General features: G+C 46.9%; 2 protein-coding genes, 3 non-coding genes and 1 pseudogene across 9 annotated transcripts; 2 read left to right on the top strand and 4 right to left on the bottom strand.

Annotated features, from left to right (window-relative positions):
- Positions 1–29,524: 29,524 nt before the first annotated feature.
- ETV4 (ETS variant transcription factor 4) lies at positions 29,525–49,661 on the top strand. 5 transcript variants are annotated; one of them, XM_010376236.2, is made up of 13 exons: positions 29,525–29,760; positions 30,267–30,377; positions 30,568–30,661; positions 30,908–30,955; positions 40,307–40,360; positions 42,855–42,981; positions 43,813–43,974; positions 44,217–44,482; positions 47,333–47,407; positions 47,562–47,630; positions 47,838–48,010; positions 48,277–48,378; positions 48,755–49,658. In XM_010376236.2, the coding sequence occupies exons 2-13, from the start codon at positions 30,318–30,320 to the stop codon at positions 48,977–48,979; spliced, it is 1,455 nt and encodes a 484-aa protein (XP_010374538.1). In that variant the 5' UTR covers positions 29,525–29,760; positions 30,267–30,317; the 3' UTR covers positions 48,980–49,658. The 5 variants fall into 5 exon arrangements, with proteins under 5 accessions (XP_010374538.1, XP_030778935.1, XP_030778934.1 ...); XM_030923074.1 differs by lacking the exon at positions 29,525–29,760 and adding an exon at positions 30,033–30,145; XM_030923075.1 differs by lacking the exon at positions 47,562–47,630 and having other exon boundaries at positions 48,755–49,661.
- A 3,524-nt stretch (positions 49,662–53,185) lies between these two features.
- On the bottom strand, positions 53,186–96,809 carry DHX8 (DEAH-box helicase 8). Its single transcript, XM_010376238.2, has 23 exons — positions 96,546–96,809; positions 90,997–91,082; positions 90,071–90,143; positions 89,294–89,379; positions 87,923–88,032; positions 87,176–87,535; positions 86,627–86,771; positions 86,330–86,533; positions 83,074–83,161; positions 79,776–79,873; positions 78,497–78,644; positions 73,373–73,554; positions 70,692–70,886; positions 70,204–70,389; positions 69,873–70,083; positions 69,384–69,565; positions 64,396–64,536; positions 59,959–60,114; positions 57,045–57,182; positions 56,429–56,557; positions 55,755–55,951; positions 55,101–55,280; positions 53,186–53,884 (listed from the first exon to the last, which is right to left on the bottom strand). Exons 1-23 carry the CDS (start codon positions 96,691–96,693, stop codon positions 53,665–53,667), a joined length of 3,663 nt encoding a protein of 1,220 aa, XP_010374540.1. The 5' UTR covers positions 96,694–96,809; the 3' UTR covers positions 53,186–53,664.
- LOC115895011 lies at positions 94,276–94,336 on the top strand. Its single transcript, XR_004055221.1, has one exon. It is a non-coding gene; the product is annotated as a U7 small nuclear RNA (small nuclear RNA).
- Positions 96,810–96,948: 139 nt separating the features above from the next.
- On the bottom strand, positions 96,949–105,219 carry LOC104672434 (annotated as a pseudogene).
- A 3,169-nt stretch (positions 105,220–108,388) lies between these two features.
- Positions 108,389–108,490, bottom strand: LOC115895106. The gene has a single exon (XR_004055297.1). It is a non-coding gene; the product is annotated as a U6 spliceosomal RNA (small nuclear RNA).
- Positions 108,491–134,561: 26,071 nt separating this feature from the next.
- On the bottom strand, positions 134,562–134,668 carry LOC115895108. Its single transcript, XR_004055299.1, has one exon. It is a non-coding gene; the product is annotated as a U6 spliceosomal RNA (small nuclear RNA).
- Positions 134,669–142,829: the final 8,161 nt, after the last annotated feature.

Below are 142,829 nucleotides of genomic sequence, written 5' to 3'. Positions count from 1 at the left end.
ACGGCGTGGAGAGACCTAGGGGCCCAGCTATGCTGCAGAAGCTGCAGGCTCTGCCACCATCTGAGTTGGGGCAGAGGCTATCCCAGGCCTTGAGAGGGTTAAAAACTTGCTCTTGGATCCATGGCTCCATTCCAAAGGGTCTCCGTTAACACCAGAGGTCTCCTGATATCTCACTCTCTTTAATAGATTTTTCCCATTGACGTCTCAGTTTATTGACTATCATTTCCTTTTCTGCAGGGGAGCTATTTTCTGGGTCACTGATCCAACCAACTTAAAAGGGGTTGCATTGATTAGGTTTTATTGGTGGTGACTTGCACAGAGATGGGCTGACTTGCTCCTACCTGCTAACAGCTCTTTGTTTCCCCTCCCAGCCCCCACCCACCCTGTTGACTTATGAGAGGGACAAAGTTGGAGCACTTAGGTGGTGAGCTTTATGAAGTGATGGGGAACTCCTGGCTGCATTGCCTCAAGGTCTCTGCAGAGTTAGGTTAAAGTCCATCAAAAAAAAAAAAAAAAAAAAAAAACAAACAAACTCTAAAGAATTTATGTTCACAGAGCTGGAGTAAAAATACAAGCAAATCCAGAAAGTCACCCATGCATTTAGTGAGCCTTTCCTGATCACCTACTATGTGGGATAATCATAAATAACACCTTAGTGACGTCTGCAGGTTTCAAAACTCTTTTGAACGTATTATCTCACTTGATGCTTGTAACTCTGAGTGATAAACAGAATGATTATTATTCCCACTCCGTGGATGACAGACCAGAAGCAAAGAGAAGAAACCTGTCCTAAATCACATAGTTAGCTAATGGCAAACTCAAAAATTTAAACACAGCGTTGTTTGACTCCAGAGTCTCCATCCCCTCTACTAAGAGCTCAAGGGGCTACGAAGAGGAATTAGGCAAAATTCTTTCTTTTTTTTTTTTTTTTTTTTTTTTTTTTTTTTGAGACGGAGTCTTGCTCTGTCGCCCAGGCTGGAGTGCAGTGGCCGAATCTCAGCTCACTGCAAGCTCCGCCTCCCGGGTTTACGCCATTCTCCTGCCTCAGCCTCCCGAGTGGCTGGGACTACAGGCGCCTGCCACCTCGCCCGGCTAGTTTTTTGTATTTTTTTTAGTAGAGACGGGGTTTCACCGTGTTAGCCAGGATGGTCTCGATCTCCTGACCTCGTGATCCACCCGTCTCGGCCTCCCAAAGTGCTGGGATTACAGGCTTGAGCCACCGCGCCCGGCCAATTCTTTCTTTTTTTGAGATGGAGTCTCACTCTGCTGCCCAGGCTGGAGTGCAGTGGCGGGATCTTGTCTTGCTGCAACCTCTGCCTCCCAGATTCAAGTGATTCTCCTGCCTCAGCCTCCAGAGTAGCTGAGATTACAGGCGTGTGGTACCACGCCTGGCTAATTTTTATATTTTTTTTAGTATAGGTAAGTTTCACCATGTTGGCCAGGCTGGTCTCGAACTCCTGACCTCAAGTGATCTGCCCACCTCGGCTTCCCAAAGTGCTAGGATTACAGGCATGAACCACCATGCCCGGATGGCAAAATTCATATTTGATGGAAGTATATGATTATTGATGCATGTGCAGTGCATGTACCACTAATTGACAAAGGGGGAATGGGAGAACTGGCAGTGGAAACCCTGGAGGCATCTAGTTCAACCCCCCACAATTTACAGGTGAGAAAAAGTAAGTCCCAGAGATGTAAAATAGCATGTTCAAGGTCAGACAACATTCATTCATTCACTCATTCATTCATTCAATGTGCCAGATACTTGTTTTTGGTCTCACTAGAGCCTAAGAGGGTTCAGCAGAGGAGTGGCTGGCTGCCTGCAGGAACACTCATCTTTATAAAGATAGTATCTGTAAGCAGCCTTTGATCTTTCTCTACTCTGAGTCACTGATCTCTTTTCACCACAGGCTCTCCCACCCCAGTCCATTACCACATTCAGAGTAGCCCACTTCCGACCAGGACCCCAAAGCTCCAAGCCCCCCAACTTGGTCTTGGTTCAACATTGGAATGCCTCTCCAGTCCCAATTTTCTCCCTCATCCTGCGCTGCTCAGGTAAACCTTGTCTAAAAAGACAGCTAGGCCGGGCACAGTGGCTTACTCTGGGAGGCTGAGGCAGGTGGATCACTTGAAGTCAGGAGTTCGAGACCAGCCTGGCCAACAAGGTGAAACCCCATCTCTACTAAAAATATAAAAATTAGGCCGGGTGCAGTGGCTCACACCTGTAATCCCAGCACTTTGGGAGGCTAAGGTGGGTGGATCACCCAAGGTCAGGAGTTCGAAATCAGCCTAGCCAATGTGGTGAAACCCTGTCTCTACTAAAAATACAAAAATTAGCTGAATGTGGTGGCTTATGCCTGTAATCCCAGCTATGCAGAGGCTGCAGCAGGAGAATCACTTGAACCTGGAAGGCAGAGGTTGCAGTGAGCCGAGACTGCGTCACTTGCACTGAGACAGAGCAAGACTCTGTCTCAAAAAAATAAAAATAAGGCTGGGTGCCGTGGCTCACGCCTGTAATCCCAGCACTTGGGGAGGCCAGGGCAGGCGGATCACAAGGTCAGGAGATCGAGACCATCCTGGCTAACACGGTGAAACCCCATCTCTATTAAAAATACAAAAAAAAAAAATTGCCGGGCTTGGTGGTGGGTGCCTGTAGTCCCAGCTACTTGGGAGGCTGAGGCAGGAGAATGGTGTGAACCTAGGAGGCGGAGCTTGCAGTGAGCCCAGATTGTGCCACTGTACTCCAGCCTGGGCAACAGAGTGAAAAAAAAAATTAATTAAAAATAAAAATAAGGCTGGGTGCAGCGGCTGATGCCTGTAATCCCAGCACTTTGGGAGGCCAAAGTGGGCGAATCACCTGAGGTCAGGAATTCAAGACCACCCTGGCTAACATGGTGAAACTCCATCTCTATCAAAAATACAAAAATTGGCCGGGCGCAGTGGCTCAAGCCTGTAATCCCAGCACTTTGGGAGGCCGAGACGGGCGGATCATGAAGTCAGGAGATCGAGACCATCCTGGCTAATACGGTGAAACCCCGTCTCTACTAAAAAATACAAAAAACTGGCCGGGCGCGGTGGCTCAAGCCTGTAATCCCAGCACTTTGGGAGGCCGAGGCGGGCGGATCACGAGGTCAGGAGATCGAGACCATCCTGGCTAACATGGTGAAACCCCGTCTCTACTAAAAAAATACAAAAAACTAGCCGGGCGAGGTGGCGGGCGCCTGTAGTCCCAGCTACTCAGGAGGCTGAGGCAGGAGAATGGCGTAAACCCGGGAGGCGGAGTTTGCAGTGAGCTGAGATCCGGCCACTGCACTCCAGCCTGGGTGACAGAGCGAGACTCCTTCTCAAAAAAAAAAAAAAAAAACTAGCCGGGCGACGAGGCGGGCGCCTGTAGTCCCAGCTACTCGGGAGGCTGAGGCAGGAGAATGGCGTAAACCCGGGAGGCGGAGCTTGCAGTGAGCTGAGATCCGGCCACTGCACTCCAGCCCGGGCGACAGAGCGAGACTCCGTCTCAAAAAAAAAAAAAAAAAAAAAAAAAAAAAAAAAAAATTAGGCTGGGAACAGTGGCTCACGCCAGTAATCCCAGCACTTTGGGAGGCCGAGGCAGGCGGATCACGAGGTCAGGAGATTGAGACCATCCTGGCTAACCTAGTGAAACCCCGTCTCTGCTAAAAATACAAAAAAATTAGCTGGGTGTGGTGGTGGGCACCTGTAGTCCCAGCTACTTAGGAGGCTGAGGAAGGAGAATGGCGTGAACCCGGAAGGCAGAGCTTGCAATGAGCCGAGATCGTGCCACTGCACTCCAGCCTGGGCGACAGAGCGAGACTCTGTCTCAAAGAAAAAAAAAAAAGGAAAAATTAGTCGGCCATGGTGGTGAGTGCCTGTAATCCCAGCTACTCAGGAGGCTGAGGTGGGAGAATCACTTGAACCCGGAAGGCAGAGGTTGCCGTGCGCCGAGATTACACCATTGCACTCCAGCCTGGGTGACAAGAGCGAAACTCTGTCTCAAAAAATATATATAAAATAATAAAATAAAAAATAAAAATAAATAAATAAATGAATTAAAGGACTGCTACAGCTACCAGAGCTCTTCTGAAAGCAAAATGCCAACGTGTGCAGAACAAGAATCAATTGTTAGAATTCAATCCAGCCGCTGTGAATTAGGGGTGACAAGTATGCATTTGCAGGAGTGAATATTTGTGTAATGACTCTGGCATAGGAGGTGGGATGGTGAGGAACTATGTGCCTGTCTGTGTGTGCTCATTCATTCATTCATTCAGCAAGCTTCTAGTCCATTATCTCCTGAGAAGCAAGGACTGCACTAGGATCTGGTGATTCAGAGATGAATAAGACACAATCTCTACCAAGAGAAACTGATGGCTGAATGTGGGAGAAAAACACATGTGCAAAGAATTAGAGCTCAGTGTGGTGAGCACCACAGTCAAGATATTTGCTGGGATGGCTGGGTGCGGTGACTCATGCCTGTAATGCCAGCACTTTGGGAGGCTGAGGCAGGCGAATCACTTGAGGTCAGGAGTTTGAAACCAGGCTGGCCAACATGGCAAAACCCCGTCTCTACTAAAAATACAAAAATTAGCCATGTGTGGTGGCGCACACCTATAATTCCAGCTATTCGGGTGGCTGAGGCACAAGAATCACTTGAATCCAGGAGGTGGAGGCTACAGTGAGCTGAGATCGTGCCACTGTACTCCAACCTGGGTGGCAGAGCAAGACTCTGTCTCAAAAAAAAAAAAAAAAAAAAAAAAAAAAAAAAAAAAAAAGATATTTGCAAGGGAGAGGAAATGGGAAAACACATCATAAAAAACAAAGTCTGAGCTGAGGACATAACAAGGACAAATAAGGGTTTATCAAGTAGGCCAAGAGTGAAGGAGGGCCGGTTGTGGTGGCTCAAGCCTATAATCTCAGCACTTTGGGAGGCCGAGGTGGGCGGATCACTTGAGGTCAGGAGTTTGAAATCAGCCTGGCCAGCATGGCGAAACCCTGTTTCTACTAAAAATATAAAAATTAGCCAGGTGTGGTGGTGGGTGCCTGTAAGCCCAGCTACTCAGGAGGCTGAGGCAGGAGAATTACTTGAACCTGAGAGATGGAGGTTGCAGCGAGTTGAGATTGCGCCATTGCAGTCCAGCCTGGGTGACAGTATGAGACTCTGTCTCAGAAGAGAAGAAAGAAAGAAAGAAAGGAAAGAAGGAAGGAAGGAAGGAAGGAAGGAAGGAAGGAAGGAAGGAAGGAAGGAAAGAAAGAAAAGAAAGAAAGAGTGAAGGAGGACGTTCCAAGCAATAGAGAAAAACATGTGGGGGTGTGGTATGTTCTTGGAAGCAAAGCAGTCAAGTTCAAGGGAGGGAGAGAGAGGAGCCCGCAGAGATGGGCCAGGAGATCGCAGTGGGCAGGCTCTGCTGCTGGAGGCTGAGACTAGCGGAAGCCCCATCTCCAGGAGGGCCAAGCTGGGTGACAGAGGGTGGAAGGAGGGAATGTTATTTCTCAAATCTCGCAAACAAGACCAGTTGTTTTTCATAGAAAAGTCCCAAACACAGGCCCTTATTCTTTGGGTCACCATAACTAGGCCCAATTGTGAAATGTGTTCCCTTGGACTGAAGTCCTCTCCCAGCTCCAGCTGAAATCACCAGATTTCAACCTTCTGCATCCCTGTCTTCCTCACTCTCTCCTTCAGGCCCCTGTAATGCAAATTGTGTGTTTTGTTCCTTCTGAATGAGAGAATTAAATCATCTGATTTAAATAAATGTCTTCTCCTAGGCAGGAAGCTTGGCACATTTCAGAGAGAATTCCAGCAAACCCTCCAGAAACAAAGAGAGGGCCTGAGATCCACCCAAATGAACAACAGCTAAAAGGGCCGGCCCATTACCAGAACCCATTTTCTCTGCATAAATCTGCAGCCATCAAGGGACGTGCATTACAAAAACACATAAAGGCTGCTCACCAGAGGAGGAGCAGCAAGTGTTTGCCAGGCACTCGTGCCAGAGAGATGAGTCCCTGCACCTCTGCCATACCACACACTACACACGTGTGCCCACACAGGCCCCCAGAAAGTCCCAAATTTCAACTCCAAATGGAGAGGAAAGTTTCTGGGCACTGTTTTAGGGTGGTTCTCACAGATTCACACACACACTCATACCCACTTACACACATCTCACACATCACACATATACACAATCACACCCATGCACAGGTACACACACACCCATCATATCTACATACACATCTCGTACACAACCCATACGTATACTGACACATACTCATACACCTCACGCTCACAAACACAATCATAACCACTTGTACATACACACAACTCACACCACACATATCCTCACAAATACACCCACTCATGCATACACAAAATTCACACATTCACTCACACACACTTCCCACTCACAAACACACAATACACCCTACAGTCAATCACAGTTGCTCACACACATTTCACACACACATACTCACACTTAAACACCACACAAACATCTCACACACACACCACACATATACACTCTCACACACATACACTCACATTTTCTGTGCTCCAGGGAAGCAGACTTTTTTTTGAGACAGAGTCTTGCTCTGTGGCCCAGGCTGGAGTGCAGTGGTGCAATCTCGGCTCACTGCAACTTCCACCTCCGGGGTGCAAGCGATTTTCCTGCCTCAGCCTCCCAAGTAGCTGAGACTACAGGTGTGCACTACTATGTCCAGCTAATTTTTAAATATTTTTAGTAGAGACAGAGTTTCACCATGTTGGACAGGTTGGTCTTTAACTCCTGACCTCAAGTGATCTGCCCGTCTCGGCCTCCCAAAGTGCTGGGATTACAAGCATGAGCCACTGTGCCTGGCCAAACAAAACTGACACTTTCCATGTCAAGGTGCCAGATGTGTTTGGATGAGAGGACCTTCTGTTCCACCTGCAAGGCTTGTGGGTGATGTCCTTTGCTGATCAGCACAGCAATAGCGCTTGGATGACATCAGTTCTGCTTCCTGTCCCTAAAACTAAAAGTGAACACTAAAAGTGTACTACTTCACCAAGATGCCTTTGGGACTATTTCTTTTTTTTTTTTTTTGGAGACAGAGTCTCGCACTGTCGCCCAGGCTGGAGTGCAGTGGCGCAATCTCGGCTCACTGCAAGCTCCATCTCCCGGATTCACGCCATTCTCATTCCTCAGCCTCCCGAGTAGCTGGGACTACAGGCGCGCCACCACGCCCGGCTAATTTTTTAAAATTTTTTTTTATTTTTAGTAGAGACGGGTTTTCACCGTGTTAGCCAGAATGGTCTTGATCTCCTGACCTTGTGATCTGCCCGCCTTGGCCTTCCAAAGTGCTGGGATTACAGGCATGAGCCACCGCGCCCAGCTGGGGCTATTTCTAAGTACATTTTATTGGAATAGAACATCTGTGGCCGGGCGCGGTTGCTCCCAGAAATTTCTGCCCAGAAATGTACCTAGTGTAGGTCTGATGCCTTTTCACAAAGAGCATCCCCAGATCAAGAGGCAGAACATTTCCTCAAACCCAGAAGCCCCCATGTGCCTCTTTCCAGAGATAACCACTCTCCTGTTTTTTTTGTTTTTTTTTGAGATGGAGTCTCCCTCTGTTGCCCAGGGTTGAGTGAAATGGCGCGATCTCAGCTGGCTGTAACCTCCACCTTCCGGGTTCAAGCAATTCTCCTGCCTCAGCCTCCCGAGTAGCACCCAGCTGATTTTTTTTTTTTTTTTTTTTTTTTTTTTTTTTTTTTTTGAGACAGAGTCTCCCTCTGTCGCCCAGCCTGGAGCGCAGTGGCACGATCTCAGCTGACTGCAAGCTCTGCCTCCCGGGTTCACACCATTCTCCTGCCTCAGCCTCCCCAGCAACTGGGACTACAGGCGCCCACCACCACGCCCAACTAATTTTTTGTATTTTTACTAGAGATGGGGTTTCACTGTATTATGCCAGGGTGGTCTCGATCTCCTGATCTCGTGATCCGCCCGCCTTGGACTCCCAAAGTGCTGGGATTACAGGCGTGAGCCACCGTGCCCTGCCAATTTTTGTACTTTTATAGAGACAGTGGTCTCACCATGCAGGCCGGGCTAGTCTTGAACTCCTGACGTCAGGTGATCTGCCTGCCTTGGCCTCCCAAAGTGTTGGGATTACAGGCATGAGCCACCATGCACGGCCCACTCTCCTGGCTTCTTTTTTTTTTTTTATTTTTTTTGAGACTGGAGTCTCGCTCTGTCACCCGGGCTGGAGTGCAGTGGCCGGATCTCAGCTCACTGCAAGCTCCGCCTCCCGGGTTTACGCCATTCTCCTGCCTCAGCCTCCCCAGTAGCTGGGACTACAGGCACCTGCCACCTCACCCGGCTAGTTTTTTTTGTATTTTTAGTAGAGCATGAGGTTTCACCGTGTTAGCCAGGATGGTCTCGATCTCCTGACCTCGTGATCCACCCGTCTCGGCCTCCCAAAGTGCTGGGATTACAGACTTGAGCCACCGCGCCCAGGCATTCTCCTGGCTTCTAATAATTATAGCACAGATTAGCTTTGCCTGGTTTTGAACTTCATGTAATTGTAACTAGAGGTGCACTTGGATGACCCATAATGACATCCACATCAGGAAATTCAGCACACTGCTGCTGCAGGAAACAAGAGCAGAGAGGAGCTCCAGTCTGTCTAGAAGCCAGACTTCGTGCTGCAACATGTGGGCCCTGGAAAAAGGGATGCCATGTATAACTTAGACTCTTTCTTGAGCATTTGTGCAAAGTGACTTGAGACTCGGGAGATCCAGATGAGAGGCCCAGTTCTGCCACGAACTCCCTGGTAACCCTGGATAAGTCACTTTGCCCCTCATCTGTACAGTAGGGGTGAGAATGATAATAACTGAGGTCTCTTGAGCACTTGCTATGTGCCAAGGACTGTTCCAACTCACTTATCCTCTAGACCAGGGGTCAGTAGTTATGGCCTCCTACCTGTTTGTGTACAGCCTGCAAGCTGAGAATCATTCTTACATTTTCAAAAGGTTTGAGGCCAGTCATGGTGGCTCAAGCCTGTAATCCCAGCACTTTGGGAGGGTGAGGCAGGCGGATCACGAGGTCAGAAGATTGAGACCATCCTGGCTAATACGGTGAAACCCTGTCTCTACTAAACATACAAAAAAATAAAATTGGCTGGGCGTGGTGGCGGACACCTGTAATCCCAGCTGCTTAGGAGGCTGAGGCAGAATGGCGTGAACCCGGGAGGCAGAGCTTGCAGTGAGCCGAGATCACAGCCACTGCACTCCAGCCTGGGTGGCAGAGCAAGACTCCGTCTCAAAAATAAATAAATAAATAAATAAATAATAAAAATAAAAGGTTTGAAAAAAAAATCAAAAGAATAATACTTCACAGCCGGGCTGTGGTGGCTCAACCTGTAATCCCGGCACTTTGGGAAACCTAGGTGGGAGAATCCCTTGAGGCTAGGAGTCGAGACCAGCCTGGGCAATGTAGCAAGACTCCTGTCTCAACAAAAAATTAAAAAACCATCCAGGTGTGGTGGCATGTGCCTGTAGCACTAGCTACTTGGGAGGCTGAGGCAGGAGGATTACTTGAGCCCAATAGTTCCAGCCGGCAGTGGGCTATGATAGTGCCACTGTGCTCTAGTATGGGCAACAGAGTGAGGTCCTCTCTCTCTTTTTTTTTTTTTCCTTTGAGATAGAGTCTTGCCCTGTTGCCCAGGTTGGAGTGCAGTGGTGCGATCTCAGCTCACCGTAACCTCTGCCTCCCGGGTTCAAGCTATTCTCCTCCCTCAGGCCTCCCATGTAGCTGACACTATAGGCATGTGCCACCACACCCAGCTAACTTTTGTATTTTTAGTAGAGATGGATTTTTACCATGTTGGCCAGGCTGGTCTCAAACTCCTTACCTCAAGTGATCTGCTCACCTTGGTCTCCCAAAGTGTTGGGATTATAGGTGTGAGCCACCATACCTGGCCAACTCTATCTCCAAATAAATAAATAAATAAATAAATAAATAAATAAATAAATAACTATTGGGTACTAGGCTTAGTACCTGGGTGATGAACTAATCTGTACAACAAAACCCCATGACACGAGTTTCCCTATATAACAAACCTGCACATGTGCCCCTGAACCTAAAAGTTAAAAAAAGGAATAATACTTTGCGACATATGAAAATTACATGAGCCGGGCGCGGTGGCTCAAGCCTGTAATCCCAGCACTTTGGGAGGCCGAGACGGGTGGATCACGAGGTCAGGAGATCAAGACCATCCTGGCTAATACGGTGAAACCCTGTCTCTACTTAAAAATACAAAAAAAAACTAGCCGGGCGACGAGGCGGGCGCCTGTAGTCCCAGCTACTCAGGAGGCTGAGGCAGGAGAATGGTGTAAACCCGGGAGGCGGAGATTGCGGTGAGCTGAGATCCGGCCATTGCACTCCAGCCTGGGTGGCAGAGCAAGACTCCGTCTCAAAAAAAAAAAAAAAAAAAAAAAGAAAATTACATGAAATTCAAATGTCAGTGTCCATAAAGTTTTTTTGGAACACAATCATGCTCATTCATTTACATCTATGGCTGCTTCCAGAGTAGGTATGACAGAGACCTTATGGCCCTCAACCACTAAAATATTTACCACCTGACCATCTGTAGAAAATGGTGGCTGGGCCAGGCACAGTGGGTTTTGCCTGTAACTCCAGCACTTTAAGAGGCCAAGGCAGGTGGATCACCTGAGGTTAGGAGCTCAGCCTGGCCAACATGGTGAAACCCCGTCTCTACTAAAAGTATAAAAATTAGCTGGGCACAGCGGTGGGTGCCTGTAATTCCAGCTACTCCAGAGGCTGAGGCAGGAGGATCACTTGAACCCAGGATGCAGAGGTTGCAGTGAGCCAAGATCGTGCCATTGCACTCCAGCCTGGGTGACAGGAGCGAAACTCCATCTCAAAAAAGAAAAGAAAAAGGGGGCTGACCCCTTCTCTAAACTGTGTTCTAACTCCCCTCTCACTCTAGACATTCTTTTTATCATCTTCATGGCCCAGATGCAGAGAGGTTAGATCACCTGCCAGGGGAACCCATCTTGAGGTGGTAGCAGGTGGACTGGCTCCAGTTCACTCCCTCCAGGAAACACCCTAAGTGAGGCTCTCTGAGGTGGTGGACATGGCATTGCTTTGCAAACTGCAGAGAAGTTTACAAATGCGAGATCTGTACCTCCCTTACCTCCTGGTAGGCATCAATGACTGAATCTATACTGACTCCCCAGATCAAACTGCCCCAACACCCTACACATACCACACCCAGCCCAAAGACCTCCTCATATGATTAATTAGCACTTTTTCTACAAAATTCTACTTCAGAAGGAGAGGGTTGAGTCTACCATACTCTCCATTCATGGCCAGTTGTCCTAACTGGTCTGCGTAGTGCCCTGCTCTTGGTTTCATTCATACATTCCCTTTTTTTTTTTTTTTTTTTTTTTTGAGACGGGGTCTTGCTCTGTCACCCAAGGTGGAGTGAAGTGGTGAGATCAGAGTTCACTGCAGCCTTGACCTCATGGGCTCAAGCAATCCTCTCACCTCAGCCTCCTAAATTACTGGGACTACAAGGGCATGCCACTGTAATTTTTTTCATTTTTTGGTAGAGATGGGGTCTCACTGTGTTGCTCAGGCTGGTCTCGAACTCCTGGGCTCAAGCGATCACCCCACCTTAGCATCCCAAAGTGCTTGGGATTATACGCATGAGCCACTGCACCCAGTCTGTTTGCTGAGTTCTTTCAAGATAGGTAGTTATTTCGTAGGCATGGGGTTTATTTACATAAATAGGATTGTGTTGTATATCTCCTTGTTTCCTACAATTTTTTTCCTCTACAGCATTTATTTGCTCTTTCCTTTCCTGTTGAGATATAACACATACACAGTAAATGAGTAATGAGCACTGATCTGAAATATGAAACTCGATTTTTAGCCTATATATACATCTGTGTAATCATCACCAAGATCAGAATGTAGAACATTTCTAGTGCCCCAGCAAGTCTCGCTTGTGTCCCTTCAGTCAGTAAACTGCCCCTTCCCTGCCTGAGGCATCCACTCTTCCAACTTTTGTCTCTACCCATTCAATGAATTTTTTTTCTTGAACATCCTCTGCATGGAATCGTACCTGTCTTTCATGTCTTGCTTCTTTTGCTCAACTTGTCTGGGAGACTCCCCTATGTCGTTGTGAGTAGAGAGAATTTGTATTTTTTGCTGTTGTGGAGCACTGCGTTTCTGAGATCAATCGCGAAGCTCTGTGTACAGGCGTCAGTGCTTCTTGCTGCTACCTGGCACCCCGTTGGTGCTTCCACCCATTTGACCTTTCCACTCTCCCAGTAAGGGACACCCAGGGTGCCTCCTGTGAGGCTGCTCTGATCATCCTCATCCACATCTCCTTACTGAGTTGTGTGAATATTTCACTGGATGAATACCTAGGAACAGAAACTCTTGGGCACAGGGAATTGACTGTGCCCTAGCAACTGACAAACTGCTGGAATTGACCAGCTCTTTTCCACATCTACTAAGGCAGGAGCAGGGAGAAGGGAAGAAGAGCTGCTTTGGTGATCCTCCTCTGACCCCACTCTCCCCTCCCCCTTGCCCTCCAGGAAAACCTTTCAGCTCCTTCACCTTCTTCTTGCAGGACCCAACTAAGCGCTTTGCTTCCTGAATGTGGCTGCCTCCGCAGCAGCCCGCACCATCCTGCTGCATTATAACAGGACGATAATCAATGAACTGCTAACTCTATTGCAATAAAGGAGCGAGCCCAGCCTTATATAATTCTTTTTAATTGTTTTCTCACATTACAAGGTTTTTTTTTTTTCTAAACTTATTCCGCCGTAAGTTATGTCGTTTAATTTCTCAAAGTGCTAATAATTTAATTGCTTCCTTCCTGCAGACAAAGTGCCTGAACTGTCCTCCCTCCCCGGCACGGAGATTATAAAACGGAGTTGGCAGGAATACCTAAGAGGAGAGTCTTTCTGGCGGCAGGATTTGATGGGAAGCAGCTTTCTCAGAAGTCAGTATGTGGGACTGGGAACCTGGCTTGGGACTTCAAAGGGGCATGGGGCCCAGCCAAGCCTGCCTAACTCGAGAGGGTTTATGATAATCACAGGGGAGGGGAAAGGGAAGAGCTGAGATTAGAGAGGCTGGACGAGGGTGGGGAGCATTGAACATGGAGCTTCCCGTCCTGAAAGACTGTCAGGGAAGCTGGACTCCATCTGCAGCAGGAGGGATTTAGATCAGACTTGTAGGTGGGGTGGGGGCATTCCTGACAGTCAGGACTTCGAGGTGCTGACTGGACCCGGGACAGGGTGGGGAGGTGACATCTGATAACAGGAACTAGCCTTTATAGAGCCCTTACTGAAAGCCTGAGCTTCCCTAGAGCATCTCAATTTAGCTGCACACCCAGGTCTCTGAGGCAGGTACTACTAGTATGGCTGTTTTACAGATGAGGAAACTGAGGCATAGAAAGTTCCAGGCCCCGGGCCCGGCGCGGTGGCTGAAGTCTGTAATCCCAGCACTTTGGGAGGCCGAGACGGGCGGATCACGAGGTCAGGAGATCGAGACCATCCTGGCTAACACGGTGAAACCCCGTCTCTACTAAAAAAAAATACAAAAAACTAGCCAGGCGAGGTGGCGGGCGCCTGTAGTCCCAGCTACTCGGGAGGCTGAGGCAGGAGAATGGTGTAAACCCGGGAGGCGGAGCTTGCAGTGAGCTGAGATCCGGCCACTGCACTCCAGCCTGTGTGACAGAGACAGACTCTGTCTCAAAAAAAAAAAAAAAAAAAAGAAAGTTCCAGGCCCTATAGCTTGTTGGTGAATGATGAGTTGAATGATGGCATCACATCTTACGTGGCAAAAGGGGGACAGGATCAGGGATGAGCGACTCTTGAAGATTCCAAGGCAGTGATTTCCTTCTTCTTGCCTAGGGTCTGATTCAGCCAGAATGGCTTTAACCTACCCACGCTCAGCCACCCTGTCACCAACCCCAGTGACTCCCATGATCTTTAGTATATAACCCAATCTCCTAAACATGGTCTTCGAAATGCTCACTCCCTAGCCTGAGGGTAGATATTTTGAGGACTTCCCCCAAATTTGTCTCTCCCCTAGGATTTCCTTTCTGGCTCCTGCACCTTGGCAAATACTGCTTCTTTAAACCTGGAACCTACTCCCCTTTCCTAGGATGAAATTTCATTCATCCCATGAGGACTGGCTCAAATGCTGCCTCCCGAGTTCCCCAAGCACAGCCCCTCTCTCAAGTCTCCAGGACACTCCAGAGCACACCTCAGCTGGAGGGAGATCTGATCTGCAGGGTTGCTGGCCTGAGCTTACTCAGTTGACTCCCCTTGCTACTCACTAGCTCTGTGACTTTGGGAAAGTTACTTAGAAACTTTCTTTTCTTTCTTTCTTTTTTTTTTGAGAAGGAGTTTCACTCTTGTTGCTCAGGCTGGAGTGCAATGGTGCGATCTCAGCTCACCACAACCTCCGCCTCCTGGGTTCAAGCGATTCTCCTGCCTCAGCCTCCCGAGTAGCTGAGATTACAGGCATGCGCCACCACACTCGACTAATTTTGTATTTTTAGTAGAGACAGGGTTTCTCCATGTTGGTCAGGCTGGTCTCGAACTCCTGACCTCAGGTAATCCACCCACCTCGGCCTCCCAAAGTGCTGGGATTACAGGTGTGAGCCACCGGGCCTGGCCACTTAGAAACTTTCTAATAGGGAAGTTAGAAAAAAACTTCTCTATGCTGTACACATATATGATGTGGAATAAATGAGTAGCACATGCAAAACATTTAGCCTGGCACATGATGAATGCTAAAAGGTTTGCTGTTGTTCTTGGCTGTCGTTGACCATGTATTCTCATCTCCTAACACAGTGCCTGGCATGTAGCAGTTGCTCAATAAATGAATAAAATGGAAACAATTACTAACTACCTCCTCTCTCCACCCCAGCCCCAGGAATATTCCTGTTTGGAACCCTAGTTGAAACCCCAGGTATAACACCTATTTGCAGTTTCCATTACCCTGGTATTTCCTCTGGAAAGCAAGGACCCAAGGGTTCTGTCTAAATTAAGTCCCTATCCGCCTCCTCACCTGACCCCAAAGACTCCGCAAGAGAGGGCATCTTGAATCAGCAACCACTAAGCATAGAGAAGCCAGAGCTTCACCATCAGCAATTCCTTTGTTTCTTACCTTCCTTTCTCTGGCTCTAGCTGTCATCTCTGTTACCAGGAACTAGGATTCCTCAACTGGGCCTCTGCCTCCTTGTCCTGCGCCTTTGGACATGGGTGTCTGGGACAGACCTCAGGTCTCCTGTTCTCAGTCCATTGAATCTGCTGATACACTAGACAGAAACAGAAATTCAGAGGCATTCAGGCTCCAACTGCCATTCTTTTTTTTTTTTTTTTTTTTGAGACGGAGTCTCGCTCTGTCGCCCAGGCTGGAGTGCAGTGGCCTAATCTCAGCTCACTGCAAGCTCCGCCTCCCGGGTTCACACCATTCTCCTGCCTCAGCCTCCTGAGTAGCTGGGACTACAGGCGCCCGCCACCTTGCCCGGCTGGTTTTTTTGTATTTTTTAGTAGAGACGGGGTTTCACCGTGTTAGCCAGGATGGTCTTGATCTCCTAACCTCGTGATCCGCCCGTCTTGGCCTCCCAATGTGCTGGGATTACAGACTTGAGCCACCACACCCAGCATCAACTGCCATTCTTGATGTGTGAGTCAGGCAAGTCACTTAACCTTTCTGAGCCTCCAGGTTTTAGTACAATAATATAGAGAGCTGGGTGAGACTCCATGGTGCAAAGCCTGCACAGAGACAATTCTCTTGGGCTCCCTTCCCTGTAGCAGCAGCCTGCCCTGGGAGACGGAATAGAGCAGGGTCAAAGCTGAATGCCTTGAGGTCTCCATAGTTTGAGATCCTGAGGGCACCAGGGAAGAGGGGTGGGCTGCAGAGCCATAGAAAAATGAGTGACTTGGAGGCATGAGCAGACACCCTTCTACCATGGGACAAGCAGGGCACCAGGAGTGTGGCTCGAAGTTGCCGTGGTTCCCCCTCATATGCAGCTGCTGAAATTGGGTTGGGCAAAAAGAACAAATCACTCCCCCTGCCCTGTCTGAGCAGAGAAAGTAAGCTTTGTAACTCCCAGAGGAGGGGCCAGCAGGACCCAAAGTCACAAATGCCCCCTTTCTCTACCCCCAGGAGACCCACATATACCAGTGACCCCTCTGCACGAGGCCATGGTTCTGAAGTCTCCATCCTCAACAGAGAGCAGCAGAGACCAAGTGAGGGTCTAGCACCTAGAACGATGGAACTTGCAGAACAAGCCAGCGCTAAACAGGGAGGGAACTCAGAGCCTCTGTGGGCTAGAACGGGAACGCCTCCAAGGGTGGCTTCCTCTGCCCTCCTGTTGATATGTACTTACCCTGGGTTGTCTTTGGTGCTCAAACCTTAGTTATGAAAAATGTTATTATTATAACAGCACAGTACCACCTCCCACCCACCTCCGCGACTAAACAGGAAGTGTCTGGCAGGTAGAGGCCTGTATTGCACCCCTATGGACAAACCCCTCCCCCAGCACCCACTCACTCATTCCTTCACTCACAAATATTTATTAAGCACTGATGTAGTTGCCAGGAGGCCTGAGGCTTATCCTTTAGGGGTGCCAGCCGCTAAATCTCCAGAACCTTGGCCTCCCAGATTCCCAAAGGTAAAATTTCCTCCACTCCATCCCAGAAGGGAGGATGGGATCCAGCTAGGGCCTGTAAGGAGAAGCCACCAGCTTCATGCTTGCAAAGGAAAACCACTTCCCCGTTTTTCTTTCCTCAGTTCCAGGGGTGTGATGGCCCCATGGAAAATTCACAGGCAGGTCTTGGAATCTCTACCAGGGAGTTAGCCCAGGCTCCATTCAGGGAAAGCCCTGCCACGAGACCAGGCCTGCATCCAGGGAAACGTGTCCAAGGCCATCGATGTACAAAGGCTTAGGCAACCAGAGACTCCGACCAACCAGGGCCTCTCACACTGGCCTGGAATTACTCTCAGCTTCGTGACCAGCCGGCAAAGACATCAGGCCTGGGGCCACAGAGCCAATATTCCAAAGAGAAAATTCCAAGGCAAATATCCTCAAGGGTTTCGAAGGACTGTCTCCCCACTTCCCAAAACTCCCTTCCACAGCATCCCAGAGTCTTTCCCCTCCCGTAATTTAACCTTGTGCTTCCCAGACTCCTGCCCTTGGTGCTGATATCCCCTAAGCCCAGAATATCCTGCCTCTAGTCCCACACCCAAATCCTACCCACCTCAATGCTAGCTCCAATGCCACCTCCTCCAAGAAGTCTTCTCTGATCCTCTCAGTGAGGAAGATCTCTCTCCCTCCTTTAAATACCAAAGTCCAGGCCTCTTCTGTGGCTGTGGATAGGTATTTGGCTTCTGAAAGCAAACAAGCCTGGGTTCACAGGCTAGCTCTATCCCTTCCCAGCAGGGTAACCTTAGGCAAGTTCCCTTCCTGCTTCCTGCTGGGATGCCCTTGCCTCTGCCTTGCCCAGAGACACTTGACTACCTCTCTTGGGCTGCCCAACCTTCAATGTGGATTCCTAGTATTTGTGAATTAGGTTCTCTGCCTGCAAACTTTTTCTGTTCAGGGCCAGAGAGTAAATATTTTAGGCTTTTCAAGCCATACTGTCTCTCTTGCAACTACTAAACTGTCCTGTTGTAGCACAAAGCAACCTAAAATAGTAAGTAAGCATGGCTGTGTCCTAATAAAACTATTTCTGCACACTAAAACTTGAATTTCTTGGCCAGGAGCAGTGGCTCATTCCTGTGATCCTAGCACTTTGGGAAGCCAAGGCAGGCGGAGCCTGAGCACGAGTTGGAGACCAGCCTGGGTAATGTGGCGAAACCCCATCTCTACTAAAAATACAAAAACTTAGCCAGGCATGGTAGCGTGCACCTGTAGTCCCAGCTACTCAGGAGGCTGAGGCACAAGAATCGCTTGAACCCGGGAGGCGGAGGTTGCAGTGAGCTGAGATCATGCCAATGCACTCCAGCCTGGGTGACAGAGTGAAACTCCAAAAAGAAAAAGAAAATGAATTTCTCATATTTTCACATGTCAAAAAATATTGTGTTTAACAATTTTTTTTCAATCATTGAAAAAAAGCACTTTGTGGCTTACAGGCCATACACGTCCTTCCATGTCTCTCCTGAGAGCACTCCTTGGCTGCGAACTCAGTTCCAGAGGCTGCACAAAGCTGCTCCCTCTGATTCAGCTTCAGCAGGGAGTCTGCAAAGCCCTGACTATTCCAGGGGCAGGCTTGGGTGTCACAGGAAGCACACAAGTGAGGCACCCAGCCTGCTCTCTAGGAACTTCTAATCCAATGTGGGGACCCAAGACAGATCCACAGAGGATTTAATGGTAACACAAGGTTGGGGAAGATCAGCATCATGAAAGAGACCTTATCTTTTCCAATGAACAAATACTTTCTTTTTTTGTTTGTTTTTTTTTTTTGAGATGGAGTCTCACTCTGTTGCCCAGGCTGGAGTGCAGTGGTGTGATCTCGGCTCACTGCAAGTTCTGCCTCCCAGGTTCACACCATTCTCCTGCCTTAGCCTCCCAAGTAGCTGGGACTACAGGTGCTTGCCACCACACCTGGCTAATTTTTTGTATTTTTTTAGTAGAAACGGTGTTTCACCATGTTAGCCAGAATGGTCTCGATCTCCTGACCTCGTGATCCATAATTTGTTGGCGCCCGGCCAACAAATACTTTCTTTACAACTTACATTGACAAAGCTGAAGGAGAACGCTGGCTCCCTGGGAGAAGAAATGGACCAGGAGAGACTTCATGGAGAAAATGGCATTAGACATGGACTTAAAAGAATAGGAATTCTGGCTGGGTGCAGTGGCTCATGCCTGTAATCCCAACACTTTGGGAGGCCAAGGTGGGTATATCACGAGGTCAAGAGATGGAGACCATCCTGGCCAACATGGTGAAACCCAGTCTTTACTAAAAATACAAAAATTAGCTGGGCATGGTGGCAGGCGCCTGTAGTCCCAGTTACTTGGGAGACTGAGACAGGAGAATCACTTGAACCTGGGAGATGGAGGTTGCAGTGTGCCAAGATTGCACCATTGCACTCCAGCCTGGAGACAGAGTGAGACTCCGTCTCAAAAAACAAAACAAAACAAAACAAAAGAATAGGAATTGCAGAACTGAAGCTGTCACCCTTCACTGTTTCCTCCTGAAAGGCAGCCCCCTGGCTTTTGCATAAAAACACTGAAGACTTATAGCTATACTCCAGCCCCACACACCTATAATGCTATCACCAGAAGGCAGGCTCCTTGGGCGAGGGCAAGGGCCTTCCTCATTTCTGAGCCTCTGGACATGTTTCTGAGCCTAGCACATGTTTTTTTGCAGAGTGTATTTCTGTAAATGCTTGTTGAGACTGAATTGAAGTTGGAGTTAGGGGAGATGATGACAAAGTAGATTCCTGATAGAAATTGGACCAAATGAGGTCGGGTGTGGTGGTTCACGCCTGTAATCCCAGCACTTTGGGAGGCCGAGGTGGGCGGATCACTTGAGGTCAGGAGTTTGAGACCAACCTGGCCAACATGGTGAAATCCCTTCTCTACTAAAAATACCAAAATTAACTGGGCCTGGTGGTGTGTGCCTGTAATCCCAGCCACTTGGGAGGCTGAGGCAAGAGAATCACTTGAACCCAGGAGGCAGAGGTTGTAGTGAGATGAGATCCCGCCACTGAACTCCAGCCTGGGCAACAGAGTGAGATTCTGTCTCAAAAAAAAAAAAAAAAAGGGAAAAAAAAAGCAATTGGACCAAATGGATTAGGTCATTCCTTCCATTTTATCCAGCTCCTCAGGCCCAGAAAGACATTTCCCAAGGAATGAGTCAACTGTCTTGGGCACAACCTTAGACCACCTTAAAGGGGACTCCTTATTCTGATTTACCACAACCTTCTGACTTCTTAAAAGTGAGATGTGAGGACGGGCGCGGTGGCTCATGCCTGTAATCCCAGCAGTTTGGGAGGCCGAGGCGGGTGGATTGCCTGAGCTCAGGAGATCGAGACTAGCCTGGGCAACACAGTGAAACCCCGTTTCCACTAAAAACAATACAAAAAATTAGCCGAGCGTGTGCCTGTAGCCCCAGCTACTCGGGAGGCTGGGGCAGGAGAATCACTTGAACCAGGGAGGCGGAGGTTGCAGTGAGACGAGATCGCGCCACTGCACTCCAGCCTGGGTGACAGAGCGAGACTCCATCTCAAAAAAAAAAAAAAAAAAAAAGATGTGAAACAGTGATTACTATAACCTGCGCGCGCGTGTGTGCACATGCACACACACACACACAGACACCCTACCCTCTTCTGACAGCCTCCTTCTGCCTCTTTAAGCGGAGGCTCCTCTTCTCTGCCCAGTAAGGTGGGCCTTTTGTACCAATAGTAACTGCAGACTGGGCCCCGAGGAACTCAAAGCCACCTCCCCACAGAACCCAAAGGAGTGCAGCCAGCACCACCTCGGTCAGCACCACCTTGTAAATCAGAGAGGTCATTGCCTCTAACCTGGCACGCCCCAAACCATGACTAAGCAGTTGTTGATGCTTCCCCAAGACAACATTATGCAGGAGAAGTTGTAACCAAAGGGGAAGAAATTAATTAATGTATGTATGTGAGGTCTGAATTGGCTTGGGTATATATGTATTGATCGTCTCACCAAGGATACACCAGAAACTGAACATAGTGGCTGCCTCCAGGAAGGCAAACTGAGCTGCTAGCGGACAGAGAGGGGAGAGATTTAAAAATTTCACTGGCGAGTGCTACATGAGTTTTGAATTTTGTGCCATGAGGATATCTTTTTTTTTTTTTTTTTTGAGACGGAGTATCGCTCTGTTGCCCAGGCTGGAGCGCGGTGGCCGGATCTCAGCTCACTGCAAGCTCCGCCTCCCGGGTTCACGCCATTCTCCCGCCTCAGCCTTCTGAGTAGCTAGGACTACAGGCACGAGTCACCACGCCCAGCTAATTTTTTTTCTATTTTTAGTAGAGACAGGGGTTTCACCGTGTTAGCCAGGATGGTCTTGATCTCCTAATCTCATGATCCACCCACCTCGGCCTCCCAAAGTGCTGGGATTACAGGCGTGAGCCACCGCACCCAGCTGCCATATGGATATCTTACCTATTCAAATAAATAAATGTTTTACAACATGCACAATGTTGTTTTAAGCAAATGCAACATAAAATGTGGATTCAATAGCTTGTTTTCAACTCTGCAGGCACAGCTGAAACAATAAAAGCAGATATCTGGTTACTTACTACCCTGTATAAAGACAGAGGGGAAAACGCAGAGAACCCAGTGCCATTTAAAATCTCACCAGGGCCGGGCGCGGTGGCTCAAGCCTGTAATCCCAGCACTTTGGGAGGCCGAGACGGGCGGATCACAAGGTCAGGAGATCGAGACCATCCTGGCGAACACAGTGAAACCCCGTCTCTACTAAAAATACAAAAATCTAGCCGGGCGAGGTGGCGGGCGCCTGTAGTCCCAGCTACTTGGGAGGCTGAGGCAGGAGAATGGCGGGAACCCAGGAGGCGGAGCTTGCAGTGAGCTGAGATCCGGCCACTGCACTCCAGCCTGGGAGACAGAGCAAGACTCCGCCTCAAAAAAAAAAAAAAAAAACAAAAAAAATAAAATCTCACCAGGCTGGGCGTGGTGGCTCACGCCTGTAATCCCAGCACTTTGGGAGGCTGAGGTGGGTGGATCACCTGAGGTCAGGAGTTCAAGACCAGTCTGACCAACATGGTGAAACCCTATGTCTACCAAAAATACAAAAATTAGCCAGGTGTGGTGGCTCATGCCTGTAATCCCAGCTACTCGGGAGGCTGAGGCAGGAGAATCACTTGAACCTGGGAGGCAGAGGCTGCAGTGAGCCGAGACTGCACCACTGCACTTCAGCCTGGGCCACAAAAGCGAAACTCCGTCTCAAAAATAAACACATAAAATAAAATAAAATCTCACCAAATGATCATGCAAATAAGGATCCTGCCTGGGAAAAGACGGGGGTCAGAGAAGCCAGATGGAGAGAATTGACAGAGCATTAACAGTACTCACTGTGGAGGTGAGGAAAGGGAGCTCCAGAGGCCCATCACCCTCCCAGCATGAGTTTGCATGGGGAGGGCAAAGACATTTAAAGAGAGAGGAGTCGGAGCCTGGTGACTCCCACCCTGTGATGCACATAAGTTGAAGTAGGAGAGAGAAGGTGGTGCGCAGGAAAACAAGCCGCGGTGCCTGCCTCCACCTCAGCCACTCATGCATCCTCAGCACTTCCCCAATCTGAGACTTAGTTTCTTTGTCTCTACAATGAAGGATTTGGCCCAGACAGATCTCCAAGGTGCCTCATGGCTCTAATATTCTCTGATTTGATGGCTGCAGCCTTCGGCAAACGTGCATAAAATAGATTAGTTTTAGCAGTAGTAAAAACAAAACTGAAAATCAGATTTATCATTTTAATTAAATATACTTTACATTCTCAATTTCTAGGGAGCAAAATGCTCCCCCCTCCATCAGTTTTCTCTTTGTGGGAGACATTCATGTCTGACATGCAATTTAAGAAAATACCAAACCACATTGTAAGATACACAATTACAAGACCCTAACAGGCATTTCTTAACAGGAAAGTGGGGCTTGGTGGGGCGGGGGAAGAACATAAAAAGGAAATGTCAAGTAGGGGAGGGTCAGGTGGGATCAGGAGCCCAGGGAACTGGGTATCAGGCTGGTAAGAACAACGTGCTATTGTTTTTACTCAGCCCTCAGAAGTCACTATCTCTGGAACTCTGTGAAGCTGGGGAGTCTGAAGCGTGTGGTTTGGTTCCCTCTCCCTGGGTGACATAAGGCAAATTGGTCTCTGGACTTTAGAGTGCTCAACTATAAAATGGAACTAAATATATCTACTTTGAGGAATGCTGGGAAAATGTAATAAGATATCTGAAAAGGCTTAGGAAAACAGTAAAGGGTAAAGCACACATGCGAACACTGTATTTATTTTATTTTATTTTATTTTTTTGAGATGGAGTTTTGCTCTTGTTGCCCAGGCAGAAGTGCAATGATGCGATCTTAGCTCACTGCAACCTCCGCCTCCTGGGTTCAAGCGATTCTTTTGCCTCACCCTCTCAAGTAGCTGGGATTATAGGTATGCACCACCATGCCCAGCTAATTTTGTATTTTTAGTAGAGAGAGTGTTTTGTCATGCTGGTCAGGCTGGTCTCAAACTCCTGACCTCAAATGATCCACCTGCCTCTGCCTCCCAAAGTGCTGAGATTACAGGCGTGAGCCACTGCGCCCGGCCCAAACACTGTAGTTTGAAAACTCAAGTTGGGGTCCAGAATGCCTGGTCCCCATCTGGTTAGGTATCATGTCCTCTCAGCATGTGTCCCCTAACATCCTTTCTTTCTGCCATCCTCTTCTCCACCCAGGCACGTGGTCCCCACAAAGCAAGAGGAAAGCAGCGCCCCTACCCAGAAGGAGCATCATTTCCTGGGCTCTGGGCTCTGTGGCTCCAGATCATTAACTAACAACTGGGGTTGTAAATTACCAGATAAATCTGGGCTGGGGTCGCCAGTAGGATTGATGAGAATCAACAGGAGAAATAAATCTACAGCAGCAGCTCCCTGAGTTCCAGGAAAGCCCTATAGCCTGGGGGGAGTCAGGGACTAGTGAGAGAGGAGTTTCTGTTTTAGATAAAAACAAAAACAAGGCTGGGCATGGTGACTCAGGGCTTGATTGCCTGAGTTCACGAGTTCGAGACCAGCCTGGGCAACATGGCAAAACTTTGACTCTACAAAAAATACATAATGTACGGCCGGGCGCGGTGGCTCACGCCTGTAATCCCAGCACTTTGGGAGGCTGAGGTGGGCAGATTACCTGAGGTCAGGAGTTCAAGACCAGTCTGGCCAACATGGTGAAATCCCGTCTCTACTAAAAATACAAAAAAATTAGCCGGGCGTGGTGGTGTGCACCTGTAATCCCAGCTACACGGGAGGCTGAAGCAGGGGAATTAGTTGAACCAGTGGAGGTTGCTGTTAGCCGAGATTGCGCCACTGTACTACAACTTGGGCAACAGAGCGAGACTCCATCTCAGAAAAACAAAAACAAAAAATACAAAAATTAGCTGGGAGTGGTGGCACCTGCCTACTGAGATTGCACCACTGCACTCCAGCCTGAGCGACAGAGTGAGACCCTGTCTCTTAGAAAAAAAAAAAAAAAAAAAAAAATCGTGGCCAGGCGCGGTGGCTCAAGCCTGTAATCCCAGCACTTTGGGAGGCCGAGACGGGTGGATCACGAGGTCAGGAGATCGAGATCATCCTGGTCTACACGGTGAAACCCCGTCTCTACCAAAAAATACAAAAAACTAGCCGGGCGAGGTGGCGGGCGCCTGTAGTCCCAGCTACTCGGGAGGCTGAGGCAGGAGAATGGCGGGAACCCAGGAGGCGGAGCTTGCAGTGAGCCGAGATCGCGCCACTGCACTCCAGCCTGGGCTACAGAGCGAGACTCCGTCTCAAAAAAAAAAAAAAAAGAAAAAGGAAAAAAAAAATCAAGGCCAGTGTGATAGCTCACACCTGTAATCCCAACACTTTGGAAGGCCAAGACAGGAGGATCCCTTGAGGCCAGGAGGCCAGGAGTTCAAGACCAACCTGGGCAACAGAGCAAGACTCTGACTCTGCCAAAAAAAAAAAAAAATAATAATAATAATAATTAAAAATAATTTTTTAAAAATCTCAGAAATAAAACCAGGAATTCTCCCCACCACCCATTACCACCATTCTCCCAAAAGGATTCAGGTTAGAGTCAAGTCCCCAGGCTTCTGCCAGTGCTGACAGAGCTGTCCCTGTCCCCGCCTTATCGAGCTCGGGCGTCCACTCGGTTGCACATTATTCCTGACGACAAGAGCAAATATAGACACTCTCAGAGGGCTGAGGAGAGGCTAAGTGGAATAAGCGGTGTTTAATCTTTAACGAGAGAAATTGCCTTGCCTTAGCAGAGCCCCACCCAGCAGGCGCTGTGGCCCCTCATAATTCAAGTCCATACTTAATTAAAAAGGGGAGCATCCTGGACTCTCCCCAACTGGCACCAATTCCATTCTCATCCTTCAGCCTGCTGACATTTGTCTGTTTGTCTCTCTTCAACAGAAAGAGAAAAAAATCAAAAGGAAAAGAAAATGTTATATCCTGCAGCTTTCTGAGAGGTCCCGTCCTTGAGCTGGGGCGCTTCATCTAGAAGCAGAGAGGGTTGAAATCTAACAGGAGGAGACAGAACAGGACAAGGAATGCTTTGCATTTTGGAGAGAGCCCTGAGCTACTGCAAATAGCAAGTATGAAAAGCTAAAGTCATCAGCACCTTCTAAAAATAAAACTTGGTCTCCTTGGGGCATCCTTGATTGCTGGCCTCCGGCACTGGGCTCCAACATTTCCTCCTGGGACAATATTCCAGAAGAAAGGACGATGCATTTATTTAGCCTTGTTTAAAAATATTAAGATGTGGCCAGGTGCGGTGGCTCATGCCTGTAATCCCAGCACTTTGGGAGGTTGAGGCAGGCAGATCACGAGTTCAGGAGATTGAAACCACCCTGGCTAACACGGTGAAACCCCGTCTCTACTAAAAATACAAAAAATTAGCCGGGAGTGGTGGCGGGCGCCTGTAGTACCAGCTACTTGGGAGGTTGAGGCAGGAGAATGGCATAAACCTGGAAGGTGGCGCTTGCAGTGAGCTGAGATTGTGCCACTGCACTCCAGCCTCGGCAACAGAGCAAGACTCCGTCTCAAAAAAAAAAAAAAAATTAAGATGTTTCTCACTGGGATCCTGACAAGTTCCAATTACAGCACCCCAAAAGGTAACACTCCCCCCCATGGCTAAGGCGACATAGGACATTACTTGACCCTATTTATCTCGTCCATCTGACCTTGAGGAGCCAAGGTTACCCCACTGGGTTCCACCCTTTAAGGCTCTGGAACTCAGCTCTTCCAGACCATGAGGAAGCCAGGCCTTGAGGATACTTCCATCCTCCTCTCACAGCCACACGGCATAGGTCACCCACAGGATGTCCCCAGCTAACCCAACCCAGAGAACCAAATCCAGCCCTATGCCGCTCATTCTTTGAAACCTGCCCTGGGGAAAGCCTGCTTCTCTGATGGCTCCTGAGCCACCTTGATATCGGATCCAGGTGAATCCAATAGCTTCCTCTCCCTACTCATCACAGTGCTCTGATCTTCCAGCCTCCTGAGCAAGTCACAGCCTGCCTTTATATGAACATTTGCATATCAAAGCCTCACATTTACATTTTATAACTTAGGCTTCTGGGAAACAGGTCAGAGTTCAGCCCCCAATCTACTAGCATAGCCGGGAAAGAAGCATTTACCTGTGCAACCCCCACCAAAGATGTGTTGGAGGGTGTCAGGGAGTACGCTGTATGTGTCCATGAAGCTGTGTGTCCAGGAGGGGACTGTGAGCGTCCTGCATCCAAGAGTGTTCCTGTGTATCTCTGGCTCAGGTGTGGGCTCCATCTGGCCTGTTATGTGGTCCTTCAAAGTGTTTGCATGTCTGTGAGTCTGTTTGGGGTGTCCTCAGTCTGTTGTGGGAGCCCTTGGGGTAGATGTGTGTTTGTGAGGGCTCTGTTTCCTCATTTGTAAAATGGGAATGAAAATCCTAATACTTACCTCACAGGATCGTTATGAGGTTGCCTTAGTTAATGCAGGTCATGCACTTATAGCAGGGCATGGCTCAGTACATGTCAGTTATTGTGACTCAATTCCCAATAGAAATTCCAGCCCCTCTATTCCTTCCTCCCCAACTACTTCCAGTGGTGTAAGAGGCGAGTGTTCCCCTTGGAAATATCACTGTTCTGAGCCTGGACATTCAATCAGAGGTCAGTGACAGCAGCAGTATCTTCTCTTACCCTGAGGGAGGAAGGCCCCTTAGCCTCTGCCAGGGCTGGGGAGGATTGGGAATGTGGAGGGGGCACTTACTCACCAGGGAGCCAGGGGTCCTCCAGAAGAATGTAAGAACTCAGAACCAGCAGCCTGGGCAACACAGTGAGACCCTGTCTCTACAAAAACAAACAAACAAACAAACACATTAGCCAGGCATGATAGTGCATGCCTGTAGTCCCAGCTGCTTGGGAGGCTGAGATGGGAGGATCGCTTGAAGCCAGGAGTTTGAGGTTACAGTAAGCTATGATGGCACCACTGTACTCCAACCTGGGTGACAAACGGAGACCCTCCTGTTTCTCTCTTAAAAAAAAAAAAAAAAGCAAAAGGCTAGGCTTGGTGGCCCGTGCCTTTAATCCCAGCACTTTAGGAGGCCAAGGCGGTGGATCACCTGAGGTCAGGAGTTCGAAACCAGCCTGACCAACATGGTGAAACCCCGTCTCTACTAAAGATACAAAAAATTAGCCAGGCATGGTGGTGGGCACCTGTAATCCCAGCTACACGGGAGGCTGAGGCAGGAGAATTGCTTGAACCTGGGAGGTGGAGGTTTCAGTGAGCTGAGATTGCGCCTTTGCACTCCAGCCTGGGCAACAAGAGTGAAACTCTGTCTCAAAAACAAAAACAAAAAAACTCAGAACCAGAGGGGCACTGGCACCCCTAGAGAGGCCCCATCCTACTGAAGTGCCCAGTACCAACTTAAAGACCCACTGGACTCTTCTTCGTTGTCATGGAGATCACACCAGAACTGCCTTCCAGGAAGAACCTTGTCCTCCTCTCCACTTCTCTTGGCCAGAACTCACACTTGTCTCTAAACTGGTTCCATCCAACCCAAAGCTGGGATTTGCTTGGGCTTGTTTCTCCTTCCTTGAGCAGGGTTCCTGCTAAGATCAATTAGTTTGGTCTTTATAGTACCTATTCACTACACAAGCATTTCATGCCACCCTCATAAGCATGCAGACAGGCTGAGGAGGACTTACAGAGGCAAATGAGCTCTGGAGAGCTCTCCATAGATAAGGATGTCTATACCATGAGGCAGAATGAAAAACATCCACACCAGAGATAGAGTTAAGAATGTTGTATGGGGATAAAAGGAACTGATTCAGGTTATCATGGAAGGCTTCCTGGAGGAGAGGGACAATAGACATGAGTCTTGTAGAATATTATAGCACCTATAGAAAGGGAAGTTTATTTTCATTTGCCCAAGCTGATCTCATGGAATGAGCCCTTATGAACGCTAAACAGCAATTTTATGTTTTAGCCCCAGTTCTAGCCAGACAGGCCCAAAGAGCTTACATGTGTCATTTCCTTCTCTGAAACTCCACTGCCTCATCTGTAAAGTGGCGGGTGTTAAGTTAGATGAATTTGGGTAGCCACTCCTGCTGGCCTGGCATTTGAACATTCTTTTGTGTTTATCACAAACAGGCAGGACGCAAAATCAGGCTGTCCTCAAAGGAGTGCATAGGCTGGAGACACAGAGAATTGTCTCAGAAAAAAGGCCTTTGAGGATTCATGTCCTTTGTGCCCCCATGGCCACAGCCCAAGCACCCCAGCTCCCCTCAGATGTCTGTCTTGGTCAGAGCTGCTTGCCTGGAACCCAGCACTGTATCTGAAACGATAAATGATTATTGAAAGAAGTGATGAATGGATGAGATGACAGAGACTATGACCAGCTTCTTAGCTAAAACTGAAACCCATCCTGCCTCCAGATCATCAGATCCTTTGGGGCTTTTGCTCCTTTTGCTGGATCTCAGATAAGAGGGAAGATGGCAGAAAGGGAGCTACACTTTCAGAAATCATCTACCCTGGGGCTTCTGGTTTCTGCTGCAATCAATAGAAAGTGGGTCACAAAACAGCTCTGCAGAGAACAGACCCTTGAGGAAAAGCCTGGTTTCTGTGCCAGTTTACATTTATTGATCACCTACTGTGTATCAGTTGTTACATAGCTTAACTCATTTAATCATGGCTTCAGAGGGGTGTACAGGAGTGTGTGAGGGATTTGAGGTTCTAAACCCCAGAGGTGCTGACTAGCTGAGTGACCTCAGGCGAGTTACCATCCCTCTCTGAGCTTTCATTTTTAATATCTGTAAGATAAAAACGATCCATTCCGCCGGGTTATGGGAACGAAATGAGCACGTGGAAGTGGAGAGCTTCATAAATGCTAGTTATTATTGTTCCTCTGGGCACACAAGCCTGGTCGCCTCCCTCCTGGGCGCACACAGACATGTTCATACTCCCACGTACACGCAGATGCAGAGACATGTGCAGACGCCAGCCGGAGGAGCTCGCGGCGCATCAGACCCAAGACCGTGGCGGAGACGGGGGAGAAGCCGCGGGGTCCTCGGCTTCTTTTTTTCTCTCGGTTCTTTATGAATGAACTCCGGCCGCGAGTTTTATTTTTTTATGAATGGGAGCCCGAGCAGTGAATGAAGCCGGGAGCCAACCCCTACATTCTGATTGGCCCCCGCGGCTGGGAAACTCCGCCCCCCGGCCAGGCCGGACGACTCTCCGGATTGGCGGGCGTGCCCAGCCCTGGGGTTCCATTCACAAAAGTCAATGAAACAAAGGGAACCGGGGGGCAGTGGGGTGGGGGGGAAGAGACGAGGCCGAGCGAAGGAAATGCACCAATCAGCTGCTCCCCCGGGCTCACAACTGTCTTCGGCGCCCGAAAAACAAGTCGGTGCGCTGGGGACCCGGGGCCGGGGCCGCCTTGCTCCGGCCTAGCCCTGCGGCCCTCGGTGCGGGCCCCAGGGCATGCTCGGGACCCCCCGCGGCTCCAGCCCAGAAGCCCCGGCCTCAGGTGAGGCTGCAGGAGGGAAAGGGAGGGAGAGTGTCTGTGATTCCCCACCTCGCCTCCAACGCACACCACACTCACTCTCACCATCCGCCTCCGCAGATTCCAGGGCGGGGGTGGGAGGCTCTGGGATTCGGGGTTGGAGGGGGCGCGGGAGTTGTGGGCATGCGATGGTGTGCGCCTCGCTTGCTTCTCCGCGCGCGCGCACACACACACACACAAACACACACACACACACGTCTTATGTAACCGAGCCCGGGTAGCGCAGGGCTGCAGAAAGCAGAAACCGCGAGCCCGGCTCCTGGGAGCAGGTGGGACCTCTTTTAGCCTTTGGCGGGAGGGGAGTGGTGGTGGCGCTCGGCCTGGCAGGCGGAAACCTCGCCATCGCCCAGTGAGTCGGAGAAGTTTCGCCGTCGGACCCAGAGCCTTGGGACTGCCCCCTGCCGCCACCCCTCCCCGCCCCCATCGCAGCCCTCCCTGGACGGTGTGCGAACGCAGACCCCTCCCCCCAGGTCTCGGCCCCCGCTTGGGGCCCCGGCCGTGCGGCCGGAGGGAGCGGCCGGATGGAGCGGAGGATGAAAGCCGGATACTTGGACCAGCAAGTGCCCTACACCTTCAGCAGCGTGAGCGCGGCGCCGGCCTCCAATCCCGCCCCGCCCCGCACCCAGCCCCTACTCTCACCACAGTCCCCCTCCCTGCGGTCCCAGCGGAGTCCTGGGCTGCCCCGCCCCTGAGTCACCCGAGGACCCCAACCTCGTCCCCCAGACTAAGCGCCTCAGGGTGACTCGGGGGTATTCTCCCCGCTTCTCGCAGAAATCGCCCGGAAATGGGAGCTTGCGCGAAGCGCTGATGGTCCCGCAGGGGAAGCTCATGGACCCGGGCTCCCTGCCGCCCCTCGACTCTGAAGGTAAAGAGCAAGAGAGACAAACCGCGACCCTCCTCCGCCACACACACACACACACACACACACACACACACACACACGGCCGATCCTGGAACCCCCGCCTGTTTCCCCAAAAAGCTCGCCCTCCAAGGGATTCTGGTCATTCTTGGTCCCTACTCCCAAGGCAGGGGTGTCACCGGGGCTTACTAGGGCCCCTTCTCTCTTACCGTCCCCTCCACCTCACCTCCAATCCCACTATTTACCCCTCAGATCTCTTCCAGGATCTAAGTCACTTCCAGGAGACGTGGCTCGCTGAAGGTGAGTAGTTTTGTGACCTTTCCTATTTTGGGAAGCTTGACAGGGGAACACTCCGTAGCCCCTGGTAATCCACCCTAGCCCTACACTTCTCCTCTCCCTTCCCTGCCTCAAGGAGTTCTCCAAGGCCCTTTCCCCAGGTCCCTTGCCACTCTACTCACCCCAGCACCCAGCGTGGACACTTATATTGATATTTATTTTCTCTACCCTGAGCCAGGCTTGTGTAACTAGGCTTGAGGATGAATCAGACCATTGTGTGGGGTATTTGCTTATTTGAATGGAACTTGGCCTCAGGCCCATTTTCCTGGTTGAAATTTTCATTTGCAAAGTTTGTTTTGCAGAAGCCGCCAGGGCAAGGTGCGTGTTGGGGTGTTGTTGGTGGGGGCGGGGGGCAGCAATTAATTTGTCACCTATCCTCTGGAGTTGCCCAAGCATTGATTCTTATCCCCTGGGTTTCTCTTCTTCCCAACACCCAGCACCAAACAATTTACTGTCCAAGCCAAAAAAACAACAAAAGTTTAAATAATTCTTTTCGGCAGTCCTTTGGCACGGAGAGCCCAGGGCTCCCTCCCCAAATAGCCTTGATTGTAATTCTAATAGCAAGTGTTCCTCCCTCTTCCATCCCGCTTGAATACCTCCGCCCCCAGGCAAATTCCCCCCTTCCTGTGTGCTGGCCGGGGTGGGGACCGTGGCTGGGCCTGATGGGGAGTTGGTGTGTTCGGGAGGTTTCCTGGTTGGATTCTTCGTGCGTTTTTGTGGGGCCTGAGGATGTCGCTGGTGGGGCTGCAGGTGGGAGGGAAAATGGTGGTTTAGACTGTCTCTGAGAGGGAAGGGTTAACTACCCCCCCCTTAGGGTTTATTTTAACGCTATGAAAATGAAGAAGCCAAAACACTAGGAACTTCTTTTTTGAGGTCCTTTTAAGGTCTTTTCCTTAGGATCTCCTCATCCCTCCACCCTGGGTATATAATTTTTTTAAAGCTCAAATCCAACTGCCCTGGAACTCTCCATAGAAGCTTGGAGTAAAAAGAAAATGACCCCTGACTAGATCCTTGGAGTGAGACTAGGTCTGTCTTGCCCACTATGATATTTTAAAAATATATATGTTGACGGAATGACTATTTAGCATAGAGCAAGCAGTCAAGACATTTTGTGGAATTAATGGCTGAATGGCTGTGTGAGTGCTAGAGGGATCTGGGGGTTCTGAGGGTATTGTGTGCATCTTCCCCGACCCTGCAAGTCCTGTATGCCCAGCTCCAATTTACAGACAGAGCTTTGCCCCGTCTCCCCATCCTCCTCCTGAGGTTCCAGAGCTGGGCTGAAGAACACAGAGGTGTCAGTTTCCATGGGCTCTTAAAGACTTCCTTTCCCAGCGCCTGATTTCCCTCTGGCTCACCGGGCTTCATTCCTTGCCTGTCAGCTGAGAGTCCCCACAGTGGGCAGCTCCCGGGGCTGTGAGCTAGGGGTGGGCTGAGGTTGGCATTTTGGCAGCAGCTGGTCCATCTGTGCCTGGGTTTGAGATGGGAGGGGGAGGAAAATGCTCTCATCTCTCTATTTTGGAAGTCCCACCCCTTGGCCAGGGGTCTGGAGAGGGTAGGCATGCCTGTGTCAGTGTCAGTGTGACAGCAAGTGTGTGTGTGTGCGAGAGAGACAGAGTGTGTGTGTGCGTGTGTGTGTCAGTTATATGCTGCTGCCCTGTACATTTAAATTCAGTGGGTGGGGAGGTGGGGGTGGGGATTGCAAGGCGGAGGTGGGGGGGCGCGCTGGGATCTCCTTGGTTCCCTCTCCTTCCTTCTGAGGGAGCAGCTCAGGTTCCCAGCTGGCGATGGATGGCCAGGCCTGAGGGGGGGATGCTGAGGCCGATTGCTCCTTCTCACTTTCTCTGCGGAGACAGATGCAGCTGCCGGGGCCCTGTCCCCCTGCACCATCCCAGCACCACCCCAGTCTCCTCTCCTGTCTCTTCCCACCAGGTCAGTGACCCCGGCAACCCATGGGGAGCTTTGGGGTGGCAGGGAGGGACTAGCTTCTTTGGAAACTTGCCAGTGGTGGGACGCATTAGGAGCAATGGGGACCAGAGCCCAACCTCCCTCTCTCAGTTTGGTTTTTTCCAAACCCCCAGTGTGGAGAGAAGCAGCTAGTGTGGGTGGGGCTGTGAAGACTTAGCATTTGGAGGAGGCACAGGTTGGAGTCAGGCAGGTATAGGGAGATTCCGATGTGGTTGCAGGTTCAGTGTCCTGTGTCCGTGCGTTGAAGGGTGAGTGTGAGTGCGGCTTTATGGAGGCAGTTCACATACCCTTGGGGTTGGGTTTTTGTAGATAGCAGGGAATGATGTGAGGCTAGGAGGGCGTGTCTGATTTGGGGGTGCCTGGAATCTGTTGAGATGTTGGGGAAAGAATCAGGCTGCTACAAGGAGACCCAGGCTCAGGCAGGCTGAACCCAAAATGTGTCTGGCTATGGTAAAAGATGTGCTGGTTTCTTGTTGAAGGTTCCTTTCCAGGCTTGTCAGGAGCCCTGAACCTTTGGGGATAAAGACTTTGTTGTCTATTTGGTAGTAAGGGCCATTGACTCTAGGCCATGACTCCTTTGTGTGAGGCTGGGGTCTGTGGATTCCCAGAAGCTCTGTGGACAGGTTGCTGGGATCATGATCCCTCTGATACTGTGTGTAAAATTGCTGGAAGTGCACCATACATAAAGGTGTATGGATTTGTTTAGGAAGAAAATGACCCATAGCTTTTATCAGATTCTGGAAGGGATCGATCTGCGCTGCCCTTTTCACAGGAATCACTGCTCCCCAACCCTCCTCTAAGGGCTCCAGTCCCTTTGCCCTTTGGCTTTCCCAATCATATTTGTAGGTCCAAAAAAAGACCCCATGTGTGGAGGGCGTGCATGGAGGGCACATTTCACCCTGTGCTGTTGTGCTGCCGCAAGAGTGAAGTAAAGGGAATTAGGGTGTGTGCGTCCCTGAATATGTGTTCAAGTGCATGTACACTGGTGCTTCGGCATGTCTGTGGGGAGGGATGAGGTTAATCCCCTCCCTAATCTTTCCCAGCTACAATGCCTCCTTCTCCATCTTTCTGTCTCTTCCCTTTCCAGAAGACTCCTGGGGACAAATATGTCCCCTCCACAACTAGAGAACTGGTTTCTTCCAGTACAGAGGCTGCCAGGGTGGGGGCAGGGTAAGGGACAGCGGTGACACAATGGAGCAGAAGCTCTGAAGAATGCCTCTACCCCCTTCACCCTATGACTGGATCCTGGGAAGAGGGTGACAGAGTATATATAGTGTGGGTGGCTAACCTATGGTGGGCTTCAGTGTGTCTCTGTTTTAACCTCTCAATTCTTCCAGAATCCAGCTTGGGAGGCCCCCAACCCCCTCCTCTTTTTTTACTGACCCCCATTTTGAAAGGAGAGTCCCTAAAATTCTTTCTCTCTCTCTGAGCATTATGCTGTCTTGGCACTTTTCCCACCCCCTCCTTAATCACCTGCCTCATCCCCAGACAGATAAACTCCATCTTAGTACCAGGATGGATCTGGGGACAGACCCTGGCACACTGGCTTGGCAGCCAAGACTCAGCCAAGTTAACAAATAAATAGAGTGGTGTACACTCAAGACCAAACATGGTAATTAAAAATTCTCCTGCTCTCCAGGAACGCGAGGCTCAGTGTTCCTATTTCTATCCTGTTGACAGTCTCTGGATGACTGAGGGCCCTGGCCTACCCCTTTGGGAGAAGGCCAGTGTTTGGGGGAGGGGCTGAGCTAGGACAGATTTCTCCTGGCTCTGGGAAGAGGATGGCACCACCTCTTTTGGGGTGTGGTCTGTGGGCTGGAGGAAGCCTCCTCCTGGACTGCTGGGCCGGAGGGGTCCCTGGTTAAACTGTCAGGCCCGAGGCAAGAAGAAAGGCAAGATGATGCTGAGGGCTCTCTGCTCTCCAGTACCATTGACGCCAGCAGGAGATACCCCCAGCCCATTACCTCAATGGAAAGTAGCAGTTAATGAGGCCCCAGCGGTGGGGCTGGAGTGCGTCAACCACCCCTGAGTTCTGCACCACCCTTTCCCTTGGGACTCTTCTTGTCTAGTAGGAGGGAGGGAAATGTTGGTCACTTTGCTCCCATCACCCCTGCTTCCTGCCACCTTGGAGGATGTTGCCTCAGAATGGACCAGAGTGCACAGCAGAGACAAGCCTGGCTTTGCATCCCTGGGCAGGTGGACAGATTTAGCCTCTTACCCTCTATCCAAATGTGCCTTTTTTTTTTTTTTTTTTTTTGAGACAGAGTCTCGCTCTGTCACCCAGGCTGGAGTGCAGTGGCGCAATCTCAGCTCACTGCAAGCTCCGCCTCCCGGGTTCACACCATTCTCCTGCCTCAGCCTCCTGTGTAGCTGGGACTACAGGCGCCCGCCACCGTACCAGGCTAATTTTTTGTGTTTTTAGTAGAGACGGGGTTTCACCGTGTTAGCCAGGATGGTCTTGATCTCCTGACCTCGTGATGCGCCCGTCTCGGCCTCCCAAAGTACTGTGGCGTGAGCCACCGTGCCTGGCCCAAATGTGCCTATTTTTAAGGTTGTGGTGACTGAAGTGGGAGGATTACCTGAGCCCAGGAGTTTGAGGCTGCAGTGAGCTCCGATTGTGCCACTGCACTCAAGCCTGAGTGACAGAGGAGACTTCCTTATAATATATTTTAAAATGCAGATGCCTGGGCCCCACCTCAGTCCTATGGAATGGGAATCTCCAGGGGAGGAGACTGGGAATCGTGTTTTTATTATTATTATTGAGATAGGGTCTCACTCTGTTGCCCAGGCTGGAGTGCATTGGTGCGATCTCAGCTCACTGTAACCTCCACCTCCCGGGTTCAAGCGATTCTCCTGTCTCAGCCTCCCGAGTAGCTGGGATTACAGGCACCTGCTACCTTGCTGGTCTAATTTTTATATTTTTAGTAGAGACGGGGTTTCGCCATGTTGGCCAGGCTGATGTAGAACTCCAGACCTCAGATCATCTGCCCGCCTCAGCCTCCCAAAGGGTTGGGATTACAGGTGTGAGCCACCACACCCGGCTGTAATCGTGTTTTTTTTTTTTTTTTTTTTTTGAGACGGAGTCTTGCTCTGCCGCCCAGGCTGGAGTGCAGTGGCCGGCTCTCAGCTCATCGCAAACTCCGCCTCCCGGGTTCACGCCATTCTCCTGTCTCAGCCTCCCGAGTAGCTGGGATTACAGGCGCCCGCCTCGTCGCCCAGCTAGTCTTTTTTGTATTTTTTTAGTAGAGACGGGGTTTCACCGTATTAGCCAGGATGGTCTCGATCTCCTGACCTCGTGATCCGCCCGTCTCGGCCTCCCAAAGTGCTAGGATTACAGGCTTGAGCCACCGCGCCCGGCCTGTAATCGTGTTTCTAACAATGCCCTGATGACTCTTGAATCAGGCCAGTTTGGGAATGGTTGTCTTTTTGCCGTGTTTGTGTTCCTGAAAAGATGTGTGCTGGCTGTGTGTTTCTGTTTGTTCTTGCCATCGGATTTCATGTCTCATTGATATCTTTGGTCACTTCAGACCAAAGTATTATTATGTTGACTCCTCTTAAGTTCTCGTTTAGCTGCTGGTGGCTCCTGATTCTTAAACTCCCTCTCCATAATGCTTCTGTCAAGAAATCAACTATCTATTAATATAAGCCTATGTTTATAAACACTTGGCAGCTCTGATATTTAAAGCAAATTGTTGAAGAGTATTCTTGCCAAGCAACATATCACAACCTAAAGTATCCCCTGTGAGATGTGCTTTCCTGAAGAGGACCTGCCTCTAGTGTTGCCTTGTGTGTGGAGAGGGGAAGCCTGCAGGGAAGGGCTAGGATGGTCAGGATCTCTTCAGTGCATGCCCCCAGGCCCACAGTGCTGACTCCTGCCAGCCTGAGGGCAAACGATTATTGCATGTTTATTCATGTAGTCAAGAAATAATGCACTGAGCGTCTACTCTAACACTCTGTCTACTGTGACCCTGTGCTGGGTGCTGGGGCATCAGATGACAAGAAAGATAAAGCTCTTGGCCTCACAGAGCTTAACTTCCTGGTGGAGGAGATAGATAGATAATAAACAGGTAAACATAATATGTTCAGGTGGAAATATGTGCTAGGGAGAAAACAAAACAGAGATGCAATAGAGAGCCAGGAGGAACCACTTTGGTTTAGGGGTGGTCAGAGAAGGCCTCTCCAGAGATGTCAAAGTGAGCTGAGACTCTGATGGCCAGGAAAAAAAGAAAAAGGCAGGAAAGCATCTGGTGAAGAAGAAACATGCTCAGCAGGTTTGAGGGCTAGAAAGGAGACCAGAGTGCCGCAGACTCACAGGCAAGGAGAGGCAGGTCAGAGAGGTAGGCAAGGCCAAGTCATGCAGAGTCTTGGAGGCCAAGGGCAAGCGTTTGGATTTCATGCTTTAAATAACAGAGAGAAATGATTTGATTTCTGTTGTAAAAAGATCACTGTGACAGCTAGGTGGAGAGCAAGGGACTACAGAGGTTAAGAGTGAAAGTAGGGTATCCTGGTAAGAGGCTGTGGGTGAAATCCGAATAAGAAATGATGGAGCCGAAGCCTAGAGAGAAGCAAAAGAGATGGGATGTGTATTTGTATAGGCCAAGGGTGTGGAGGTTTTCTCTAGCCATCTCATACCTCTCACCAGCCATTTTGACCTCTCCGGGCATTTTATCAATCCGTTTCCCCATTGTCCAATCTGAGAGCAGTCTCCAGGGAAGGAGAGTCTAGCCTCCTTGGGCTACAGGTTCCACTGCATCACCTGAGAACCACTGTCTTCCTGGAATAGTATCAGGAAGTTCTTCCTGGTGTCTACACTTCCTGCTGTGATCCATTTATTTTTGAGAGAGGGGCAAAAGTGGGAAAAGACTCTGGGATCAAGGGAGATACTTAGCTGTATAACCACCTGAGAAGGCCCCCTCTGGGGAGGCCAGAATAGGAACTAGAAATCAGAGTTTGATGTTCAGGTTAGAAGCCATGGATGAGCTGCTGCTGTATTTCAGTTTTCCTGCCTATTCCCAAACCCAGCTCCACCCATCCTGGCATCCTGGGACAGCTCTTCAGATCTCCAACCTTGGGAATCCCTCCCCTCCTTAGTTGCACATTAAAGGGATGAGGCACCTATGTATTCAGCCAGTGTCCTTTGCTTTCTGCAACAGTCCTAGTCAGCAGCCTCCTGCTCTCCCACTGTCATCCTTCTTTTTTATTTTATTTATTTATTTTTGAGATGGAGTCTTGCTCTGTCGCCAGGCTGGAGTGCAGTGGTGCGATCTCAGCTCACTGCAACCTCCACCGCCCAGGTTCAAGTTATTCTCCTGCCTTAGCCTCCGGAGTAGCTGGGATTACAGGCGTGCCACCACGTCCAGCTAATTTTTTTTTTTTTTTTTTTGAGATGGAGTCTTGCACTGTCACCCAGGCTGGGGTGCAGCGGCACGATCTTAGCTCACTGCAAGCTCCACCTCCCGAGTTCACGCCATTCTCCTGCCTCAGGCATACTGCTGCCTCAGGAGTAGCTGGGACTACAGGGGCCCGCCACAATGCCTAGCTAATTTTTTTGGTATTTTTAGTAGAGACGGGGTTTTACCGTGTTAGCCAGGATGGTCTCCATCTCCTGAACCCGTGATCTGCCCATCTTGGCCTCCCAGAGTGCTGGGATTACAGGCGTGAGCCACCGCGCCTGGCCTAATTTTTGTATTTTTAGTAGAGACGGGATTTCACCATGCTGGTCAGGCTGGTCTCAAACTCCTGACCTTGTGATCCGCCCACCTCGGCCTCCCAAAGTGCTGGGATTACAGGCATGAGCCACCACGCCCGGCCTTTATTTTTCATTTTTTTGGACAGAGTCTCACTTTGTCGCCCAGGCTGGAGTGCAGTGTCATGATCTCAGCTCACTGCAACCTCCGCCTCCTGGGTTCAAGCAATTCTCCTGCCTCAGCCTTCCGAGTAGCTGAGATTACAGGCGCCCACCACCACGCCTGGCTAATTTTTCTATTTTTTTAGTAGAGACTGGAGTTTCACCTTGTTGGCCAGGCTGGTCTCAAACTCCTGACCTCAAGTGATCCTCCTGCCTCAGCCTCCCAAAGTGCTGGGATTACAGGCATGAGCCACTGCACCCAGCCACCCCCCATGTGATTTTATTTATTATTTAATTTTATTTTTCTTTTGAGATGGAGTTTCACTTTTGTTGCCCAGCTGCAGTGGCGCAATCTCAGCTCACTGCAACCTCTGCCTCCCAGGTTCAAGCGATTCTTCTGTCTCAGCTACCTGAATAGCTGGGATTAATAGGCACCCGCCACCACGCCCAGCTAATTTTTGTCTTTTTAGTAAAGAGGGGTTTCGCCATTTTGGCCAGGCTGGTCTCGAACTCCTAACCTCAGGTGATCCACCTGTCTCGACCTCCCAAAGTGCTGGGATTACAGGCATGAGCCACCACGCCCCGCTGCCTCCTATGTGCTTTTAAATCCATAGGATCCCACTGCTTGTAATGTCTGCCCATCCTAGATATGCCTGCCGTTGAGCTTTAAGGGAGTTTTGTAAACTCTGAGGGGCGAGGCTGTTTCACTTCAGAAAAATGGAGGAAATAAAGACAAAGCATCTAGAAAAAGAAAGACTGGAATCTGCTCAGACAGGTTCTGGGAAGTCTTCACTTCTGGGTCTTAGTGGAGCCCAGAGCTGGAGGGCACTAGGACCTAGGGTGGAGCAGCCTTTAGTCTCAAGCAAGTTTGTCCAACCCGTGGGCCTGCGGGCCACTTGCAGCCCAGGGTGGCTTTGAATGTGGCCCAGGCCCAACACAAATTCCTCATAAAATTTCTTTTTTTTTTTTTTTTGAGACGGAGTCTCGCTCTGTCGCTCAGGGTGGAGTGCAGTGGCCGGATCTCAGCTCACTGCAAGCTCCGTCTCCCGGGTTTATGCCATTCTCCTGCCTCAGCCTCCCGAGTAGCTGGAGGCGCCCGCAAATGTCGCCCGGCTAGTTTTTTGTATTTTTTAGTAGAGACGGGGTTTCACCGGGTTAGCCAGGATGGTCTCGATCTCCTGACCTTGTGATCCGCCCGTCTCGGCCTCCCAAAGTGCTGGGATTACAGGCTTGAGCCACCGCGCCCGGCCATAAAATTTCTTAAAACATTATGAGATTTGTTTGAGATTTGTGATTTTTTTTTTTTTAAGTTCATCAGCTATTGTTAGTGTATTTGTGTATTTTATGTGTGGCCCAAGACTATTCTTATAATGTGGACACCCCTGGTCTAAAGGCTGTTGGTCCTTTCTTGGCTGTTGCTAATCTGCAGGGCTGCAATAATGGAGCCTCCCAGGGGACAACTTGGGCCCCGCCCCAAACTCACCTCTCACCTCTCTCTGCAGCTCAGGTACCAGACAGTGATGAGCAGTTTGTTCCTGATTTCCATTCAGAAAACCGTGAGTAGAGGTCCCTGGGGAGAGGGTATATGGAGTGGAGTATGGCAGGAAGTGAGTCATAGGATAGAGAATCACAGGAGATCAGCTTGTTCTCTCCTAAAAAACAGTGGGGGTGAAGGTCAGGGCTCCCCATTCTGGGATTTGATCTTAAAGACCAAGGTAATAACTAGAATGAAAACCTTGGTTGAAATCTGGGGCTTGCCGTGTTCTTGCTGTGTGACCTCAGAGCAGACACTATCCCTCTGGTTCTCCATTGCTTTATATCTGAAGTGAGGGGCCTGGGCCAGTTCAGCAGAGTCCAGTTCTAGTGTTTTTTTTTTTTTCCCCGAGACAGTCTTGCTCTGTCACCCAGGCTGGAGTGTAGTGGCATGATCTCGGCTCACTGCAACCTCTGCCTCCCAGGTTTAAGTGATTCTCCTGCCTCAGCCTCTGGAGTAGCTGGGATTATAGGTGCCCACCACCACACCCAGCTAATTTTTGTATTTTTAGAAGAGATAGGGTTTCACCATGTTGGCCAGGCTGGTCTCGAACTCCTGACCTTGTCATCCGCCCACCTCGGCCTCCCAAACTGCTGGGATTACAGGCATGAGCCACCATGCCCGGCCCCAGTTCTAGTGTTCTAAGTCACTTTCATAAACTGGGGACAATTTTGCCCCCCAAGAGACATTTAGTAATATCTGTAGACATTTTTGGTTGTCACGATTGAGGGTGGGGTGCTACTGGTGTCTAGTGGATAGAGAGGTCAGGGATGCTGCTAAAAGCATCCTATGATGCTCAGGACAGCTCCTTACAATATATTAATAAAACACTATCTGGCCCACATGTCAGTAGTGCCACTGTTGAGAAACCCTGCTTTAGGCTGGGTGTGGGTGGCTCACACCTATAATCCCAGCACTTTGGGAGGCTGAGGCAGGTGGATCACATGAGGTCAGGAGTTTGAGACCAACCTGGCCAACATGATGAAATTCCGTCTTTACTAAAATACAAAAGTTAGCCGGGCATCGTGGCGTGTACCTGTAATCCCAGCTACTCAGGAGGCTGAGGCACAAGAATCGCTTGAACCTGGGAGGCGGAGGTTGCAGTGAGGCGAGATTGAGCCACTGCACTCCAGCCTGGGCGACAGAGCGAGACTCCATCTCAAAAAAACAAAAATAAAAAAACAAAGAAACCCTGCTTTAATGTCAGATACTTTGCTGTCAACGGTCTTCACCTGTGAAACAGAACGGGCACAAATAATCAAAAACACCTGAGAATAGTTGGTTATGAACAGGGCATTTGAGTGGACTGCAGGTAAAACTGAATCTCACTCACACTGACTTGGAACCAACTCTTTGCTGCTCAGCCGCGTGGCCAGAGTTTGGGAACCCACAGGGGCCACAGGAAAGGCCAATGTTCTTCACGGATAAGTAGGAGCATGTGTATAATGTTAGTCAGCTGACATTCAAGTGGGCCAATATCCAACCTCAACGAGAAAAAGAAAGATTTTTTAAAATTAATTAATTTTTTTTGAGACGAAGTTTCGCTCTTGTTGCCTAGGCTGAGTGCAATGGCGCGATCTCGGCTCACTGCAACCTCCGCCTCCTAGGTTGAAGCAATTCTCCTGCCTCAGCCTCCCGAGTAGCTGGGATTATAGGGATGCACCACCATGCTCGGCTAATTTTTTTGTATTTTAGTAGAGGGAAAAACCAACATAGTTTTTCTATGTTGGTCAGGCTGGTCGGGAACTTCTGACATCAGATGATCAACCCGCCTTGGCCTCCCAAAGTGCTGGGATTACAGGCGTGAGCCACCGCACCCGGCCAAGAAAGATTCTTGATATCCTCAAATAAGAAAACATGTCGCTCTCTTGGAATTTTCCAGGGCACTCAGGAAAACTACAGGACCTAGGGTGGAGGTGCTCACTCCTTGAAAGTGTTTTCTGGGGTCTGGGGTTGCATTAAATGTTTTTTTTTTTTGTTTTTTGTTTTTGAGACAGAGTCTCGCTCTGTCACCCAGGCTGCAGTGCAGTGACATGATCTTGGCTTGCTGCAATCTCCGCCTCCTGGGTTCAAGCAATTCTCTTGCCTCAGCCTCTGGAGTAGCTAGGACTACAGGCATCCACCACCATGCCCGGCTAATTTTTTTTTTTTTTTTTTTTTTTGTATTTTTAGTAGAGACGGGATTTCACCATGTTGGCCAGGCTGGTCTTGGACTCCTGCTTCCCAAAGTGCTGGGATTACAGGCGTGAGCCACCGTGCCCAGCCTAAATGTTGAACTTTAGATGGTTTCTTTGGTTAATAATCAAATATACACTAGTCTGATGTATAAACTAGACATAATGTAAATAGCCAAAATGTTCTTGTCTCACTGCGGATCTCAGAAAATTGATACCCAGAGAGGGAAGGAGGCTGTACCAGTCACCCAGCTGGTCTTCAAAGTGCAGAAGGTATCAGAAGCCCTGCCTGCTGCTTGTGTGACAGGCTCTGGCCTTGCTCTGCCCCCTCCATCCCCGCAGTAGCTTTCCACAGCCCCACCACCAGGATCAAGAAGGAGCCCCAGAGTCCCCGCACAGACCCGGTCCTGTCCTGCAGCAGGAAGCCGCCACTCCCCTACCACCATGGCGAGCAGTGCCTTTACTCCAGGTGAGCCCCAGCCCGGACCTGGTGAAGGGTAGGGGAAGGTTTCCTGAGGAGGGAGGCAGGGGGCACCCATCAGCAGAGGGTTAGCAGCTGAGATGCAAGTTAGACAACAGAAAGGATTTTCTTTTTTCTTTTTTTTTGAGACGAAGTCTCGCTTTGTTGCCCAGGCTGGAGTGCAGTGGTGAGATCTCGGCTCACTGCAAGCTCCGCCTCCCAGGTTCACGCCATTCTCCTGCCTCAGCCTCCAAGTAGCTGGGACTACAGGCGCACACCACCACGCCCGGCTAATTTTTTGTATTTTTTTTTTTAGTAGAGACGGGGTTTCACCGTGTTAGCCAGGATGGTCTCGATCTCCTGACCTCGTGATCCGCCCGCCTCGGCCTCCCAAAGTGCTGGGATTACAGGCGTGAGCCACCGTGCCCGGCCAACAGAAAGGATTTTCTAGCTCCTGTAAGGAAGCAATACAGCTAAGGATTTCCTCTAAATAGACGGAAAACGCAGCAGAGGGCCTCAGGAGTACATACTGAGGCCAGAGCAGATTCTCTTTCCATCAAGAGGCCCACTGTCCCACCTAAACCATTGCTCTGAGCAACGAATCCCCCCTGTATGAATCCCAGGGGTTCAAGACCAGCCTGGGCAACAGAGGGAGACTGTCTCTGAAAAAACAAAAGAATTGGCTAGGGCTGAGTCTGTGGCTCCTGCCGTTCCCTTCTCAGCCCCCTCTATCCTTCCTTCTCCCGTAATCCCTGTGACCTCACTTTCCTTGGAATGAAGGGTTCAAAGATGCTTGCCAGCTTCTCTGTCCCCTCACCCCTGTCTCCTTCTCAACTCCAGTGCCTATGACCCCCCCAGACAACTCGCCATCAAGTCCCCTGCCCCTGGTGCCCTTGGACAGTCGCCCCTGCAGCCCTTTCCCCGGGCAGAGCAACGGAATTTCCTGAGATCCTCTGGCACCTCCCAACCCCACCCTGGCCATGGGTACCTCGGGGAACGTAGGTAAGGAGACAGGGAAACGCACTGCTCATGGGCCCAGGTGTTTTTTCTTTAATTCCTGAGCGTACTCCATAAAGACTTGAGCTGTGGGGTGGTGCAGGCGGGGGGCGGTGGAATAGAGAGGGAGAGACACTGACACCCCAACCCCCTACCCCCAATTCCAGAGCCCACTCTAAAAGCCTAGGAGTAACAGGCTCGAGGAGGGATTAATTTAAAGTTCTCTTCTCTTCTCCAACCACATCCAGCTCCGTCTTCCAGCAGCCCCTGGACATTTGCCACTCCTTCACATCTCAGGGAGGGGGCCGGGAACCCCTTCCAGCCCCCTACCAACACCAGCTGTCGGAGCCCTGCCCACCCTACCCCCAGCAGAGCTTTAAGCAAGAATACCATGACCCCCTGTATGAACAGGCGGGCCAGCCAGCTGTGGACCAGGGTGGGGTCAACGGGCACAGGTACCCAGGGGCGGGGGTGGTGATCAAACAGGAACAGACGGACTTCGCCTACGACTCAGGTAAGAGACTAGGGTGGGGCAGGGTGGCATGTGATCAAGTGAAGAATTCAGTTAAGCCCAGAATGTCTCCCGAGTTTTTTATATTGCTGTTTACCATTTCATATATCCAACCTACCCACCCACTTTTTTCTTTTTTTTTTTTTTTTTTTTTTTTTTTGAGACGGAGTCTCGCTCTGTCACCCAGACTGGAGTGCAGTGGCCAGATCTCAGCTCACTGCAAGCTCCGCCTCCCGGGTTCACGCCATTCTCCTGCCTCAGCCTCCCGAGTAGCTGGGACTACAGGCGCCGCCACCTCGCCCGGCTAGTTTTTTGTCTTTTTAGTAGAGACGGGGTTTCACCGTGTTAGCCAGGATGGTCTCGATCTCCTGACCTCGTGATCCGCCCGTCTCGGCCTCCCAAAGTGCTGGGATTACAGGCTTGAGCCACCGCGCCCGGCCACCCACCCACTTTTTTCTTCACAATTTCAAAAGAATTGTTATTTTTCTTTTTTTCTTTTTTTTTTTTTTAGACGGGGTCCTGCTCTGTGGCCCAGGCTAGAGTGCAGTGGCACGATCTCTGCTCACTGCAACCTCCACCTCCCGGGTTCAAGCGATTCTCGTGCCTCAGCCTCCCAAGTACCTGGGATTACAGGCACCAGCCACCATGCCCAGCTAATTTTTGTATCTTTAGTAGAGATGGGGTTTCGCCACGTTGGCCAGGATGGTCTCGAACTCCCGACTTCGTGTAGATCCATCCGCCTCGGCCTCCCAAAGTGCTGTGATTATAGGCATGAGCCACCTCACCGGGACAAATTGTTACTTTTCAATGAGCAAACCTATATTCAGATTTAAAAGATAAGGCCCCCACCCCCACCCCGAGACATGGTGAGTCATCTGTAATTCCAGTACTTTAGGAGGCCATGGTGGGAGGATCACTTGAGCCCAGGAATTAGTTCAAGGCCAGCCTGGGCAACAAAGTGAGACCCCGTGTCTATTTATAAAAAAGTAAAATAAAACTAAAATAAAGGGGGATGTAGAGCCTTCCCTCAGGTAGCTTGTGACTTAATAGGAAAGTTAAGGCATTTATTTCTATTTAACAGGTGTTTGAGGTTTTAATTACCTATTAAGACCAAACTACTGTGACAGGAACATGAGTGTGCAGAATTGGGAAATACAAAGATGAATAAGATGTGTCTGGTCCCTATCTCCATAGAGGCTTAAAAATACAAAGGGATTTGAATGAAGAGAAACATGAATTTGAAACTAGCCAGGCTCATGGTTCTTGCTAGTTCTCAATAGGAGCACAGGGTTTTTTTTGTTGTGTTGTTTTGTTTTGTTTGTTTTGAGACGGAGTCCTGCTCTGTCGCCCAGGCTGGAGTGCCACTGGATTCAAGTGATTCTCATGCCTCAGCCTCCCGAGTAGCTGGGGTTACAGGCACCCACCACCACGCCCAGCTAATTTTTGTATTTTTAGTAGAGATGGGGTTTCACCATGTTGGTCAGGCTGGTAGGAGCACAGGTTAATACGTGGTTTACACATCCTGTTTGAGCCTCCCAGTTGATGTTTGCCCTGGCCAGAGGCTGGGCACTAGAAGTAGGAACTTCTTTAAATTCTAGTTCCACTTGGCTGTTGACTGGAGTGAGATGCACTCAGCTATGTTCATAAATAGCTATAGTTCAAAGCCCCAAGGGCTGAAGGAGGGCCAGTCCCAGGAAGGGTCCAGAAAACCTTGCCTTTTTTCCTTTCCTCCTGGCTTTTGTTACATTACTAGCCCCAGATCTGAGTTTATTAGAGTAGGCCCAGAGCTAGCTAGAACGTTAGAATTTCCCTTTTTGTGGTGCCCACAACCGTTCAGGGGCAGGGGGATGAACCACAAACCCCCAGGCTGTCCAACTGAGAACCGGATGGTGCTCCTGTCCTCACATCCAGGGCATAAGCCTGAGCCAGGCTTGGCAGTGAGCTGGGGAGAGGAAGAGGGAGGCACTCTTTGCCGCTGACCTTCAAAGGCTGTAGACCGGAGGGGATTGTGTTACATGCCCTTGAACTCCTGCCCCTCCCCCCAGCTACTCCTGAATGGAGTCAGGAATTCCATTCACAAAATGGAGGCATGAATGAGCCCACCCTCCCGCCTCCTCCCGGAGGTGTCAGGTTTCACCATCTTCTCATTCATAGGTGGGAGTGGAGTAGGGGGAGGGCGGGAAGGGGTTGGAACTTGAACGGGTGGCTTGACACAGCCACCTCCCTGATGTGGAGTGGGGAGGTTCCTATCCTATGGAATGGAATGAAATAAAGTGGAATGTGCTCTGTTAGACCTGAAAAAACAAGGCCCAGTGCCCACTGCCTCTTCGCCAGGCTCATGCAGGCACATGCTCTCAGTTTCTGTCACATAGACACACACACACACACACACACACACACACACACACACACACCCCATCCTGCACCTCCCCCCCACCCCCCCCCGGGCTGGGAACCTGACCTGCTGACCGGACATTTGTCCATTCTGAGGGAGTCTTAGGCGTGGACACCGAACCCTTTCCCCGGACGTTCATCTCACCCTCCCTCCTCCCCCTGAACTCGCAGGAAACAGCTGCTCCCTGGCAGCTTGGGCCCTGCCGAACAGCTTGCCCGGCCCCCGCTGCTGCTTTCCATGGCCTCTGCCCCAGCCCTCAAGTTGAGGAGGGGTTCCAGTGCCACACTCCCTCTAGGTGAACTTTCCCTGGGATTTTGTGGTTGGCAGGCAACTTGGGCAAAGAACAGGAAGCAGGCTGGAAGGAAGAACTTCATGTATGTGGATAGGACTTCCTCCTCTCCTGCTCTCTAGCTCCACCCCAAGCCACCTCTCACATCACCCTTTTTCTTCCCCCACAGATGTCACCGGGTGCGCATCAATGTACCTCCACACAGAGGGCTTCTCTGGGCCCTCTCCAGGTGACGGGGCCATGGGTAAGGCAGCCCCCCTTCCCCTGCCAAGCCCTCCATGTTGGGGGAGGGAGCACTGCCATTGGGGAGGGTCTCCCTGGCCAGGAGTCCCTCTGGACTCTCTGGGGTCTCGTCGGTGAGCCCCTAGATCTGAGCAACCCCCAACTTCCTCTACAAGGCTATGGCTATGAGAAACCTCTGCGACCATTCCCAGATGATGTCTGCGTTGTCCCTGAGAAGTTTGAAGGTCAGAGAAGTGACTGTTCATGGGAGGGTCAAGGTCTTATCATGTTGCATCCCTGCAGGAGTCACATCACATTTCATTGTTGCAAGAGGGTGGGACCCATAGAAAAGTACCTGGGAAGACCCCTTGAAGAAATCCCCGGGGTGGGAGGCGGTTGCTTGGGGGACCAAAAGATACAAACCCCACACCTCCTATTTTCGTGTTCCCCAGGAGACATCAAGCAGGAAGGGGTCAATGCATTTCGAGAGGGGCCACCCTACCAGCGCCGGGGTGCCCTACAGCTGTGGCAATTTCTGGTGGCTCTGCTGGATGACCCAACAAATGCCCATTTCATTGCCTGGACAGGCCGGGGAATGGAGTTCAAGCTCATTGAGCCTGAGGAGGTGGGCCTCTTGGATGTCCCCAGCCTTCCTTTCCAAAGTTTAGGGCCTGGAGGTGGGAGAACCTGGGAAATGGTGGCACGTGCCTCCACCATGATCCTTGCTTTACCTAACCGGAATTCTTGCCAAGCCTAAGTTTGTGGGCTGATGCTTTGTTGCAGGGCTAGCTTAGCACTTTGCACCAAGAATCTCAAGTGCTCTTTCTGACCTTACCCCATTTTTTCCTCTGCTGAGGTAGCATCTCTACCCCAAAACTATTTTGTCCCCAGGTCGCCAGGCTCTGGGGCATCCAGAAGAACCGGCCAGCCATGAATTACGACAAGTTGAGCCGCTCGCTCCGATACTATTACGAGAAAGGCATCATGCAGAAGGTGGGGGCTGTGGGTCTAGGGACAAGGTGGTGGGGGGCAGTGGCCATGAGAAGCTGATGGGGGAGAGGGTCAGCGGAGCAGTTCTCAGCAACTTTGTAGGATCAGATAATGAATCAGTCAGAGGGACAAGAAATTGTCAAGGTTCTCCTCTCCCAAAAAAGTGCAACTCAGAAGCCCAAGCATGGAGAAGTTGAGATGAAAAAGGGATAAGAACTGTGAAGGGAGAGTCAGATTCTCAGGAGAACCAGCATAGGAGAGAAATGCCCCGAGCATCTGCCTGGACTGGTAGAAGGGCCGCATTCCCTACTCCCCTACCTTACCCCATACAAAGGCTGGGGGGCTAGCCAGGCTGACCAGCCCTTCTCTCTCCCCATAGGTGGCTGGTGAGCGTTACGTGTACAAGTTTGTGTGTGAGCCCGAGGCCCTCTTCTCTTTGGCCTTCCCGGACAATCAGCGTCCAGCTCTCAAGGCCGAGTTTGACCGGCCTGTCAGTGAGGAGGACACAGTCCCTTTGTCTCACTTGGACGAGACCCCCGCCTACCTCCCAGAGCTGGCTGGCCCCGCCCAGCCGTTTGGCCCCAAGGGTGGCTACTCTTACTAGCCCCCAGCGGCTGTTCCACCTGCCGCAGGTGGGTGCTGCCCTGTGTACATATAGATGAATTTGGTGTTGGGGAAACCTTCATCTGAAACCCACAGATGTCTCTGGGTCAGATCTCCACTGTCCTACCAGTTGCCCTAGCCCAGACTCTGAGCTGCTCACCAGAGTCATTGGGAAGGAAAAGTGGAGAAATGGCAAGTCTAAAGGTAGAGTCTCAGAAACTCCCCTGGGGGTTTCACCTGGGCCCTGGAGGAGTTCAGCTCAGCTTCTTCCTAGGTCCAAGCTCCCCACACCTTTTCCCCAACCACAGAGAACAAGAGTTTGTTCTGTTCTGGGGGGCAGAGAAGGCGCTTCCCAACTTTACACTGGCAGGAGGGTGAGGAGGTTCACTGAGCTCCCCAGATCTCCCACTGTGGGGAGACAGAAGCCTGGACTCTGCCCCACGCTATGGCCCTGGAGTGTCCTGGCTTGTCAGTTCTTGGTGCTCTGTGTTCCCAGAAGCAGGGGGAGGTTGAAGAAAGGAACCTGGGATAGGGGGTGCTGGGTAGAAGCAGAGAGGGATAGGTTCCTGCTCCAAGGGACCCTTTGCCTTTCTTCTGCCCTTTCCTAGGCTCAGGCCTGGGTTTCCACTTCCACCTCCACCACATCTGCCAGACCTTAATAAAGGCCCCCACTTCTCCCATTAGTTCTCCTGTGTCCTCTTTGCTGCCATGTGGGAACAGACCTGGGGGTAGAAAGAGCTCTGGCCTTGAAGCAGAGCTGACTGGTTTGGGGCCGGGCCCTGACACTTAAATCCCCATGTGGATTTGAAAAAAGGCAGTTCACCTGACTATTTCTCTTCTGAAAAATGGGCTTAATGATACCTGCCCTTCCCCTCTCCCAGCATTACTGTGTGAGGATCCAGAAATAATGGACAGGAGGTACTTGATAACCTGGATAGGTATCCCCTTGTGCACTTTGGGCCTGCTTCCGGCAGCAGTCTCCCTGCCCCTGCGGGTGGGGCAGGTGGGCTACTGAGTTGCAAGGCTCTCCCTCCTGGGACTTCCTCAGACAGGGTTTTGGTCTTTGGTTTCTGTGATCCTAATTGTTCCCATGACCCTGCTGCCCCACATAGACCCCAACTGCATGTCTGCCATCCTACTTCAGCTCTAGGTTGCTACTTTTGCTGGGGTTGGGGACAAGTGTTTGTCTGGAGAATAGGGCAAAGGAGAAAGGCTCCCAGGCCAGATGGTACAGAGAGAGGCTAGAGCAGGCCCTGGATTCTGGCCAGTGGAGATTAGATCTTCGGGGTAGTGGGAAACACCTAGATTCTCCTTGCCCAAATTTGGGAGAGATCAGAGTCCTGAGGCTTTTTTGGGGGTAGGTAGAAATGGCAAAGCAGACAACATGGGTGACACCTATGGAGGAAGTATGACTGAGTAGATGTGACAAGAGGTGGGAGGGGCAGAATGGGTGGTTCTAGAGCCCGCTCCTATGTAAACCGCTGCCCAGGAGACACGCTCAGGTAAAAACAGGTGCTCTCCTGTTAAACAGAAACTGGAGCTGTGCTGAGGTTGGGCCAGCCCAACTCTGTTCATGCCTGAACTGCCAGCAGCCTTGGCCCAGCACCAACCTGAGAATCCCTTGCAGGAAGGGATGCCCCTTGACCACTACCCACAAATAAAAGGCAACATTACTTCTTCCTAGAAACACAAAACATCAATGTACTGACACAATTTAGTGCAAGAAACAGAAAATTTTTAAATCAAGTTTTAAAAATATATAATTTAATTCCACATTAAAGCCAAGCTATCTTGGTGGGAAGAAGGTATAAAAGTCAGGTGGAAACCCAGAGGGCCGAGTACACACATGAAGAGAGAGATTTAGCTGAGAAGCAGCATCCAGGGAAAGAAAGGCCTCCACAAGCTGAGATGATTGCTCTCTGCCCTCTGAACTGTTCATTAACAAGTCACCAGTCCCAGTTCTTTGTTCAAATCCTCAAACTTGGAGAGACACTGCTTCAATGAGACAATTACAGCAACCACGGGAAGCGCTTTGGGCTGCAGGAGAGACAGTCAAAGCCAAATCACGTCCAGGCGGGATGAAGTAAACCTGGACCGAGAAGCCTGACCCAGCAGTGGAGCTCACACATGCCCCATAGGGACGGTCCTCCCATATACACAACAGCGCGCTCAGCACATGTGCAGAGGCAGGCAACTCCTGAGCTTGGTTCCCGCTGGGTCGGGGTGAATAATACACTTTAATAGCAAAGAAGATCCCAGGTCTCTGCATGAGACCCATATCCTCTCCTGGGCTGTCACTCAATCTTGGGAAATACTGGTTCAAGGAAGAGAAACAAGGGCTCCATTGTGAGAGAGCAGCAGGCAAGCTCTCCTTCTGCATCTGGACAGGACCCCCCCACTTCTCCCTCAGAGCAGGCTCAGCTCAGCTGCCGCCATTGCTCTCCTGATGGTCAAAAGGTCAGAACCCAGCTATGTTGTCGTAGCAGAGAAGTGACCTCAGCTCTAGGGTAGAGATGGTCAAGGAACACCCACAGAATGGGGATCCTTTTTCCTCACCTGAGCCAGAAAGATAACCAACTCTGCTGTCCCTTATCCTTGGCCCATTCAACATCCCTTTTCTACCTCAGCTTAAAACCCAAACCTCCCTCCCCAGGGGCCAACATTGTCGGTGCTGGGCACTCAGTCAGGACAGGCTGGGCCACCATATCCAGGAGTGTTTCTGAATGGGGAAAATTTAGGCTGGAATTAGGACTGGGAGATAAGTGTGGTGGCATGCACCTGTAGTCCCAGCTACTCAGGAGGCTGAGGCAGGAAGATCACTTGAGCCCAGGAGTTTGATGCCAGCCAGGGCAACATGGCAAGACCCTGTCTCAACGAAACAAAAAACAAGACTGGGGAGGTGGGTGCCCAGTCCCCGTTTCCCCTTTGGTTTCATTTGAAGTTCCCTGTACTGTCTCTCCCCAGAAGGCCTTCAAGGTTAACAAACAACAATGCCCTGCCCCTTGATTACTGGCCTGGGCTTACGAAGGCGCATACTCAGACAGAATCAGGAGGCACTCACTCAGCTTAATGAAGGGGCGGGGATCTGCAGTCAGCAGATTGCCTGGCCTATATTCCTCTCCCTGGACTTTTTCTGAATTGCGTCTTTAGGGTGTGGTTTGCTGCCCAGTGACAACATACATTCCTTTATATCCTGGAATGTTGTATAGTCTCTTTTAGTGTCTGGCATACAGTTCTATAGTAGTTCTAGCATTTATATCACTTCAGAACTTACTAATAACATAAGGATGGGAGAAGCAGCACCATAACGGATGTGTCCAATCTCCCAGAGGCTTCTCTACAAGCACTACATCCAGACCAGCTTTCCACAAGTTCTGCAACCTGGCCTGGCAAGACCTGCCTGATGTTCTGCCAGGTAAGGAGCCTCCTCAGTGCTGAGGACAGTGGCTCTCGACTGTAACCCCAGCGCTTTGGGAGGCAGAGGCAGGAGGATTGCTTGAGGCCAGGAATTGGACAGCAGCCTGGGCAGCATAGTGGGAACCCATCTCTATGGCAAGCAAAAAAAAAAAAAAAGAGCCTCCTCAGGAGCTGTGAGGGGGGTACAAGGAGGTGGCCATTCCCCAACCAAGTGCTAGGAAAAAACCACTAAGAACAAACCCTGAAGCACACATACTGGGCAGCACAAACCAGCTGAGAAGAGAGGTGTTATGTTTGTTTTCTGTTTGGGGTGGGGAAAGGGAGGGGTTGACCATAAAATCCCTTTGTTAAAATCCATCCAGGACCTCAGGGGAGAAAAATAAAAACAAAATAAAATAAAAGCTGTGTTGTTACTTAGTATGTTTCAAAAGCAAATGGGACATGCTGCACATTGTGAATGGCAGGAGATGGAGGGAGCAAGGGGAAACCTTCTGCATTTAATATGTGCCATCTGTAACCACTCAGGACTCCAGACTGAAGTGCTCTGTGGAGAGGACATGGTTAATCATGGGGCGATCTCCCAGCATGGCCTGGCTAGTGCTGATGCTGAAAGACAAGGCTGGAGGTCTGGGCTGTACGTTCTGAGCGCAAAGAGGCCCTGTGCTCTGGTTTTAGGGGATTCAGGGGATTCTCATCATGTGCACCAGAGCACAGATACTAAATCTCCCCCACTCTGAGCCCAGGCCAGTATCCTAACCTTTCAGCTAAAAGGAACAGTCACAGAAAACCATTTTTGTTTCCTTAAGAAAATAAATATTTCCAGGAGTTCAAGCCAAAGTACAGGGGCTGGAGAGGGGGTGGGAAGTGGGGCAAACACTTTAGATGAGCACAGTAGCTCCTGCTAGCTGGGGCATTAGGGCCCTTACTATGTCCCTGCACAAGATGCTCACCCACTCCCCTTTCCCATCCTGGGGCTACACAAATTGTCCCTTTCTTGAAGTTGATGCAATGTGTCTCTGTGTTAGATATGAGCTCCCAACTGGCCCCAAGGACTTGGGGTGATGGGGGCTGGAGGCTCTTGCGAAAGCCAGGCTTAAATCCCTGTTTCTATTTTACCAGCAGGGAAGAAATGAGTCAAGTTGAGAAAATGCTCAGTTAAGACAGTCAGTTACAGCACAGTTGTATCCTCAGGACCAGCCTGTCATCAGTGAGAATAAGTCCAAGCCCCGGGTTACTGCTGCTGGAGAGGCAAATGAACAAGCTCGCCTTTCAGCGCCGTCGGAAGGCCCGGGATATTCTCCAGGCGTTGGGTTCCTCATAGCGGTTGTACAAGGGTTCAAGACGCTGTTGCTTCTTCTGTTTGCTTAGCTTAGTTGGGTCTGAGACCTTGAAGAAGGCTGGGGCAAACTCCACAAGCCACCGAGGGTCGATGGTGGTAACTTCACGCATGTATTCCTTGGTGGTCAGCACCAGCTCATGGTACACCACCCTGAAGGGGGACAGAGATAGGACTCAAGCCTCTGGATATAGGCCCCACTCTATAGTCGACCTGGTCCCTAGTAGGCCTCAGCAGCGCTTACATTTTATCCTCTTACTTCTCCCGTCTGACCCCTACAAGACTGCAGTCTGTTTATGACAGTCACACCCCAATACTGAAGCACCTGCACACCTCTAACCACAAGAAAGGTCTCAGGCGAATATGTTCTAGTCCTGGCTCTGGCTCTTAACTAGTTAAGTGACATGGAGCCAATCACATCCCTTCTCTAATGTGTTTCTTGCTCTATAAAATGTGAGGGTGGTTTATTAGAATGTTTCCACAGAATTCTAGGGCTCTGAAGAGGGGCCTCACACTGCCACAAGGGATGGAGAAGGCCAAACATGCAAGGAGCCACATTTCTAACCCTTCTACTGTGATAACATAGTGGTTTTAAATCAGTTTTGTATTAGGGTTCTAGATAGAGTCCAATTTTTTAAAAATGCTACTTTAAAACAATTTTTTTTTAAACTACATCACCAGGTAGTTGTTTCTTTTTTTTTTTTTTTTGAGATGGAATCTTGCTCTGTCTCCCAGGCTGGAGTGCAATGGCGCGATCTTGGCTCACTGCAACCTCTGCCTCCTGGGTTCAAGCTATTCTCATGTCTCAGCCTCCCAAGTAGCTGGGATTACAGGTGCCTTCCACCACGCCCGGCTAATTTTTGTATTTTTAGTAGAGACAGCGTTTCACTATATTGGTCAGGTTGGCCTGGAACTCCTGACCTCTGGTGATCCACCCGCCTTGGCCTCCCAAAGTGTTGGGATTACAGACGTGAGCCACTGCGTCCGGCCACTAGGTAGTTTTTTGTTTTTTTGTTTTTTTTTGTTTTTTTTGAGATGGAATTCTGCTCTCGTTGCCCAGGCTGGAGTGCAATGGCTCACTGCAGCCTCCGCCTCCCGGGTTCAAGGGATTATCCTGTCTCAGTCTCCCGAGTAGTTAGGATTATAGGCATGCCCACTACACCTAGCTAATTTTGTATTTTTAGTAGAGACATGGTTTCTCCATGTTGGTCAGGCTGGTCTCGAACTCCCGACCTCAGCTGATCGGCCCACCTCAGCCTCCCAAAGTGCTGGGATTACAGGTGTGAGCCACTGTGCCTGGCCACTAGGTATTTTTTTTAAACCACAATTTTTTTTTCAACTAGGTCTCACCCCTATGATGTCCACCTACCATTCTGGCTGTCTGTTGAAGAGAGCACTGGAAGGATGGATATAGACCACCTGCTGGTCGATCAGTGTCCGGTAACCCTCCTGCGGGTCTTTCTTGGCAGCATTACGGAAGAACCCACTGCAGATGGCCTTCTGCACTCGGACTGTGGACTTGCCACAGGAAACAACATCCAGCTTGTGTCTATCAAGATAGGACAAAAGATGTGAGCCCACTCGGCTTTCACAGGTCTATTTTCCACAATGACAGTGCCCAATACGCCTATCTTGGGGTGCCCAGAGAAGTTACCAGGACCTTTCTTCCAACTCTAAGTGTACTACAGAGGCAGTTCTACACAGTGGGCAGATGGAGGCACTCAGAGATGGGTACTTTGTTTATACAGGTATATACAGTAATAATGTTCCAGAGGGCTGCAAACAAAGAGCATTTTTTCAACAACTAGCAATCTTCCTCTTAGGAACTTTCTGAGGTAATTCTCAGCCATACCCTTGCTTGGGGAGAAGGAATATAACAAAGATGGAAAAACTGGAGGAAAACGGTTATGTGAGGACCAAGAGAAAAGGTGCCTATAGCTTTATAGGTACACACAGAGATGAATGGACATGATACTCAAAGCGGTTCAACTCCAACATGGAGTGTCATCAGATTCTGGCTTACCTGTCCATTATGCCTAACATCTGCTTGCGAATGTCCTGGGCCCGGCGCAGGGAACGAGCCTGGATAAAATTCTCATAGCACCATGGGTTGGAGAATTTGTTGTTCTTCCAGGAGTTGTACACAGCTAGCAGGGTGAGGTGGTCCCCTTCAGTCTGGTGGAATTTAGCCTTCTTCTGATCTGCAAGGGCTTGTTTATCCTGTCAAGCAGTGGGACAGAGGAACATTTCTGACTCAACAGCTACTAACTGAACATGGAGCAATTCTAGGGAGCCCTACAGGACCCTATCAAAAGTGTCCACATCAGGCTAGGCATGATGGCTCAGGCCTGTAATCCCAGCACTTTGGGAGGCTGGGGCAAGAGAATCACTTGAGGCCGGGAATTTGAGACCAGCCTGGCCAACACGGTACAATCCTGTCTCTTACTAAAAATACAAAAATTAGCAGGGCATGGTGGCACACGCCTGTAATCCCAGCTGCTCTGGAGGCTGAGGCAGGAGAATCGCTTGAACCCGGGAGGTAGAGATTGCAAGATCATTCCACTGCACGCCAGCCTGGGCAACACAGTGAGACTCCATCGAAAAAAAAAAAAGTCCACATCAAGCATTGGAATGGCAACAGGCCAACTACCCCAACTTCACAGCACCCCCATCTAAACTTGGATCTGAACTTCCTACCTTGGGCCTATAGAAGACGTTCTGCACAGACAACATGGATACAATGGTCAGCATTTCCTCACTGCAGCCCAGATGCACAGACATGATGAGCATTTTGCATAGCATTGGCTCCAGAGGGAACTCTGCCATCTAGAGGGAGAAAAAAAAACTACAACTGCTTCCCTGTGGAAGACACATTCGGATTCACCATAGCAAGACCTTGGTCAGAGTGGGTAACAACACAGATTTTCCCAAAGCATAATGATGCCTTGGGATGCCTTTCTCTATCAGAAGAATGCTGTTGTTTATTATTTTCCCAAATAAACTCCAACGGGATGTATGTGACCAAGCACATAACTACTGCTGGGGTAGGTGAGAATTTTGCAGATGCCATTTCTAATTAAGGCCACATTCAGTAATACATCCTGAGGCAAAATTAACTGTGAACACAACATCTTTTTGTATAAAGAAGAAACAGTTTAAAGTGATAGTGGAGAAATTCAGGTTAAAAACAAACATTTAGCATTCTACTCAAAGCTTATCCATGGCCTCAGCCTGATTTTGTACAGACCGAAGGATGTGAAAGGCTGACCAGGGAATCTGCCCAAAAGCACAGGAAGTTAAGTCTGTCCCTTACCCGGCGGCCCAAGCGAGTGAGCAGGCCCTCGTCATCCAGGGCTCCCAGTGTGTACAGCTGCTCCATGGCTGTGATCAAAGTTTCCATTGGTGGGGCATCCATGAAATCAAAGGACAGCAGATCATTGATACCCATGGCCTAGAACAGAAAGGAAGAAGGCATGTGATAAGAGGGTCAGTCTAGCCAGTGTCAGCATGTGGGGAAGCTACTTGTTACTTTATTTCCCATTTCTTCAATTGCAATTAGGAAGCCACTGGTGAGACTGGTGGTAATTTCCAGGGCTGGGCCACATAAAACTCAGACCACTATAAAAGAAAGCACATACTTGAGACAGAGTCTCACTCTGTCGCCCAGGCTGGAGTGCAGTGGCCCAATCTCAGCTCACTGCAACCTCCATCTCCTGTGTTCAAGCGATTCTCCTGCCTCAGCATCCCAAGTAGCTGGGATTACAGGCACCCGCCATCATGCCCAGCTAATTTTTGTATTTTCAGTAGAGATGGGGTTTTACCATATTGGCTGGGCTGGTCTTGAACTCCTGACCTCAAGTGATCCGCCTGCCTCAGCCTCCCAAAGGAAAGCACACACTTTCTCAGGAAACTTTTTGAAAGTACTCTCTCAGCTGGGCATGGTGGCTCACACCTGTGAGCCAAGGAGGCAGAATCGCTTAAGCCCAGAAGTTGAGACCAGCCTGGCCAACATGACAAAACGTCTTCAAAAAAAAAAAAAAAAAACAAGCCTAACACTCTCTCAAAATGACAATACATACAACTCAACAACAAAAGGACAAACAACTCAATTTAAAAAATAGGCAAAGAGCTTGAATAGATATTTCTTCAAAGAAGATACACAAATGGCCAACAAGCACATAAAAAGATGTACATCATCAGTAGTAATTGGGGAAATGCAAATCAAAACCACAATGAGATATCACTTCATACCCACTAGGATGGCTATAACTTTTTTAAAAAACAGAAACTAACAAATGTCAGTGAGAATAGGAGACATGGGAAACCTCATGCATTGCTGGTGGGAATGTAAGATGAGGTAGCCACTGTAGAAAAGCTTGGTGGTTCCTTAACAGGCTAAATATAGAATTAGCACATGACCCAGCAATTACACTTCTAGGTATATATCCAAAAGAACTGAAAGCAGACTCAAACAGATACCTGCACACTAAGGTTCACAGCAGCATTATTGATAATAGCCAAAAGGTAGAAACAATCCAAACGTCCATCTGCTGATGAATGGATAAACAAAATGTGGTATATACATACAACAGAATACTATTCACCCTTAAAAAGGAATGAAATAAATGGATAAACCTTTAAAATAACATGAATAAATCTTGAAAACATTATTCTAAGAGAAACAGGTCAGATACAAAAGAGTATTGTATGATTCCACTTAAATGAGGTTATCTAGAATAGACAAATTCAGAGAGGCAGAAAGTAGACTCTTACCAAAGGATAGAGGGAGGGGGAAAGGGGAGTTACAGTTTAAAGGGTACAGAGTTTCTGTTTGGGACAATGAAAAGTTCTAGAAATGGATGTTGGTGATGGTTGTACAACATCGTGAATGTATTTAATGCCACTGAATTGTATAGTTTAAAAAGGTTACAATAGTAAATGTCGCTATGTATTTTACAATAATAATAATAATACAGTCTACCAGCTTGTCCTGTCTCTTGCATACATCATTTCTACTACACATCTATGAGGGACCTCGTACCATGTTAGGTGGGAGGGATATAAAGATGGCCAAGATATGACCCCTGCTTTCAGAGAGTTCATACTGGGTTAGAACTATGTTCACAACACCACCACAGTGCAATCTACACGCCTGGCACGTAGCAGGTGTTCAATACATTAGTTAATTTGATGAATAAAAGAAACGACTGAATGATGCATGATTCAAGTGTGTATAAAGTGTGATGTGGTAGGACCTAAGCTTTGTATTTCTTTCTCATAAAGTGATCGTGACCATAAACACAGCAGGTGTTCAATAAATGTTTATTGTGTGAATAATAACTATCAGGAATTATGTTAGTAATCATCAAGCACTGTGCCAAGTACCTTTACCTACATTATCTCACTTATCTTTCCAACAAATACTATTAACAGCCCCCTTTTCAGAGGAGAACACAGAGCAGAGGGCAAAGTAAATAACTTGCCCAAAGTCACACAGTTTGGAGCTGAAGTCCGAGCCACAGATGCCTCTCTGTTGGCACTCCAGAGACTGGAGCATGTTTCTTTTCTCTTTCCAAAGCTCTGTTTTAGCCTCTTTTACAGGGAATAAATAATAAATGACAACAGAGCACTCTGCACCAGAATGTGCTAGGGCTCCAGGGTAGCATCAGTGTCGGGGGAAACGCCATCAGCTGGGAAATTACTCATATGGCTCCTCCTGCCAAAAGAGAATGAAGTCCTCACTGGGGACTGAGAGAGGAAGAACAATGATTCAGAATGAAAACCAAGTCCCTGAGAGCCAGTCTGAAATCTGTATTGACAGTTCCCTTGCAAAGTTTTTGAACAGGATTTTTTTCTCTCATTCTAAAAGAACAGAACTGGATCTGAGCGCTAAAGTGGTTGAGGTTAGGTGTGTTTGTCCACAGTTTGGCATTGATTATATTTTTCTAATTTCCTTTTAGAAAATGCTCCTAACTAGAACCTTTTACAACCTAATATCCTGCTGGCTGTTATGGTAAGAAAAAAATGTGTGTTCACAGCAGACATGCCAACTTAGCCCCAGACCTGCCGTGAGAGGCTGTTATCACAGCCATTTGCATTTCACTCAAAGGGACTGGTTTCATGAGGTTACTAAAGTATTTAACAAGGTTCATAAAACTGAGATTCATTTATGAAGGCCAGGATTGGACTGTTCCACTAACCCATTCTAACAAGACAGTGATTTCTACCTTGAGTGACAGCACTGTGCTTGCTAAGTTGGTTCTCTGGATTTCCGGCACGTTTGTGGTCAGCATTTCATCTCGGTAGGCACGTTCTGTGTACAGCCTGTAACACTTTCCTGGGCCTGTTCTCCCAGCTCTGCCAGCTCGTTGCTTTGCCTGAGCCTAGAGGGGTGGGAATATAAAAGCAAACTATCTGTTAAACACTGCTTAACAGCTTTATCCAGGATATCTGTTAAAAGGGGGACAATTAGCAACTGGCAAAATCAGGAATGGGGTTGATTTCACTTCCTTTGGGACCATTTCCAAAACTACCAATGCTCTTATCTTCCCCTCTCCATACGCAGCACTTTGGGGAAGTTTGTTCAAGGGAGGCAATACAAGCAGGGTTAATGGAAGAAATATTATACAGATCTCAGACATATATCTTCAAAATAGTGTGGCACAATATAAAAGAGAAAGCATAAAACAAGATGACAGAGCACCATCCCCACAGTTATGACCAAAAATGTAAGTGAAATAAATAAATAATGTCAATCATACCAATGATGACTCTGCAGTCATTTTAAAAATCATGTTTGCAGGCTAGGCATCATGGCTCACGCCTATAACCCCAGCACCTTGGGAGGCCAAAGTGGGCAGATCGCCTGAGCCCAGGAGTTCAAGACCAGCCAGGGCAGTATGTTGAAACTCCATCTCTACAACAAATACAAAAATTAACTTGGTGTGGTGGCTCACACCTGTAGTCCCAGGATTCAGGAGGCTCAGATGGGAGGACCACCTCAGCCTGGGGAGGTTGAGGCTGGCTGCAGTGAGCTGTGATCACATCACTGCACTACAGCCTGGGCAACGACAGAGACTGACCCTGACTCAAAATAAAATAAAAAATAAAAATAAAAATCATGTTTGCGATGTTAAATGACAGAAGAAAATGTTCACTCACATTAAATGCAAAATGCAAGTTACAAAACAACATAAAATAATTTTATAAAAAGTCTTTCTATATCAACTACTAGAAGGAAATGACTAGGGGAAAAAAACCCTAAAATGTTAACAGTGGCTAACTCTGATAGTAGGCTTGCAGATGAGGTCTATTTTCTTTAGACTTTACCAAATATTGAACATGTATTATTCTAACGGGAAAATTAAATACTCAAAAAAATATACAAAACTGCATATTTACTTGACTACTAAAATTGCAACCATGAAAGAAATAAACATGAAAAAAGACAGGAACGAAAAACAGCAAAATGATGACAGTGGAGGTAGGAGGATGATGGGTAAATTTTTTTCTTCTATTTTTCAAAAATAGTATAACACTACTTCAAAAACACCAATTTATTTTATTACAAAAAAATGTAGTCTAGCCATAGGTTGCTAGGAAACCATGAATAGCAATCTGAAGAGGGTCGTTTTCTGACAAAACCATCTGTTGTGACAAACAGTACCAGGATTTACAAATTACTATGCCAGGCCGGGCGCGGTGGCTCAAGCCTGTAATCCCAGCACTTTGGGAGGCCGAGACGGGCGGATCACGAGGTCAGGAGATCGAGACCATCCTGGCTAACACGGTGAAACCCCGTCTCTACCAAAAATACAAAAACTAGCCGGGCGAGGTGGCGAGTGCCTGTAGTCCCAGCTACTCGGGAGGCTGAGGCAGGAGAATGGCGTGAACCCGGGAGGCGGAGCTTGCAGTGAGCTGAGATCTGGCCACTGCACTCCAGCCCGGGCGACAGAGCGAGACTCCGCCTCAAAAAAAAAAAAAAAAAAAAGGCCGGGCACGGTGGCTCAAGCCTGTAATCCCAGCACTTTGGGAGGCCGAGACGGGCGGATCACGAGCTCAGGAGATCGAGACCATCCTGACTAACACAGTGAAACCCCGTCTCTACTAAAAATACAAAAAAAAAAAAAACTAGCCGGGCGAGGTGGCGGGCGCCTGTAGTCCCAGCTACTCGGGAGGCTGAGGCGGGAGAATGGCGCAAACCCGGGAGGCGGAGCTTGCAGTGAGCTGAGATCCGGCCACTGCACTCCAGTCCGGGCGACAGAGCGAGACTTCGCCTCAAAAAAAAAAAAAAAAAAAATTACTATGCCAGTTCCAAACCAAAAGATAGGTTATGAAAGGACAACTAACCACACAAGTCCAGGCAGCAATCACACACAGTGGCTGCCTTCTCCAGCATTCTACAGACGCCACTCTCCAAATCAGGACAGGCATGTGTAACTAATTTTTTGATCACCATCACCCTGACAAGTAGTATAGAGCATACAAGCTGGAGCTGGCTACCCAGGTTTAAATCTTGGCTCCACTAGCTCTGTGATGTTAGGCAAGTCACCTAACCCCTGTGCCTCAGGGTCCTCATCTGTGAAAATAATATCTACCACATAGGATCAATGCAAGAATGCACTGAGTCAATGCATGCATCTAGGACGTTAAGTACTAAAAGTGTTTGCTATTATTGGGCCGGGCATGGTGGTTCACCCTGTAATCCCAGCACTTTGGCAGGCCAAGGCAGGTGGATCATGAGGTCAGGAGATCGAGACCATCCTGGATAACAGTGAAACTCTACCAAAAATACAAAAATTAGCTGGGCATGGTGGCATGCGTCTGTAATCCCAGCTACTTGGGAGGCTGAGGCAGGAGAATCACTTGAACCCAGGAGGCAGAGGTTGCAGTGAGCCGAGATCGCACCATTGCACTCCAGTCTGGGCTACAGAGCGAGGCTCCATCTCAAAAAAAAAAAAGTGTTAGCTATTATTATTACTTAAGTTTCAAAATAAAAATAGCCTTATGGCTTTCACAAATTATGAAAGTAACACATACCCATTGTAAAAGATTAAGACAACATATAAAAGTATAAAAGAAAATGCACATCACCTACTAGCACCACCCATAAATAATCTTGGCTAACATTTAGACTACGTGCTTTCAATCTTTGGCATACCTCACTCACACACACTCTGTAGAACTGTTCACCATCTATTTTTAAATAAAAATTGGATTACATCATTCATGTTGTTTTGTAGGCTCACTTTTTCAAATAAAATATTATAGTTACATGCTTATATCATTAAATACAGATACACACCACCATGTTAATGCCACCAACATTCTATGGCATGAATATACCATAATTTATTAAACTACTTCCCTTTTGGAATACATTTAGAATTTTTTCCAGGTTTCCCCAATATAAACAACGCTTCAATGAACATCCTTTTCCATTACCTTTGGACATGTATTCAATCATTTCTAACTTTCAGATACATTCCTAGAAGCAGAACAGTTAGGTTAAAGAGATGAACCTTTAAGTTTTGGATATACTGTTGCCAAACTTCTCTCAAAAAAGTGATTGGTAACTCATTTTTAAATGTAATTTAGGCAGGAAATTACATTTTACCAAATTACCAAAAAACCAGAAAATCATGTAATTTATTATTATCTTAGATATCTCGTAGCTAAGCAAAGTATTTTAGAAAATAAAGTACTGATTTTTCCATCTAAAGTAGGTAATATAGGGTACTAGGATCCAAACATTTTTATGTTCTAGTTTTATGGGGCATTTAAAAAAATTATTAGTATTATTTTAGAGACAGGGCCTTGCTCTGTTGCCCCCCGCTAGAGTGCAGTGGCACTATCCTAGCTCACTGCAGCCTCAGATTCCTGGGCTCAAGTGATCCTCCCACCTCAGACTCTTAAGCAGCTGGGACCAGCGGCACATGCCACCATGCCAGACTAATTTTTTTTTTTTATTTTTTGTATTGACAGGGTCTTGCTATGTTGCCCAGGCTAGTTGAGAACTCCTGGCCTCAAGCAATCCTCCCACTTCAGCATTCCAAAGTGCTGGGATTACAGGTGTGAGTTACAGGGTCTGGCCTTATGGGGGCATTTTAATGGTGAAATACTATTCTAAAGATTAAAAACGGCCGGGGGTGGTGGCTCAAGCCTGTAATCCCAGCACTTTGGGAGGCCGAGGCGGGCGGATCACAAGGTCAGGAGATCGAGACCATTCTGGCTAACATGGTGAAACCTCGTCTCTACTAAAAAGTACAAAAAACTAGCTGGGCGAGGTGGCGGGCGCCTGTAGTCCCAGCTACTCGGGAGGCTGAGGCAGGAGAATGGCGTGAACCCGGGAGGTGGAGCTTGCAGTGAGCTGAGATTCGGCCACTGCACTCCAGCTCAGGCGACAAAGCAAGACTCTGTCTCAAAAAAAAAAAAAAAAAAAAAAAAAAAAAAGATTAAAAACTTCAAGGATCAATCAGACTTGGGGGATAAAAAAAGATTAAAAACAAATAACAAAAAACCCTTTTATCTCATGTCATTATAGTACCCAGTATCATAAAAGTTCATCTTTGAAAACAATCAAGTTTGAAATATATAACCATAAAAAATTTCAGAAAGGCCCTAACCAGGATTATCAGGAAAACTGTTGATACAAGCCGTCATACCTGAGAAATAGGCGTTACCACGAGCTGGTCAATCCCTGTCTTGGAATTGTAAACTTTCTGCTTCACAAATCCTGGGTCCACCACATAGTAGATACCATCAATAGTCAGCGATGTCTCTGCAATATTGGTGGCAATCACAACCTGCAGGCAAGAGGGACAAAGCTGGAGAGAGGTGCCAAAGTATGAAATGGTTCTTCATACCCTGAGATATGAAATGTTTCTTCTGAACCCAGATATCTTCCCAAAGGAATATGTGGCTATCTCCCTCTCTAGACGGTTAAAATGACACTTAATCCCAGCTCAGCCTCCAACAGCAGAAGGGAGGTGCCTTCCGCTTAAGGGTTAAAGTTGGAAAAGGGATGGTACCTGAGAGGTGAGTGGAATAGGAAAAAGCTAAGGCCAATCAAAGCCAATTTCATTTGGTGCAAATAGCTACTGTATATCTCATTTTCTAGATCCAATGTTGATCACTACAATTTTAATTTTCTAGCACCCTGGGAAAGCAGAGATTTCCTGGCATCACATGTGCCAATGCAAAATGAGATTTTTCTTTCCCCTACCGAGATATCTGGACTAAAATATGGGCTGCTTGTATTTTGTGGAATATGTATGTGGAACAAGAGGGAGATTGCTTTTTTTACTGATCATAAAATGAACCAAGAGATGACACAGGAATTTCACAGTTTGTTTGTGTGTAGCAGTCTATGTGATCTGGAGGATTATTAGTCTCAGCTTGGCACTGTCACTGTTCTTCCACCCAGAGGTTCAGCTAATAAAACACAATTGCTTAGAAAAATCATCACTGGGGGCACCGGAATATCACACATCATGCCAGCATCTTACTGGTCCTGAAAGGCTTCTACCTGCTACAGAACTACAGAAGCCCTGCTTAGAAAGAACTCTCATTGCCGGGCGCGGTGGCTCAAGCCTGTAATCCCAGCACTTTGGGAGGCCGAGACGGGCGGATCACGAGGTCAGGAGATCGAGACCATCCTGGCTAACACGGTGAAACCCCGTCTCTACTAAAAAATACAAAAAACTAGCCAGGCGAGGTGGCGGGCGCCTGTAGTCCCAGCTAATCCGGAGGCTGAGGCAGGAGAATGGCGTAAACCCGGGAGGCGGAGCTTGCAGTGAGCTGAGATCCGGCCACTGCACTCCAGCCTGGGCGACAAAGCCAGACTCCGTGTCAAAAAAAAAAAAAAAAAAAGAAAGAACTCTCATTATTAGTAATAGAATAGGGGAGAAATTCACCATCTTTCCACTCAAGCCTGCTCCTCCTTTCATGTTTCCCTCCTTAGTGCCATCTTCCATCCAGTTGCCCAAGTCAGAAACCTGAGAGTCATGCCTGACTTCCCTCATCCTTCTCCCCTTTACCTGCTAGTACCCACCAAGTCTTGTCCATTTTAACTCTTTAACATTACTCAAGTCTGTCTGCCTTCTTTTTTTTTTTTTGAGACAGAGTCTCACTCTGTTGCCCAAGCTGGAATGCAGTGGTGCGATCTTGGCTCACTGCAACCTCCACCTCCTGGGTTCAAGCGATTCTCCTGCCTCGGGCCTCCCAAGTAGCTGGGATTACAGGCACAAGCCACCATGACTGGTTAATTTTTGTATTTTTAGTAGAGATTGGGTTTCACTATGTTGCCCAGGCTGGTCTTGAGCTCCTGACCTCGTGATCCACCCACCTCAGCCTCCCAAAGTGCTGCGATTACAGGTGTGAGCCACCACGCCAGGCCAAGTCCATCTGCCTTCTACTCTTCGGTATATGTCCAAGAGAAATGAAAACACACGTCCACACAAAAACTTGGTTTTCTTTTTTGAGACAGGTTCTGGTTTGCTCTGTAGCCCTGGCTGGAGTACAGTGGTGTGATCATGGCTCATAGCAGCCTCACCCTCCCAGGCTCACGTGATCCTCCCACCTCAATGTCTTGAGTAGCTGGGACTACAGACATGCGCTACCACGCATGGCTGATTTTTTTTTTTTTTTTTTGTAGGGATAGGGGTCTCACCATGTTGCCCAGGCTGGTCTTGAACTTCTGGGCTCAAAGGATCCTCCCACCTTGGCCTCCAAAAATGTTGGGATCTGCCAGGTGCGGTGGCTCATGCTTGTAATCCTAGCAATTTGGGAGGCTGAGGCGGGTGGATCATCTGAGGTCAGGAGTTCGAGACCAGTCAGGCCAACATGGCAAAACCCTGTCTCTACTAAAAGTACAAAAACTAGCCGGGCGTGGTGGCACATACCTGTAATCCCACTTACTCAGGAGGCTGAGGCAGAAGATCACTTGAACCTAGGAGGCAGAGGTTGCAATGAACCGAGATCATGCCACTGCACTCCAGCCTGGATGACAGAGCAAGACTCTGTCTCAGAAAAAAAAAAAAAAAATGCTGGGATCACAGGCATAAGCCACTGTGCCTGGCTCACACAAAAATTTGTAAACAAATGTTCACAGCAGCATTATTCAAGAAAGCCCAAAAGTGGAAATGACCCCAATGTCTATCTTTTTCTTTCTTTTGAGATAGTTTTGCTCGTTGCCCAGGCAGGAGTGCAATGGCATGATCTTGGCTCCCTGAAACCTCTGCCTCCTGGGTTCAGGGGATTCTCCTGCCTCAGCCTCCCAGGTAGCTGGGATTACAGGCACCCACCACCATGCCTGGCTAATTTTTGTATTTTTAGTAGAGACAGGGTTTCACCATCTTGGCCAGGCTGGTCTTAAACTCCTGACCTCAAGTGATCCATCTGCCTCGGCCTCCCAAAGTGATGAAACTACAGGCGTGAGCCACTGCGCTCAGCTCCAATGTCCATCAACTGATAAATGGATAAACAAAATGTGTTGTGCCCATACAACAGAACGGTATTCAGCAAGAAAAAGAAATGAAGTACTGATACATACTACAATGTTGATGAACTCTGAAAACATGCTAAGTCTGGAAAAATTACTGGTAACAAGCCAGCCACAAATACATTATTTCATTTATATGAAATGTCTAGAATAGGCAAATCCACAGAGATGGAAGGTATAGATTAGTGGTTTCCAGGGGCTGAGCAGAGGAGTAAATGGGGGTAGGAGGTGACTGCTAAAGGGTATAGCATTTCTTTTCAGGGAGACAAAATTGTTCTAAATACAATTGTGGCGACGGCTGCACAATTCTGTGAATACAGTTAGCCCTCTATATCTGCTGGTTCCCCATCTGTGGATACAACCAACAGCAGATTAAAAACATTTGGGGAAAATACAACAATAAAAAATAATACAAATAAAAAATATAGTAAAACAACTACTTATATAGCATTTACACTGTATGAGGTATTATATGTAACCTAGAGATAGTTTAAAGTATCACACAAGAAGATGTGCACAGGTTACATGCAAACACTATGGCATTTCATATAAGTGACTTAAGCATACTTGGATTTTGGTATCCTCAGGGGTCCTGGAACCAAACCTCACATACCATGGGATAACTGTATACTAAGTCTTTGAATTGTACACCTTAAAAGGGTAAATTCTGGCTGGGCGTGGTGGTTCACACCTGTAACCCCAGCACTTTGGGAGGCCGAGGCGGGCGGATCATCTGAGGTCAGGGGTTTGAGACCAGCCTGACCAACATGGAGAAACCCTGTCTCGACTAAAAACACAAAATTAGCCAATCTCAGTTACTCGGGAGGCTGAGGCAGGAGAATCACTTGAACCCGGGAGGCGGAGGTTGTGGTGAGCCGAGATCGAACCATTGCACTCCAGCCTTGGCAACAAGAGTGAAACTCCGTCTCAAAACAAACAAACAAACAAACAAACAAAAAATGGTAAATTCCAATCTGGGCAACATGGCGAAACTGTGTCTGTACAAAAAAAAAATACAAAAATTGGCTGGGCACGGTGGTTCATGCCTGTAATCCCAGCACTTTGGGAGGTTGAGGCAGGCAGATCACATGAAGTCAGGAGTTTGAGACCAGCCCAGCCAACATGGGGAAACCCCGTCTCTACTAAAAATACAAAAATTAGCCGGGCGCAGTAGCAGGTGCCTGTAGTCCCAGCTACTCAGGAGGCTGAGGCAGGGGAATCACTTGAACCTGGGAGGCGGAGGTTGCAGTGAGCTGAGATCGTGCCATTGCACTCCAGCCTAGGCAACAAGAGCAAAACTCCATCTCAAAAAAAAAAAAAAAAAAAAAAATTAGCCAAGAACGGTGGCATACGCCTGTGGTCCCAGCTGCTTAGGAGGCTGAGGCAGGAGGATTACCTGAGTCTGAGAGGCGGAGGTTGCAGTGAGCCGAGATCACACCACTGCACTCTAGCTTGGGTGATAGAGTGAGACCCCATCTCAAAAAAAAGAAAAAAAGAAAAAAAAAAGGTGTAGGGTGGGGGAGTTAATTGAAAGGTATGTAAACTATATCTCAATAAAACTGTTATTAAAAATATACCTATATCTATCTGTCTCCTTTCCTGTTGTCTCATACACATAGTCATATACTTGGTTCCAGCCACTGGAACTACGCCATTCCCTGAACTGGCCCCTCTTGCTCACCTCCAGGCCGTCACAGACAGTTCTGTGCCCTCAGAATGCTTGTCCCCTTGCCTTTCATGAGTTCTCCAGGACTACCTTAGATCCTTATTTCCCCTAAGAAGACAGGGTTGGGTGCTCCCACCTGGGTATCCAAGCATGAGTGGCATATTCACACTATTCACACTATATGCTGAAAGTCTGTTGACTGGGGATGCCCCATAGCAGATAGAGGCCTGTTCTCACAATGCAGCTCCCATGTGTAGCCCAAAGCCTGGTAGATGCTCAAAAAATATTTGTCAAATGAAGAAGAAGAGGAAGAAGAGGACAGGTCACATACTAGGCCCTCATTCCTAAACAAATTGGTTGGACCAGTCTCTAAAACCTAACAAACAAGACTTACATACACCTTAAGCAATCCCTACTATGGCTGGCAGGTTGCACACAACACATGGTTTCAGGGCACATGGAAGCTTCATTTTTGCCCATGTTACCTTTCTGCTGCCTGGTGGAGCTGGGTCAAAGATTCGGGTCTGCATCTCACTGGGAAGAGCAGAGTACACTGGGAGGATAATTAACTCTGGAACATCAGGTCCCAGGGATTTCATTCTTTCATACAGGATCTCGCAAGCAGTATCAATTTCTTCCTGACCAGTCAGGAAGACCAGGATATCACCTACGAGCAGAATAGAGCATTCATTTACTTTCTAACTGTGTGTGTGTGTTCTATACAAAGGCTATGGTGATATTAATAAAACTTCAAATAACAGAACATACACATTCATATTCTGACCAGTAAGTAAACAATAGACAAACCAGTAAAAAAACAATTTATATATGACATAACCACCACCATTTCAAACATACAAGCCTGAGGCTTGCAGAGAGATGAATATTTAGAAGGTGTTTTTAAAAAGATTAGCAAACAAGAACCATATGAGGACTTTTGGCCTAAGAGGGAAAAAATTGCTTTTTCCCTTTACCTGGGGGCTCTGTTAAATGGATCTGCATAACAGTAATCAGGCTGGCATCCAGATAATCTGTCTCAGGTTCCTTTGTGTACAGTATTTCCACTGGATATGTTCGACCTGGGATGGTGAAAATGGGAGCTTCATAGAAGTATTGAGAAAACTTCACTGCATCCAAGGTGGCTGAGGTGACAATCAACTTCATGTCCTGCCGTTTCTGAACTGTCTAAAGAGAAATATTATGTGGCTTACTGAAAAGGACCACCCAAAAAGACAGATACTCAAATCTAACTCCCAGAATTCAGTTTCCAACAGGTAGAGGGGTCATTGAAGAGCATCTAGTTACCTTTTTCAACAATCCAAAGAGCACATCAGTGTGAATTGTCCTCTCATGCGCCTCGTCCAACATGATGATCGCATACTGAGTGAGGTCAGGGTCAATCAAGCACTCTCTAAGCAACATCCCATCTGTCATGTACTTGATGACTGTTTCAGGGCTAGTGCAGTCCTCAAATCGAATGGTGTAGCCCACCTAAAGCAGAAGAGAAGGGGAAAACCTAGGATACAAATGTCTCCTTTTCCCAATCACCAGGGAAGATTTCAGCCCAGTCACTGTTACGATCTTAATAATTTGATCAAGATGTACAGTAATTTCCTTACAGTAAGGTATGTCTTATGACTATACTCTGAACAGACTGATTATGACAGTGGGAACCCTCTCTCCCTCAGGAGAAACCTGAAAAAAGGCAGTATTATTAATATTTCCATTTGACAGATTAAGAGATCTGGGCCTTTGTTTCTGGTTTTTTCAGAGTGACTCCACTATCTACTTACCTCTTGGCCTAAGCAACAACCAAACTCCTCTGACACTCTTTTTGCCACTGACATAGCTGCCACTCTTCTGGGCTGGGTACACCCAATCTTGCCCCTGGAAGTGTAGCCTGCCTCTGCCAGGTACTGGGTGATCTGCGTTGTCTTTCCAGATCCTGTCTCACCAATAACAATTAGGATCTGATTGTCATGGACAGCCTGAAAGCAACAGAATATAAATATGGTCATTAAAATCTGCCAGAATATAAATGTGGTCATTAAACAGAATACAAATATGGTCATTAAAATCTACATTACTCTGGAATAAAATAATTAATCACTACATTCTAACACCAAAGAAAAGGGGGATGGCCGGGCGTGGTGGCTCAAGCCTGTAATCCCAGCACTTTGGGAGGCCGAGACGGGCGGATCACGAGGTCAGGAGATCGAGACCATCCTGGCTAACACGGTGAAACCCCGTCTCTACTAAAAAAATACAAAAAACTAGCCGGGCGAGGTGGTGGGCGCCTGTAGTCCCAGCTACTCGGGAGGCTGAGGCGGGAGAATGGCGTAAACCCGGGAGGCAGAGCTTGCAGTGAGCTGAGATCCGGCCACTGCACTCCAGCCTGGGCGACAAAGCGAGACTCTGTCTCAAAAAAAAAAAAAAAAAAAGAAAAGGGGGATGTACCCATATGGTTAAAGAAGTCAACAATAAATTTAAAAGATACATAAAAAGTGTTCCTTTCCCCTGTAACTCCCAAATTTCTAGTATCTTTCCCCAAAAATTATTTCTTATTTCTACATTGTTTGTAACACCCAAAGATTACAATCAACTACGGTTCTATGAATATAGGACTAGTTAAATAAACCACAGCCTATCCAAATAATAGAAAAAGCTTTTTTTCTTTCTTTCTTTTTTTGTTTGAGATGAAGTCTCACTCTGTCGCCCATGCTGGAGTGCAGTGGCATGATCTCAGCTCATTGCAACCTCCACCTCCTGGATTCAAGTGATTCTCCTGCCTCAGCCTCCCAAGTAAATGGGACTGCAGGCACCCATCAGCACGCCCGGCTAATTTTTGTATTTTCAGTAGAGATAGGGTTTCACCATGTTGGCCAGACTGGTCTTGCACTCCTGACCTCAGGTGATCTGCCCGCCTTGGCTTCCCAAAGTGCTGGGATTACAGGCATGAGCCACTATGCCTGGCCTGGCATTTTTTTTTTTTTTTCTAAGAAGGTCAGGCACAGTGGCTCAAGCACTTTGGGAGGCTGACGAGGGAGGATTGCTTGAGTCCAGGAGTTCAAGACTAGCCTGGACAATATAGTGAGACCACATCTCTACAGAAAATACAAAAACTGGCTAAGCATGATGATGCATGCCTTGTAGTCCCAGCTACTTGGGAGGCTGAGGTGGGAAGATCACTTGAGACCAGGAGATAGAGGTTGCAGTGAGCTGAGATCATGCCACTGTATTCCAGCCTGCACAAAGCGAGACTCTGTCACACACACACACACACACACACATACACAAAACAAAATTTCTGAGATACATCATTAAGTGGAAAAAGCAAGATGTAGAACAGTGTATATATCACTGTCACCTATAAACACAGTACACATATAAAATGTGTGCGTGTGTATATATATTTGTACTTGCTTTACACATATAAGATATTGTTGAAAGGATTCACTGGAAACTAGTAAACCTGATTACCTCAAGGAAGGCTCGGTGGTCTTAAAATCAGAATTCCAGAATATAGAGTACCAAAGCAAAGGCCTTGCCCATGTGAGTTTACTGGCTGAGTATCCTCATTTTTAATTACTGACCAGAGCTGTTGGTCCATGCAACACAATACTCTGCCCACCTGGAACTTTTCTAGGGTCCCCAGGAAAAAGAAAATATACAGACATATACATACATATGTGTGTCTATACACGCACACACACAAACATTTGTGATACAGGGTCTCACTCTGTCACCCAGGCTGGAGTGCAGTGGTGTGATTGCAGTTCATTGTGGCCTCGATCTCTCAGGCTCAAGCAATTGTCTTATCTCAGCCTCCCGAGTGGCTGGGACTACAGGCATGGACCACCACACCCAGGTAAATTTTTTTTTTTTTTTTTTTAATTAGATAGAGTCTCACTCTGTAGCCAGGCTGGAGTGCAGCAGCACAATCTCAGCTCACTGCAACCTCCAACTCCCTGATTCAAGTGATTCTCCTGCCTCAGCCTCCTGAATAGCTGGGATTACAGGCATGCACCACCATGCCCAGCTAATTTTTTCTGTTTTTAGTTGAGATGGGGTTTCACCATGTTGGCCAGGATGGCCTCGAACTCCTGAACTCGTGATCCGCCCACCTTGTCCTCCCAAAGTGCTGGATTACAGACGTCAGCCACTGCGCCCCGCCAAATTTTTTATTTTTGTAGAGACAGGTCTCCCTATGTTGCCCAGGCTGGTTTCAGACTCCTATGCTCAAGTGATCCTCCTGCGCCTTGGCCTCCAATGTGCTGGGATTATAGGCATGTGCTACCGTGCTCGGCCCCATTTTTTGAAAAAGTATTTAGAAAGTTTTCTCCTTATTTCTTAACCCTTTTGGATGAGCCACTTCAAGTGGGCACATATTTGTCCTGTTAGTTTCAATTTTAAAATAGCCCTCTTTTAGAAAACAACCTTACTGCCCACCAATACATCATAAAAGGCTTCTCACCTGGACCAACTGCTCCTTCAGTTTGTAGATTGGCAGGCTCTCCCTTTGCTCAAGGATTGACATCTGGGTCTTTTTCCCATAAGAGGCTTTATTGCCCCCAAAGGCATGCTTCTTCCACTCGGGAATATCATTGGGCATCATCCCAATACCCCTCATGTTGGCAGCAATTTGTCTGCCTTCCGCTGGAAAGGAAAACAGGCAACTTAGTACTGTCCTCAAGCTACCTCAAGATGTACCAGAGAAAAAAATAAAATGGCAGGTGGTCACTGAACATGGAACATCTCTATTCAGCGACCCGTGATCAAAAGTACTCAAAGAAAAAATTAATGTGAAAAAAAGAATACGCTGGGCGCGGTGGCTCAAACCTGTAATCCCAGCACTTTGGGAGGCCGAGACGGGCGGATCACGAGGTCAGGAGATCGAGACCATCCTGGCAAACACGGTGAAACCCCGTCTCCACTAAAAAATACAAAAAACTAGCCAGGTGAGGTGGCGGGCGCCTGTAGTCCCAGCTACTCAGGAGGCTGAGGCAGGAGAATGGCATAAACCCGGGAGGCGGAGCTTGCAGTGAGCTGAGATCCGGCCACTGCACTCCAGCCTGGGCGACAGAGCGAGACTCAGTCTCAAAACAAAAAACAAAAAAAAAAAAAAACAAAAAAAGAATATAGAAGGGGCAGCAGGGAGTGGGAAAGAGACTGTAACAAGTGGTGCTACACACCTGTGATGTCAGAAAAAAGGTTAGCTGAGAGAAGTGAAGACCTGATTGTTTGACACTGGAATTATTTTTTTTTTTTTAGGTAGGGTCTTGCTCTGTCATCCAAGTGGGTGGGAGTGCAGTGGCACAATCCTGGCTCACTGCAGCCCCGACCTCCAGGGCTCAAGCGATTCTCTTGCCTCATTTTTTAATTTTTTTTGAAGAGAAGAGGTCACTCTACGTTGCCAGGCTGGTCTTGAACTCCTGGGCTAAAGCAATCCATCCATCTCACCCTCCCAAAGTAATGGAATTACAGACATAGCCACGATGCCCAGCACTCTCCCCTTTTTAAATAACTGCTATATTGAGATGTAATTCACAAACCATGTCACACTTTTCTTTCTTTCTTTTTTTTTTTTTTGAGATAGGGTCTTGCTCTATTGCCCAGGCTAGAGTGTAATGGTGCAATCACGGCTCACTGCAGCCTCAAATTCCTGGGCTCAAGGAATCCTCTCTCCTTGGCCTCCCAAAGTGCTGGGATTATAGATGTGAGTCACCAAGCCTGGCCTCCATGTCAGTCTTTTTAAGTGTTTAACTCAGTGTTTTACTGTATATTCATAAAGCTGTGCAACTATCCCCACTATCTAATTTTAGAACATTTTCATCATCCCCAAAAAACTCTGTACCCATTAGCAGTTACTCCCCATTCCTCCCTTTTCCTTCCTCTTGGCAACCATTAGTCTACTTTCTATATCTACGGGTTTACCTATTCTGGATATTTCATACAATATGTGGTCTGTTGTGCCTGGCTTCTCTCAGATTATTTTTTTTTTTTTTGACAGGGTCTGGTTCCCAGCAGGTTGGAGTGCAGTGGCAAGATCTCAGTTCAGCAACCTCTACCTCCTGGGATCAAGCAATCCTCCCATGTTAGCCTCCTGAGTAGCTGGGACTACAGGTGCATGTCACCACACCCAGCTAATTTTTTTTTTTTTTTTTTGAGATGGAGTTTCACTCTTGTTGCCCAGGCTGGAGTACAATGGCGTGATCTCGGCTCACTGCAACCTCCACCTCCTAGGTTCATGTGATTCTCCGGCCTCGGCCTCCCCAGTAGCTGGGATTACAGGTGCGCTCCACCATGTCTGTTAATTTTTCTATTTTTAGTAGAGATAGGGTTTCACCATGTTGGCCAGGCTGGTCTCAAACTCCTGACCTCAGGTGATCCACCTGCCTCAGCCTCCCAAACTGCTGGGATTACAGGCTTGAGCCACCACGCCCAGCCTAATTTTTGCATTTTTTGCAGAGACAGGGTTTCACTACATTGCCCAGCCTGGTTTCAAATTCCTGGACTCAAGCGATCTGCCCACCTCAGCCTCCCAAAGTGCTGGCATTATAGGTGTGAGCCACTTCGCCCGGACCTAGCTCATATTTTCAAGGTTCACCTTGGAATTGTGGCTTGAGGAGCAAAAAAAATGAGTAGAATTTTAGTGGCTCTCTAGAATATGCAAATATTTTACAAATTTGATGCCAAAAGCTGGCTATGAAAAAATACTTGTGCCTACTAACCAAATAAGTGAGCTTTGGCAGAGGCCAAAGGAGGGTCGTGGAGAACATTTCACTAAAGGGTAAAAGGGAATGAATGGGTTTATTCTGAGGAAATGGAAGATGATATTGTTAAACAATGAATGCATATTTCCAACCTTCTACTGTAAATCTAATATTTTGGTTTTTATTTTTGTCGTTTTTAAAAATTTAATTTTAAAATGGAGACAAGGGCTGGGCATGGTGGCTCACCAGTAATCCCAGTACTTTGGGAGGCTGAGGTGGGCAAGATCACTGGAGGTCAGGAGTTCGAGACCAGCCTGACCAACATGGTGAAACCCTGTCTTTACCAAAAATACAAAAAAAATTACTTGGGCATGGTGGCGGGGGCCTGTAGTCCCAGTTACTTGGGAGGCTGAGGCAGGAGAATTGCTTGAACCCGGGAGGCAGAGGTTGCAGTGAGCCGAGACTGCACCACTGCACTCCAGCTGAGGCAACATAGTGAGACTCCATCTCAAAATAAAATAACGTAACATAAAATATATAACATAAACTAACTTAAAATAAAATAAAATAAAATAAAATTAAAAAGAGACAAGGTCTTATTAGGTTGCCCAGACTGGTCTTGAACTCCTGGCCTCAAGCAATTTTCCTGCCTCAGCCTCCCAAAGTGTTGGAATTACAGGTGTGAGCCATCATGTCGAACCTAATCTAATATTTAAATCTTTATTACATGCAGCCAAACTGATATCTAAATTAACACAATTCTCAAACTTCTGTCTCCAGCCCAGACCTCTATTCTGAGCTCTCATACTCAATTCTACACTGGATACCTCAACCTAAGATGTCCTCTAGTTGTCTCAGATACAAGTCCAAAACGGAATTCACCATCTTTCCCCACAAACCCATTTCTCCTCCGGTGTTCCCATCATTCATCCTAGTGCTCATACCAGAAACCTGGAAGTTATCTTTGACCATTCCTGTTGCCCCACATTCAACGAATCACTTTTCTCAAGTACATCCCTCCTCTTTGCTACCTCCATGTTCAAGCCACCAACCTCTCTTCTGAATTATTATAAAAGCTTCCCAAATCATCATATGTGCCCCATCCAACTCATTCTGCAGGGCAGCCTGAATCATCCTTTGGAAATGCAACTCTGGTCATACCATGTGCCAGCTGAGAACTTTCAACATCTGGCCAGATGTGGTAGCTCATGCTTGTAATCCCAGCACTTTAGGAGGTCAAGGTGAGTGGATCACCTGAGGTCGCGAGTTCGAGACCAGCCTGACCAACATGGAGAAACCTCATCTCTACTAAAAATACAAAAAATTAGCTAGGTGTGGTGGTGCATGCTTGTAATCCCAGCTACTTGGGAGGCTGAGGCAGGAGAATCGCTTGAACCTGGGAGGTAGAGGTTGCAGTGAGCCGAGATTATGCCATGGCACTCCAGCCTAGGCAACAAGAGCAAAACTCTGTCTCAAAACCAAAAACAACAGCAACAACAAAAGAACTTTTCAACATCTCCCAGTGTTGTCAGAACTGAGCCCAGATTCTTAATGCCACCTACGAAGCCCTGGTCCAATGCTCTTATCTCATTCCCTACCAGTGTCCCTTGCTCTCTCTATTCCATCCACACAGGCTTCCTTTCAGTTCCTTCTTTCCCACCCCACAAACCCAACACGGGCTATTCCTCAGGCTGGAACATACCTCCCAACCTCCATCCCATCCCCGCTTGACAGACTGAGTCCCATTTATCCTTTGGGTCTCAATTTCCCCAGGGAAGTGACCCACCACAGTCAATTACACTGCCTGTACTTCTTCACATGGCACTGATTATAATTTAATTACTTGGTAATTATTTAATTAACATCAATTTCCCCGACTAAGCTGTAGTGTCTGAAAGCAGGGGTCGTATCTGTTTAATTCACATCTGTATCTCCAAATGCCAAACACAAATTAAATTAATAAGTATTTGTTATGACTACATCTAGTAGTTAATATTTACTGCACAAAGAAATATGAAAAAGGAAGTTTCAAAGCTGTATTATCTTTAGAATAAAAAATTCTTTTTTTGAGATGGAGTCTCACTCTGTCGCCAGGCTGGAGTGCAGCGGCACGATCTCAGCTCACTGCAACCTCCACCTACAGGGTTCAAGTGATTCTCCTGCCTCAGTCTCCTGAGTAGCTGGGACTACAGGCATACAACACCATGCCCGGATAATTTTTTGTATTTTTAGTAGAGACGGGGTTTCACCATGTTGGCCAGGATGGTCTCGATTTCCTGACCTCGTGATCCACCTGCCTTGTTGGTCTCCCAAAGTGCTGGGATTACAGGTGTGAGCCACCGCGCCCAGCTAGAGTAAAATTTTTAAAGTTATTCAGAAGAAAAACTCAGTCTAATGATTTGACCATGGCTATTAAAACATTTTTGGTTTTAAACATGTGTTTAAGAAAAAAACCAAACATGCTCTAACTGAAGTGAAAAACCAAGGGTAAATTTTTTTTTTCAAGACGGAGTGTCATTCCGTCACCCAGGATGGAGTACACTGGCCTGATTTCAGCTCACTGCAACTTCCACCCCTGGGTTCAAGCGATTCTCCTGCCTCAGCCTCCTGAGTAGCTGGGATTACACATGTGCGCTACCACGCCCGGCTAATTTTTGTATTTTTTTAGTAGAGACAGGGTTTCGACATGTTGGCCAGGTTGGTCTCGAACTCCTGACCTCAGGTGATCCACCTGCCTTGGCCTCCCAAAGTGCTGGGATTACAGGCATGAGCCACCGCCCCCACCCAAGGATAAATTTTTAATGTGTGCTGGGAGTGACCCCTCCCTGTGCTCTGGAAGGCTCAGATTTTTAAACAAGGTCCATACACCCCTCCAAGGGTCCTACCATCAGGCAGAGGGTCAACCCAGTGTTTGTTGAGTCCCATGGGAATAGAATCCATCTCAGCTTCCCGCTGGGCCTGCTTAAGTTCCCGCCTTTCTTTGGCCAAGGCACTCTGCATCATTGCCGCTTGGGAGAGGGAGCCATCTGGGTTCTGGTGCAACAGAAGAAAAAACGACACGGATTAAATGTCCAGGAAATAAAATGTAGATGTTAAGACCCTGTAATCTAAAACATGGGAACACATCTGGAATAAAGTTCCTATCAGTGTAACAGACTATAGGAAAGAAATGGATATACCGTAGCACATTCAGATAAAATGAACAAGGACAATAATAAATCATTGAAGGAATTGGATGTTTAGTTTGAAGATGAGAACCCCAAAAGAGATAGGAATGATATGCTACCTTTAAATGTATGAAGGACATAAGAAAGGGATAAGAATTTTTCTGTATGACCCCGGGAACCAAAATTAAGACCAATGTGGACACTTCAGTGAGCGAGGTTTCAGGTCTGCCTAAAGAGAAGTAATTGATCAGAATTCCATCTCATTGTCAAATCTCCTTCATGATGAATTCCATGTCACCATGTCCAGCTTCAGTGGCTGGTGAAATTCCGCCTGTCCAGCTAACCCGCAATGGATGCAGCGGGCTATGAGAGGATATCGACCATCCTAGAAAACCCCCGCTCTACTAAAATACATATGGTGGATTATCCAATCGAGTTTAGGCACATATGTTGCTGACTGAGATCCGGCTCCGGGCGACGAGAGACCTCTCAAAAAAAAAAAAAAAAAAAAAAAAAAAAAAAAAAGAATCAATTGTGATAACCCATAGTTCTCTGGGATACCTAAATTTTTATATCATTTTATCATAGATTGTGGTTTAGATTCCCTTCACAGCTCTGCCCTCCCCAACACCCAGTGCTACAGCTTTCTATGGTGGCCAGCCCTAACTGCTCAAGTAAATTCTTGAAAATTGCCTTTAAATCTGCAAGATTCAAGACCTAAGGAAACCATGCAAAGGCAAAATGGTAGATTAAGCATTCCTATCTATCTCCGCTTCCACTCAAAATACACAAAAGGAGCACAAAAGAATTAAACAGGCAAAAGCAATAAAGCCAACCCAACCTCCATTTAAAACAAAACTATTCTAGACCCTGGCTAACAGCCAATAATACTTTATGTGGCCTAAGTTCTACTTACGCAGATCTAATAACCTGACCCGTTACTTTAGAAAAAGAAATCCACTTGACGTTTCCAGGTTGAAGGTTCAGAAGTTCTCACCTTGACGATTTTAATAGGGCTCATGTCCATGCTTTGCTTAGTGTGCCCTCTCAGGAATGGAGGCTCTTCCTCAACCAATTCAATCTCAAGGTCCTCATCTAAAAGTCCCCCCAAAAGAGGAATTAGCCATAAACAAGAGAGAATAACAATTTTCACCAAAACAATTAATTTCCATAGACACCAACAATCTTTATCAAAAACAGCTTCCCCTGGTGGGGTGTGGGGGTCATGCCTGTAACCTCAGCACTTTGGGAGGCCAAGGCAGGAGGATCACTTGAGGTCAAGAGTATGATACCAGCCTGGTCAACATAGTGAAACTCCATCTCTACTAGAAATCCAAAAATTATCCCAGCTTGGTGGCGGGCACCTGTAGTCCCAGCTAATTGGGAGGCTAAGGCAGGAAAATAGCTTGCACCCAGGAGGCAGAGGTTGCAGTGAGCTGAGATCAAGCCATTGCACTCCAGCCTGGGAGACAGAGTGAGATTGTTCTTAAAAAAAAAAAAAAAAGGCCGGGCGAGGTTGCTCAAGCCTGTAAATCCCAGCACTTTGGGAGGCCGAGACGGGCGGATCACGAGGTCAGGAGATCGAGACCATCCTGGCTAACACGGTGAAACCCGTCTCTACTAAAAATACAAAAACCTAGCCGGGCGTGGTGGCGGGCGCGCTGTAGTCCAGCTACTCGGGAGGGCCTGAGGCAGGAGAATGGCGGTAACCCAGGAGGTGGAGCTTGCAGTGAGCCGATAATTGCGCCACTGCACTCCAGCCTGGGCAACAGAGCGAGACGCCGTCGCAAAAAAAAAAAAAAAAAAAAAAAAAAAAAAGGCCGGGTGCAGTGGCTCTCACCTGTAATCCCAGCACTTTGGGAGGCCAAGGTGGGTGGATCACCTGAGGTCAGGAGTTCCGGACCAGCTTGGCCAACATGGTGAAGCCCCATCTTTACTAAAAATACAAAAAAACTAGCTGGGCACGGTGGCACGCACCTGTAATCCCAGCTACCTGGGAGGCTGAGGCAGGAGGATCACTTAAACCCAGGAGGAGGGGGTTTCAGTAAGCCAAGACCGCGCTACTGCACTCCAGCCTGGGCAATGAGAACGAAACCCCGTCTCAAAAAAAAAAAAGCTTCCCAGGTCAAAGGATGGCAATGCAAGTAAAACTCTAACCTAGGTGACTATTCCCCCTACCACCAGCCATTTCTAGGGCATTTGTGCTCCAGTCCAAGAACTGATCCAACCTACTTTCAAAAGAAGTTAAACCTGTGAGAAAATGCTCTCCTGACATTCTAAATGGTACTAAGGCATTTGCCAACCAACTTCATTATGGAATAACTCTTAACCCATAATAAATTTGCAAAAAATTAGTTGGACAATTGAACAACACCAGGCGGAACTTGCTTACGCTTATGACAGAAGTACAAATGGTACAGAAACCAATAGAAAACAATTTGGAACTGCCCAGTAAAGTCAAACACCCACATTTCTTACTACCCAGTAATTTTTAAGACAGGGTCTTCCTCTGTTGCCCAGGCTACAGCACAGCAGCATGACCACAGCTCACTACATCCTTGACCTCCCTGGCTCCAGCAATCTTCCCACTTCAGCCTCCCCAATGGCTGGGATTACAGGCACATATCACTACACCTGGCTAATTTTTTTTTTGTTTTTGTAAAGATAGGGCGTAGCTATGTTGCCACGGCTGGTCTCAAACTCCTAGACTCAAGCAATCCTACTATCTCAGTCAGCCTCCCAAAGTGCTGGGATTACAGGGCTGAGCCATGACACTTACACTTGGCCTACCCAGTAATTCTATGTATTTAGGAAAAAAAGAATGTTCTGTACATAAGCACTAAGAGACAATATAGCAATTTCAAAATACTATTATTCACAAAGATTAACCAAAAACCAAGAAACAACTCATATGTCCATCAAAAGCAAAATGGATAAATTATAGACAATTTATATATACTCTATAGCAATGAAAATGGGTAAAATACCACTATAAATATCATCATAAATATAAAAAATATGTAAGTCAAAAAAAAAAGAAAACTGAGTTAAGTTCAAAAATAGACAACACAACATAATGTTTAGGAATAGATATGTAGATGGTAAAACTAAAGAAAAGCAAGGGAGTAATTAACACAAATATGGGATGGTGGTTACTCCTAGGAGGAAGAAAGAAGATCTAAGCAGAGGGGAGCACGTAAGGGCTTCAGAAGTGCTTGTAAAATTCTACTTCTTGGCCGGGCGCGGTGGCTCAAGCCTGTAATCCCAGCACTTTGGGAGGCCGAGGCGGGCGGATCACAAGGTCAGGAGATCGAGACCCTCCTGGGTAACACAGTGAAACCCCGTCTGTACTAAAAATACAAAAAACTAGCCGGGCACGGTGGCGGGTGCCTGTAGTCCCAGCTACTCGGAGGCTGAGGCGGGAGAATGGCGGGAACCCAGGAGGCGGAGCTTGCAGTGAGCCGAGATCGCACCACTGCACTCCAGCCTGGGCGACACAGCGAGACTCCGTCTCAAAAAATAAATAAATAAATAAATAAATAAATAAATAATTTAAAAAATTCTACTTCTTAAGCTGGGTGGTGAGCACGTCGGCGCTCACTTACTATTATAATATAAATTATAGAATTCTGTTATAAGACTTCATAATTCCAAAAAAGTCATTATGGGCTGAGTTAAAAGTTGTTTCCAGGGCAACTCAGAAGTAATCTAGGTGGATCCAGGATTTTCAGAATAATTACTAAGAATATGAGATCAAATTTACACCCAAAAATACAATTATAACGTTTTATAACTTGAAAGCTTTTTTTTTTTTTTCAGATAAGAGTCTTGCTCTGTCACTCAGGCTGGAGTGCAGTGGCATGATCTTAGCTCACTGCAACCTCCATCTCCTGGGTTCAAGCAATTCTCCTGCCTCAGACTCCTGAGTAGCTGGGACTACAGGCGTGCGCCACTACACCCAGCTAATCTTTGTATTTTTTTAGTAGAGACAGGGTTTTACCACCTTGGCCAGGTGATCTGCTGGCCTCGGCCTCCCAAAGTGCTGGGATTACAGGCATGAGCCACTACGCCTGGCTGAGAGATTATTATAAGCAACAAGTATAATAATACATAAGCACTTGTCAGAAAAATGAACTTCTTGCTTCCATCATGGTGAGATCCTTTTTTTTTGAGAGATGAGTAGTGAGATCCAAAGAACAAGTGATTAATAGCCACTGGGTTAAACTACAAGCAAATCACCCAATCTAGTGCCTCAACTTGCCAATTATCCTTCTCAATCCAACTGGACTAGTTACCTTCCTCATCATCCACCTTAGGGAGAATGCCAGTCTCTTCATCAAAGTCTGGAAACTCTTCTTTGGAAAGGACATTGGCAGCAATCATCTAGACAAAGAAAAGAAGGTAGCATTTGTAACCTGCTAAGATCAAAACTTTTTTTGTTCTTTTGTTTTGTTTTGTTTTTTTGAGACAGGATCTTGCTCTGTCACCTAGGCTGAAGTGCAGTGAACTGATCAAAGATCACTGCCACCTCAAACTCCTGGGCTCAACCAATCCTCCTACCTCAGCCTCCTGAATAGGTAAGACTACTGGCACACACCATAATACCGAGCTAATTTTTAAATTTTTTCTAGAAACAGGGTCTCACTATTTGTCCAGGCTGGTCTCAAACTCCTGGCCTCAAGCAATCCTCCTGCCTTGGCCTCCCAAAGTGCTGAGATTACATGTGTCAGCCACATGCCCAGTCAAAACTCTTTTCTAGGAGAGTTAATTATAGAGGTTTCACGTAAGAAACCCAGTTTTTTTCTCCTCTGACCCACGATGTCGGGACCTCAAATGTCCTATGTCCTGTTCCAGGGTTGGGGAGGTGGTTCTCCAACATGGTGCTGTAAAGTATAAGCTCAAAAGTATCATCTCCAAGAAGAGTTATCTGCTCTTCCCTTGTTTCCACAGCACTCTGGTACATTTATTATATAATATGTAGGCCAGACATGGCAGCTCGTGCCTATAATCTCAACACTTTGGGAGGCTGAGACAAGAGAATCACTTGGAGCCCAGGAGTTTTTTGTTTGTTTTTTGAGACGGAGTCTCGCTGTCGCCCAGACTGGAGTGCAGTGGCGTGATCTCGGCTCACTGCAGGCTCTGCCTCCCAGGTTCACGCCATTCTCCTGCCTCAACCTCCCGAGTAGCTGTGACTACAGGCGCCCGCCACTATGCCCAGCTAATTTTTTGTATTTTTAGTAGAGACAGGGTTTCACCATGTTAGCCAGGATGATCTCTATCTTCTGACCTCGTGATCCGCCCGCCTTGGCCTCCCAAAGTGCTGGGATTACAGGCGTGAGCCACCAAGCCCGGCTGAGCCCAGGAGTTTAAGACAAGCCCTGGTAACACGGCAAGACTGTCTCTACAAAAAATTAAAAAATTAGCCAGGCATGGTGGCATGTGCCTGGGGTCTCAGCTAATTGGGAGGCTGAGGTGGGAGGATGGTTTAAGCCTGAAAGGTTGAGGCTGCAGTGAGCTATGGTCACGCCAATGCACTCCAGCCTGGGCGACAGTGCGAGCAAGAACTTGTCTCAAAAATAAAGTAAAAAATACGTAACCCCTCACAATTATTTGTTTAGATCTGTCTCCTCTGCTGGACTCTGAGTTCCTTAAACATAGGAACCATGACATATTCGTCTTTATAGCCCTAGCTCTGCATGGTGCTTGACACACCACAGTTATGGTAATTAGCGAAGAAAGATGAAAACAATAGGCTGGGCGCAGTGGCTCACGCCTGTAATTCTAGCACTTTGGGAGGCAGAGGTGGGAGGATCACCTGAGGTCAGGAGTTCAAGACTAGCCTGGCCAACATGGTAAAACCCCGTCTCTACTAAAAATTCAAAAAAATTAGCCGGCGTGGTGGTTGCCTGTAATCCCAGCTACCTGGAGGCTGAGGCACAAGAATCACTTGAACCCAGGAGGCGGAGGTTGCAGTGAGCTGAGATTGTATTACTGTTCTCCAGCCTGGGTGACAGAGTAAGACTCTGTCTCAAAACAAACAAACAAACAAACAAATAAAAAACAATAATGAAGACTTACATAGTAATTACCATATGCCAGGCACTAACCTAAGAGTTTCACTTTTTTTTTTTTTTTTTTGAGACGGAGTCTTGTTCTGTCACCCAGGTTGGAGTGCAGTGGCATGATCTCAGCTCACTGTAACCTCCACCTCCCGGGTTCAAGCAATTCTCCTGCCTCAGCATCCTGAGTAGCTGGGATTACAGGTGCGCACCACGACGCCCGCCTAATTTTTTGTAGTTTTAGTGTAGACAGGGTTTCACCACATTGGTCAGGCTGGTCTTGAACTCCTGACAGGTGTTGAGCCACCATGCCCAGCGACTTTCACCTTTATTAACTCATTTAATCCTCACACCACCAACGCTGGTCCTGTTTTATAGATGAGGGTACTGAGGCACGAGATAGAGTAGCTTAGCTAAGGATTACACGGCTAGTAAGTGGCTGACATGGTTTGGCTATGTCCCCACCCAAATCTCATCCCACGTGTGTGGGAAGGACCCAGTGGAAGGTACCTGTATCATGGAGGCAGCTCTTTCCCACACTGTTGTCATGATAGTAAGTCTCATGAGATCCGATGGTTTTAAAAAGGGGCATTTCCGGCTGGGCGCGGTGGCTCAAGCCTGTAATCCCAGCACTTTGGGAGGCCGAGGTGGGTAGATCACGAGGTCAGGAGATCGAGACCATCCTGGCTAACACGGTGAAACCCCGTCTCTACTAAAAAATACAAAAAACTAGCCGGGCGAGGTGGCGGGCGCCTGTAGTCCCAGCTACTCGGGAGGCTGAGGCAGGAGAATGGCATAAAACCCGGGAGGTGGAGCTTGCAGTGAGCTGAGATCCAGCCACTGCACTCCAGCCTGGGTGACAGAGCGAGACTCCGTCTCGGAAAAAAAAAGTGGCGGGGGAAGGCCGGGCGTGGTGGCTCAAGCCTGTAATCCCAGCACTTTGGGAGGCCGAGGTGGGTGGATCACTGAGGTCAGGAGATCGAGACCCTCCTGGCTAACACGGTGAAACCCCGTCTCTAGTAAAAATACAAAAAACTAGCCGGGCGCGGTGGCGGGCGCCTGTAGTCCCAGCTACTCGGAGGCTGAGGCGGGAGAATGGCGGGAACCCGGGAGGCGGAGCTTGCAGTGAGCCGAGATCGCGCCACTGCACTCCAGCCTGGGCGACACAGCGAGACTCCGTCTCAAAAAAAAAAAAAAAAGGGGGGGGGGCATTTCCCTGCACAAACTCTCTTCTCTTGCCTATTGCCATGTGAGATGTGCCTTTCACCTTCCTCCATGATTGTGAGACCTCCCCAACCATGTGGAATTCTAAGTCCAATAAACCTCTTTCTTTAGTAAATTGCCCAGTCTCAGGTATGTCTTTATCAGCAGCGTGAAAACAGACAAATACAGTGGCCAAAATTATCCCAGGCCATTGTGCTCCAGAGCACAACTCTAAGCACCATGCTACATACTGAATGACTATCTGGCCATGAAAATTAATGGCCCCAACCTGTTTGATCTCCCACTTCTCTGGATCAGAGATTCGGGTGAGGCGCTTGCGTTCCAGTGAGTCGTCTTCTACTTCAGGGGCACTGACAAGGGACAGGTGAGTGGGTCTATCAGGATTCCGCATTGAGGTCTCCTCATTGGTCTCCCCGACAAGATTTCGCCGTCTATTTGGGTTTAGATCTTCTCCAGACTCTTGATCCACATCCTAAAGCACAAAAACAAGGGGGCCAGCTCACTTGCTGTCCTCTTCCATTCCCTTGGCCATCAGATGTAAGAACAGGCTGACCATCTCACTTACCTTCATGCTCAGGCTGGTCTTGGTCCCAGTGAAGGACAGCACTTTGACTTTGACCCTCTGGCCTTTGCTCACCACATCAGCTACATTGGCCACACGACCCTCCCGCCGGAGCTCAGAGATGTGCACCAGGCCTTCCCATCGCTTCCTGAGGGAGAGTCAGACACATCTGGAACATGCTAAAAAGTACTATCCCCCAACCAGTTTCTACCCTTATTGGAACTAACAAAAGAAAATGGCCTCAAACTCAAGAGAAAAGCACCATGAAGGTGGTCAAACAATAAAATAGTATTATCACTCTCTCCATGGGGAGACATGGGGTGGGGAAGCAAATTCTATCTGTCCCAACAAGCAAAGGACAGATCTCCTGAAGACAGAGAAAGGAATAAATGGCTCTGTAACATTTCAAAAGAGTCAATTTCTAAGAATCGTGTATGGCTGATTTGACTAAAGTATCATTAATCAAAGTAACTTTTTAGAATGTGAAAATCCTCAGCGATAAAAAGAAAATCTGCCCATCACTGGTGTGGATAGAAGAGCACCAGTCATTACCTGAGTCCTTCCAGCTGCACAAAGCAACCAAACTGCATGATGCTGGTAACTTTGCCATTATAAATGTCACCAATGGTGGGCTCTTCTGGAGGAGGGCGGTCCACATGCTTATCCCGCCATCTATCCAGATTCCGCTCTCCATATTTGTCCCGGTCCTTCCGGTCTTTGAGGGGACTCTGACTCCTGCTCCTGGACCGATATCTAGACTTTGCTTTATTCCTCTCCCGGGTCCTGGAACGTGATCGAGAGCGGGATCGGTGTCTCCGCTTGTGGTCTCTATCTCGGTTTCGTTCCCTATCTCGGTCTCGATCTCGATCTTGATCTCGGCTCCGACTCCGCTTCTTCTTCTTTGTCCTGTCCCTAACAAATCAATAAGCACCTGTTTTAAAAAAAAAACCAATCCAATTTCATCTTTGCATCCCCAAGCACCCAGTACAGTGCCATGCACACGGTAGGTGCCCACTAGGTTTTGAGCTGAATTAGTTTCAATAACTATGACATCCCTATAAGCCAATAAAGAACCAAGCCACAAACATATTCAGCCTCTTTCAACCCTGATCTCTATATTCTGAACATCCTAGCATTTGCTAGATACACTTAGCAGGAAGCAATGAAAATAGATCCAACAATATGATATATGACCAGTCCAGATTCTGTGAACTTGCCCAAAATTTTGCTTCGCTGGTCCACAAAATTCAACTGTCACAGTATCCTAAACTTCCAAAGGACAAGACACTAAGGACAAACCGGTGCTCAGTATCTCTCTGCTTCTCCTGGACTGCTGCACTGGGCATTAAAGCTTCCAGTTCTTTCAGGACATCCACAGCAACTTTCACATCATCTTCATCCAACATGGTCTGCAGAGGTAGAGGCCAGCAAAGTTAGGAGAAAGAAAAAAACCACTCAAGAATCAGCTCAGGTACATCTATAAATCACTAACCACTATGTGAGGGAAATGGAAGAGGGGCAGAGATTTCCAGCTTGATTCAAGATAGATGCAGAAGAAATGGAAAGAAGGCTCTTGAGAATCACTGCTACATTTGACAAATCCCCTTTGTCCTTAATACACCTCTATGAAAGGCAGTTAGATATTAATCATCCCTGCCATGAAAGAATGCAAGTGATGATTATATAAAAACAGGTGTTAAAAATTTTAAAAAGCAACTCTCCTTCTGCACTCTCTTCCTCCCTCCCCCCACTCCAGCTTAATGTTTTTCCATAGTCCTTATTGCTATCTGCTATGTTACATACCTATTTGTTTGTTTATAGCCTATCTCCTCCCCACCAGAATGTTTACATGTTTATTTCCTGCTCTGCTCCCTACCCCAAAATTAGGATATAATCTCCAAAGGCAGAAATTCTTGTCTGTTGTGTTCACAGCGGTTACCCAGGTACTTAGAACAGTGTTTGGCATACAATAAGTACTCAATAAATATTTGTTAAAATGAAATTTAAAAATCAAAACGCTTTAAAAATTAGACCCTTAACAAGTAACAGAGAAAAAAAAATCTAATTTCACACATCAGGCATCTGTTCCAGAACCTTATTTCATATTCCTAATCACTACTTCCCCAAATTCCCAATCTCATTTCCCTTGAATATCATTCTCAGAACCCCTTAACATGTTCAATACATAGTACGTGCTCAGGGAGTGATCAAACACTTTCTTTTTTTCTTTTCTTTTTTTTTTTTTTTTTTTTTGAGACGGAGTCTCGCTGTGTCGCCCAGGCTGGAGTGCAGTGGCCGGATCTCGGCTCACTGCAAGCTCCGCCTCCTGGGTTTACACCATTCTCCTGCCTCAGCCTCCCAAGTAGCTGGGACTACAGGCGCCCGCCACCTCGCCCGGCTAGTTTTTTTGTATTTTTTAGTAGACACAGGGTTTCACCGTGTTAGCCAGGATGGTCTCGATCTCCTGACCTCGTGATCCACCCACCTCGGCCTCCCAAAGTGCTGGGATTACAGGCTTGAGCCACCGCGCCCAGGCTGATCAAACACTTTCACTCTTAAAAATAAGTTACAACAAAGGCAAACTTAAAATTAATAAAATTACTAATGAGACAAAGAAAAGGGGTTGGGAATATATATTTATAGTAGACATTCTCAAAATGGTATCAGTACCCGAACAGAAGGGTTGTCCGGTTGGCAAAGGACTGGGAAGAGTTCCTTCAGTTTTTCTTTTTCTGTTTTAGGTTTAACAACTGGATCTTGTTTCATTAAAGAGCATGAAGGGGTTAAAAAAAAAGATATATTTAATATTATTAATGATTAACAAAATAACTTCAACATTAGATTTGTATCAAACCGAAACAGAACATGGCATTTTGCTATATATTAATTGTACCTGTTACTACAAATGTAATTTAATTTTCTAAATACATTGATCACAAACTATCTCAAAATGTAGCAGAGAGAGGAGTGCAGCAATACTCATTTGGTTATGTCTTATCTTTTTGATTTTAAGTCTTTGAAACTTTTTTTCCCCTTGAAACGGGGAAAAAACCTGTCATTCAGGCTGAAGTACAGTGGTGCAACTATGGCTCACTGCAGCTTCACCCTTTTGGACTCAAGCAACACTCCTTCCTTAGCCTCCCAAGTAGCTGGAACTACAGAGGCACGCCATCATGCCTGGCTAATTTTTAAAATTTTTTTGTAGAGATGAGGTCTCTCTATGTTGCCCAGGCTAGTCTAAAACTCCTGGGCTCTAGAGATCCTCCCACCTTGGCCTCCCAGAGTGCTGGGATTCCAGCAGTGAGCCACTACGCCCAGCCCATATGAAAAATCTTACTGGAACATTTACTTGCTCAGCAACTGCTGAGAGGAAAACAAATGCAATTTACAGGATGTTCAAAATCTACACCATTCTAGAAGCTAAGCTTAGCTGGAAGCTCTGCTTACCTTTGCTAGTGGAAGGCTTCGCTGGAGGCCGCATGGTTTGTATGAGACGCAGCAAGTTACTAATAAGAGAATCCTTTGAAAAGAAACATAGAACAAAAATGGTCAGCTCCTGTACCAGTGCTTAAATACACTTCGAAAAAGGAAAAGGCAAAGAACGTCCTTTAGAGAAGGGTGGTTACGCACTTGAATTTAGCTAATTGGAATAAATGAAACATAGAGTATCAACCTGGTGTAGCACGAACCCAGTATAGCAGCTTCAGAGAAAGCCGATACTTAGGACTCTTTGGGGAGAAAAGTTATTAGGCTCCCTGCAACCATTTTATTTCACAAGGTTTAGAACTACCCCCAAAACTCGTTTCCAACTTACTGACTTACAGAACAAGAATGTAAATACCTACAAAAACTTAATGATGAAAATCCTGCCCTGTTTTCCTAGAGAGGTATGACAGAAAATCTGGTTACATCACCACTACCTAACGGCATGAAAACATCACACACTTAATGCTTATTTAATTGATACGTATAAAATTGTCTCCTTCCTATATCAAACTTCTATATTAAATCCTATCAAAATGTAAATTCAATAGTGACATTAAAACATAAATTATGTAATCCCAGCACTTTGGGAGGCCGAGATGGGCGGATCACGAGGTCAGGAGATCAAGACCATCCTGGCTAACATGGTGAAACCCCTTCTCTACTAAAAATACAAAAAATTAGCCGGGCATAGTGGTGGGCGCCTGCAGTCCCAGCTACTTGGGAGGCTAAGGCAAAAGAATGGTATGAACCTGGGAGACGGAGGTTGCAGTGAGCTGAGATCACACCACTGCACTCCAGCCTGGGCAACACAGCAAGTCTCCATCTCAAAAAAGAACTGTAAATTAAAAGATTAATATCTACAGATTGTCTTCTCCAGATATACATACCGTAAATTCTGCACCATTTTTGACGAGGGAAGCCTTAAAAGTATCAAAGGTGGTATTTTTCTCAGCAAGACTGATCACAAATTCAGCTGCAAATAAGAAACAGAATTCAGAAAAGAAGAGACATGAGCAAGAAATCAGTTTTAAGTATGGTAAAAACAAAACTAATTAGGTTATCCAACAGTCATAAAAAACAAAGACCACCATCTGATAAGGGTAAAGAGAGAAAATCTGGCCAGGTGCAGTGGCCCATGCCTGTAATCCCAACACTCTGGGAGGCCAAGGCGGGTGGATCACTTGAGATCAGGAGTTCGAGATGAGCCTGGCTAACACAGTGAAACCCCGTCTCTACTAAAAATACAAAAATTAGCTGTGTGGTGGCGGGCGCCTGTAATCCCAGCTACTTGGGAGGCTGGGGCAGGAGAATCACTTGAACCTAGGAGGCAGAGGTTGCAGTGAGCCGGGATTGTGCCACTGCACTCCAGCCTGGGTAACAGAGTGAGACTCCGTCTCAAAAACACAAAAAACAAAAGCAAAACAAAACAAAAAAGAAAACAAGAGAGAAAATCTAGATTGCTGAAATTATCCACGCATGTTCTAGTGAATTTACACAAATGAAAGAAAGACATTACTACAAAATGGCTCAATGTAGCCCTTGAGTGCATTTAAACTAGGAAGACCTGTTTGCCCCACATCATGGTACCCTCTTCTCACAAAACTACTACCTGGGCACGCTGCCACCTAGACTAGACTCGAAAGGGACAATAAAAAGCACGAGCCTGTGCAGACACAAAGAGGCACACAACAGAAGGACAGACCCAATCTGTATATGACAGCAGGTAGCTGCTGGGTGGTGCAATCTCCACATTGATGAAAGACTTACTTTTCCCCCAAATTTTTTTGCACGAATCTGCCTAGTTCTTTTCTTTTTTTTTTTTTTTTTTGAGATAAGAGTCTTGCTTTGTCGCCCAGGCTGGAGTGCAGTGGCACGATCTCGGCTCACTGTAACCTCTGCCTCCCGGGTTCACGCCATTCTCCTGCCTCAGCCTCCTGAGTAGCTGGGACTACAGGCGCCCGCCACCACGCTCAGCTAATTTTTTGTATTTTCAGTAGAGACAGGGGTTCACCATGTTAGCTAGGATGGTCTCGATCTCCTGGCCTTGTGATGTGCCCACCTCAGCCTCCCAAAGTGCTGGGATTAGAGGCATAAGACACTGCGCCCGGCATACCTGACTAGTTCTTGAAACTTCTTTTTTTTTTTTTTTTTTGAGAGGGAGTTGCGGTCTGTCACCCAGGATGGAGTGGAATGGCGTGATCCTGGCTCACTGCAACCTCTGCCTCCTGAGTTCAAGTGATTCTTCTGCCTCAGCCTCCTGAGTAGCTGGGGCTACAAGCGTGCGCCACCACGCCCAGCTAATTTTTATATTTTTAGTACAGAGAGGATTTCACCATATTGGCCAGGCTGGTCTCAAATTCCTGACCTTGTGATTTGCCTGCCTCGGCCTCCCAAAGTGCTGGGATTACAGGCATGAGCCACCATGCCCAGCTAGCAATTCTCCTGTCTCAGCCTCCCGAGTATCTGGGATCACAGGTGCCCTCCACCATGCCTGGCTAATTTTTGTATTTTTAATAGAGGTGGGGTTTCACCACATTGGCCAGGCTGGTCTTGAACTCCTGACCTCAGGTAATCCTCCTGCCTCAGCCTCCCAAAGTGCTGGGATTACAGGCATGAGCCACTGTACCCGGCTTAGTTCTTGAAACTTCTAACATTAGAGCTATTTACTAATTAAGTGACTTTCAGACAGTGGCTCATGCCTGTAATCCCAGCACTTTGGGAGGTCGTGGTGGGCAGATTGCCTGAGCCCAGGAGATCAAGACTATCCTGGGCAACATGGCAAAACCCCATTTCTACAAAAAATACAAAAATCAGCTGGTGGTGGTGGTGTGCATCTGTAGTCCTAGCTACTCAGGAGGAGACTGAGAAAATAAGCCTCATACTATGAGACCCACAAAAAAAATTGTAATGCTTTCATTTGACTACTAATCCTAAAAAAGTAAATGAATAAATAACATGAAAGATCTAGATGACTAACTCATAAAGTAGTACTACCATACAATTTCCATCTTGGAATCTGCCTCTATCTTTCTGATGAAGGGAAAGCCAAATGCCATCAGGCTACATGAACACATCTTATGCATAATAAGTTAGCAACATTGTCAATGGTTAATACTTTTTGAACATTACCATGTGCCAGGCACTATGCTAAGTACTTTTTATAGGTTACTTCATGATCCCCAAAACAACCCTCACAAGTAGGTGCTATTATTGTCCTGTTTTACAATGAGGAAGCTGACAGTTTGAGACACTGACCTACCCAATAATAACCAGGGGGAGCTAGGAATAAAATCCAGGCAATCTAACTTCGGAGCCCACATTCTTTCAAGAAAAGTGGAGGGAGAACTAAGTCCCACGGTGCTAGGCGTGTCGTGCTCAAAAGAGCCCCTCCCAAAGCAGTCAGCAGCACATTCACACTGCCAGCCATCATTAATTAGTTAGTTTTTTTTTTTTTTGAGATGGAGTCTCGCTCTGTCGCTCAGGCTGGAGTGCAGTGGCCGGATCTCAGCTCACTACAAGCTCCGCCTCCTGGCTTTATGCCATTCTCCTGCCTCAGCCTCCCAAGTAGCTGGGACTACAGGCGCCCGCCACCTTGCCTGGCTAGTTTTTTATATTTTTTAGTAGAGACGGGGTTTCACCGTGTTAGCCAGGATGGTCTTGATCTCCTGACCTCGTGATCCGCCCATCTCGGCCTCCCAAAGTGCTGGGATTACAGGCTTGAGCCACTGCACCCGGCCTTTTTTTTTGAGACGGAGTCTTGCTCTGTCACTCAGGCTGGAGTGCAGTGGCACGATCCTCTCACTGCAACCTCTGCCACCCAGGTTCAAGCGATTCTCCTGCCTCAGCCTCCTGAGTAGCTGGGATTACAGCTGTGCGCCACCATGCCCAGCTAATTTTTGTATTTTTAGTACAGACAGGGTTTTACCATGTTGGTCAGGCTCTGGTCTCGAACTCCTGACCTTGTGATCCACCTGCCTTGGCCTCCCAAAGTGCTGGGATTACAGGTGTGAGCCACTGTGCCTGGTCCCATTAATCAGTATTTTTAATTTTCACAATTATACAGGGGAATCATTAAATTAACTGAATCCATTATAAAAAGTTAATTCATAGTTTAAAAAAATTCATTGGTGAAAACAGTAAAAATAACACTAATTTAAATGATAATCCAGTATTACAGCTCTTTCAGAATTTGTCTAGCAGGTTTTCCAGTATTCATCAGAAACTCTACTATCTCAACTCCCCCAAAAATTAAATACATAAATTAGTAAGTCATTCATCAGGGTCAAAAGCAAAAGAATCAAGTCAGCAAACAAAACATAAAAGAAGCAAATATATGCCTTTCTGTTATTAAACCCAACTCTGCCAATTTAGTTTCAACAAAAAACAGTCTATCACATTAAACCAATATTAGTACTTTTTTTTTTTTTTTTTTTGAGATAAAGTCTTGCTCTTGTCGTCCAGGCTGGAGTGCAGTGACGCGATTTCGGCTCACTGCAACCTCCGTCTCCTGAGTTCAAGCGATTCTCCTTTCTCAGCCTCCTGAGTAACTGGGATTACAGGCACCCGCCACCACGGTCAGCTAATTTTTGTAATTTTTTTTTTTTTTTTAGTAGCAATGGGCTTTCACCATGTTGGCCAGGCTGGTCTCAAACTCCTGACCTCAGGTGATGGGCCTATCTTGGCCTTCCAAAGTGCTGGGATTACAGGCATGAGCTACCGCACCCGGCCAATGTTAGAACTTTTAATGTTACTGGTTTTATAATTCTGTATTTAACAGAAAAAGCATATTTGTGGGTTTTCTGCAAATTAATTGAGATCTTTAGCTATATATAAACTAAAAGAATACGGAGTTTATACCTTGCCCTATTTTTGCACATAAATGAAGTGAACATCAAAACAATTAAACACTAGAAGATGTCAATAACTTTTTTGTTTCCTCTAAAAGGCCAAGGTATTAGGAGTTAAAACAAAAATAGAGAGAAAAGTAAGCTCCCTGAAAGCAGAAATCTGTCTCGTTCTCTGTGGTATGCCTAGTCCCCAGCTCAATATTTGCTGAACAAAGGAAACATACTAACAAGATAGCAAAACTGACGAAATTATCACCTCATTATCAACTGAAAGAGAAGAATAGTACAGAAAAATTACATATGACAGACACATCTTGCCTGGGAGACAAGAGAAAAAAGTAAACAAAAACATACTGGCATCATACTTTCGGGCATCTTCCTAAGTGCTACATGGTGACCTGTGAAGACATTGTCCCACTTCACAGATGAGAAAAACAGCTTCAGAGAAACTATGAATCTTACCAAAGGTCACTCGTCTAACTTTCCTAACCCCTCCTGTCACCGGCCCCTTCCCTTCCATCCCTCCAATTGATGATTTCATCTTCATTTAGAAAACTGAAGAGTGGGCTGAAACTCTCTCACTCATCTTCCTACCACCAATCTCTAAACTCATCTGAATCTGCAACTACATTCTCTGTCCTCGCTCCTGTTACAACTGAGGAAGCATTGCTGTACTTACCAAAGGTCAATCCCTCCATTGGTTGCCCTTCATCCCATCCATCCTCTTTACCTTTATAAGGGCTTCATCTGTCTATGGCCTTAGCTCTAGGACCCTAGCCTTTTCTAATTCCTCAGTTTGGGTTCCCCAGATGTAGTTTGCCCCAAAACATCTAGTGACTGGTGTTTAAGACATAGTACAGGACGCAATGGCTCACTCCTGTAATCCCAGCACTTTGGGAGGCCGAGGCAAGAGCCCAGAAGTTTGAGACCAGCCTGAGCAATACAGTGAGACCCCCGTCTCTACAAAAACTTTAAAAATTAGTGAGCTTGGTGGCGCGTGCCTGTAGTCCCAGCTACTCGGGAGGCTGAGGTGGGAGGATTGCTTGAGCCCAGGAGGTGGAGGCTGCAGTGAGCCGAGATCGTGCCACTGCACTCCAGCCTGGGCGACAGAGCGAGGCCCTGTCTCAAAAAAGAGTACAGAATTAATGGTCAAAGAACACAGTTAAAAGCACAGATGCCGACTGCTATGTCACAGAGTGGCGTGAAGACCAAATAAGATATATGTCAATAAAGAGCTGAGCATCGCATCTAGCACACAGTGAGCACCCAATAAACGTCAGCCATCATCATCGTCATCGCAGCACCTGATGCTGTTGTTGTTAAACGTGTTTAATTGAGGCTGGAAAAAAAACCACAAAAAACAATCAAGCAGAGATGATCGCCCCGGGCTTCACTGACAGCTCTGGGGAAGTTTCTAAAGTTTCTCGAGGTCTCTCAAGTCGAGGCCACGGCAGCGGGTACCCTGGGCCCGGGTGTCTGCGACAGAGAGATACAGACTCATACGAACATACTTTCTGTCCACCAACCACCTTTCTCCTTCCGCTTCCCTCAATCCCAAACTGAGGCCACACGGACCTCCCTGGGCTCACCAAGGTCCTTGTCGTTGATCCCCAAGTGATTGTCCAGCTCAGTGCAAACCTTTGACACCAAAGACAGGTACTCGAGTTTGGCAAGTTCTTCCGCGGGGCCTGGCTCCGACCCGATTATAGCTCCCGCCATGGCTACAGCCACAGCCATGGCTACAGCTTGCCTAAGACCTCCTTTCTCACAGCCGGCGATCAGAGCTACTCCGGCCGGGTTCCAGCTTTCACTTCCGGGTCAGTGCGCGTCCCCTTTGTTTACGGTAAATTGAAAATTTGAGGAACGAATCAAGTCACAACTGGATGGATCATAGAGAACAGACAGGAAGTGCTTAGAGAAGGGACAGCTAGAGTGGGTTACTCTGCACGCCGACCTGCGCCCTCTACAGGCGAGAAAAATCTCCGCCCGCTCTCAGGCCCGGAAACGTTCACTCAGCGCCCTCCCACCCTGGGTCGGCAGAGGGCGACCCCGGCCTGCAGAAGAGAAGCCGGGAGGAAACCGCAAAACAGCCTGCGCCTGCGCTGTAGAACACTTGAAAAAGGAATCTTAATGCACGTCTGGAAAAAGACAAACTTGCTTTACTGTGGATCTGCAAATTCCCGGCCTCACTTCTTTGTGGTTCCTGTCGTCCGATCTCAAGCGACCCTTGACAAGCCAGTAGGCAGTAGATTGACTTCTCTCGTTTTACACAGGAGGAAACTGGCACTTCCACTGCCAGCTGGATGCTTGGGCAAATCAATTTCTGGGGCCTTAGTTTTCTCATCTGTAAACTAGAATAATGTTGTTCTACCCTAAATGGAATAACTGCAAGGAGTGTGACACAGAGTAGGCACACCGCAAATGGCAGTTACTGTACATATAACAAGGCTAGGCCGGGTGCAGTGGCTCACCTGTAATGCCACAGTTTGGGAGGCCGAGGTTGGTGGATCACTTGAGGTCAGGAGTTCCAGACCAGCCTGGCCAACGTGGCGAAACTCCATCTCTACTAAAAATAGAAAACTTAGCCGGGCGTGGTGGTGGCGGGCGCCTGTAGTCCCAGCTACTCCGGAGGCTGAGGCACGAGAATCGCTTGAACTCAGGAGGCAGAGGTTGATGTGATCTGAGTTTGCACCACTGCACTCCAGCATGGGTGACAGAGTGAAACTCTGTCTCAAGAAAAAAAAAAAAAAAGTCAAGGCTGAGACGATGGTCACAATAGAGCTGGTCTCTGGTCTGTCAAGCACAGATCTCCTTAGTCTGGGAACCCACAGAGCCAGCTGCCTCCACTCTCGTGAAAACCTGCGTTTCAATCCCCAGTTTTCCTGAGTCCTCTCAGAACTTATTCCCTGAGGTGCTGGGCGCTGTGGCTCATCCCTGTAATCCCAGCACTTTGGGAGGCCGAGATGGGCAGATCACTTGAGGTCAGGAGTTAGAAACCATCCTGGCCAACATGGTGAAACCCCGTCTGTACTAAAAATACAAAAATTAGTTGGGCGTGGTGGTATGTGCCTGTAGTCCCAGCTACTAGGGAGGCTGAGGCGGGAGAATCGCTTGAACCCGGGAGGTGGATGTTGCATTGTGCCGAGATCTCGCCACTGCACTCTAGCCTGGGGGACAGAGTGAGACTCCATCTCAAACAAACAAAACACACACACACACAAAACAACAACAAACCTTATTCCCCCAAATATCAGCTGTGCTGTAAATCCAAGGTCATAAGCTTAGGTCTCCCAACTTCTGCTTCAGGTCCTTTTTACCTTTGTGGCAACCTTAAAGTGGGATGGGGATTTTTCCCACACTCCAGTGCTTTGTGTGATGAGTAAGGAAACAGAAGCACCCTAAAGTGAATGGGTCTCCAATCAATCAAAAGGAGGAAATCGGTCTCCTACTTTTCACTTTAGCAACATTTTTACACTGATGTACCTTTGGACTCTGTTTCTTGAACATCTCATCATGGACTGAAAAATGACAGGCAGAGAAAAACCCAGCAGTTGTTCTCACTGCCTCCAGGAGCTCCATGTTTCCAGGTTCCTAAGGAATCACTACTGTACCCTCTGAGTTCTTCCTACTCCTCCCCATTTCGCTTCTTCTTTTTCCCTGTGAATAGAATGGAAAACTCTGCACTTGATCCAATGTGCTCAATTTGCCAGCTTGGAGTTACGATTTCAAGGGCTTACCTATCTGGTGTTCATTCTCTGTTCTTCCTTCCCTTTAAAAATTCATATTTCTATTCTGCTTTCCTCCAATATTTAACCGGAAGGAGGAACAGATAGGGAGTTTGTTTTGTTTTTAAAGCTCTAGCAGAAAAGGGGCTATGGAACCATAACATGTAATAGCAGTAGTAGCAATAAATACTAGAATTAATTAATAGTAAATGTTGTAATTGGGAATTATTGAACATATATATCATAGTAAATATTAACAGCAAAACATTACATTTTATTTACATATGCCATTAACTGCACATTTTAAGAAGTGACAGTTTTTGTGCAATATACATATTTCTTGCAACACCAAAAATTTCTTTGAAGCCAAAGGAAAACAATTATGTAGATACAGATAACTTGACAGCCCAAACACAGATGCACATGGAATCCTCCTACTGTTCCTCCCCATAAGAGACCGTGAATCGAACGCAGAGCAAAAGTAAATGTATCCTAACTGTCCTTTGGATAGAATAGTTTTCAACATAATATCAGATACAGTTAATTTTCATTATTAGGCCGGGTGCAGTGGCTCACACCTGTAATCCCAGCACTTTGGGAGGCTGAAGCAGGCGGATCACCTGAGGTCAGGAGTTCGAGACCAGTCTGGCCAACATGGTGAAATGCCGTCTCTACTAAAAATACAAAAAATTAGCCGGGCGTGGTGGTGCACAGCTGTATTCCCAACTATGCGGGAGGCTGAGGCAGGAGAATCGCTTGAACCCAGGAGGCGGAGGTTGCAGTGAGCCAAGATCACGCCACTGCACTCCAGCCTGGGTGACAGAGTGAGACTCTGTTTCAAAAAAATAAAATAATAAATTTCCATTATTATTGTATGACTTTCCTTGGACAGCCTCCATGTGACCCTTTAATAGCCCAGTAAACAATTCACCTCTTCAAATAACTTATGCTTAGTTACTACCCACACCACCACCCATGATGGATAAGAAATTGTTGCCCATGCCGGGCGCGGTGGCTCAAGCCTGTAATCCCAGCACTTTGGGAGGCCGAGACGGGCGGATCACGAGGTCAGGAGATCGAGACCATCCTGGCTAACACGGTGAAACCCCGTCTCTACTAAAAACTACAAAAAACTAGCCGGGCGACGTGGCGGCGCCTGTAGTCCCAGCTACCCGGGAGGCTGAGACAGGAGAATGGCGTGAACCCGGGAGGCGGAGCTTGCAGTGAGCTGAGATCCGGCCACAGCACTCCAGCCTGGGCGACAGAGCGAGACTCCGTCTCAAAAAAAAAAAAAAAAAAAGAAATTGTTGCCCACTACCAAACTTATAGTCATGGGGGTGTTGCTTTTCTGCCTGTTCCTAGACTGATAGATGTGTTTAACCCTACCCCCAATTTCCATATTATTTCTGCTCTGTCCCAGAGACTGGTCCCAGCTGCTGGAATTTGGGAAATAACTTGGGGGTTGGGACGAGTTAAGAAGCAGAGAGAAAGTACTGAACCCCTTAGCAACATAAGATTGAGTTGGTGAGGGAAAAGAAATAATCTAAGTATGTGTAGCTGAAAGATAGCATCCTTAGGGAAGTTTGCGAGAAAAATCATAGGGCTTTCTGCCAAAACAGTGTTGCTACAACCCAGACAACCCTGGCTTTTTCTGCTGGGGTAAAATGGATCTTAGGGGAGACATCTCTGCTCTAGAAGACAAAATCAGAATGATTTGCTTCTAAGTGTGTGACTGCCACTCAACTGTTATTTTCATTCACGCAGGGAGACTTCAGAAAGAGTGGCCCCTTCTTCCCTGCTCCACTTGGGCCCTGACCCAACCAGAGAGCCTGGGAGCCCCAGAGAAAGTAAAATTCCTTATTTTTCACTGTTTGACTTTTCCCCAGAATTCATCTCCAAATTTGGACCAACTTATTGAATTTGTATTAAACATCAACCTTGTGACCAGGCCCTGTGGCAGGTTCTAAAAAGGATAGGAGGTCTGAAAGTGAAAAACATCAAGGAAGAACTAGAATACTCTAAATGCCATTCTCAGCCAAGGGATCTCCTGGCAGAGCTGTGTTTATAACTTAGATCTCTGCTGCCTAAACATGAGGGCAGGTGATTGGAAGACAGGAAAAAAAGAAAAGCTGGTCTGTTTCCCGTCATCTGAGGGCAGGCAGGTTGGGATTGGGGGGCAAGTCCACTTCACAGGGCAGTTTATCCTGTTGCAATCTGTTATTTGTCTGCCTTATTTTTTAATGCCCAAGCGCAGCCTCACTTTTGCGCAAAACATTCCTGACCTATAATTCCCTCTGTTCTTAGGCCATCAACCTGCCATCAGCAATAACAGATGCTTTAGATTCTAAATTTTCCAAAGCTTTATACTATTAGGGGGAAAAAAAAGTGTTCCTCCTAAGCAGATTTTTTTTTTTTTTTTTTTGGTATAGTCAGGTTTCCCCTTTCTTTTGCGTTTTAAGACTCTTTAAAATGTCAGGCAAACACAAACACAAACACAAAGGCAGGTACCCGGACACCATTATGATGTGAACTTGTCAAGAAAATGTTATTCCCCCATCTCGGCCGCTCCACCTTCTGTGGGAATGGTAAGGAATTTTTTCATATTTATTTATTAGTTATTCATCTTTCTTTCTTTCCTTCCTCCCTCCTTTCCTTTCCTTTCCTCTCCTCTCCTCTCCTCTCCTCTCCTCTCCTCTCCTCTCCTCTCCTCTCCTCTCCTCTCTTTCTTTCCCTTTCCTTTCCTTTCCTTTCTTTCTTTTCTTTTCCTTTCTTTCTTTTCTTTCAGATGGCGTCTCGCTGTGTCACCCAGGCTGGAGTGCAGTGGCATGATCTCGGCTCACTGCAAGCTCCGCCTCCCGGGTTCACACTATTCTCCTGCCTCAGCCTCCTGAGTAGCTGGGATTACAGGTGCCTGCCACCACGCTCGGCTAATTTTTTGTATTTTTAGTAAAGACGGGGTTTCCCATGTTAGCCAGGATGGTCTCGATCTCCTGACCTTGTGATCCCCCTGCCTCAGACTCCCAAAGTGCTGGGATTACAGGCATGAGCCACCGAGCCAGTTATTCATCTTTTAAGAGACCTTGATTCAGATCTAGTTGGTATTTTTTATACTTAGTTTATGTTTATTTTATTTAAAAAGAGAAACACTGGGCCAGGCACGGTGGCTCACCCCTGTAATCTCAACGCTTTAGGAGGCCAAGGCAGGCGGATCACCTGAGGTCAGGCGTTCAAGACCAACCTGGCTAACCTGGTGAAACCAAGTCTCTACTTTAAAATACCAATATTAGCCAGGCGTGATGGTGGGCGTCTGGAATCCCAGCTACTCAGGAGGCTAAGGCAGGAGAATCCCTTGAACCTGAGAGGTGGAGTTTGCAGTGAGCTGAGATCATGCCACTGCACTCCAGCCTAGGCGACAGAATGAGACTCTGTCTCCAAAAAAAAAACAAAAAACAAAAAACAGGCTGAGCGCACGCCTGTAATCCCAGCACTTTGGGAGGCTGAGGCGGGTGGATCACTTGAGGTCAGGAGTTCAAGATAAGCCTGGCCAAACATGGTGAAACCTTGTCTCTACTAAAAATACAAAAATTAGCTGGGCATGGTGGTGTGCACCTGTAATCCCAGCTACTTGGGAAGCTGAGGCAGGAGAATTGCTTGAACCCATGAGTCCTAGGTTGCAGTGAGCCAAGATCATATCACTGTCCTCCAGCCTGTCCAGCCCGGGTGATGGAGCAAGACTCCGTCTCCAAAAAAAAAAAAAAAAAAAAAAAAAAAAAAAAAAAAAATTGGCCAGGCATGGTGGCTCATACCTGCAATCCCAGCACTTTGGGAGGCCAAAGAAAATAATTTTAATCAATATTATGAGTATGAATGACAAAGTGACAAGTTACACTGGGTTTGTTTTTTTTTGGGTTTTTTTTTCTTCCTCCCTAATGATATTTAGCCTCTGCTCCAGGGGACAAGGGATTTTTGTAGCCTCTGGTTTCTGTCTGAGGTAATTTCTTCAGAAATTAATAAGGATTTCCTCAGGAGAAATGCAAAAACAAAAACCAAGCCAAACCAAGTAATGAGTTGATGGGAAAAGATGAGAGAAGAGGAACTGAAGTTCTATTGATGTTCTGTTTGCAAGTCAAACATGTCAACAGCTGTGCAGTGTGGGCTGTGCAGTGAGCCCAGGACCAAAGCTCTGTCTTAAGCCACAGGCTTGCCACTAACACAGAAGAAGCTGCTCCTCCAGGATCCCCATTTCTCCCAGGTAAAGGAGAATGGGTTCCCAGCACACCCTCCACCCCAAATCTAAGAGTGTCCTGGCAGAACCAGCCATATGCAACTCTTTCCCCAGCTCTCAGGTAGAACAGCTTTGGCGGTACCAATAGCTGCTGCCCTTGTGCCAGAATAGCAGCCCCTTCGTCTTGGGATTACAGTAATTTATGGTGATTTATGCCTCCAGAGTGAAAATTAGAAATCTGGCGAGGTAACTAAAAATGAATGCATCTCTTCCCAGAGTTCACTCCACCCAGCTGAGCCACCAAATAAAACCAGCATATGGGGCAATTAGAAAGCCAAGCGCTGCTTTCAAAATGCAGTATAAAGAGACAGAGTTCAGGGGCCCAGGTTCCCCTGCCCGGTTCAATAATGATCACAAGTTCCTAACAAGCATCCTCTTTGCCTCACAATACCATGCCAAGTCTGAGTCCTCCCATAAACACCAACCTGCAGTTCCGTCTTTCAAACAAAGTAATTTGTTCCACGACATTGTCATTTTACCTTTTATTATTATTATTATTATTGCAAATTGACTGAGGGAGGGGAAAGGGGGAAGTGAGGATAAACCTCTATCACATGGATACATGTGAAGCAAAGATTTTTTTTTCTTCTTTGTCATACATTTGCTTTTACATGACACAGACTCTGATCTTACCTAACTTCCATAGTCTACTCTCAAATACTGGTGAGACTAGAATTTATATTAAAAGTTTTGCTGGGCATGGTGGCTCATGCCTGTAATTCCAGCACTTTGTTTTATTTATTTATTTATTTATTTATTTATTTATTTATTTAGAGACAGAGTCTCGCTCTGTCTCAGGCTGGAGTGCAGTGGCACAATCATGGCTCACTGCAACCTCAACCTCCCGGGCTCAAGCAATCCTCCTCCCTCAGACTCCTGAGTAATTGGGACTACAGGCATGGGCCACCATGCCCAGCTAATTTTTGTAATTTCTGTAGAGATGGAGTCCATGTTGCCCAGGCTGGTCTCAAACTCCTGGGCTTAAGGGATCCAACCACCTTGGCCTCCCAAAGTGGTGGGATTACAGGTATGAACCACCACACCCGGCCATTCTTAGCACTTTGGGAGGCTGAGGCAGGAGGATCCCTCGAGGCCAGGAGTTCAAGACCAGGTTGGGCAACATAGTAAGAACCCCCATCTCTACAAAAAAATTAAAAATTAGCTGGGCATGTGGCTCAAGTCTGTAGTTCCAGCTATTTAGGAGGCTGAGGCTGGAGAATTGGTTGAGCCAGGAGTTTGAGGCTGCAGAGAGAGAGAGCTATGATGTCACCACTGCCTCCAGCCTGGGTAACAGAGTGAGATCCTGTCTCAAAAAAAAAAAAAAATTTTTTTTTGAAAGACATAGAGGTCCAATAGTGATTGATTATCCTTATCATTGAACACATGCAGAAATTCCTAAAATAGTCCAAGTCTGTTCCCATGGACTTGGACTTGATGGGACTTCACATGTAACAAGGATCAATTGGGGTCACACTGTCAGCCACTTGGAAATTTGGATGTAAGTGCAGTATTCACTCACTCATATTTCTCATAGAGTTTTAGAGTTGGAAAGGGTTTAAGAGATAATATAATCCTACCCACACATTAGATTCTATCATTATTTAAAGTGGCTCGACTTCTAAATCTTATTCTATGAAATTCCCTCTGACCCAACTTATTCTTCTTTTTCTTTTCTTTTTATTTTTCCTGTCTCAGGTTTATTTGTACAAATAGCACAGGAGGACCCCAGCCCCATGTAGATGGTAGCCCAGCGGGGATCACACCAGTCCTTCTGTCCTCATATTGGCAGACAGAAATATCTAAGTCTTTGTAGGGGCCTGGGCACCTTTGGGAGCCTGAGCTTGAACTGAAGCTGGAGCTGCAGCCTGGGCCTTGGTTTGATCCTTGGCCTTGGCCTTTGGCCAGCACAGCCTGAGCCCTTTGGCAATGTGGGCACAAGCCCGCTTCCCAAGCTTGGGGTAGGCAATGTAGGCAAGCCGATCGAGCTTGCAGCTGACACCCTTTGGGATCTTGGGCTTAACCTCCTTGGGCTTTACAAGGGCCTTGATCGCCTCAGCACGTGCACTTATGACCTTGTCACTGTTGGCCTGTATCTTCTTTAGGCCCCTTTTGTTTTGCTTCTTGGCAAAGCACATGTTCCTCGGGAACTTGGGGTCCATCCCCTTAAGAGATTCATATCTTTGGTTTCTTGATACCATTTCTGTGCCTTTTTTGGGACTGTTTGTGTGTGCTGTGGTTCTTGGACTTGGCCATGTCGGCACCTTAAGCTGTGGCTCCCAAAGCATCTAGAACTGGAAGTATTCTTCTTTTTCTCCACCACTGAACATTTCTCTCTCTCTCTTTTTTTATTGAGACGAAGTGTTTTTAGCTCTTGTTGCCCAGGCTGGAGTGCAATGGCACGATCTCGGCTCACCGCAACCTCTGCCTCCCAGGTTCAAGCGATTCTCCTGCCTCAGCCTCCCAAGTAGCTGGGATTACAGGCATGTGCCACCACGCCCGGCTAATTTTGTATTTTTTTTAGTAGAGACGGGGCTTCTCCATGTTTGTCAGACTGGTCTCAAACTCCTGACCTCAGGTAATCCGACCTCAGGTAATCGGCCCGCCTCGACCTCTCAAAGTGCTGGGATTATTATAGGTGTGAGCCACTGCGCACAGCCCACCACTGAACATTTCATGGTGTCTCTAAGTCATTCATCTACGCTCTTCTCTCCAGTTATCAGCACTCTTCCATTTCACTCATATCTCCTCCTGGCTTAGACTTCATGTTCAGCCATTTTGAAATTTGCTCATAAATGACAAGGATTTCTTCTCTTCACTGGTTTTCTACTGTTCGTGTTTTCCCAGCCCCAGCTGGCTCCTATTGCCCTGTTTCTCCCCTCCTACACTTCAGGATATTGCTGGAGAAAGTTCCAAGGTCATGCTGGTTTGACCCAGTATAGATTCACAATTCCAAACTTCACCTGGGCTCCACTTGGGCTTTTTTTTTTTTTTTTTTTTTTTTGTTTGTTTGTTTTAGACAGAGTTTCCCTCTTGTTGCCCAGGCTGGAGTGCAATGGTGTGATCTCAGCTCACTGCAACTGGCTCACTGCAACCTCTGCCTCCCGAGTGATTCTCCTGCCTCAGCCTCCCGAGTAGCTGGTATTACAGGCACCTGCCACCATGCCTGGTTAACTTTTTGTATTTTTTGGGGGGGGTTATCATGTTAGCCAGGCTGGTCTCAAACTTCTGACCTCAGGTGATCCACCCACTTCGGCCTCCCAAAATTCTGGGATTACAGGTATGAGCCACCGCGCCTGGCCTGGGCTCTTATTGACGATGGCTTTCTGTACAGTGTTACCTAAGACTTCTCAACTCCCTCAAGCCCAAAATCCACCCCTGCCACACTTATTATAAGACCTCATTTTCTACTTATGGGGAAGATGGAGGTCATTCAAGACCCCACCCCCACCCTGCCATCACCTTCACCTTTATCTTAGATTAATCCATATCTTAACCTTCTGTCTCTAGGAGCATCTCTTCCCCTGCAGAAAGCACAAGCCTCATCTCATCCCCTCCACTGATGACTCCTCTTATCCCTCATGTTCTTACCCTTTTTCTCTCTCCTTACTTCTTACCCTTTTCCCACAAACATGTTCAAGTCTGCATCAACCTAAAAATAGAAAATCTTTTCCCGGTTGGGCGCAGTGGCTCACATATGTAATCCTAGCACTTTGGGAGGCTGAGGCAGGTGAATTGCTTGAGTACAGGAGTTCGAGACCATCCAAGGCAACATGGTGAAATCACATCTCTAAGAAATATGAAAATTAGCTGGGTGTGGTGTGGTGGTGGGCACCTGTAGTCCTAGCTACTCAGGAGTCTGAGTTGGGAGGATCACCTGAGCCCAGAAGGTTGAGGCTGCAGTGAGCTGTGATTGTGCCACTGCACTCCAGCCTGGGTGACAGAGTGACACCCTGTCTCATAAAATAATAAAATAAAATAAAAATACAGAAAATATTTTTCATATCTGCTTCTCCCTCAGTGTGCTACCCCTTCTCTTTTTCCTGATACAACCGAATTTAGGGAAGAGTAATCTGTACTTAAAGCTCTCCCCCAACCTCCACTTCCAACTTATTTCCTCAACCACTGACTATTTGCTTCTATCCTCGTGGTGTTATTCATTTGTGTATTCGCTTACTCAACAGATAGTTGTCAAGAACCCTCTGTGTGCCAGTAATTGTCAAAACTTCCCTCTCAGAGGGTTTACCAGTTACCTCCTGATCCAATAGTTCTGAAACTTTGCTGTGCATTGGAATCACTTAGCATCTTTTAAAAATACTGATGCCCGGGTCCCACCCTGAGATATTCTGAGTTAATTGGCCTGGATGTGACCTGGGCTTCAGGATTTTTTTTTTTTTTTTGAGACGGAGTCTCGCTCTGTTGCCCGGGCTGGAGTGCAATGGCCAGATCTCAGCTCACTGCAAGCTCCGCCTCCTGGGTTTACGCCATTCTCCTGCCTCAGCCTCCCGAGTAGCTGGGACTACAGGCACCCGCCACCTCGCCCGGCTAGTTTTTTGTATTCTTTAGTAGAGATGGGGTTTCACCGTGTTAGCCAGGATGGTCTCGATCTCCTGACCTTGTGATTCGCCCGTCTCAACCTCCCAAAGTGCTGGGATTACAGGCTTGAGCCACTGTGCCCGGCCTGGATTTTTTTTTTTTTTTTTTTAGACAGCGTCTGGCTCTTTTGCCCAGGCTGAAGTGCAGTGGCGTGATCTTGGCTCACTGTAACCTCTGCTTCCCGGGTTCAAGCAATTCTCTGGCCTCAGCCTCCCTAGTAGCTGGGATTACAGGTGCATGCCACCAAGCCTGGCTAATTTTTGTATTTTTGGTAGAGATGGGTTTTCACCATGTTGGCCAGGCTGGTCTCGATCTCCTGACCTCAAGTGATCTGCCTGTCTTGGCCTCCCAAAATGCTGGGATTACAGGTGTGAGTCACCAGGCCTGGCCTGGCCTAATCTCCTAATGCAGGGTTTTTCAACCTCAGCACAATTGCTATTTTGGGCCAGGATTATTCTTTGTTATTGGGGGTTTTCCTGTGCATTGCAGAGTGTTTAGCAGCACCCGTGGCCTCTAATTTCTAGATGCTAGAAGCACACACATTTCCCTTCATAGTCATCACAAACCAAAAATATCTCCAGACATGGCCAGATGTCCCTTGGAAGTGGCAAAATAGGCCCTGGTTGAGAAGCACTGCCCTTGTGTCTTCAGTTCTCCTCCTCCTTGATCTGTCTGTAATATTGTGAAACCCCTCCTTCAGAAGCCTCTCGTTATTAAAAAAAATTTTTATAGAGATGAGGTCTTGCTATGTTGACCAGGCTGTTCTTGAACCTCAGCCTCCCAAAGTGCTGGGAGTACAGGCATGAGCCACTGCACCTGCCCTTTTTTAAAAAATATGGAACATTTCACGAATTTGCACATCATCCTTGCACAGGGGACGTGCTAATCTTCCTGTATGGTTCCAATTTTAGTAAATGTGCTGCTGAAGCAAGTGCTCTTCTTTCCGTTGGCTTTCACAGCACTGTTCTCTGTGACTCAGTATGGAAGGACATAGTGATATTCAAAAGATGTTTGTAGAATGGATCTAGAAGTTGCTCATGTGTATGTGGCTCACCTCTGATTGACCACTTATCTGTAAGGGAGACTGGAAATGTAATCTTTATTGTGGGTTTAGCATGAATTCAGCTGAAGACCAGGGTTCTAGTCCTATAGTACTTCCAGGGCATACTTTTTTTTTTTTTTTTTTTTTTTGAGACGGAGTCTCACTCTGTCGCCGGGGCTGGAGTGCAGTGACCGGATCTCAGCTCACTGCAAGCTCCGCCTCCCGGGTTCACGCCATTCTCCTGCCTCAGCCTCCCGAGTAGCTGGGACTACAGGCGCCCGCCACCTCGCCCAGCTAGTTTTTTGTAGTTTTTAGTAGAGACGGGGTTTCACAGTGTTAGCCAGGATGGTCTCGATCTCCTGACCTCGTGATCCGCCCGTCTCGGCCTCCCAAAGTGCTTGGATTACAGGCTTGAGCCACCGCGCCCGGCCCAGGGCATACTTTTAACTCGTTTTCTCCTTCCTACTGCCTGGAAGTACAGTTACAGTAGTGTTAAGCCATCTTGGACAATGTGAGCAAAGGTATTTCCCTGGGCTTGGTGAGGCAAAAAGATAGGAGGAATCTGAGTCTCTGATGTCCCAGAGCCACCATACCAACCCTAGACTGCTTACACTTGAATTATGTGAAAGAGAAAAAAAAGACCAGGTGCAGTGGCTCATGCCTGTAATCCCAGCACGTTGGGAGCCTGAGGCGGGTGGATCACGAGGTCAGGAGTTCAAGACCAGCCTGGCCAAGATGGTGAAACCCTGTCTCTACTAAAAATACAAAAATTAGCCAGGTGTGGTGGTGGGCACCTGTAATCCCAGCTACTCAGGAGGCTGAGGCAGAGAATTAGAGAATTGCTTAAACCCGGGAGGCAGAGGTTGCAGTGAACCGAGATTGCGTCACTGCACTCCAGCCTGGGCAACAGAGTGAGATGTCATCTCAAAAAAAAAAAAAAAAAAAAAAAAAAAAAAAAAAAGAGAGAGAGAAAAAAAAATACCCTCTGTCTGGTTTAAGCCTACCATTATTTGGATATCATGATTGCATTAACTGAACCTACATCCTAGTAAGTAGACCCAATCAGGTTCAACTTTTGCTTTCAGCAGCTCTCAGATCTATATGTCCACTGAAACACTCCCAAGATCCAATCCCACATTTCAGCTACCTTCTGGACTCTCCAGCTGAATGTCCAATTAGAATCTTAAAACCTAGGATGTACATTTAAAACCAAAGCTGGCCAGGCACAGTGGCTCATGCCTGTAATCTCAGCACTTTGGGAGGCTGAGGTGGGCGGATCGCCTGAGATCAGGAGTTCAAGACCAACTTGGCCAATATGGTGAAACCCCATCTCTACTAAAAATACAAAAATTAGCCAGGCTAATTTGGTGGTGGGTGCCTGTAATCCTAGCTACTCGAGAGGCTGAGGCAGGAGAATCACTTGAATCCGGGAGGAGGAGGTTGCAGTGAGCCAAGATGGCACTCCAGCCTGCGTGACAGAGAGAGACTCTGTCTCAAAAAAAAAAAAAAAAAAAAAAATTAAATTTAAAAAGGGCAACCCATTTTCCAAGTCATCTAGGCTCCACATCTGTGATGCCTCCCCTCTTATGACCTCTACATCCAATAAATACCCCCCCAACAACCTTAGTCCCTCTCTGCATGTCCCATGTACTTGAACCAAATCAGACCACTTGCTTATCCCCATTCCTGAACATACCATTTTGCTTCTAGAACTATTGCAGATTCTGTACTTAACTCTACTGAAAGTCCATACCCAGCAGGCCCTTCTCTTTAAAGGCATGTCTGAGTCATCCCCCAGAAGTCCATCTCAAAGCCTTATATGAGGTAGGTATGCAAATGTTTTTCAGATTGAAGAAATAAAGTGGTTTGCCCCAAGTCACATGGATAGTTACAAATGTTCTGCCATATGATGGAGTCTGCACATTCAGATGAGAGATACTATATTTCCTCCTTTCTTTATTGGGCTTACAATGTCATAAGGATATGGACTTCTTATGAAAAGGTAGTGATTTGAGGAATTCCAAACTACAATTTAAATAACTGTCCTGCTATTTTGAGCCTTTGGCATACCATATACTATAATTTTGTCCCTGTGTCTGTGTAACACAAGATAACGATATAAGCACTTTATATATGTTCATGGGTTAGATGTGACTCTATCCAAACATGCTGTAGCCTGCCTGATTCCTTATGTGCCAGGAAAGCATTTAGAACACTAAGATATATTTCAAATTGTGCTTGCTCAGATCAAATCGAGAATCACTGTGGGATCCTCTGGGCAAATTTAAAACAAATCAGAGAGTACCACAGCCAATATTTGAGCCATGTAGCTGGCTCTTACAATGAAATGTCTACAGCCAACTTTGTTTGTGTGCTCATGATTTTTTTAAAAAAGATGTGTGGAGCCATAGGAGAAAGAAAGCGAAGCAATGTTTATTGAGTACCTACTTAGGCATGTGGCTAGATAATTTGACCATTATTACCATGACCCTAATAAGTAGATGGGAACTACAAGAAGATACAGGGAGGTGGAGAGACAGGCAGCAAGGCCATTTGGCCAGACCTCAAATGATGGGGCCTCAATTTTGGTTGCTTTTCAGAGGTAAATTTGAGCAGGGCTGGTTTAAGCCTTGAACTATATCCTTCAGTTCTTTCTAAGAGCCATATTGCCCTCAGTTGCCAAGGCCTGATCTAGTCTTTCACAGTACCTGTAAATGCCGGCTGGGTTTGTGATCAAGAAACTGTTACCTTGGCCATTTAGGAGACAGCATTCAAAGTTATTATAATTTCTGCTTATGATAACTTTCTTCCTCCAGAACACAGAGAGAGATGCTTTTTGGGTGTCATTCAGCTATTTCTATAAATATAAAGGAAAAACTGATTAATTGCACATACTCATATATTATAAATTGCATATATAATGATATCTATTTTAATATATTGGTTTATTATAGCTTGAAATTCCTGATTTATTTCTTAAATTCTTTATAATTTTCTACATTTCACCTTTATTAGCTTTAAGCATAATTTACATAAAACAGAAAAATTTCACATTAGATTATGTTCTTATACTTACGCTAGTATTTTTGTTTTATTTTTTCAGTTCTGTAATAATATTATTCAGATAAGTTTGCTTTTTTTTGTTGTTGTTGTTTTGGTTTTTTGTTGTTGTTGCTGTTGTTGTTGTTGTTTTTTGAGACGGAGTCTTGCTCTGTTGCCCAGGCTGGAGTGCAGTGGTGCGATCTCAGCTCACTGCAAGCTCCGCCTCCTGGGTCCACGCCATTCTCTTGCCTCAGCCTCCCGAGTAGTTGGGACTACAGATGCCTGCAACTACGTCCCACTAATTTTTTGTATTTTTAGTAGAGATGGGTTTCACTGTGTTAGCCAGGATGGTCTCGATCTCCTGACCTCATGATCCACCCACCTTGGCCACCCAAAGTGCTGGGATTATAGGCGTGAACCACCGTGTCCAACCTATGTTTTGCTTTGTTTTTGAGACAGGGACTCACTCTGTCACCCAGGCTGGAGTGCAGTGGCACGATCACAGCTTACTGCAGCTTTGGACTCCTGGGTGCAAGCAATCCTCCCACCTCGGATCCCAAAGCACTAGGATCACAAACCAAAACCACCACACTCAGCCCCAGGATTTTTGAAACTGGAATTGAGGGAAGAAGCCAGGCCTTCTTTGATAGTGAAGCTAGATCCATGAGACACGAGAGACACCAAAAGCCATGATCCCCTCTCTGGGGAAAAAGCTGGGCTGAAAGAATAAAGCCAACATGTGGGGAGAGGGACAAACAAAACCAGGAGAAAGTATCCTGGGGACATTTTAGTCCTCATTCCAGTTATCCCTTATTCTAGATTCCCTAGGATCCTACCACTACATTCTCCTTTTTGCCCAAGCTGAGTCAAGCCATCTTTATATAACTAGTAACTGGCAGAGCAAAGAGGCCTGGATGGGTAAGTCTGACTCCTGAGCCCACGCTCTTTTCGCTGCAGGAGATCAAGTTTTGTCTAATCACTCAGATCTTATCTCTGACAACATGGGAATGAACAGCACAAAGGTACCAAACCCAGCCCTTCAACTTCACGTGACTCATACCCATTTCAGCCTCAGTCTTCTGTAGCATGTGGGAAGCTGGTGTTCTCACTGGTGTTGTACATTGCAAGATGACACGTGCACCTAGGGGCATGGGTTCAGAAGGAAATACTACACTCCCAGCTGTGTGTCTACACTGAACTTAGATGGGGTATGGTGAATAAGCAGCCCCACAAAGCCACACCCAAACAAGCTTGTACATACTTGGAAGAGTGAGAGAATGTGGAAAATCTGAATTAAGGCAAAGGTAACAGGCCTCTACATGGTTATATGCTTTGCTGCTCCCAATGTACTTTCCCACGTTATCTTGTTTTGAATCTTATGGCAATCCTGGAGGGACAGATAGGAGGTATAATATCAGCTACATTTTACAGAAAAGAAAACTATGAAAAAACAGTTGCCACAGTGCCAGGGGCAGAGCAGATGCTCCGTAAACTCCTTCCTCCGTTTCATGTGTTTTGGATGCTCAGTGACCATATGATGCATGAACAAATGTGGCTCAGTGGCATGAAGTGACTCATCCAATGTGACACAGCTAATAAGGAGGGGGGGCAGAGGAGGCACTTAAACTTGGATTATCTCGCCCTGGGCCACAGTACACAAAGCTACATCCCAAACTGTGAGCATTTCTACCTGCTTCTTGAATTCATGCACTGCAAGTTCAGAGACCTTAATTCCCCACTGCATGAAAGAGGCATTTCTCATGCCTGCCAGCCTTGCACAAAATTCTTCAAATAAATGCTTGCTGGCCCTAGAAATTATTAGATCTTCCAGCATTGAAAGATCTTGATTCTCAAGCAAGCTGTATCAGAAACCTATGGATCAAGCACAAAAACGCTCAAGAAAAAAAAAAAAAAAGGATACCACAGGAGCTAGCAAATAATTTATGAACCAGACACGCGGCCCAGGCTTCTTTTGCTGCTCCCAGTGGCATTTGAAGCTAATTTGAGGAGGCAGCAGGACATTCCATTGCCTGAAACCCATGGAGGGGAAAACCCTGCCCTTCTATTAGTAGGCAATCCCAGCAGTAGAAAAACATGATTTCTGCTGATGAGCACATGAAGATGATTCAGGCTTGTCATTGCTTTATTCCCTTGCCACCAGAAGAATATCAGTTCCGATATCACATGCAGAAATTAGATCAAAATGTAAATGGGGCCGGCGGCAGTGCTGTCACTTGGGGAATCTCCCTCGGCTGAAGTTGCAGAAGCTCTCCCTGCACCCACAGGGAGACATCTGTCATTGACTTTCCTGGCACCTGACAGATGCTCCTGTTCCCTGGGCAGGCAGAATCAGCTGGGTGTGAATATCTAACTCAAATCTGTCTTGGACCATCTGAGTTCCTGGCTAGATTCCAACCAGACCCAATCCTGAGGAAATAAATAGAATAATCCTCATGGGGAGATAATTTGCTCCTTTGGACAGACTCTTCTGGGTCAACCAAGACCAGCCTGGGATGCCTCTCAGTTTGGGATAAATGAGAACTCAAATGTATCCCAGGTCACAGGGTGGCTGGAGGCATTTGGTCATACAAGCAAGCAAGCAAATGAGAAAAGCAAGCGAGCACCCATATGTGCTAGGAGCTGTGGAAGATTCAACAGTGGCAAAAAGCCTTTTTTTGAGACAGAGGTCTTGCTCTGTTCCCTAGGCTGGAGGGCAGTGGCACAATCATGGCTCACTGCAACCTCCCAGAAAAGTTTTTTTTTTTTTTTGAGACAGAGTCTTACGCTGCCACCCAAGTTGGAGTGCAGTGGTGGTTGGAGTGCGCTGCAACCTTTGCCTCCTGGGATCAAGCAATCCTCCCACCTCAGCCTCTAGAGTACCTGAGACTACAGACTACAGGTGTGTGCCACCACACCTGACTAATTTTTTTTTTGTTTGTTTTTTGTAGAGACAGGGTCTCACTATTTTGCCCAGGCTAGTCTCGAACTCCTGGGCTCAAGTTATTAGCCCGCCTTGGCCTCCCAAAGTGCTGGGATTACAGGTGCACCACTGTGCCTGGCTGGGAAAAGCCTTCTTTTTATAATCTACAGAGGAGGTAAATCACATAATGGCAATTAATTCATTTAATAGACATTCTTAGAACATCCACCAAGAACAAGTATTAGGAAAGATGAGAACATGCTGGAAAGGATTTTTTTTATCTTTGTAGAGACAGTCTCACTGTGTTGCCGAGGCTAGTCTCAAACTTCTGGGCTTAAGCAATCCTCCAGCCTTGGCCTCCTCAAGTTCTCGCATTACAGGCTTGAGCCACCATGCACAGGCAGGAAAGGATTTTCAAGCAGAGCTTCTTAGGACAGTTAAACTTTGGTTGATCACTCAAACCTCAAGTAAAGAGACTGGATTTTAAATCATATCAGTCCCCCTATGTTAGTGAGCAGTCTCCAGATAATTTATTGATACTTGCCAAAATCATCAAGAGATGAACTTAGAAATCAGAAGGCCAAGTTGACCATTTATAATGAGGGCAAAGCTTTCCAGTGCTAGCAGGACTCCAGCCTAAAATTACACAGGCTCGGCCGGGCGCGGTGGCTCCCCTCTGTAATCCCAGCGCTTTGGGAGGCCTAGGAGGGCGGATCACGAGGTCAGGAGATCAAGACCATCCTGGCTAACACGGTGAAATCCCATCTCTACTAAAAATACAAAAAATGTAGCCGGGCGTGGTGGCGGGCGCCTGTAGTCCCAGCTACTCGGGAGGCTGAGGCAGGAGAATGGGGTGAACCTGGGAGGCGGAGCTTGCAGTGAGCTGAGATCGCGCCACTGCACTCCAGCCTGGGAGACAGAGCGAGACTCCATCTCAAAAATATATATATATTACACAGGTTCTAGGACCACGTGTCTGTGTCATAGGGTACTATTTTAAAAGGAAAGACTTCTGTAGAACACTAGAAAAGGAGCCATTTGTAACCCTCTTGTAAAAGACCAGGACAAATGAAAATTAATTGCAAGCCCTTAAGGATAACTGAAACCCTTACAATACAATAATACATCTTGGTGCATAAAATCATAATGGCATTCCAAAGAGCCCTGAACACAGATATCAGCACAGCTTCTCCTACACACTGGGACATCCAACGGGGGCAATTGTTCCCATGTTTTCTCATCAGTCACTCATTAACATCCACTTGTCTGGCCAAGTCACTCAGGAGATGCCTGACTCCTACTAACTCAGAAAAACCTGGAACATGTGGCAAACTCTGCAGGCAAAAGATGTTTATTGGGCTGGGCATCGTGGCTCACGCCTGTAATCCCTGCACTTTAGGAGGCCAAGGTGGGCAGATCACTTGAGGTCAGGAGTTCGAGATCAGCCTGGCCAATATGGTGAAACCTCTGTCTCTACTAAAAATACAAAAATTAGCTGGGCGTGGTGGCGCATGCCTGTAGTCCCAGCTACTCAGGAGGGTGAGGCAAGAGAATCGCTTGACCCCGGGGAAGCAGAGATTGCAGTGAACTGAGATGGTGCCACTGCCCTCCAGCCCAGGCGTCGCAGCAAGACTCCATCAAAAAAAAGAAGAAGAAGAAGGAGAAGGAGAATAATAAGAAGTAGTTGTTTACTGATTGCAGGGAAGTAATCTGTTTGCTGAGTGAAAGGGGCAGGCTGGTACTCAGTCCTTCTTCTGATTTCCAGTTCAAATCTGAGAAGATTACAGGGCTAGAGAAAGTGTGTCTGTCCTCAGAAATTCTGGAAAAACTGCAAGCAGGCAACATTTTGAAAAAGCTTTTTGAGCCAAGAACAAACCTGAGCCCACATCCCTCTTTCTGATGCCTTTTCCCTCTTTTTTTTTTTGAGACGGAGTTTCACTGTTGTTGCCCAGGCTGGAGTGCAGTGGTGGGATCTCAGCTGACTGCAACCTCTGCCTCCCGGGTTCAAGTGATTCTTCTGCCTCAGCCTCCAGAGTAGCTGGGATTATAGGCACCCACCACCACGCTCGGCTAATTTTTTGTATTTTTAATAGAGATGGGGTTTCATCATGTTAACCAGGCTGGTCTCAAACTCCTGACCTCAGGTGATCCACCCGCCTCGGCCTGCCAAAGTGTTGGGATTACAGGTGTGAGCGACTGCACCCTGCCCCAGCACCTGGTGCTTTCTCAAGTAATCCCCTGCCGAGGTCAGCTGCTTCCTTTGGTGCTAAAAGGATTTGCCTAACTTAACTTCTTTGAGCCTCAATTGTGTCACCTGCACAGTAAGATAATAGTAGGTAGTGCTTACTTCACATGCTGCCTGAGGATTAAATGTGTGAACGCTGGTGAAGTGATTGGACGGAACTTAGCACATAACACTCAGCCGGTGTTAGAGATGACACTGCCATCACCATCATTATTTCTGGGATTTCCAACTGTCCTTGCCTCCCTCACAGTCAGTTCTTTGCCAATCCTATTCTTTCTCAGTCACTATTTATTATTCATTTGGAAATATTTTCCATGGCTCCTGTTTTTGTACTCTGCACATATTTTTTCTGTATATTATCCATATGTTATTTCCATATATTACTTTAATAGCAAGAGCCTAACAAGGTCATTTTCACAACCCCCTTATCTTGTGTTAGTGATCAGCAAACTGAATGTCACATAGGCTAGAGGTAATTTTGACTTTATTTACAAAACAGCTGACGTTGAAAAGCCGTATTTGAAAGACCAAAGTAATCAACTATCTTGGGTTGCCTAGGACTGACTGGGTTCCCAGGACACAGGATCCTCAGTGCCCAAATCAGAGAAGTCTTGTGTAAACTGGGACAAGTTGGTCACCATAGGCAGAAGAGCATAATGTAGGCTCTGGAAACTGGATTCAAATTTTTTTTTTTTTTTTTTTTTTTTTTTTTTTTGGAACGTGGTGGCTGAAGGAGTCAGAGCTGTGGAGGAGCCCAGTGTCTGAGCTCTGCCCCCACTCCACCCCGCCTAGTCCTGCCTTCCTGGATCCAAATTCTGACTCTGCTGTTTCCTAACTGTGCAATCTTGGACAAATTACTTAACTTCTCTGAGCCTCTGTTTTCTCATCTGTAAAATGGAGATAATACAAGTACCTATACAGGATTGTTGTGAGAATTAAATGAGTTAATAAATGTAAACAGCTCAGGATATTGTTTGGGACATAGTATCTGCACGACATATGTCACCCACTATTACTGATTCAAAGTTGTATAATATCAAAGCACAATCTGAATGTGCTTTGAATTTTATTTTTTATTTTTTTGAGACGGCAAAATTCAGTAAAATCCCTGTTATTAGCTGGGTGAAGTGGCTCACACCAATAATCCCAGCTACTCTGGAGGCTGAGGTGGAAGGATCGCTTCAGGCCAAGAGTTCAAGCCTGCAGTGAGTTGTGATCGTGCTACTGCACTCCAGCTTGGGTTACAGAGTGAGACCCTCTCTCTCTCTCTCTCTCTCTCTCTCTCTCTCTCTCTCTCTCTCTCTCTCTCTCTCTCTCTGTCTTTTGGAGACAGAATTTCGCTTTTGTTGCCCAGGCTGGAGTGCAATGGCGTGGTCTCTGCTCATTGCAAACTCCACCTCCTGGGTTCAAGCGATTCTCCTGCCTCAGCCTCCTGAGTAGTTGGGATTACGGGCACCCACCACCATGCCCAGCTAATTTTTGTATTTTTAGTAGAGACAGGGTTTCACCATGTTGGTTAGGCTGGCCTCAAACTCCTGACCTCAGGTGATCCACCCTCCTCGGCCTCTCAAAGTGTTGGGATTACAGGTGTGAGCCACCGTGCCCAGCCGAGACCCTGTCTCTTAAAAAAAAATAGAATAAAATCTCTGTTGACCAGACACATTCTAACGTGTATCTTTTTTTTTTTTTTTTTTTTTTTTTTTTTAAGGCAGAGTCTTTCTCTGATGCTCAGGCTGGAGTGCAGTGGCATGATCTTGGCTCACTGCAAGCTCCGCCTCCCGGGTTCACGCCATTCTCCTGCCTCAGCCTCCCGAATAGCTGGAACCACAGGTGCCCACCACCACGCCCAGCTAATTTTTTTGTATTTTTAGTAGAGACAGGGTTTCACCATGTTAGCCAGGATGGTCTCAATCTCCTGACCTCGTGATCCGCCTGCCTCGGCCTCCCAAAGTGCTGGGATTACAGGCGTGAGCCACCGTGCCCGACCTCTAATGTGTATCTTTAACCAAAAATATATATATTTTTTATTTTAGTACTTCCCTTTTAACTGGCAGTACAAAAGCAGAATAAGCCAATAGTTTGTTCTAACTAAATGTAAAGTCCAGGCTTAGTCTTAGGTGTTGCTATGGTTTTAGCCCAAATCACTTACATACATTTGCTGTCATGTATAGCATTGCTGATGCTAAACATAATCACTCCAAAGCAAACCCCTTGATCCTGAATCAAAAAGTATCCATCCCATCATCTTTACTACACTCTTCTAGAATCATGGGCCAGGACAATGTAGAAAGATTTACAATAGGCTGGGCACAGTGACTTACGCCTGTAATCCCAGCACTTTAGGAGGCCAAGGTGGGCAGACCACCTGAGGTCGGGAGTTCGAGACCAGCCTGGCCAATATGGAGAAACCCCATCTCTATTAAAAATACAAAAAAATTAGCCGGGCGTGGTGGCGCATGCCTGTAATCCCAGCTACTCGGGAGGCTGAGGCAGGAAAATCTCTTGAACCCAGGAGGCGGAGGTTGTGGTGAGCCGAGATCGCGCTATTGTATTCCAGCCTGGGCAACAAGAGTGAAACTCCATCTCAAAAAAAGAAAAAAAAAAGAAAAAAAAGAAAAAATATTTACAGTAGGCCAGGCCAGGTGGCTCACATCTATAATCCCAGCACTTTGATTGCTTGAGGCCAGGAGCTTGAGAACAATTTGGGTCACAAAGTTAAACATCATCTTTACAAAAAAAATAAAAATAAAAATTCTAATTAGCCAGATATGTAGTCCCAGCTACTCAGGAGGCTGAGCTGAGAGGATCACTTGAGCTCGGGAAGTCAAAGCTATGTGCAGTAAGCCCTGGTTGCACCACTGCACTCCAGCCTGGGTGACAGACAGAGTAAGATACTGTCTCAAAAAAATAAAAAATTAAAAATAAATAAAAATTTATAAGAAGCATCCTAAAAAAAAGAGTTTTTTTTTTTTTTCTTTTGGAGGGGTATGGAGTTTCACTCTTGTTGCCCAGGCTGGAGTGCAATGGCATCATCTCAGCTCACTGCAACCTCTGCCTCCTGAGTTAAAGAGATTCTCCTGCCTCAGCCTCCCAACTAGCTGTGATTACAGGCGCCTGACACCACACCCAGCTAATTTTTGTATTTTTAGTAGAGACGGGGTTTCGCCATGTTGGCCAGGCTGGTCTCGAACTCCTGACCTCAAGTGATCCACCTGCCTCAGCGTCCCAAAGTGTTGGGATTATAGGCGTGAGCCACCAGGCCTGGTCTAAAAAAAGAGATTTTTGTTAGCCCTCCTTTAACCAGAAAAATCCATTATCTGGAACTTTGTCTATTCCCAAACATATATAAGCTATTTTTTAAAAAAAATTTAGCTAAAGAAACCCTAAATCTATGCTGTAGTATAGAAAATGATTCTGGATTAATGGGAATAGTTCTACCACAACCCCAGTCTATCTGTGCGTCAGCATTTTCTTCCTTTTTTCTAAAGAGGATATCCTCTTTAATCTGGACACATCTGTCTGTGACAAACATGGTCCCTGAACAGGACCATGCATTCAACAAACACTGAGAACTTTTTATGTTTCAGGCACTCTTCTTGCAGGCACTGATGATAAGCATTGGAAAACAAGACAGAAATATCTCTGCTCTCACAGAGCTTCCAATCTGGCCACAAATCAGTAAGTAAATAGGACAGTGTTTGATAGTATGGGGCGGAAAGGTATGATACCTTTCCTCACCTATCATAAAGGTCATGGCTGACACTCAAAACAAAAGACAGATTAACAAGAGAAAAGAATAACAAATGAATTTAATCAAAGTTTTACATGATATAGTTGCCTTCAGAAATAATGACCCATAGACCCAGGGCAAACCATTTTGACACTTAGATTCTGTGAAGAATGGATAGCCATGTAGAAGTGATTGAACAAAAGGGTATGATCTAGCCAGGAGTAATGGCTCATGTCTGTAATACCAGTATTTTGGGAGGCTGAGGCAGGGGGATTGCTTAAACCCAGGAATTCAAAACCAGCCTGGGCAACATAGTGAGACTCTCACCTCTAAAAAAGAAAAAGTAAAAGAAAAAAAATTAATTGGCTGGGCATGGTGGTGTGTGCCTGTAATCCCAACTACTCAGGGGGCTTAGGTGGGAGGATTGCTTGAGTCCGGGAAGTTGAGGCTGCAGCGAGCCATGATTGTGCCTCTGCACTCTAACCTGGGCAAGAAAGAAAGAAAGAGAGAAAGAGAGAGAGAGAGAGAGACAGAGAGAGAGAGAAAGAAAGGAAGGAAGGAAGGAAAGAAGGAAGGAAGGAAGGAAGGAAGGAAGGAAGGAAGGAAGGAAGGAAGGAAGGAAGGAAGGAAGGAAGGAAGGAAAGAAAAGAAAAGAAAGAAAGGAAAGAGTATGATCTAATGGCGATAGACTGAGGGAGAAAACCCAGCAAGATCCGTCTGTTCAGATTCTTCCTGGCCTCTCTGTGTAGCATTTCTTCTCCCTTCCCTCCCCAATTCGTATGAGGCAGGACCCCTCTGGAATGAGGGTTTTCCAGGGAGAAGGAAGAGAGTCACTTTTCTAAGTTTTCTGTCTTACTTTGGGAGAGAGGGGTTCTAGCTTCTATGAGCTGCCGTCGGGAAAGAAATTTCTGATTCCTATGACTCACTTCAGGGGAGAAAAAGGGATGGAAGACAGGAAGGCAGGAGAAAGTCAGACAGACTTTGCCTCTGAGGTCTTCCAGTCTCCTTTAATTCAAAGCACTCAGCATGCCAAAGTGCCATATTTTGGGGGTATCACTTTCTGAGCCCTGACAATAGCAATAATGGCTATGGCTATTCATTCATTCATTCACTAATCCAACATTCATTCAAATAAACTGTAGTGAGCATCAACAATGGGCCAGGCACTGTGCTAGGTGTTGGAGACACATCAATGAGCATAGCCTGACAGAGATCCCTGCTCACTGAACCTTATGTTCCAGCTCCTACAGATGACAGAAGCCGTGGGGTTGGAGGTTGGAATCCTATTTTAGAAGCAGTGGACACAGGATGCTTCTCAGAGAAAGGGACTTTAGCTGAAGGGGGAGCCTCTCCAAGAGCCTGGTAAGGAGAACAGCAGGTACAAAGGCCCTGAGGCAGGAAGACAGCTTCCAGGAATAGAAAGGAGGCTAGTGGGCAGGGTGCAGTGGCTCACTCCTATAATCCCAGCACTTTGGGGGGCCAAGGTGGGCAGATCACTTGAGGTCAGGAGTTTGAAACCAGCCTAGCCAACAGGTGAAACCCCGTCTCTACTAAAATTACAAAAATTTGCCGGGTGTGGTGGCGCATGCCTGTAATCCCAGCTACTCAGGAGGCTGAGGCAGGAGAATCACTTGAACCTAGGAGGCGGAGATTATAGTAAGCCAAGAGCACACCAGTGCACTCCAGCCTGGGTGACAGAGTGAGACTCCATCTCAAAAAAAAAAAAGGCTAGTGGAGCTGAAGCAATGCTTCACGGAACTCATGCTTTGTGAAAAAATTCACAGGTCCCCCAAACTTTTTTTTTTCACCATATTGGCCAGGCTGGTCTTGAACTCCTGACCTTGTGATCTGCCCACCTTGGCGTCCCAAAGTGCTGGTGTTACAGGCATGAGCCACTGTGCCTGCCCCCTTTTATTATTTATTTATTTATTTTGATACAGAGTCTCACTCTGTCACCTAGGCTGGAGTGCAGTGGGATGATCATAGCTCACTACACCTTGATCTCCCAAGTGATGCTTCCTGCCTCAGCCTCCCTAGTAGCTGGGACTACAGGCTCGCACCACCATGCCTGGATAATTTGTTTTTATATTTATTTTTTAATAGAGACAAGGTCTTGCTATGTTGCCGAGGCTGGTCTTGAACTGCTGGACTCAAGCAATTCTCCTGCCTTGGCCTCCCAAAGTGCTGGGATTACAGGCATGAGCCATCGCTCCCGCCCCAGGTCCCCAAACTTTCAAACTGTAGCTGGACAGGAGGATCTGGGGGCACTGGGGAGGAGGAAAGCTCTCACTTCCTTCTACTTACCTAGTTTCTGTGCCTGGGACAGGGCCCTGAAAGGAACAGAACAGTTCCCTAATCCCAAACTCCCAGGGAACTGAGAGTGCTGGTGAGGAGACATTGGTGTGCTACTGCCTGCCATGCTGGGAGCCAGTCATCCCTCTCCAAACTACAGAGGCTTCCTCTGCTGGGTGCATTACCTTTCCCTTTCTGGAGAGAGTAGAGGCACCCAGGCACGTGCTGTAATACGTACACCAAATTTTTCCAGCAGCCAAACATGGCCTCTCACTTCCCTGCTTTGTAAGAGCTCTGATTTTTTTTCTGCCCTCAGGTGCGGAACAATGTACGATAAGCTGGGTTTTGATCTGCTTTCGTTAGGTCTGTTTGTTTTCTCCACTTAGGGAATTTCTCCCACCCCCTAAGCAGCCTAGACAAACCCATTGCCAGTCTTGTGCATTTTCCACCTCTGGGTGTGAGGGCCAACAACTGGCAAAGGCATCTCCACGGGGCAGCCAGCAGCCACCCTGTAAAGGTGTAACATGATGCTTTTGGGGGTAATTTACACTGAAAGGATATGTTGAAAGTTATTCTTAATTTGCAGCTTGCTGGCATTTCACACAATGATAAAACACAGTGGTACTCCCAGAAAGGGGCCCCTATAGGCCAGGTCACTGATGCCTTTTGCATGTCTCTCTCTCTCTCTCTCTCTCTCTCACACACACACACACACACACACAACTGTGAATTGCCACTTTTCCATTTACTTCAGAAGGAAAAAAGAGTTCAGAGTCACACCCCAGAGCTGGCAGGCAGAATGGGGTGGGTCAGGGCCTTCTCTTCAACATTCACTGATTGAGAATGACCCATCCTCCCTCGCCCTAGGGCTCAGCACTTCCTCTGCTTCCCAGCCACTTCTGGGAAGGCTCTCCCTTCCCCAAGGGTGCTGAGAAACTGGCTTCTTAAAGTGCAAGAGAATGTAGGAGAAGCCCCATCTTAAATTAGGTTGGACAGCTGCCTCCTTAGAATAGCAGGTTTTCAGAAGCTAATGGGGTTAGTATCTTCTGTTTCCATGAACAGCTTCGAGAGAGGCTTCTACATAAAGAGGACCCCAGTAGAGCAGGACCCCAATGCCTAGTCCTGGGAAGAGACAATGGGGTCACCAAAAGATGGTTTAGAGAGGCTTCCCCCCATCCTGTAACAAGCTAGCCCTGCCCCCTGACATTGATGGGTGCTATTGATACTGACTGTTCCCCAGTCTTTTGTAAAGGGCAAGCCCCCCTCCTACCCTACATGTTGTCACCCTTTATGCCCTACTGGATAGAAATTTTGAAGCCACACTAGTACAAATAATAATAGCAATAGCTTGGAAGCTGATTAAGACCATCTGCCATCCATACTCAACCCCAAAGTATTTTATATTTATAGAATGCTTCATAATTTATACATCCTTTTCCCCTTTAAGTTATTGATTTAATTTCATGATGAACCCATGAGATAATAGTTCAGGGCTATTAGCCCCATTTTACTATAGAAATAAATGTAGTAAATAAATGGAAAATTCCAGAAATAAATAACTCGTAATTTTTAAATTACATCTGTTCTGAACAGTGTGATGAAATCTCACACCTTCTCGCTGGTTCCGGCCTGGGACTTAAGTCACCCCTTTGTCCAGTGTATCCATGCTGTAAACTGGACAATGTACAGAGGAAACTGATGCTCAGAGAGGTTAAGTAACTTGTCCAAGGTTATCAAGCTAATACAGGAAGTGGGGAAATAGGGACCCGGATCCAAGTTTCTCAATTCCTAGTCCAAAAGGCTGAACCCTGTGTCCCCTCTGCTCCGTGTAACCTCAGCTGCTCCTCCACCCACATCTCTGTAGTTGGCAAACAGAGACCACATGTGCTTAGATTGGCTGGGGGAAGAGGGAGAACCGACTTTCACTTGGAAAGTGGTGGAGCATGCTGTCAGTGACAGCCTCATTAGGATGATTAAATCGTCCTGTGCTGGTGACAGATTGTAAGACTGGAGGCAGGTGGACAATGAACCGAGTGAGCTTCTGGGATGGCTCAACCCACATGAACCATTTATCATCAGGAGCTGGCAGAGCCCACTGGGCTTCTCAGGACCTCTGGGGACGAGACAGTCTGGGGCTCTGATGAGCCAGATGTTATGTCCTGCCATTTGCATCTAAAATACCTCATTTCCTGGCGTGGATTGATGGAAGGGGCATAAAGGGGTGGAATAATGGGTTTGGAACTTTCAGTTCCTTTCTGAACCCCATTTAGGGCAGCCTCAGGGAGGAAGTTCCCCAAAGGTTAAATGACTTTAGGTGACAGCAGGAATACAACTGGACAACTTGGCTAAGAAGTGTTGGAGGCCTGTGGAGGGGCAGAATCCATCAGGCATTCAAACAAATGAATTTATTCTACAAACATATTCTCTCATGGGCCAAATGAAGCGTTCATGAAGACATTCACTACAGCGTTTGTCCAGTTATTGAACAAATGCCTAAGAAGCATTGACGAAAGCGCAGAGGACATAACAAAGTAGCTGCCCTCACGGGCTTTCATTCAGGAGAGGGATCATTTATTCATTCATTCTTTTTTTTTTCTAGAGACAGGGTCTTGTTGCCCAAGCTGGAGTGCAGTTGCACAATCACAGCTCACTGCAGTCTCAAACTTCTGAGTTCAAGCAATCCTCCCACCTCAGCCTCCAAAGTAGCTGGGACTACAGGCGTATGCCAGCATACATGGCTAATTTTTTTTTTTTTTAATTTTGTGTAGAGATGAGCCTCACTTTGTTGCCCAGGCTGGTCTCAAACTCCTAGGCTCAAGCAGTTCTCCCACTTCAGCCTCCCAAAGTGCCCAAAGGTTTTGAGCCACAGCACTCTGTCTCAATAAATTTTTACTGAGCCCCTACTATGTACCAGACTTTGTTCTAGGATAGAGTTGTCAGATAAAATACAGGTCTCTCTGTTAAATCTGGATTTCAGATAAACAGCAACGTTTTGTTTAGTATTATTATTCCTCAAATATCCTACCCTCTTGAGTCGTAAGTATGAAAAGTGTTTATACTAAGGAATTACAGTAGTCCCCTGTTATCGTAGGGGGATACTTTCCAAGACCCCAAGTAAATGCCTGAAACTGCAGAGAGTATGTTTTTTTTTCCCATACATGCCTATGATAAAGTTTAATTTCTTTTTTTTTTTTTTTTTTTTTTTTTTTGAGGCGGAGTCTTGCTCTGTCGCCCAGGCTGGAGTGCAGTGGCCGGATCTCAGCTCACTGCAAGCTCCGCCTCCTGGGTTTACGCCATTCTCCTGCCTCAGCCTCCCAAGTAGCTGGGACTACAGACGCCCGCCACCTCGCCCGGCTAGTTTTTGTATTTTTTAGTAGAGACGGGGTTTCACCGTGTTCGCCAGGATGGTCTCGATCTCCTGACCTCGTGATCCGCCCGTCTCGGCCTCCCAAAGTGCTGGGATTACAGGCTTGAGCCACCGCGCCCGGCCGATAAAGTTTAATTTCTAAATTAGGAACAGTAAGAGAGATTAGCAACAATAATAATAAAATAGAACAATTGTAACAATATGCCAGCATCACTACTCTTGCACTTTGGGGTCATTATTAAGTAAAATAAAGGTTATTTGAACACAAGCACTGCAATACTGAAATAGTCAATCTGATAAGCCAGACAGCTACAAAGTGACGAACAGGCAGAGAGCATATACAGCATGGAGACACTGGACAAAGGGGTGACTTAAGTCCCAGGCAGGCCACAGTAGGAAGGTGTGAGACTTCATCACACTAGTCAGAACAGCATGTCATTTAAAAATTGAGTTGTTTATTCCTGGAATTTTCCATTTAATGCTTTCAGACTTCAGTTGACCACGAGTAACTGAAATCCCAGAAAGTGAAACTATGGATAAGGGGGTTCTACTGTGTTCCTTGTTATCTGCATTTCAAATTCAAAATTGAAATTTCAAATTAAAAAATCGAATCTCAGATTCAAAGCTGGGCAGCTTGTATTTTAATTTGCTCAATCTGGCAAGCCTATTCTAGGAACATTGTTTATCGAAGGAAAGGTTAGGGAATCACCTAAGTGTCCATCAATAGGGGACCTGTGAAGTGAATTACGGTAAATCCAAACAACAGGAAACTGTTACCAAAGAAATAATGAAGTAGATTTATATGATGACTTGGAATTCTTTCCAAAATGCAAAGTTAGGTGGAAAAGAGGAAGGTTCAAAATAGTGTACAACTTATCCCACCATCTGGTAAAGAACAATAAATATGGAGATATGTACATGTATTTCATTCAAAGCATAGATTCTCTGCAAGATGCTCAGAGATGGGTAGCAGTGCTTGCTTCTGTAGAAAGGGAACAAGAAAACTAGGGGAGAGGCCGGGCGCGGTGGCTCACACCTGTAATCCCAGCAGTTTGCAAGGCTGAGGCAGGTGGATCACCTCAAGTCAGGAGTTTGAGACCAGCCTGGCCAACCTGGAGAAACCCTGTCTCTACTAAAAATACAAAATCAGCTGGGCATGGTGGCGCATGCCTGTAATCCCAGCTACTCAGGAGGCTGAGGCAGAAGAATCGCTTGAACCCGGGAGGTAGAGGCTGCAGTGAGCCGAGATTGCGCCATTGCACTCCAGCCTGCAACAAGAGCAAAACTCCATGTAAAAAAGAAAGAAAGAGAGAGAGGGAGAGGGAGAGAAAAAAAAAAAAAAGAAAGAGAGAAAGAAAGAGAGAGAGAGAAAGAAAGAAAGAAAGAAAGAAAGAAAGAAAGAAAGAAAGAAAGAAAGAAAGAAAGAAAAAGAAAGAAAGAAAGAGAAAAGAAAGAAGGAAGGAAAGAGAAAACCAGGGAATAATAGGGAAGCATTAACCTACACCCAGGCTGGAGTGCAATGACACAATCTCGGCTCACTGCAGCCCCCACCTCTGGGCTCAGGTGATCCTCCCATCTTAGCTTCCCAAGTAGGGACTAGCAGTGCACACCTCCATGCCCAGCTAATTTTTGTATTTTTTGTAGAGTAGGGGGGTTTTCCGTGTTGCCCAGGCTGGCCTTCTGTACCTTTTGAATTTTGAAATATATCTATACTTAACCGATTTTTTTTTCTTCTTTCTTTCTTTCTTTCTTTCTTTCTTTCTTTCTTTCTTTCTTTCTTTCTTTCTTTCTTTCTTTCTTTCTTTCTCTTTCTTTCTTTCTTCCTTTCCTTTCCTTTCCTTTCCTTTCCTTTCCTTTTTTTTTTTTTTTTGTTAACAGGGACTCTGTTGCCCAGGCTGGAGTGCAGTAGTACGTTCTCAGTTCACTGCAACTTTTGCCTCCCAGGTTCAAACAATCCTCTCACCCCAGCCTCCTAAGTAGCTGGGACTACAGGCGCACACCACCACGCCTGGCTACTTTTTGTATCTTTTTGGTAGAGATGGGGTTTCACCATCTTGGACAGGCTGGTCTCGAACTCCTGAGCTCAAGTGATCTGCCTGCTGTTAGGTCTATGACTATGCCAGTCATCATGCTGAGATCCAAGGGGAGTGGGTAGATGAGCAGAAAGAATACTCGGGGGGCCATAGGCAGGTGAAAGATGATTTTTATTCAGCATCAACTTTCATCAACAACTTTTCTCACACTGTCCTCCCTGTCTCGGCTGCTTAGTACAATGGCTCTCACACGCAGCTGCACGGCTGGTTCTCCTTTGCCTTCAGGGTTAGCAGCTTAACTCTTTCCCTCTCTGGGCATGAGTGAGCCAAGCAGTATCCTGGCTCACTCCTGTGCTACAAACTCGCTGAGTTATGCAAGATATAAACATCCTACCTTGGCCTATATTTGACCAAATCACAGCCACATTCCTTATACCCTCCTTGGCCTTCCAAAGTGCTGGGATTATAGGCATGAGCCACTGAGCCTGGCAGTAACTGATTTTTTTTTTTAAAGCAAACTTTTTTTTTTTTTTTTTGAGATGGAGTCTCGCTCTGTCGCCCAGGCAGGAGTGCAGTGGCCGGATCTCAGCTCACTGCAAACTCCGCCTCCCGGGTTGACGCCATTCTCCTGGCTCAGCCTCCCGAGTAGCTGGGACTACAGGCACCCGCCACCTCGCCCGGCTAGTTTTTTGTATTTTTTAGTAGAGACGGGGTTTCACCGTGTTAGCCAACATGGTCTCGATCTGCTGACTTCGTGATCCGCCCGTCTCGGCCTCCCAAAGTGCTGGGATTACAGGCTTGAGCCACCGCGCCCGGCCGCAAACTTTTTATCTGTATGTGTTTTCAGATATCTTGGCTGGTGGGCCTGTAAGACACTTGGACAGAGTTGCCATAGCCGCTTTAAGGATTTTGGGATGGCACCAGAAAGAACAGAATGAACTTGGCGGATCACCTAGGTTCAACACAGAGAACTGGGAACGTGGACCTCGGCACACACTCAGGGCTGGTTACAGAATTTTCAGGGGCCAGTATAAAATGTGTGACTCCGGCCAGGCACGGTGCTCACACCTGTAATCCTAGCATTTTGTGAGGCCGAGGTGGGTGGATCACTTGAAGTCAGGAGTTTGAGAACAGCCCGGCCAACATGGTGAAACCCATCTCTACTAAAAATACAAAAATACAAAAATAGCCAGGCGTGGTGGCAGGTGCCTGTAATCCCAGCTACTAGGGAAGCTGAGGCTGGAGAATCGCTTGAACCCGGAAGGCAGAGGTTGCAGTGAGCTGAGATCGTGCCATTGCACTCCAGCCTGGGCAACAAGAGCAAAACTCCATCAAAAAAAAAAAAAAAAAAGTATGACTCCTTGTTTCTAAATTATTAAGAAGTTTAAATGGTGACAGCAGAGCATTACATCAAGCAGGGGGTCCTTCTAAACATGGGGCCTTGCTTAACTGCACAGGTCACACAGCAGTGGTGCTGGCCTTGCACACACACAGTGGCCAGTCACTCAGAAAAGGGCAGTTTTGCCGCAAGACATCCCAGTCCTGAAAAGCTGAGAAAAACCCACAGCTGCTGCTAGGTTTCCTTCCACAAGCACACCTGGGACCTAATTCCTCATACAGCCATTTTTCACATGCATCACCACTCTGGTTATGAGTTCAGAGGAGGAACCAAAGCAATAAAATAAACATAAATCAAAGCCAACCGTGTTAATAAAATGGATCCGAAGGGTCAGTGTGGCAGGCAGAACATTAGAATTCAGACAGCTTTAGTATCTTCCTGGACAATTTACATGAACTGCTGTCAGAGGTACCCCCAAAGTTCATGCAAAATATGCCTCCTGGCTCATTTAACTCCCATTTCTCTGGCAGCAAATTATTAACGGAACAAGCTCGAGCTGGCAGAGCTGTAGTCTCAACATAGGCCTGATGTCCACACAAAAAATTGCTCAATAATTTATACTGGAAGTGACCCAGCACTAAATTCATTCCCTGAGCACTGGCACCAGGGCACCAGACCACAGGGGAGAAAAATCTCCAAGACAGCATCCCGCTTCTGTTTAGAGTGGAGTGTAAAGTCCCCATCGAGGGGAAGAAGGTGACCCTGCAGCCTCAGAGCAGCAGCCCATAACCCAGGTGTCGGTGACTTCATAAGGCCAAGGACACGAGAGGGGCCCACAGAAGCCTCTGGCAGGTGAGAAGGAGAGACAGGGAGAAGAAAGAAAAATACTTGATGAGAGAACAGCGCAGGATGAAGAGAGAAGGGGATGGAACAAGAAAGAAGAAAACTTCTCTCTTTGGGGAGGAATATATGGTTTCGGGCAAAATATATGGTTCTAAAGAGCAGCTTTCACCTCTTCAATGCACCCATCTCAGCTTCTGGAAGTCTTTCCAGGCCTTGAGGTTCAGCTCCAATGACACCTCCTCCGGGAGGTGGAGGGTAGCTTCCCCTGATTGCCACAGAACAATGTTGCTACACAAATAAATGATAATACAGTAGCTAACATTAGTGGAGAGTTTCCATTTGCCACTTACACCCTCTCATTTAGTAACCCCCAGCCCTTCCATGGGCATTTTTACTGCCCTAATTTTGCTAATGAAGAAACTGAGGTACTGAGAGATTTAGTAACTTGCCCACGGACATACAGGTGGTAAGTGCTGCAGCTGGGACCAGACAAACTGACTCCAACGTCCTTACTTGTAACCACTTGGCTCTACATTTCCTTATTCTGCCTCATTGTGGCTCAGACAATCACCTGAGCCCAAGAGCTCAAGACCAGCCTGGATAACATAGTGAGACCCCATCTCTACAAAAAGTTTCTGCCTGTAGTATGGACAGTAGTGTCCAAACTTCACCCCTCCTCCAGGAAACCTCTCTTGAGGATAGGGACTCTATCTTACTTATATCCCTGTTCCTCTAGCAATCCACTACTATGTCCAGCACATAGTAGGTGCTCAGTAAATGTTAATTCCATACGTTTCTCTCATCAGACACATGTACAAAAAGTATTGTGTCCAAAACATAGACTAAGAGAAAATATTTACAAATCGTATGTGCAACACAGGATTTGTATCCAGAATTTATAATGGGCCAGGCGGGGTGGCTCATGCATGTAATCCCAGCACTTTGAGAGGCCGAGGTGAGCGGATCACCTGAGGTCAGGAGCTTGAGACGAGCCTGGCCAACATGGCAAAACCCCGTGTCTACTAAAAATATCAAAATTAACTGAGCATGGTGGCGAGTGCCTGTAATCCCAGCTACTCAAGAGACTGAGGCAGAAGAATCGCTTGAATCCAGGAGGCAGAGATTGCAGTGAGCCAAGGCTGCACCATCATACTCCAGCCTGGGCAACAAGAGCGAAACTCCGTCTCAAAAACAAAACAAAACAAAAACAAACAAACAAAAACCAGAATTTATAATGAACTCTCATAACTAAATAAGAAAACAGATAACTGAGTTGAAAAATGAGCAAAAGACGTAAACAAATACTTAATCAAAGAGAATATTAAGATGGCAGATAGGCACATGACAAGATGTTCAACAGCCAGGTGAGGTGGCTCAGGCCTGTAATGGGTCACTTCCAGTACAATTACTGAGACAAGAAGATTGCTTGAGGCCAGGAGTTCGCCCAGCCTGGGCAACATGCAAGACCTCATCTCTATTAAAAAAAAATTTTTTTAATTTTAAAAAAAGAAATAATCATCATGTACAGTGACTCACACCTGAAATCCCAACACTTTGGGAGGCCAAGGCAGGAGGATTGCTTGACCCTGGGAGTTGGAGACCAGCCTGGGCAACATAGTGAGACCTCGTCTCTACAAAACATTTTTTTAATTAGCCGGGCAGGTGGCACACATCTGTGGTCCCAACTACTCAGGGGGCTGAGGTGGGAGGATCGCATGAGCCTGGGAGGTCAAGGCTGCAGGGAACCATAATTGTGCCACTGCACACCAGCCTGGGAGGCAAGGCAAGACTGTCTCAAACCACAAAAAAAAGAAGTATCAATCTGAATCCCATAAATATGTACAATTATTACATGTCAACTAAAAATAAAAGGATAAATAAATAATCACCAAATGAGAGAAAAACAGTGCTTGGCATATAGTAGGCATTCAATAAATATTTGTAGAATTAATAGTCCCAGTGAAGCAGCCAGTCATTCATTCTATTGCAAAATAGCTCAAATGAAAAGAAATTTATGAAGTTTTTTTTACTAATGTTAGGCTGAAATCACTCCTATATAAAAAGGTTTATGGTCTGGGTTCAGTGGTTCATGCCTGTAATCCCAGCACTTTGGGAGGCCAAGACAGGCAGATCACCTGAAGTCAGGAGTTTGAGATCAGCCTGGCCAATATGGCAAAACCCTGTTTCTACTAAAAATACAAAAAGTAGCCAGGCATGGTGGAGCACATCTGTAATCCCAGCTACTTGGGGGCCTAAGGCAGGAGAATTGCTTGAACCCAGCAGGCAGAGGTTGCAGTGAGCCAAGATTACACCACTGTACTCCAGTCTAGAGTAAGATTCCGCCTCAAAAAAAAAAAAAAAAAAAAGTATCCAAGACCAAGAGAATGAAAATATACATTCACACAAAAACTTGTACAAGAATGTTTATAGCCACATTATTCACAATAGCCAAAAAGTGCAAACAACCCAAATGTCCATCAGCTGATGAATAGATAAATGAAATGTGGTATATCCATACAATGGAATGTTATTCATCAATAAAAAGGAAGGAAGTACTAATACATGTTACAACACAGATAAACCCTGAAAACAGCATGCTAAGTGATATAAGCTTGACATAAAAGGCCACAGATTGTGTGATTTCATTTATGTGACATATCAAAAATAGGCAAAGTCATAGAGAGAGTCTCTATGGCTCATATTTGCCAGGGGTGGGGGGAGAGGGAAATGGGGAGAAGCCACTGTGGATTTGGGGTATTTTGGGGAGATGAGATAAAAATGTTCTGGAATTAGTGGTGATGGTGGCACAACTTTGCAAATATACTGAAAACCATGAAATTTTACATTTTTTTTCTTGTAAATCTAGGTCTGCACAGAGAATTGTACACTTTGATAACTTTTTTCCTTTTTTTTTTTTTTTCTTAGAGACAAGGTCTTTCTCTCTGTCACCCTAGCCAGTGTAGTGACATGATCATAGCTCACTGTAACCCCAAACTCCTGGGCTCAAGCGATCCTCCTGTCTCAGCCTCCTGAGCAGGTAGGACTAAAGGCACTTGCCACCATGCCCAGTTAATTTTTTTTTTTTTTTTTGGTAGAGACGGGGTCTCTGTGAGTTGCCCAAGCTGGTCTCAAACTCCTGGCCTCAAGTGAGCCTCCCGCCTAGGCCTCACTGGGATTTTTTTTTTTTTTTTTTTTTTTTTTTGAGACAGAGCTTCACTCTTTTTTTTTTTTTTTTTTTTTTTTTGAGACGGAGTCTCGCTCTGTCGCCCGGGCTGGAGTGCAGTGGCCGGATCTCAGCTCACTGCAAGCTCCGCCTCCTGGGTTTACGCCATTCTCCTGCCTCAGCCTCCGCAGTAGCTGGGACTACAGGCGCCCGCCACCTCGCCCGGCTAGTTTTTTGTATTTTTTTAGTAGAGACGGGGTTTCACAGTGTTAGCCAGGATGGTCTCGATCTCCTGACCTCGTGATCCGCCCGTCTCGGCCTCCCAAAGTGCTGGGATTACAGGCTTGAGCCACCGCGCCCGGCCAGAGCTTCACTCTTGTTGCCTAGGCTGCAGTGCAATGGTGAGATCTCGGCTCACCACAACCTCCACCTCCCTGGTTCAAGCAATTATCCTGCCTTAGCCTCCTGAGTAGCTGGGATTACAGGCATGCGTCACCATGCCCGGGTAATTTTGTATTTTTAGTAGAGATGGGGTTTCACCATGTTGGTCAGGCTGGTCTCAAACTCCCGACCTCAGGTGATCTGCCCGCCTCAGCCTCCCAAAGTGCTGGGATTACAGGCATAAGCCACCGCACCCAACTTTTTTTTTTTTTTTTTTTTTTCTTGAGACAGAGTCTTGCTCTGTCACCCAGATTGGAGTGCAGTGGCACAATCTTGGCTCACTGCAACCTCCGCCTCCTGGGTTCAAGTGATTCTCCCCCCTCAGGCTCCCCAGTAGCTGGGATTACAGGCGCACACCATCATGCCCGGCCAACTATGTTGGCCAGGTTGGTCTTGAAATCCTGACCTCAGGTGATCCACCCACCTCGGCCTCCCAAAGTGCTGGGATTATAAGCATGAGCCACCGCACACGGCCTCAAAACCCTGGGATTACAGGTGGGAACCACAGCATATGGCTGAGTTGTACACTTAAAAAAATTTTTATTTTTGATATGGAACACTTCACACATTACAGTGTCATCTTTGAGCAGGGGTCATGCTAATTTTCTCTGTATCATTCCAATTTTAGTATATGTGCTGCTGAAGTGAGCATTGAATTGTATAATTTAAAAGGGTAAATTTTATGGTATACTATACTAATTTTGTGGTATACCATAAAATTATGGGTATACTTTATAAAAATAAAATTATGGTATATAAAATTTTATGGTATACCATAAAATTGTACCCAGGCAGTATAAAAAACTCACTATAAAAAAATTCATAGACCTGTACACCAACAGAAAAAATTTTACTGCATAATTTTAAAAATTAAAAAAAAATTCAGTCCTGTGTCTGAAAGGCAGGAGCCAGGTTCTCACCTGTTGTGTGTCATCTAAGTTGCCTCATACAATAAATGCTGAGGACAGTGGTTCCTGGACATGGGTACACTGGCCGGGGGAGGTCTTTGAAAACTTCTGATGCCTGGCAACCACCCCCAGACATTCTGATTTAATTGGTCTGAGGTACAACCTGGGTACTGAGATTTTTTTTTAAAAGCTTCCCAGGTGATTCTAACATGCAGCAAAAATTGAGAACCATGGGCTTAGCAAAAGGTTGATGAACAACCATTCTTGGGAGCCAAAAGCCAATCCCTGCCCCACCTTACCTCACTTTCACCTCAAGGCAATCAGATCAGATTTGTCCTTGGCAAAGAGAACAGCTACAGTCATTCCTGCTGTTCACCATGTCGGACAGATGCAAATCAGAACATTCTCTCCAGTTCCTTAAGGGCCACTACTCTATAAACATGTGGTTGATGAGATCAGTAATTCCAAAGCAATTCTACAAAGCATGGCTTCTTCTGTTCTCCCCAGGTTTTCTCTCTCTTGCTGTCCCCATTTGTAGCTGAGGTTGGGAAGTGGAGGAGAGAGAAAGTCACTTAATAAATACATTCTCTGTGTTCTCAATGAACAGACATGAAAGAAAAGAAAAACAGTAAATACATTCCTAGTAGGGTGAGCCTCAGTAGTTTTCTGGATTACCCTTCCCAGAGACATTCATATTTTCAAAGAAGACCTCCTGGTAAATGAAGACATGAGTCACTAATGATGGAATTTCAGGTACTAGTAAGGAGGGTTTTGAGGGACAGGGTCTCTTTCCTTTAACTTCCCAGACACATGTCTGGACTGGTCCTGATTGTTTGACCTGTCTGTTTTCTTAGAACAGAGCATGGGATCCTAGCTAGCTGCATTCCATTCACTTAACAATTTGTTGTTCGAATTTATTTCTTTCAGTTTTGATTAGGTTTTGTCTGTGGCATTTATGGTCTTTCTATGCTAAGCAATCGCATACTAACTTGAAAGCCCTTAGTTATTAAGGCTTCTGGTTGTAGATTACAAAAACCATCTCAAGCAAGTTTAGGCAACAAGGGGAGTTCTCAATAAGATTACAGGTGGAACCAGGAAAGTTAAGCCTCAGGGAGAGCAGGAATCCAGACATACGTCGTCTTTATCAGGTGGTAGACACCAGGGCCCCACCCCAGTCAATGGGGAGGTCAGATCTCAGAGAATAATAATCATTGAACATGAATTGAAAGTTTACTATGTGCCAGGCACATATATTATTGATAACATATTCTTATGTTATCATTATGAGTTGTGTTACTATTGCTCTTCCCATTTTATAAATGAGGAAACTGAGGTCCACAGAAGATAAGCAATATGTTCAAGAGCTTCCAGGCCAGGTCTGGTGGCTCACGCCTGTAATCCCAGCACTTTGGGAGGCCGAGGCACGAGGATCGCCTGAGCCTGAGAGTTTGAGTCCAGCCTGGGCAACACAGGGAGACTTTATCTCTACAAAAAACTTAAAAAGTAACCAGGTGTGGTGGTGGTGACTGTGGTCCCAGCTATTCAGGAAGCTGAGATAGGAGGATTACTGAGCCCGGGAGGTAGAGTCTGCAGTGAGCTGTGATTGTGCCACTGGACTCCAGCCTGGGTAGTAAAGCAAGACTCAGTCTCAAAAAAAAAAAAAAAAAAAAAAAAAGAGGAAGTAGGGGATGGGGGCCAGTTCCAGTTGGCATTTGAACTCAGGCAGTATGGTTTCAGAATTCACACACTTAGCCACCAGAGGAATGGTTCCCTCAGGAGTTGTACAGTGGGCAACCTGCACACCCATACCTGGCAGCCCTGACTATGGACTAGATCAGTGCTTCTCATCAGAGATACTAAGGACATTTGGAGCTAGACAATTTTTTGTGTAGTACTATCCCATCCTTCATTTACTATATGTGAGTGGTAGTAACCCTCCCAACCATTGTGACAATCAAAAGCCAATCATTGTGACAATCAAAAGTATCAATCTCTTCAAACTTTAAAAAAAAAAGGAAAATAAAAAAATTTTTTTAAGTATCAACCTCGGTTGAGAATCACTAGGATAAGTAGATAGCCCCAAATGATGTCTACATCTCTATTTTGTGAGCTCTTGATGTACTAACCATCAATATTTTCTCCTCCCACAGTAGTTGGCCCAGACAACTGTATACATACTCCACAAATCCTGGGTGTGCGTTGTCATTAGAGCCTGAAAGGACCCAGAGTCCTCAGCTTGGTGCTTCCCTACCCAGGATGATAGGGATGGAAACATGAGTCATGCATGGTAGATTCACTCCAACATCCTACAGGAAGATACAGCAGTTTTCTCAGTTTTTCATTTGGTCCCCCGAACAAGCCAGCATGGTAGGAAGGGCAGGAATTAGTCATTCCTATTACGAAAAAAGAATGTAACAGTAAAATTGTTTTTAATTTTGGCAAAGAAAAAACTAACTATAAGCCTATCCTCTGCACAATTATCCTGTTTTGCACGTTACCTCCTGGCCCTGTTTACATGCTCTCTCTTGGTGTGCATGGTTATATTCAAAGAGTGTACCATCTGGGGTTCTGCTACTTTCACGGTCTTCATAATGAATGATTTTTGTAATGTCTGCATAGTGTTCCATTGCACAAATCTACTTTTATTTTAGTATTATTATTATTATTATTTTGGTAGAGGCAGGGTCTCACTCTGTCGCCCAGGCTGAGTGCAGTGGCATAAGTATAGCCCACTGTGTTATAGGATGGGAAGCCTTGACTGTGAGCTGTCCAGAGTTTTGGCACATTGAACAAAGAATTGAACAAAATGCGCAGACAAAACAATAGAACATGAAAGCATACATTTATTGAAGTGAAAGTACACTCCACAGAGTGGCTCAAGAACCCTGATTGTAATGTTTCTTGGGGTTTTTATTAAATTAAAAGAGCATGGTAACACCCCTAAGTACCCTTTAGCAGCGTCTGATAGGTTACACCCTATACAGATGAAGGATTCTGCCCAGGACCAATAAGAGGCAGAACTCTGCCCAGGACCCATCAGAGGCATCCCACTTGTGACCTATGAGCAAATGAAGGTTTCAGAATGGACCATTTACAGAAATTCCCATTTTTGACATAAGGGAGGGGAGGTTCAGAGAGGGAGGGGCCTTTGGCCCCTCCTTACTTGATCATGGAAAGGTGGGGTTTTTCTTTCAGTCCAATTCCAAGAAGACAGCCGTGGGTTGGCCTTAGGTTTCCTGCCTCCAAACACTATTCTCCTGCCTCAATTGAAGCCTCAAACTCCTGGCCTCAAGCCATCCTCCAACCTCAGCCTCTCAAAACGCTGGGATTTCAGGCATGAGTCACTGGGTAGGCCCCTCCCTCTCTGAACCTCCCCTCCCTTATGTCAAAAACAGGAATTTCTGTAAATGGTCCATTCTGAAACCTTCATTTGCTCATAGGTCACAGGTGGGATGACTCTGATTGGTCCTGGGCAGAATCCTTCATTTGTATAGAGTGTAACCTATTCAGTGGCATGAACCACACCCAGACTACTTTAATATTAAAAACTTTGGCCCTGTGCGGTGTCTCACGCCTGTAATCCTAGCACTTTGGAAGGTCAAGGCAGGGGTATCACCTGAGGTTAGGAGTTAGAGACCAGCCTGGCCAACATGGTGAAACCCTGTCTCTACTAAAAATACAAAAATTAGCCAGGTGTGGTGGTGGGCACCCGTAGTCCTAGCTAGTTGGGAGGCTGAGGCAGGAGAATTGCTGGAACTTGGGAGGCAGAGGCTGCAGTGAGCTGAGATCGTGCCACTGAACTCCAGCCTGGGCAACAGAGTGAGACTCCATCTCAAAAAAAACAAAAACAAAAAACTGTACATATATGTGAAATTGTACTTCAGGTTGGTTTGAATTTGCATTTCTATGATTTAGTGCATTGTCCTAATGCTATTTATTATTTCCATTCCTTCTTATATTAATAAATTGTATACAATTTTTTTTTTTTTTTTTGAGACAGAGTCTTGCTCTGTTGCCTAGGCTGGAGTACAGTGGCGCGATCTCGGCTCACTGCAAGCTCCGCCTCCCGGGTTCATGCCAATCTCCTGCCTCAGCCTCCTGAGTAGCTGGAACCACAGGTGTCCGCCACCACGCCCAGCTAATTTTTTTTGTATTTTTAGTAGAGATGGCGTTTCACCGTGTTAACCAGGATGGTCTCGATCTGCTGACCTCGTGATCCGCCCGTCTCGGCCCCCCACAGTGCTGGGATTACAGGTGTGAGCCACCACGCCTGGCTGTATATAAGTTTACAATGAGAGTTATATTCATTTTATGAATAAAAACTCTGAAGATCAGAGACATTAGGTAAAGTTGCTCAAGTTGACAGAATTGACTAAACTTAGAATAAACATTTTCTAGCCGGGCACAGTGGTGTGCACCTGCAGTCTCAGTTACTCAGGTATCTGAGGCCAGATCATTTGAACCCAGGAGTTTGAGACCAGCCTGGGCAACATAGCAAGACCTCCATATCAAACAACAACAACAAACAAAAACCCAAAATATTTTAGGCCTGCTTAGTCCAATGCCCTTGCCATCCCACCCCATATCCTCCCCACAGCTCAGACATGCTCAGTGATGAAACCAGTTTCTGGGGTTGCAATTCCCTCCCACGAGCAAATGAGAGGCTGATCCAAAGTGTTTCTAATCTCTGTAGTTAATGCTTGCTTGGCTCCAAGCAATCAGCCCAGGTCCAAAGAGGAACACAAACGCAGCCCCAGAAAGGATCCTGGCACCTCCGGCCCCCTCCTGGCCTCTTCTGCTCTAACTCTTATAGAGTGAATAAGAGAGTCTGAGTATTTCACCTCCAGTAATTTCCTTAAGGTGGTGATTCCTAGACCTGGCTGCTTCCAGAGTCCCTTGGGAGAACTCTTCCCATGTACAGATTCCAGCCTGTGGAATCAGGATCTCCAGGGACCAGGGCTTGAAGATCTATAGTTTTTAACACCCTCCAATTAATTATGAGGCTCACCTAGGTTTAGGACCCACTGCCTTAGGGTTTATAAGATCACCCAGGCAAGCTTGCCAAAATGCAGATTCCCAGCCTACCAAGGATCCGGTGTAGGGCCATGGAATCTGCATTCCAACAATCATGACATCTGCAGTCCACACAAAGGGGACCATCGAGGACTGGGAAAGAGCCTCTGCAAAAAGCAAATAAATAAATAATAATAATAATAATAATAAACAAAAAAATAACTAATTGGCTTGAAAGTAGGGTAAGTATAATTTTTTTTTTTTTTTTTTTTTTTGAGATGGAGTCTCACTCTGTCGCCCAGGCTGGAGTACAGTGGCTCAATCTTGGCTCACTGCAAGCTCTGCCTCCTGGGTTCATGCCATTCTCCTGCCTCAGCCTCCCAAGTAGCTGGGACTACAGGCTCCCGCCACCACTCCTGGCTAATTTTTTGTATTTTTAGTAGAGACGGGGTTTCACCTTGTTAGCCAGGATGGTCTCGATCTCCTGACCTCATGATCCGCCCACCTCAGCCTCCCAAAGTGCTGCGATTACAGGCATGAGCCACCATGCCCAGCCAATTTTTTTTTTTTTAAAGAGCCTCTCCAGCCACCGTTTTTCTGATTTAGTTAAAATGTAGACAAGCCTCAATTGGAAATGGCTCTTTCCAGAGGAACCAACTAGACTTTCTATAAATCCAGTTTTCTCAACCAGTTCCAAAGCATTAGCACAAAAACAATGGAGAGAGAAGGAAAAGGAGAACCTCTGCCTCCCAAGTAGAAGGGGGGCTGCGGTGGACAGCATGGCAGGTGGTGTTTATCTGCAATCATGGGCTATTCTCCAACTCCCAAACAGCCTCTTAGATGCAAATTGTTCATCAGCATCATCATCCTTAGCCATTCATCCCAGGAACTGATGGCAGCAACTTAAGTTGCCTTATTTTTCCCTTTCCCAAATTGAACTCCTAAAGAGCCAGCAGAGACTGGAAGCCACACAAAGCACCACCTCCTGTGTGACAGGACACACCCCCCATCCCTGAGGGTGGATCATCAGCCCCTGGACTTAAAACAAAGGAGTCAGGTTTGTTTTCTAGGGCAAAAATCACAAAGACATTTTTATATAAGTTCCAAAATACATTTCCCTTTATTGGAGGTCGGGAAAAGAGGATATTTAACTTCAGACTTACGGTAATCTTCCTACTTTCTCCACTGCATACTTACCTGTGAGCCGGGCTCTGGGGTCTCAGCCTGTATCCAATAATTTGACAGACAGGGTTTGCTTCTGAAGCAAGTAATTTATTTTATCTAACTGTCCCTTAGGGCAGTTTCACAGCATGTCAAAGCCAACATCTTGGAGACAAAGGACACATGTATCTTTGCTTCATGATCTGCAAACACTGGTTTTGTGGTAACAAAAACCATTGAATTAAGATGCCACGGGATCAAAATTACAGCTAAAAATATTTTAAAGTATATATCGGCTGGGCACGGTGGCTCGTGCCTATAATTCCAGCACTTGGGGAGGCCAAGGCAGGTGAATCACGAGGTCAAGAGATCGAGACTATCCTAGCCAAAATGGTGAAACCCTGCCTCTACTAAAAATATAAAAATTAGCTGGGCATGGTGGTGCATGCCTGTAGTCCCAGCTGCTCGGGGGGCTGAGGCGGGAGAATTGCTTGAACCCGGGAGACAGAGGTTGCAGTGAGCCGAGATCGCGCCACTGCACTCCAGTCTGGTGACAAAGTGAGATTCTGTGTCAAAAAAAAAGTATATTGACAAAGATTAAAAGGAATTTTAATACCCAGTTTTGGCAAGGATGCAAGAAGTGGGCAACCCTCTCCTGTACTTCCTGAAGGACCACTGGACAATTTGAGTCACAAGCTCTAAACATTAGGCAAACCCCATGGCCCATCAACACACTTCTAGAAATTTATCTTGGGGTTGTGGGGGGAAACAAAGATGCACAGATACTACTTGCAACAATTCTCTGTAATATTAAAAAATGGAAATGAACTAAATATTCAAGGTTAAGAGAATAAAAATTGCAGAGTACACATGCAACGGGATCTTAGTGAGCTCTAAAAAAGAAATAGTGCTATAAGACAGGAGTCAGGAAACACACCCACAAGCCAAATAAATCTCCATCCTGTTTTTGTAAATAAAGTTTTATTGAAACACAGCCACACTCATTTGTTTATGTGTTGTCTATGGCTGTTTTCATGCTAGAACAACAGAGTTGCAACAAACCGTATGACCCACAAAGCCTGAAACATTTGCTATCTAGACCTTCATAGAAAAAGCTTGCCAACTAATATTCAGTGTTCTTGCTATAGAAGAATATTTACTGACAAAGGCAAATATTCATGATATATTGCTAAGTGAAGGTAAAAAATCAGGGCTGGGCACAGTGGCTCACACCTGTAATCCCAGCACTTTGGGAGGCTGAGATGAGAAGATTGCTTGAGCCCAGGAGTTTGAGACCACTCCATCTCTCCAAAAAATAAAAAAATTAGCTGGGTGTGGTGGCCTGTGCTACTTGGGAGGCTGAGGTGGGAGGATGGCTTGACCCCAGGTGGTGGAGGTTGCAGTGAGCCAAGATCGCACCACTGCACTCCAGCCTGGATGACAGAGCCAGACCCTGTCTCAAAAAAAAAAAAAAAAAAAATCAGGCCATGACATAATACCATTTTGTTATGCATAGAAATAAAACTGAAAGAGGCTGGACAAGGTGGCTAACGCCTGTAATACCAACACTGTCGGAGGCAAGGAGGGCGGATGATCTGAGGTCAGGAATTCGAGAGCAGCCTGACCAACATGGCGAAACTCCTTCTCTACTAAAAATACAAAAATGAGTGGGGCATGGTGGTGCGTGCCTGTAATCCCAGCTACTCAGGGGGCTGAGGCAGGAGAATCCTT

The sequence above is a fragment of the Rhinopithecus roxellana genome, chromosome 19 (assembly GCF_007565055.1).
Source record: "Rhinopithecus roxellana isolate Shanxi Qingling chromosome 19, ASM756505v1, whole genome shotgun sequence".
In the NCBI taxonomy this organism is placed as follows: Eukaryota; Metazoa; Chordata; class Mammalia; order Primates; family Cercopithecidae; genus Rhinopithecus; species Rhinopithecus roxellana.
This window is presented reverse-complemented; position numbering and strand designations above follow the sequence as displayed.

Bases quoted from the DNA above. Each gene is read 5' to 3' on its own strand.
- DHX8 (XM_010376238.2), bottom strand. From the start codon at position 96,693: ATGGCTGTGGCTGTAGCCATGGCGGGAGCTATAATCGGGTCGGAGCCA. The intron at 83,162-86,329 runs GTTGGGGCCATT...TTCTTTGTCTAG, and splicing joins AGAAGTGGGAGATCAAACAG to ATGATTGCTGCCAATGTCCT. The intron at 55,281-55,754 runs GTAAGCCAGAAT...CTATCTTGATAG, and splicing joins ATGTTAGGCATAATGGACAG to ACACAAGCTGGATGTTGTTT.
- ETV4 (XM_010376236.2), top strand. From the start codon at position 30,318: ATGGAGCGGAGGATGAAAGCCGGATACTTGGACCAGCAAGTGCCCTAC. The intron at 30,378-30,567 runs GTGAGCGCGGCG...CGCTTCTCGCAG, and splicing joins TGCCCTACACCTTCAGCAGC to AAATCGCCCGGAAATGGGAG. The intron at 43,975-44,216 runs GTAAGGAGACAG...AACCACATCCAG, and splicing joins GGGTACCTCGGGGAACGTAG to CTCCGTCTTCCAGCAGCCCC.